At 44.3% G+C, this 144,179-nt stretch overlaps 1 non-coding gene across 1 annotated transcript; it reads left to right on the forward strand.

The window, feature by feature from the left end:
• The first annotated feature begins 119 nt into the window (after positions 1-119).
• On the forward strand, positions 120-191 carry TRNAA-UGC (transfer RNA alanine (anticodon UGC)). The gene has a single exon. It is a non-coding gene; the product is annotated as a tRNA-Ala (tRNA).
• The last annotated feature ends 143,988 nt before the right edge of the window (positions 192-144,179 follow it).

The raw sequence follows: 144,179 nt of genomic DNA on the forward strand, positions 1-144,179 counted from the left end.
ACCCAGAATTTTGAAAAAATCCCGGAGAACAGGAGAAGTCCCAAAAGATTGGAGAAAGGGAAATTTTATAGAAAATAGCGGGGATGTAGCTAAAATAGCGGGGATGTAGCTAAAATAGCGGGGATGTAGCTCAGTGGTAGAGCACACGCTTTGCATGTGTGAGGCCCCGGGTTCAATCCCCGGCATCTCCATGGCCTGGGTTTTAAGGGGACAATACAAATATCTCGCTGAGGATCTGTTTATACCAAGGAAGGTGACGGGCACAAGGGGGCATTCTTTGCGTCTGGAAGAGAGAAGGTTTTTCCACCAACATAGAAGAGGATTCTTTACTGTTAGGGAATTGCTTGCCTGAGGAGGTGGTGATGGCGAACTCAGTCGAGGGGTTCAAGAGAGGCCTGGATGTCTTCCTGGAGCAGAACAATATTGTATCATACAATTAGGTTCTGTAGAAGGACGTAGATCTGGGGATTTATTATGATGGAATATAGGCTGAACTGGATGGACAAATGTCTTTTTTCGGCCTTACTAACTATGTTACTATGTTACTATCCATATCATCAAAAAAGGAGAAGAAGATGAAGCCAGGAATTTACAGGCCAGTGAGCATTACTTTTATGCCAGGAAAGAATTTTGAAAATATTATTAAACAACATGTATGTAAATAATTGGATAAGAATACAGTAATTAACTAGAGCAAGCATGGGTTTGTAGCAAACAAGTCATGCCAGACTAATCTAATTACCTTCTATGATGGAATCACTGACAGGGTGGATCAGGGAAAAGCAGTAGATATAGTATATCTCAAGTATGGGATTGACAAGGCTACAGTTAGGTGGATTCATAACTGGCTCAGTGATCATGCTCAAAAAGTGGTAACAAATGGTAGTACATCTAATTGGAAGAGTGTTTTAATTTGGGATCCACAAGGCTCTGTCCTGTTTCCAGTGTTGTTTAACATTTTTATAAATGATCTGGATAAGGGATCTGATGGTAAACTTGTCAAATTTGCAGATGATGCAAAGCTAGGAGGCATAGCTAACACAAGAGAAGACAGAGAAATGTAAATTTTCTTGCTAACTTAAAGTCTGTTGATGTGGACTGACCAGCAACATGTTTATGTGCGTGTTTACATGGGCAGACCGCAGTAATCGTTGTACACCAAGATATGTATACTAGATCGCTTTGTGAACGTAGGCTGCCATTGTTGTTGGCAGTGCGATTCATGTTTGCACAAGACGATGCGCCACTGAAAACTATGGCATCTTTGTGCTGAGCAAAAGATCACTTCAACCGGTAAACAAGAGTTTTGCCTATTCATCAGGTGAATTTTTTTGTTTACGGTCACTGCAAGAAAATTGTGAATTGAGTGTTTTTAACAACATTCATTCAAGGTTATCTTCTTCAAGGTTATTCCCTCCGTTGAATGTATTTTGCTTGTTAAGTATGGCACCATTTGTAGGGTCTTATAGGTTGCCTTATTTTTTTTTACTGCATTTTCTTACCTGTGTTTTATTTAATTGAATCTTTAAATTGAAATCTTTAATCTTTTAATTGAAATATAATAAATATTTTATTTGCAGTACTGCCTAGTATAATTATTTTATATGTGTCTTACCGTACAGAGAAGATTCATATGGTCTGGATTTTCTTCATAGTAGATATAATATATTAAAAATATGTAAAACCTGTATCCTTCAAACATCATTTTCTTTTGAAAATGTAACAAATGAGTGTATGAGAACAATTATGCCTTGACAAATGTTTATGGTTTTCCGGTAATTAATCTACTAAAAAGGAGCAATGGGGCAGTTTCCTGTATAGCATAGTAGTGCATGAAAAAACAATAAGGGCACTTTCAGACATCTGTGATCATCGGTCCGATTTTGGATCGCAATGCACGGATTGGCTGCAGATCTTCAAAATCGAGCTTGATAGCCCCTTAGAAATATATGAAGATTTCAAGTTCAGGTCAGGAGATGCGTGGCCAGTTCATGCATTATGAACTGATATCAAACCAATTATTACAGATGTATGAAAGAGCCCTGATAGTTAGGAAGAGGTAAACTACTTTTATTCAGCGGTAGAAAGTTATTGCCTTAGGCTAGGTTCACATTGCGTTAGGGCAATCCGTTAAGCGCATAGCGCTAGCGGATTGCGCTAACGCAATGTTTCTCTAGGGTCCGCGTTCGCCGTACCCGCTAGTGCAGATCCCCGATCTGCGCTAGCGAGGGACAGACCTCGGACGCACCTCGGACACTGCTTGCCGTCACAAAAGAACGGCACATCGCTAGCGCGTGCCGAAAATGGCATGTGCTAGCGATGCACTACAGGCACAAATCACATTGCTGTCAATGGGTGCACTAACGGACCCGTTGCACGGCGTTAATTGCGACATTTTTGCCGTGCAACACAGTCTGTTAGCGTTAACCCATTAACGCAATGGGAACCTAGCCTTAAAATAACACAAAATTTACATTGTGAATGACAGCAATTATTAAGTATTTAGTACTGCAGTATTTTAAAACCTAATGAAATAACTTTGTGATCCAAGATAATGAAGGCATCAAGACTCTACACAAGGGAAATAATGAATATTCTGATCCTTCAGCACAGTTATGTTAGTAAAGGATCTAATTTTCATACTAAGTTTAAAATTCTCTCCTTTCCCTGTACAAGGGTTAAAACTAGTAGATTGTGTCTGATTTTTATTTTATTCTCTTTTGTATGCTGTTGTTAGAATGACTAGTCTACACAAGGGAAATAATCAATTGTAAAAAGTGGAATTAGTCATTCTAAATCATGCAGCCATGGTCGAAAGGAGCTCTTCTAAAAATCATTAAACAATCATGTATTCCTATTGATTTATTCAAAATACCTTCAGGGAAAGCAGATTAAACACAAGGTAAAAGGAAGCTAATGCAGATTAAATAGATGAAGGATGGGACGATAGTTCCCTAGGTAGTTTTTGTACTAATGAGAGGAAAATGATATGTACACTATTACCAGGATAAAAGGGTCTATTAGAGGCCTTTCACTTGACATATTTATGTATTTCAAAAACTAAGTAGCACAGTGAATTAGGTTTACTCTGGACATTTGTTAATTTTATTGCATCTCCAAGTGATAAACAGGGTCTTTTGTTGAGGGCAACAGGCTGCCGCTTTCCCAAGGCCCTTTCTGCTTAACAAGTTGCTGAAGCCAAAGCAACCTTCCGGATGTCAGCTGTTAACAAGCTAAGCACATTTTCTTTCTGCCAGCATTACTACACATTAGTACACATGAGCAAAGCTCTGTTTTTGGCATTGTGTGGCTGCTGGCCATGTTTAGCATCAGGGATCATTTTTTCATATAATGTAACAAATATTATTTCATACCAATCCTAATATTGTCTGCAGTGTGATTGAAAATATGTATGCATTATATAGTGGTGGGGTTATATATATGAATAAAAATACAGTAGCTAAACATTGCAGGATAGCTGGGAAATATATGTATTCCAGGTGCACCTTAAAATTGATACTTGCCTGCAACCCCTTCTGAATCCCTATGTTTTCACCCCCAGTAAAATAATAACACTTAGGATGCAGTCTAAAAGCTGTATAAATCAGTGTGAGATTGGTACGCAGTAGGGTTGAGCGAAACGGATCGTTCATTTTCATAAGTCGCCGACTTTTGGCAAACTTGACCCAATCCCTGTGTGGGGTCGACCATGCGGTACGCGACTTTCGCGCCAAAGTCGCGTTTCAATGACGCGAAAAGCGCCATTTCTCAGCCAATGAAGGTGGATGCATAGTGTGGGCAGCGTGATGACATAGGTCTCAGTCCCCACCATCTTAGAGAAGGGCATTGCAGTGATTGGCTTGCTGTCTGCGGCGTCACAGGGGCTATAAAGGGGCATTTCCGCCGACCGCCATCTTACTGCTGCTGATCTGAGCATAGGGAGAGGTTGCTGCCGCTTCGTCAGAAGCAGGGATAGCGTTAGGCAGGGTACATTAACCCCGAAACCGCTTGTGCTGTAGCTATTTCCACTGTCCAACACCACCTCTTGTTTGCAGGGACAGTGTGTTAGGGGTCGAGTTCCCGCTTCTGCACTGGGGGAATCTCGAGCCACTTCCGCTGCGGTCTCCCATTCTTGTCCAGCCGCAGTGGAGCCTGCTCAGCAAGGACGTCGGTCCCAGCGTCTTGCTCATTCTCACTCTGTTCAGAGAGTTAGTGCTGCTTCTCCAGTCTCTGCCATTAAAGTCAGTACTGGTCAGCAGCGAGCGGACTTCTCTGGGACTAAGTCCTTGTCTGCATGTACTGAGCATGCCCAGCGTAAGGTCTCCCGTTGGAGATCGAGGGTCATGTGCTCAGGCTCTGCAGCACATTCCATTGGTCCTCTTGGCAGGTCCTAGAAGGGCAAAAGTGCTGTGGCCACTTCCTGTGCTGCTCCTATATAAACTGCGCATGACCGCACGGCCATGCGCTAGTATTGTCTTGTTATTATGTGTGTGTGTAGATGGATGTATGTCGAAGGATGAAAGCTCCTAAATATCCCTCCCTAGTGTTGTTGACTGTTCGCGGATGATGGTAGCTATCTAGCGCCCGACTTGCCATCTACACGATACACACATCTCAGCGTCCTATAGCTGTGCCTGCCAGTACGGCGCCGTGCGCTTGCCTTGCGCTTTCCATACCCGAGTCTGGGTGGTTAGTGGCGTCCGTTAGTGCGGCATCGCTCGCACTCTTGTGCACATATTTGTCCTAAGGTTCTCTACACACCCAGTTGCGGTGTTACGCCAGCAAGGGTCTAATCGGGCTTCAATCCCTTCTGGGGTTAAGTCCGCTGACCACTTGCTCGCGCTCTAGTGCGGTACTGCGGTCCTGTGAGTTAACAGGATCGCTTTCTTCACGCTGGGTGAGGTTTAACCCCCGCGTGTATACTTTAGTGTACCGCCATATTGTCTGCCAATTACTAGCAGCAGGTCTCCACCTGCACGGTGGACCCCGGACTGCGAACGCACCTTTATCATCTGTCTTGGTGCGTTCCGCCAGTCCTAACAGAATACTAGCGCCAGGGTCTGGCTAGTAAAATGGCGGACGACCAACGTTTACAGCGGTACATCCAGCAGCTGGAGGGAAGGTTGGCGGCTCTTGAGCGTACAACCTCAGCTGTGGATGTCACTGCTGTAGCTGTGCAGGCTGCAAGTGTAGCCGCAGCCAGTTTGTCCACTGCCACCCCTGCTCCAACTTTATCCCGTCTCCCACTACCTGACAAGTTTGCTGGAGAGAGCAAACATTGTCGTGGATTCGTGAGCCAGTGCTCTATCCATCTCGAGCTCCTGGCTGCACGTTTTCCTACAGAGCGGGCTAAGGTGGGATTTATTGTCTCGCTGTTGTCGGGCAGGGCGTTGGAGTGGGCTACGCCGCTGTGGGAGCGTGATGATCATGTGGTGCAGAGTGCTCCGTTGTTTCTGGGCACGCTGAAAAAGGTCTTTCTAGGACCTCAACTCACCCATGATACAGCGCTCCAACTACTGGCATTAACTCAGGGTGAGTCCTTGGTCAGCCATTTTTCCGTCCGATTCCGTACTTTAGCTTCCGAGCTGGAGTGGTCGGATAAAGCCCTTATCCCCATATTCTGGAGGGGCCTGGCTGACCATGTTAAGGACGCTCTGGCCACTAGGGAGATTCCTGCCACACTGGAGGAGTTAATATCTATTTCTACTCGTATAGACCTCCGTTTTAACGAGCGGAGGTTGGAACGAGCCCAGTGTAGGCAGAGGTTTCGGCTGGCTCCTACCTTCGCCAAACCTTTGAAATCTCCAGTCCAGGCATCTGAGTCACATGAGACCTTGGAGGTGACACGAGCGGGATCCAAGTCTCAGTCCGCTCGTGCACATAAGGTTCGTCATGTTTGCCAGCAGTCAGGACGTCTTGCCTCCAAGAGTCCTCAGCGGTCGGGGAAACGTCAGCGTCTAGTGGCAGTTGGAGGAGGTACACTAGACACGGCGACGTTTGCCTCAAAGTTGTCCTTCAAGGGGACAATTACCATAGGCCCATCCACTCTCACGGTCGAGCTATGCTTGGACTCTGGGGCAGAGGGTAACTTTATGTCCTCCGCCTTTGCCCAGCGTCACGCAATACCCTTGGTGATGCTCGCCCAGCCAGTGACCGTTCGAGTGGTAAATGGGTCAACACTACCTTCACAGATTACCCACCAAACCATTCCTTTCACCCTATCTGTGTCTCCATCACATCAGGAGATAATCTCCCTATTAGTCATTCCTGAGGGAATTGATGAGGTCCTGTTGGGGATGCCATGGCTTCGCTACCATTCGCCTCATATTGAGTGGTCCTCTGGGAGAATTTTGGGATGGAGTAAATCCTGTGAGGGTAGATGTCAGAGGGAGTGCGTTCAGGTTGCTACTACACAGGTACCCGCAGATCTTTCCTCTCTCCCCAAGCACTATTGGTCCCATGCAGACGTGTTCTCCAAAAGAGCTGCGGAGACTCTTCCGCCTCACCGCCCCTATGACTGTCCTATTGACCTCTTGCCTGGTGCTGAGCCTCCCCGGGGTCGAGTCTACCCGTTATCTCTCCCGGAGACGGAGGCAATGTCCCAGTATATTCAGGAGAATCTGGCAAGAGGATTCATTAGGAAGTCAGTGTCACCGGCAGGGGCTGGGTTCTTCTTCGTACAGAAGAAGACTGGAGACTTACGTCCATGCATCGACTACAGGGGTCTTAACGCCATTACCGTTAAGAACAAGTACCCATTACCCCTGATATCTGAGCTCTTTGATAGGCTACGGGGAGCAAAGGTATTTACAAAGTTAGATCTGCGGGGTGCTTACAACCTGATTCGCATCCGTGAGGGGGATGAATGGAAGACGGCTTTTAACACCAGGGATGGGCACTATGAATATCTAGTGATGCCCTTTGGGCTCTGTAATGCCCCAGCCGTTTTCCAAGACTTTGTGAACGACATCTTTCGGGATATGCTCACCACCTCGGTCGTAGTCTATCTGGATGACATTCTCATCTACTCTCCAGATATAGACTCCCATCGGAGAGATGTTCGCAAAGTCTTCGACCTCTTACGGGCAAACTCCCTCTACGCTAAGTTGGAGAAGTGTGTGTTTGAGCAGGAGTCCTTGCCTTTCCTTGGATATATCATTTCTGCCCAGGGTTTGGCTATGGATCCTGCCAAGCTACAGGCTGTAATGGACTGGCAGGAACCCCATTCTCTTAAAGCGGTGCAGCGCTTTATGGGGTTCATTAATTATTATCGCCAGTTCATTCCACACTTCTCAACTTTGGTAGCTCCCTTGGTCGCCCTCACCAAGAAGGGAGCAAATCCCAAGTTGTGGTCAGAGGAGGTCTCCAAGGCCTTTCTCTCGATTAAGTCACACTTCGCTAGCGCTCCCATCCTACATCGCCCCGATGTAGATAAACCATTCATCTTGGAGGTGGATGCCTCATCCGTTGGTGCTGGAGCAGGCCTTTTCCAAAAGGATGCTCAAGGTCGGAAGCATCCTTGCTTCTTCTTCTCCAAGACCTTCACACCAGCGGAGAGGAATTATTCCATCGGGGACAGGGAGTTGCTAGCCATGAAGTTGGCTTTTTCAGAGTGGAGACACCTCTTGGAGGGAGCTCGCTTTCCCTTCCAAGTCTTCACTGACCACAAGAACTTGGTGTATATACAGACGGCCCAGCGGCTGAATTCTCGCCAGGCTAGATGGTCCCTGTTCTTCTCCCGGTTCCATTTTACTCTCCATTTTCTCTCCGGGGAGAAGAACGTTCGTGCCGACGCTCTCTCCCGCTCCGTAGTGTCATCTGAGGAGGAGGAGGAGGAGCCTCGGCTTATTGTCCCTTCTGAGAGCCTGAGAACTGTAGCTCCGGTTTCGCTAGAGTCTGTGCCCCCGGGCAAGACTTTCGTGCCAGCTAACTTGCGACCGGAGGTTCTCTCTTGGGTTCACTCCTCCAGAGTGGGGGGGCATTTTGGGACCAAGAGGACATCAGAGCTTTTGGCGAGAACATACTGGTGGCCGCATATGGCCCGAGATGTCAGGGACTACATTCAGGCGTGCGTTTCTTGCGCTCAGAATCGGTCTCCTCGGCAACGGCCTGCTGGGTTGCTTTACCCTCTACCGGTGGCAGACAGGCCCTGGGAGATGGTCGGAATGGACTTTGTGGTGGGTCTACCCAAGTCGCGTGGCTGCTCCATTATTTGGGTTGTCACTGACCATTTCTCTAAGATGGTGCATTTGGTGCCGCTTCCTCGGTTACCCTCAGCACGGGCCTTGGCGGTGTTGTTCGTTAAACACGTTTTCCGTTTGCATGGTATGCCTGATAAAATTGTCAGCGATCGGGGTCCCCAGTTCGCATCTCGGTTTTGGAGAGAGCTCTGCCGTTTACTCAGCATAGAGTTAAACCTCTCCTCTGCTTACCATCCCGAGACGAATGGGTTGGTGGAGAGAACCAACCAGACTCTGGTGACATATTTGCGACATTTCGTCTCTGCTAGGCAGGATGACTGGGCATCTTTGCTACCTTGGGCGGAATTTGCCCTGAACAACGCCGTAGCCGATTCCACTGGTCAAACTCCTTTTCTCCTTAATTACGGCCAGCATCCGCGTGTCCCTGTGCCCATGCCCGTGTCCTCCACCGATTCTAGGGTGGCAGACTGGGCGGTGGAGGCACGTGACATCTGGGACCGCACACAGGATGCTATCCGGGCCTCCAAGGAGAGAATGAGGGTTTCGGCTGATACACACCGGCGCCCCGCTCCGGTCTTTGCTCCCGGCGACTTAGTGTGGCTCTCCGCCCGTAACATCAGGCTGCGAGTTGAGTCCACTAAGTTTGCTCCTCGCTACATTGGCCCGTTTAAAGTTCTGGAACAGGTCAACCCTGTGGTTTACCGTTTGGCCATTCCTCCACGCCTTGGTATCACCGATACCTTTCACGTTTCCCTCTTAAAGCCCGTTCGCTTGTCTCGGTTTGCTGAGTCATCTGCTGGGACATCGGGTTCATCCACGGATGAATTTGAGGTGAATGCTATTGTGGGAAGCAAGGTGGTACGTGGCAAAAAATTTTATTTGGTGGATTGGAAGGGTCATGGTCCAGAGGATAGAACCTGGGAGCCTGTGGAGCACATTCGGGCTCCGCAGCTCATTGCTGCCTTTGAACGTAGCGAGGCCCAAGGAGGGGGGGGCAATGTTAGGGGTCGAGTTCCCGCTTCTGCACTGGGGGAATCTCGAGCCACTTCCGCTGCGGTCTCCCATTCTTGTCCAGCCGCAGTGGAGCCTGCTCAGCAAGGACGTCGGTCCCAGCGTCTTGCTCATTCTCACTCTGTTCAGAGAGTTAGTGCTGCTTCTCCAGTCTCTGCCATTAAAGTCAGTACTGGTCAGCAGCGAGCGGACTTCTCTGGGACTAAGTCCTTGTCTGCATGTACTGAGCATGCCCAGCGTAAGGTCTCCCGTTGGAGATCGAGGGTCATGTGCTCAGGCTCTGCAGCACATTCCATTGGTCCTCTTGGCAGGTCCTAGAAGGGCAAAAGTGCTGTGGCCACTTCCTGTGCTGCTCCTATATAAACTGCGCATGACCGCACGGCCATGCGCTAGTATTGTCTTGTTATTATGTGTGTGTGTAGATGGATGTATGTCGAAGGATGAAAGCTCCTAAATATCCCTCCCTAGTGTTGTTGACTGTTCGCGGATGATGGTAGCTATCTAGCGCCCGACTTGCCATCTACACGATACACACATCTCAGCGTCCTATAGCTGTGCCTGCCAGTACGGCGCCGTGCGCTTGCCTTGCGCTTTCCATACCCGAGTCTGGGTGGTTAGTGGCGTCCGTTAGTGCGGCATCGCTCGCACTCTTGTGCACATATTTGTCCTAAGGTTCTCTACACACCCAGTTGCGGTGTTACGCCAGCAAGGGTCTAATCGGGCTTCAATCCCTTCTGGGGTTAAGTCCGCTGACCACTTGCTCGCGCTCTAGTGCGGTACTGCGGTCCTGTGAGTTAACAGGATCGCTTTCTTCACGCTGGGTGAGGTTTAACCCCCGCGTGTATACTTTAGTGTACCGCCATATTGTCTGCCAATTACTAGCAGCAGGTCTCCACCTGCACGGTGGACCCCGGACTGCGAACGCACCTTTATCATCTGTCTTGGTGCGTTCCGCCAGTCCTAACACAGTGGAAGCAACATTTTTTTTCCTCAGTGCTGTAGCTCATTGGGCTGCCCTAGAAGGCCCCCTGATAGCTGCATTGCTGTGTGTATGCCGCTGTGCAAACCAACTGCTTTTTTCAAAGCACAAATCCTGTTGTTCCTTCCTTTCTGCACAGCTATCTTTTTTTTTTGTCCACACTGTTGATTTAATTTATGCAGCAGTCCACTCCTTGTTATTGCTGCCTGCCATACCTTGCTGAGATTACTGCAGGGATATAGTAATTGTAGGACAGTCCCTTTTTTTTTTTTTTTTTTTTTTCGTTACATCTCTTTAAGCCACTTTCTGCCACAGAAAATATACTCTAATACAGTGGCCCACATTTATTCACTAGTCTCCCTGAATAAAAAAAAGGGTGCAGATTAAAATTGGCAAATCTGCATCAGTGGCAGTCCTGTGTGTGGCATCTGTGTCTCATTTTCTGGCACAGAAAACATATAGTCTAACAGTGGGCCTGATTTCTTGCCAAATCTCCCAGAAATAAAAAAAAAATTGTGGGAGATTAAGATTGGCATTTCTGCTTGAGTGCCAGTCTTGTGTGTGCCATCTCTCTCAAATTTTGGTGCACAGAAAGCCTAGTGTCTAATACTGTTTTTTTTTTGTTTTTTTTTAAATTCTCCCTGAAAAAAAAAATAGTGGGAGATTAATATTGGCATTTGTGCTTGAGTGCCAGTCATGTGTGCCATCTCTCTCAAATTTTGGGGCACAGAAAGCCTAGTGTCTAATACTGTTTTATTTATTTTTTTAATTCTCCCTGAAAAAAAATAAATAGTGGGAGATTAATATTGGCATTTGTGCTTGAGTGCCAGTCGTGTGTGACATCTCTCTCAAATTGTGGGGCACAGAAAGCCTAGTGTCTATAATATTGTTTTGGTTTTTTTTTAATTCTCCCTTAAAAAAAATAGTGGGAGATTAATATTGGCATTTGTGCTTGAGTGCCAGTCGTGTGTGCCATCTCTCTCAAATTTTGGGGCACAGAAAGCCTAGTGTCTAATACTGTTTTATTTTTTAAATTCTCCCTGAAAAAAAATAAATAGTGGGAGATTAATATTGGCATTTGTGCTTGAGTGCCAGTCGTGTGTGCCATCTCTCTCAAATTGTGGGGCACAGAAAGCCTAGTGTCTATAGTACTGTTTTTTTTTTTGTTTTTTAATTCTCCTTTAAAAAAAAATAGTGGGAGATTAATATTGGCATTTGTGCTTGAGTGCCAGTCGTGTGTGCCATCTCTCTCAAATTTTGGGGCACAGAAAGCCTAGTGTCTAATACTGTTTTATTTTATTTTTTTTAAATTCTCCCTGAAAAAAAATAAATAGTGGGAGATTAATATTGGCATTTGTGCTTCAGTGCCAGTCGTGTGTGCCATCTCTCTCAAATTGTGGGGCACAGAAAGCCTAGTGTCTATAATACTGTTTTTTTTTTTGTTTTTTAATTCTCCCTTAAAAAAATAAATAGTGGGAGATTAATATTGGCATTTGTGCTTAAGTGCCAGTCGTGTGTGCCATCTCTCTCAAATTGTGGGGCACAGAAAGCCTAGTGTCTATAATATTCTTTTTTTTTGTTGTTGTTTAATTCTCCCTTAAAAAAAAAAATAGTGGGAGATTAATATTGGCATTTGTGCTTGAGTGACAGTCCTGCGTGTCTGGCATCTCTCTCATTTTGTGCCACAGAAAACCTAGTGTGTAACATTGTGCCTGATTTTCCTTGCAGTCTCACCCACCTATAAAGGGATATCTAAATCCTACAGAAGTTAGAGTTCACCTTGTAAGTTGTTTTACAGTAACAAATACCGTTACTTTGGTTACGTTTTGCAAACAATGAGGAAGTCTGGTGGAAGAGGTCGTGGCCGTGGGCGGTCATTGCAAGCTGGTAATGATGGTAGTGGTGGTGGAGCATCAGGTGGTCGTGGGAAAAGCAATATAGCACCTAAGTCTCGAGTTGTGGAGCCAGGTTCATCGTCTGGCTACACAAGGCCTTGAACGCTCCCTTTTCTGGGAGTAGGAAAACCGCTTTTAAAGCCGGAGCAGCAAGAGCAAGTTTTGGCTTTCCTTGCTGACTCAGCCTCTAGCTCTTTTGCCTCCTCTTCTGAAACTGGTAAATGTAAAAGCAGCGCGTCATTAGTGGATTTTCACGGTCAGGGACAAGTCGCTTCCTTGTCCTCTTCAGCAAAAACAACAACAGAGAAGGATGCGTCAGGCGACACAACGGATTACTTCATGGAGCTCTTTACACATACCGTTCCTGGGTTAGAAAGTGAAACAGTTAACAGGCCATGCCCATTACAAGTTGAATCGGTCATGGAGTGCACAGATGCACAGCCACAGACAGATTACTATGCTTTTCCTTTGACTCAGACCACAACATTGCCCTCGCAGTGTACTGATCCAGAATCAGACCCTGATAAGACTATGGTGCCCCGTCACGAACGCTATACCACCGGCTTACACGGTGACACAGACGAAGTTGCACACGAGATAGAAGAGGAGGTCATAGATGACCCAGTTGTTGACCCCGATTGGCAGCCATTGGGGGAACAGGGTGCAGGCGGCAGTAGTTCTGAAGCGGAGGAGGAGGGGCCGCAGCAGGCATCAACATCGCAACAGGTTCTATCTGCCGGGCCCGTATCTGGCCCAAAACGCGTGGCAAAGCCAAAACCAGTTGGAGGACAGCGTGGCCATCCGGTTAAAGAAGCTCAGTCTGCAATGCCTGAAAAGGTGTCCGATGGTAGAAAGAGTGCAGTCTGGCATTTTTTTAAACAACATCCAAATGATCAGCGCAAAGTCATCTGTCAAAAATGTTCAACTACCTTAAGCAGAGGTCAGAATCTGAAAAGTCTAAATACAAGTTGCATGCATAGACATTTAACCACCATGCATTTGCAAGCCTGGACTAACTACCAAACATCCTTTAAGGTTGTAGCACCCTCGGCCAATGAAGCTAGTCAGCAACGCTACATCCCTTCCGTCACTGTAAGGCCACCATTTCCCGCACCACCTGCAGTATCTGTGCAGGTTTCGTTGCCAGGACAAAGCAGTCAGGGTCAGGGAATCACCAGTTTCGTAGTAGGAAACACTGCATGTAGGGCACCGGTAAGAATACCGTCTCCAACCGTCTCTCAGTCTGCCATGTCCACCGGCGCCCCCGTTAGTTCCACGATCTCCAGCTCTCCAGTCCAGCTCACCCTACATGAGACTCTCGTTAGAAAAAGGAAGTACTCATCCTCGCATCCGCGTACACAGGGTTTGAACGTCCACATTGCTAGACTAATCTCGTTAGAGATGATGCCCTACCGGTTAGTTGAAAGCGAAGCTTTCAAAGCCCTGATGGACTGCGCTGTACCACGCCCAGTCGACACTTCTTTTTGAGAAAAGCCATCCCAGCCCTCCACCAGCATGTTAAAGAGCGCATCGTCCATGCACTCAGGCAATCTGTGAGTACAAAGGTGCACCTGACAACAGATGCATGGACAAGTAGGCATGGCCAGGGACGTTATGTGTCCATCACGGCACACTGGGTGAATGTGGTGGATGCAGGGTCCACAGGGGCCAGCAATATTGGGACAGTTCTGCCTAGCCCACGGTCAAGGAAACAGTTGGCTGTAGCCGTTCGCCCCCCTCCTCCTCCTCCTCTCCTCCTGCAGAAGTGAGAGCTCGTCCACAGACCGCAGTCGCACAACCACTCCATCCGCAGCTGCCACTGTTGCACACCAGGTGTCCCATTATGGGGCAGCTACTGGCAAGCGTCAGCAGGCTGTATTGGCAATGAAGTGTTTGGGCGACAACAGACACACCGCGGAAGTTCTGTCCGAGTTCTTGCAGAAAGAAACGCAGTCATGGCTGGGCACTGTACATCTTGAGGCAGGCAAGGTAGTGAGTGATAACGGAAGGAATTTCATGGCTGCCATAGCCCTTTCCCAACTGAAACACATTCCTTGCCTGGCTCACACCTTAAACCTGGTGGTGCAGTGCTTCCTGAAAAGTTATCCGGGGTTATCCGACCTGCTCCTCAAAGTGCGCAGACTTTGCTCGCATATCCGCTATTCGCCTGTACACTCCAGCCGTATGCAGAACTATCAGCAGTCTTTGAACTTTCCCCAGCATCACTTAATCATAGACGTTGCAACAAGGTGGAACTCAACACTGCACATGCTTCAGAGACTGTGCGAACAGAGGCGTGCTGTTATGTATTTGTGGGAGGATACACATACACGGGCAGGCAGTTGGATGGCAGACATGGAGTTGTCAGGTGTGCAGTGGTCGAAGGTACAAGACATGTGTCAAGTCCTTCAGTGTTTTGAGGAATGCACACGGCTGGTTAGTGCAGACAACGCCATAATAAGCATGAGCATCCCCCTAATGCGTCTGCTCATGCAAAGTTTGACGCACATAAAGGAGCAGGCGTCTGCAGCAGAGGAAGAGGAAAGCCTTGATGACAGTCAGCCATTGTCTGGTCAGGGCAGTGTACAGGACGAGGTAGCGGGCGAACAGGAGGAGGAGGACAAGGAGGATGATGGGGATGAGTATTTTTTTAATGAGAAAGCTTTTCCGGGGCAAATGGAAATTGGTGGCGTGGCAAGGCTGGGTTCTGGTTTTTGAGGGACACAAGTGACATAGATTTGCCTGTAACTGCCCCTCAACCCAGCACAACCGCAGATTTGACAACTGGAACTTTGGCCCACATGGCGGATTATGCCTTACGTATCCTCAAAAGGGACCCACGCATTATTAAAATGATGACCGATGACGATTACTGGCTGGCCTGCCTCCTTGATCCTCACTATAAAGGCAAATTGCTAAATATTATGCCACATGAGAACTTGGAACAAATATTAGCAACCAAACAATCAACTCTTGTCGACCGTTTGATTCAGGCATTCCCAGCACACAGCGCCGGTGATGGTTCTCACACGAGCTGCAGGAGGCAGCAGACCAGAGGTGTTAGAGGTGCACAAATCAGAAGTGGCGTTGGACAGAGGGGTTTTCTGACCAGGTTGTGGAGTGATTTTGCTATGACCGCAGACAGGACAGGTACTGCAGCATCAATTCAAAGTGACAGGAGACAACATTTGTCCAGTATGGTTACTAACTATTTTTCATCCGTTATCGATGTTCTCCCTCAACCGTCATTCCCATTTGATTACTGGGCATCCAAATTAGACACCTGGCCAGAATTGGCAGAATATGCATTGCAGGAGCTTGCTTGCCCAGCAGCTAGTGTGCTATCAGAAAGAGTATTCAGTGCTGCTGGTTCAATATTAACCGAAAAAAGGACTCGTCTGGCTACCCAAAATGTTGATGATCTAACCTTCATTAAAATGAACCACTCCTGGATTTTGAATTATTTTGCCCCACCTTTCCCGGCTGACACCTAGCTTTCTTATGAAAAGGTCTTGCTTGTGGACTGGTCTGACTGAGTTTTCCAACCTCGTAATTTGCAGCAGCTGTTTGTCCAGCATACGACATGTTTACACCTCCCTAAATGGGCAAACTCCCCCCACGGGGCCGTGGTCTCGCCACTTGGCGCAAGCACCCGTGAGAGTGCCGTTTGTCTGAAGAGGTGGGTGTGCACGCTTTTGGTCGACGGCACTGCCACTGGGTTACTCATAGTACAATAAAGTGTCTCTGGCGGTGGTGGCGCGCAGACTAGGTCTGAAACTCAGCAGAGGAGTCCACCCCTGTACCTAAGTATGCCACCCTTTTGTTTTTTGGTTTTGTTGTATTGCGAGACATTAACATCTATTTATTTTTTGGGAGTACTAACTGTCAGACACTCCTTACAATCGGCCTCCGCTGACAACACCAATGCTGCCTGTGTACCCCTGCAAGATAATTCCAAGTGCATAGAGCCTACTTTGGTTATGTTAGGCCTACTAAGTCTGTCTGCGGTCCATAATAGAAATTGTCCTTCACTGACCACACCACTGCTGCCCTAGTCCTCCATTGACCAGACCAATGCTGGCCGTGTACCCCTGGAACCTATTTTAAATTGCATAGAGCATCCTTTTTTTAATTGTAGGCATACTAAGTCTGTCTGCGGTCCATAATAGAAATTGTCCTTCACTGACCACACCACTGCTGCCGGTGTACCCCTGGAACCTATTTTAAAGTGCCTACAGCCTACTTTTCTTATGTTAGGCCTACTAAGCCTGTCTGCGGTCCCACCTTCCAATAGTCCTCCACTGACCAGACCAATGCTGGCCGTGTACCCCTGGAACCCATTTTAAATTGCATAGAGCATCCTTTTTTTAATTGTAGGCGTACTAAGTCTGTCTGCGGTCCATAATAGAAATTGTCCTTCACTGACCACACCACTGCTGCCCGTGTACCCCTGGAACCTATTTTAAAGTGCCTACAGCCTACTTTTCTTATGTTAGGCCTACTAAGCCTGTCTGCGGTCCCTCCTTCCAATAGTCCTCCACTGACCAGACCAATGCTGGCCGTGTACCCCTGGAACCTATTTTAAATTGCATAGAGCATCCTTTTTTTAATTGTAGGTGTACTAAGTCTGTCTGCGGTCCATAATTGAAATTGTCCTCCACTGACCAGACCAATGCTGGCCGTGTACCCCTGGAACCTAGTTGAAAGTGCATAGAGCCTACTTTTTTTCTTTATTTTATATTTATAAAGCCCAGATGAACTACGCTGTACCACGGTATGAGCTACCCAGTCGACACTTCTTTTGCGAGAAAAGCCATCCCAGCCCTCCACCAGCACGTAAAAGTCCGCATTGTCCATGCACTCAGGCAATCTAAGAGTAGAAAGGTGCACCTGACAACAGACGCATGGACCAGTAGGCATGTCCACGGAAGGTTACGTGTCCATTACGGCGCACTGGGTTAATGTGGTGGATGCATGGTCCACAGGGGATAGCCTACTAAGTCTGTCTGCAGTCCCTAATTCAAATTGTCCTCCGCTGACCACACCAATGCTGCCTGTGTACCCCTGTAACCTTTTTTAAACTGCATTGAGCCAAATTTTTTGTTTAAGGCCTACTAACTGTGTCTGTCTGCGCCACTCAATACAGCTGTCCTCCTCTGAAAAAAGCTGAGCGTCAATTGTCTGGTTTTCAGCCTATAGGAATTTGAAAACTGCATTGGGGCTACTACTTCGGTAGGGCCTACTAATGGTGTCTGCCGCTCCAAGGTGTTCTCCTAGTAGCATTTCCTGAGCTTCAATTTTCAGGCTCTCGTTGAAGAGTTTTTTAATGTAAAAACTGCAGTAGGCCTACTTGTTTGGTTGGGTTCTAGAAACGGTGTCTGCCGCTCCAAGGTGTTCTCCAGGTTGCCTTTCCTTAGCTTCAATTTTGAGGCTCTCGTTAAATTTTGTAATATAACAATGCATTTGGCCTACTTGTTTTGTTGGCCCTACTAACGGTGTCTGCCGTTCCTTGCTGTTCTCCGCTGAACAAACCAGTGCCGCCTGTTTACTTCTGTTTCCAATTTTGAACTGCATTTAGCCTACTTACTGATTTGGGCCTACTCACTGTGTCAGCCTCTCATTACAGTTGTCCTCCACTGAACAAAGCAATGCCCCCTGGTTAGTCCTGTTACCAATTTTGAACTGCATTTAGCCCACTTTATTCTTTGGGCTTTGTAAGATTACGCTACCTGAGTGTGTTGGGGAACACTCGCTTGGCAGCAGGATAAACACTTCAGGCACGATATCTTACACATATCAGTCTTATTTGGTTTATTACACATCATAAACCACATAACGTAGAGTCCATTGTGTTACACAGTTCATAGAACATCACAAGCACCAACTGTCTGTATAGTACCTGATGGGAGCTCCTGCTCCACCTGCTGACTCCTTGTCAGTCCACTCCTCCGGGTAAGCTGCCTCACAGGGATCACCAACTTGCCTGGCCGGCACACATTAGTCAGTCCAGACCCACCGAAGGACTGTAGCTTCCCCACACAGTAGCTGTCACTGGCTCTGCAGATCCCGGTCCTCACCTCGTGCTATTCAGGGATCCGGTCCTACTCCCAGGACCTCCCAACACCCAGGTTACACAGGATCACACAGGTGGCCAGTCCGGGTACTATTCAGGACGTCCATCCCCAGCTGGGACCGTCCAATACCCAGGCCACCAGTAGCAAAGTCCCACCATGTGCTATTCAGGATTCCTCCTCCCAGGAAATCCAACACATACTTTAGGACCTTCAGAACACACATGTGACCCACACCCTGGTCACATTATATACCCTGAAACCACACCCCTAGGTGGGAGTGTGGATGTGTGGCTAGTTTGTCCCGCCCATCTCACACAACTAGCCTAGTAAGTCACCCATGCCTATTATAGAACACTACACCAACTGTTGAGGGACTACAGGTCCCAGAATAACCACATTACATCAGACTTACCACGCAGACTCCCTCTGCGACACATACCGTCCACCAATCACATGACCAGTCGTTGTTTCAACACAATTATGTCTCCAAGTGCATCTTGAAGTGCAGATACAGTGCCCCCTGGCTGTAACATTAGTCACTGCACCACAGGCCTATATCTGTGTTTCCTCCTCATCCTGCCCATTGCCCAGCCAGTGATAGATGAGACTTCTGGTACATTGCCCCAGACCACTACATTCCCCTTGCACGCTACACAGCCAGAATCCGACCCTGCTGAAATTCAGGTTCCTCTTCCCACATACTATACCACCTTTCAAGGGAACAAAGAGGAAGGTGAAGATGAAAGTGCAAGTTCCATCATCAGGTGGGGGGGGCACACTCGTTGGCGACGTCACTGGCACAGGGCCCCTCATAGTACGCAGTGTCGCTGCCGGTGGGAGGCGCCCCCGCCGTGCAAACACACCGCCGTACTTTGAGGGGCCCTGTGCCAGTGCCAATGCCAACGAGTGGACCCCCCCTGCTTGCTCAGGATCACAGCACTTGCAAAGTTTAAATACTTACCTCGCCCTGCTCCACTGACGTGGTCCAGATTTCCTGGGCCCACAAAATACTTGAACCAGCCCTACCCCCAACAACTTTAGCCAAATGACCCCCAATTTCCAATGCCTAACTATTATTGTAAGGGAAATTAAGATTGACAAGCTTCATTAAGAAGAATGGATATTTTTGCTATTAAAATGGGCACTCTAGGTGTTTTCCTGGCCCCCACTCACTGCCGACTATGCTGCCCCATTGACTTGCATTGGGTTTCGTGTTTCGGTCGATCCCGACTTTGCGACATAATCGGCCGATTTCACTCGACCCGACTATTGAGATAGTCGGGTTTTGCGAAACCCGACTCGACTCTAGAAAAGTCAAGGTCGCTCAACCCTAGTACGCAGTGCCCAGACTGGATCTGAGCATGACAGGTGCATAAATACATAATGCTGTCACGTTCAGATAGGAGGAACCGCCAGCCAGTCCATTTGCTGCGTTCCGATCTCACTCCGATTTATACGGCCATCTGACTGCATCTATATGCTCATCTCCTGTGCTGGTGCCACCGCATTGTTGGCACTGGCACTCCCTGGGATTGCGTGACATTGTTGGGTCATTCCTTCCCTGCAGCCCATCAGTGCTGGCTTCACTCTCATCGGGATGTAATTGACATCCAGAGGAAGTATAATCTGTGGCATCTCTCTCACTTTCTTTCTCTGAATGTCTTGATTCATTCATAGCAGAGTGAAGCCAGTGCTGATTGGCTGCAAGGATCACATGAAATAAGAATGTCACACAATCCATGAGAAAGCCAGTGCTGACACTGCTGGAAAGGCACCAGTGGGCAGTATAAGTGTTACTATTTTACTGGGAGAAACAGAGGAATTTAAAAGGGGTTGTCCAAATAATGGAAAACCCCTTAAATGTCAATTGTTACTGGCTGAATACAAAACAGCCAATAGGAGCAATAGGCAAAAATAAAGGTCACACTACATATTAGATAAACTTCTTCCAAACCCACCAATTCGATAAGAACAGGACAACCATCTACTGTATATGTTCCATACCTTTTGACTAATTGGACAGGTGATGAAAGGGAAAATATATAAATGACAAGTTACATTTCTATACTCCATGCTTCTGTTCTAGGGAAGACAAGTCAATTCCATAGGTAATTTGCAGTGGCCTACTTCTCTCCTTATTGATAACAGATGAACCTGAGGCCGAAGCAAGGATGTATGTCAATGGAGGAGGTTGTAAAAGAAAACTTGTTGGAGCATTCATTTGTCTAAGGTATGCAAGCATCTTATGTTGCAGAGCAAGAATAAAAATCTTTTTTTCTAATAAAATGTTAATTTCTTATGAGTAATATTCGTCATTAAAGGGTTTTCCACTATTTTTAAATTGATGACCTACACTTACAAGCAAAAGGGTAAAAATGTTTAGAACTCTTGATTTTCAGGCTCCATATTTCACCATATACTACTGCTTCGAACGTGAGACAACAATCATTTTATAGACAAAGATCTTGAATATCTCATACTAAGGGTACCGTCACACTATACCATTTCGATCGCTACGACGGTACGATTCGTGACGTTCCAGCGATATCGTTGCGATATCGCTGTGTCTGACACGCAGCAGCGATCAGGGATCCTGCTGAGAATCGTACGTCGTAGCAGATCGTATGGAACTTTCTTTCATCGCTGGATCTCCCGCTGTCATCGCTAGATCGGTGTGTGTGACACCGATCTAGCGATCTAGCGATGCGATCCTGCGATGCGTTTGCTTGTAACCAGGGTAAACATCGGGTAACTAAGCGCAGGGCCGTTCTTAGTAACCCGATGTTTACCCTGGTTACAAGCGTAAAACTAAAAAAAAACAAACAGCACATACTTACATTCTGGTGTCCGTCAGGTCCCTTGCCGTCTGCTTCCAGCACTGTGACTGCCGGCCGTAAAGTGAAAGCAGAGCACAGCGGCTGTGCTTTCACTTTCACTTTACGGCCGGCAGTCACAGTGCGGGAAGCAGAGACTGCAAGGGACCTGACGGACACCAGAATGTAAGTATGTGCTGTTTGTTTTTTTATAGTTTTACGCTTGTAACCAGGGTAAACATCGGGTTACTAAGCGCGGTCCTGCGCTTAGTTACCCGATGTTTACCCTGGTTACCCAGGGACCTCGGCATCGTTGGTCGCTGGAGAGCTGTCTGTGTGACAGCTCCTCAGCGACCACACTACGATTTACCTACGATCATGGCCAGGTCATATCGCTGGTCGTGATCGTAGGTAAATCGTATAGTGTGACGGTACCCTTAAATTTGACTTGCAACTATTGTGCATATGATTAATTATGCAGATTCTTGTCACTGCATTGTTACTGTTTTGTTCCAAAAAATCTAAATTTTAATTTGTATTATTTTGTTAGTATTTTTTTAGATCCACCGTTGGCTTTCAACAGTGCCTGAATCCTTTTCGGCATGCCCTCGATCAGATTCAAGCATGTCCCGATCGAAATCTGATCTCTGGTCTGTTTTATATGTTCCCAAAATTGGTGCATACTAGTCGACTCACTTGTGTATGTATACAGCTTTTTCTTCCACTTTAGCCACAAGTGTTCAATTGCGTTGAGGGCTTTGGATTATGGGGGCCAATCCAGCACCTCTAACTCATTGTCATTGAACTATTTATTTGCCAGTCACGATGTATGCTTTGGGTCATTGTCCTGCTGAAGTACTATGTCGTCCTTTTCATATTGTTCTGCCTTCCTCCACGTTTGATGCTGTTTGGATTCTAGCATACGGCTAAACCTTAATCCATTGCCTCAGTAAACAGACTGTGTAGGTACTTAAGTCTATATTTATTGAGATGGTGAACGATGAACAACAATAGTACAGTTGTGGCCAAAAGTATTGACACCCCTGCAATTCTGTCAGATAATACTCAGTTTCTTCCTGAAAATGATTGCAATCACACATTCTTTGGTATTATTATCTTCATTTAACTTGTCTTAAATGAAAGAAACACAAAAGAGAATGAAGCAAAAAGCTAATCATTTCACACAAAACTCCAAAAATGGGCCAGACAAAAGTATTGGCACCCTCAGCTTAATACTTGGTTGCACAACCTTTAGCCAAAGTAACTGCGACCAACCGCTTCCGGTAACCATCAATAAGTTTCTTACAATGCTCTGCTGGAATTTTAGACCATTCTTCTTTGGCAAACTGCTCCAGGTCCCTGATATTTGAAGGGTGCGTTCTCCAAACTGCCATTTTTTGATCTCTCCACAGATGTTCTATGGGATTCAGGTCTGGACTCATTGCTGGCCACCTTAGAAGTCTCCAGTGCTTTCTCAAACCATTTTCTAGTGCCTTTTGAAGTGTGTTTTGGGTCATTGTCCTGCTGGAAGACCCATGACCTCTGAGGGAGACCCAGCTTTCTCACACTGGGCCCTACATTATGCTGCAAAATTTGTTGGTAGTCTTCAGACTTCATAATGCCATGCACATGGTCAAGCAGTTCAGTGCCAGAGGCTGCAAAGCAACCCCAAAACATCAGGGAACCTCCACCATGTTTGAATGTAGGGACTGTGTTCTTTTCTTTGAATGCCTCTTTTTTTCTCCTGTAAACTCTATGTTGATGCCTTTGCCCAAAAAGCTCTACTTTTGTCTCATCTGACCAGAGAACATTCTTCCAAAACGTTTTAGACTTTTTCAGGTAAGTTTTGGCAAACTCCAGCCTGGCTTTTTTATATCTCCGGGTAAGAAGTGGGGTCTTCCTGGGTCTCCTACCATACAGTCCCTTTTCATTCAGACGCCGACAGATAGTACGGATTGACACTGTTGTATCCTCGGACTGCAGGGCAGTTTGAACTTGTTTGGATGTTAGTCGAGGTTCTTTATCCAACATCCGCACAATCTACCGTTGAAATATCTCTTGTCAATTTTTCTTTTCTGTCAACATCTAGGGAGGTTAGCCACAGTACCATGGGCTTTAAACTTCTTGATGACACTGCGCACGGTAGACACAGGAACATTCAGGTCTTTGGAGATGGACTTGTAGCCTTGAGATTGCTCATGCTTCCTCACAATTTGGTTTCTCAAGTCCTCAGACAGTTCTTTGGTCTTCTTTCTTTTCTCCATGCTCAATGTGGTACACACAAGGACACAGGACAGAGGTTGAGTCAACTTTAATCCATGTCAACTGGCTGCAAGGTTATTATTATTATTATTTATTATTATTATACATTTTTATAGCGCCATTTATTCCATGGCGCTTTACATGTGAATACGGGGCAAATATAGACAAATACATTAAACATGAGCAGATAACAAGGCACACGAGTACATAAGGAGGGAGGACCCTGCCCGCGAGGGCTCACAGTCTGCAGGGGGTGGGTGAGGATACACTAGGAGAGGGAAGAGCTGGCTGTACGGCTGTTCAGTAGGTTGAGGATCACTGCAGGCTGTAGGCTTGTCGGAAGAGATGAGTCTTCAGGTTCTTTTTGAAGGTTTCTATGGTAGGCGCAAGTCTGATGTGTTGAGGTAGAGAGTTCCAGAGTATGGGGGAAGCACGGGAGAAGTCTTGGATGCGGTTATGGGAAGAAGAGATGAGAGGGGAGTAGAGAAGGAGGTCTTGGGAGGATCGGAGGTCGCGTGTAGGTAGGTACCGGGAGACCAGGTTGATTTAGTTATTGCCAACACCTGTTAGGTGCCACAGGTAAGTTACAGGTGTTGTTAATTACACAAATTAGAGAAGCATCCCATGATTTTTCGAACAGTGCCAATACTTTTGTCCACCCCCTTTTTTATGTTTGGTGTGGAATTATATCCAATTTGGCTTTAGGACAATTCTTTTTGTATTTTTTTTCATTTAAGACAACTTAGATGAAGATAATAATAACAAAGAATTTGTGTTTGCAATCATTTTCAGGAAGAAACTGAGTATTATCTGACAGAATTGCAGGGGTGTCAATACTTTTGGCCACAACTGTAGATGATATTGTGAGACACTAGATATAATGAATGATCAGGTAAAAACTACAAAGGAAATAACAGTGCATCAGTACTTACAGCATGTTACAAGATGCAATAACATGAATAACAGAGAGATTAGAGAGCTAACACTGAACACTAGGGTTGAGCGAAACGGGTCGAACATTTTCAAAAGTCGCCGACTTTTGGCTAAGTCGGGGTTTCATGAAACCCGATCCGACCCCTGTGCGGGGTCGGCCATGCGGTACGCGACTTTCGCGCCAAAGTCGCGTTTCAATGACGCGAAAAGCGCCATTTCTCAGCCAATGAAGGTAAACGCAGAGTGTGGGCAGCGTGATGACATAGGTCCTGGTCCCCACCATCTTAGAGAAGGGCATTGCAGTGATTGGCTTGCTGTCTGCGACGTCACAGGGGCTATAAAGAGGCGTTCCCGCCGACCGCCATCTTACTGCTGCTGATCTGAGCTTAGGGAGAGGTTGCTGCCGCTTTGTCAGAAGCAGGGATAGCGTTAGGCAGGGTCCATTAACCACTAAACCGCTTGTGCTGCAGCGATTTGCACTGTCCAACACCACCCTCGGTGTGCAGGGACAGTGGAAGTTTTTTTTTTTTTTTTTTTCCCCTCAGCGCTGTAGCTCATTGGGCTGCCCTAGAAGGCTCCCTGATAGCTGCATTGCTGTGTGTACGCCGCTGTGCAAACCAACTGCTTTTTTCAAAGCACAAATCCTCTTGTTCCTTCCTTTCTGCACAGCTATCTTTTTTGTTTGTCCACACTTTTTATTTCATTTGTGCATCAGTCCACTCCTTATTGCTGCCTGCCATACCTGGCTGAGATTACTGCAGGCAGGGAGATAGTAGCTGCCTGCCATACCTGGCTGAGATTACTGCAGGCAGGGAGATAGTAATTGTAGGACATTCCCTGTTTTTTTTTTTGTTTTTTTTTTGGTGGGAGATTAAGATTGGCAATTTGGCATTTCTGCTAGAGTGCCATCCCTGTGTGTGCCATCTCTCTCACATAGTGGGCCATAGAAAGCCTTTTCATTTTTCTGTATTTTTTTTTGTGGGGTGTATAAATTCTCCCTGATAAAAATACAGTGGGAGATTAATATTGGCCTTTGGGCTTGTGTGCCAGTCCTGAGTGTGCCATCTCTCTCACAAATAGTGGGCCATAGAAAGCCTATTTTATTTTTTTTGGGGTTTTATAAATTCTCCCTGAAAAAAAGGGAGATTAATATTGGCCTCTGGGCTTGTGTGCCAGTCCTGAGCGTGCCATCTGTGCCAGCCCTGAGCGTGCCATCTCTCTCACAAATAGTGGGCCATAGAAAGCCTATTTATTTTTTTTTTTGGTTTTATAAATTCTCCCTGAAAAAAAGGGAGATTAATATTGGCCTCTGGGCTTGTGTGCCAGTCCTGAGCGTGCCATCTGTGCCAGCCCTGAGCGTGCCATCTCTCTCACAAATAGTGGGCCATAGAAAGCCTATTTAATTTTTTTTTTTGTTTTATAAATTTTCCCTGAAAAAAGGGAGATTAATATTGGCCTCTGGGCTTGTGTGCCAGTCCTGAGCGTGCCATCTGTGCCAGCCCTGAGCGTGCCATCTCTCTCACAAATAGTGGGCCATAGAAAGCCTATTTAATTTTTTTTTTTGTTTTATAAATTTTCCCTGAAAAAAGGGAGATTAATATTGGCCTCTGGGCTTGTGTGCCAGTTGTGAGCGTGCCATCTGTGCCAGTCCTGAGCGTGCCATCTCTCTCACAAATAGTGGGCCATAGAAAGCCTATTTTAATTTTTTTTTGGTTTTATAAATTCTCCCAGAAAAAAAGGGAGATTAATATTGGCCTCTGGGCTTCTGTGCCAGTCCTGAGCGTCCCATCTCTCTCACAAATAGTGGGCCATAGAAAGCCTATTTTATTTTTTTTGGGGGTTTTATAAATTCTCCCTGAAAAAAAGGGAGATTAATATTGGCCTCTGGGCTTGTGTGCCAGTCCTGAGCGTGCCATCTGTGCCAGCCCTGAGCGTGCCATCTCTCTCACAAATAGTGGGCCATAGAAAGCCTATTTATTTTTTTTTTTGTTTTATAAATTTTCCCTGAAAAAAGGGAGATTAATATTGGCCTCTGGGCTTGTGTGCCAGTTGTGAGCGTGCCATCTGTGCCAGTCCTGAGCGTGCCATCTCTCTCACAAATAGTGGGCCATAGAAAGCCTATTTAAATTTTTTTTTGGTTTTATAAATTCTCCCAGAAAAAAAGGGAGATTAATATTGGCCTCTGGGCTTCTGTGCCAGTCCTGAGCGTGCCATCTGTGCCAGTCCTGAGCGTCCCATCTCTCTCACAAATAGTGGGCCATAGAAAGCCTATTTTATTTTTTTTGGGGGTTTTATAAATTCTCCCTGAAAAAAAGGGAGATTAATATTGGCCTCTGGGCTTGTGTGCCAGTCCTGAGCGTGCCATCTGTGCCAGCCCTGAGCGTGCCATCTCTCTCACAAATAGTGGGCCATAGAAAGCCTATTTATTTTTTTTTTTTGTTTTATAAATTTTCCCTGAAAAAAGGGAGATTAATATTGGCCTCTGGGCTTGTGTGCCAGTTGTGAGCGTGCCATCTGTGCCAGTCCTGAGCGTGCCATCTCTCTCACAAATAGTGGGCCATAGAAAGCCTATTTAAATTTTTTTTTGGTTTTATAAATTCTACCAGAAAAAAAGGGAGATTAATATTGGCCTCTGGGCTTCTGTGCCAGTCCTGAGCGTGCCATCTGTGCCAGTCCTGAGCGTCCCATCTCTCTCACAAATAGTGGGCCATAGAAAGCCTATTTTTTTTTTTTTTTGGGTTTTAGAAATTCTCCCTGGAAAAAAAAAGGGAGATTAATATTGCCCTTTGGGCTTGTGTGCCAGTACTAAGCGTTCCATCTCTCTCTCTCTCTCTCTCAGTCAGTGGGCCATAGAACGCCTATTTTTGGTTTTATTTGTTTTCTAAATTCTCCCTGAAAAAATCATTTTATTTTATTTGGTTTCTAAATTCTTCCTGATAAAATCACATTTTTTTTATTATTTTTTTTTCTAAAGTCTCCCTGAAAAAAAAAAAAAAAAACAGTGGGAGATTAATATTGGCCTTTCTGCTTGTGTGCCAGTCTTGACTCCTGGGTGCGTCATCTCTCAGTCAGTGGGCCATAGAACGCCTATTTTTGGTTTTATTTGTTTTCTAAATTCTCCCTGAAAAAATCATTTTATTTTATTTGGTTTCTAAATTCTTCCTGATAAAATCACATTTTTTTTATTATTTTTTTTTCTAAAGTCTCCCTGAAAAAAAAAAAAAAAAACAGTGGGAGATTAATATTGGCCTTTCTGCTTGTGTGCCAGTCTTGACTCCTGGGTGCGTCATCTCTCAGTCAGTGGGCCATAGAACGCCTATTTTTGGTTTTATTTGTTTTCTAAATTCTCCCTGAAAAAATCATTTTATTTTATTTGGTTTCTAAATTCTTCCTGATAAAATCACATTTTTTTTATTATTTTTTTTTCTAAAGTCTCCCTGAAAAAAAAAAAAAAAAACAGTGGGAGATTAATATTGGCCTTTCTGCTTGTGTGCCAGTCTTGACTCCTGGGTGCGTCATCTCTCAGTCAGTGGGCCATAGAACGCCTATTTTTGGTTTTATTTGTTTTCTAAATTCTCCCTGAAAAAATCATTTTATTTTATTTGGTTTCTAAATTCTTCCTGATAAAATCACATTTTTTTTATTATTTTTTTTTCTAAAGTCTCCCTGAAAAAAAAAAAAAAAAACAGTGGGAGATTAATATTGGCCTTTCTGCTTGTGTGCCAGTCTTGACTCCTGGGTGCGTCATCTCTCAGTCAGTGGGCCATAGAACGCCTATTTTTGGTTTTATTTGTTTTATAAATTCTCCCAGAAAAAATCATTTTATTTTATTTGGTTTCTAAATTCTTCCTGATAAAATCATATTTTTTTTATTATTTTTTTTTCTAAAGTCTCCCTGAAAAAAAAAAAAAAAAAACAACCAAAAAAAACAGTGGGAGATTAATATTGGCCTTTCTGCTTGTGTGCCAGTCTTGACTCCTGGGTGTGCCATCTCTCTCTCTCTCTCTCTCTCTCTCTCTCTCTCTCTCTCTCTCTCCAATTGTGGTCCATAGAAAGCCTATATTTTTTTTCCTTGATTTGGGTTCTAAAATCTACCAGAGAAAATAACTACATCAATCATTGGTAGAAAAATATTGGCCTCTGGGTTTGTGTGCCACTCCTGACTCCTGTGTGCGTCATCTCTCAGTCAGTGGGCCATAGAACGCCTATTTTTGTTTTTATTTGTTTTATAAATTCTCCCTGAAAAAATCATTTTATTTTATTTGGTTTCTAAATTCTTCCTGATAAAATCATATTTTTTTTATTATTTTTTTTTCTAAAGTCTCCCTGAAAAAAAAAAAAAAAAAAAAAAAAAAAAAAAAACAGTGGGAGATTAATATTGGCCTTTCTGCTTGTGTGCCAGTCTTGACTCCTGGGTGTGCCATCTCTCTCTCTCTCTCTCTCTCTCTCCAATTGTGGTCCATAGAAAGCCTACATTTTTTTTCCTTGATTTGGGTTCCAAAATCTACCAGAGAAAATAACTCCATCAATCATTGGTAGAAAAATATTGGCCTCTGGGCTTGTGTGCCACTCCTGATTCCTGTGTGCGTCATCTCTCACTCAGTGGCCCATAGAAAGCATATAGTTTGTTACATTTGTTTTCTAAATTCTCCCTGCAAAAATCTTTTTTTTTTTTTTTGGGGGGGTTTCTAAAGTGTTCCTGAAAAAAATAAAAATAAAAAAAAAATAATAGTGTGACATTAATATTAACATTTGTGCTTCAGTGACAGTCCTGCGTGTGGGGCATCTCTCTAATTTGCAGCCACCAAAAAAAGAGTGTGTAACATTGGGCCTGATTTTCGCTGTGGTCTCACCAACCTGTAAAGGGGTAGCTAAATCATACTGAAGTTATAGCTCACCGTGTAAGTTGTGTGACTGCAACAAATAACGTTAGTTTGGTTACGTTTTTAAAACAATGAGGAAGTCTAGTGGAAGAGGTCGTGGCCGGGGGCGTTCATTGTCAGCTGGTAATGAGGGTAGTGGTAGTGGTGGAGCATCAGGTGGTCGTGGGGGAAAAAATATTGCACCTAAGTCTGGAGCTGTGGAGCCAGGTTCGTCGTCCGGCTACACAAGGCCTCGAACGCTCCCTTTTCTGGGATTAGGAAAACCGCTTTTAAAGCCGGAGCAGCAAGAGCAAGTTTTGGCTTATCTTGCTGACTCAGCCTCTAGCTCTTTTGCCTCATCTCGTGAAACTGGTAAAAGTAAAAGCAGCGCGTCGTTAGTGGATGTTCACGGTCAGGGACAAGTCACTTCCTTGTCCTCTTCAGCAAAAACAACAACAGAGAAGAATGCAGCAGGCGACACAACGGGTTACTCCATGGAGCTCTTTACACATACCGTCCCTGGCTTAGAAAGTGAAGCAGTTAACAGTCCATGCCCATTACAAATTGAATCTGACATGGAGTGCACTGACGCACAGCCACAGCCAGACTACTATGCTGGTCCTTTGACTCAGACCACAACATTGCCCTCGCAGGGTGCTGATCAAGAATCAGACCCTGATGAGACTATGTTGCCCCATCACGAACGCTATACCACCGAACGACACGGTGACACAGACGAAGTTGCGCAGGAGGTACAAGAAGAGTTATTAGATGACCCAGTTCTTGACCCCGATTGGCAGCCATTGGGGGAACAGGGTGCAGGCGGCAGCAGTTCTGAAGCAGAGGAGGAGGAGGGGCCGCAGCAGGCATCAACATCGCCACAGGTTCCATCTGCCGGGCCCGTATCTTGCCCAAAACGCGTGGCAAAGCCAAAACCTGGTGGAGGACAGCGTGGCCATCCGGTTAAAGCTCAGTCTGCAATGCCTGAAAAGGTATCCGATGCTAGAAAGAGTGCAGTCTGGCATTTTTTTAAACAACATCCAATTGATCAGCGCAAAGTCATCTGTCAAAAATGTTCTACTTCCTTAAGCAGAGGTCAGAATCTGAAAAGTCTCAATACTAGTTGCATGCATAGACATTTAACCACCATGCATTTGAAAGCTTGGACTAACTACCAAACGTCCCTTAAGGTTGTTGCACCCTCGGCCAATGAAGCTAGTCATCAACGCAACATCCCTTCCGGCAGTGTAGGACCACCATTTAGCGCACCACCTGCTGTATCTGTGCAGGTATCTTTGCCAGGCCAAAGCAGTCAGGGTCAGGGAATCACCAGTTTCGTAGTAGGAAACACTGCATCTAGGGCACCGGCGGCAACAATACCATCTCCCACCGTCTCTCAGTCTGCCATGTCCACCGGCACCCCCGCTAGTTCCACGATCTCCAGCTCTCCAGTCCAGCTCACCCTACATGAGACTATGGTTAGAAAAAGGAAATACTTAGCCTCGCATCCGCGTACACAGGGTTTGAACGCCCACATAGCTAGACTAATCTCGTTAGAGATGATGCCCTACCGGTTAGTTGAAAGCGAAGCTTTCAAAGACCTGATGGACTACGCTGTACCACGCTACGAGCTACCCAGTCGACACTTTTTTTCCAGAAAAGCCATCCCAGCCCTCCACCAGCATGTTAAAGAGCGCATCGTCCATGCACTCAGGCAATCTGTGAGCACAAAGGTGCACCTGACAACAGATGCATGGACCAGTAGGCATGGCCAGGGACGTTACGTGTCCATCACGGCACACTGGGTAAATGTGGTGGATTCAGGGTCCACAGGGGACAGCAAGTTTGGGACAGTTCTGCCTAGCCCACGGTCTAGTAAACAGTTGTCTGTAGCCGTTCGCACCCCCTCCTCCTCCTCCTCCTCGTCCTCCTTCAGAAGCAAGAGCTCGTCCACAGACCGCAGTCGCACAAACACTCCATCCGCACCTGCCACTGTTGCACACCAGGTCTCCCATTATGGGGCAGCTACTGGCATACGTCAGCAGGCTGTATTGGCTATGAAGTGTTTGGGCAACAATAGACACACCGCGGAAGTTCTGTCCGAGTTCTTGCAGCAAGAAACGCAGTCGTGGCTGGGCACTGTAGATCTTGAGGCAGGCAAGGTAGTGAGTGATAACGGAAGGAATTTCATGGCTGCCATCTCCCTTTCCCAACTGAAACACATTCCTTGCCTGGCTCACACCTTAAACCTGGTGGTGCAGTGCTTCCTGAAAAGTTATCCGGGGTTATCTGACCTGCTCCTCAAAGTGCGTGGACTTTGCGCACATATCCGCCGTTCGCCTGTACACTCCAGCCGTATGCAGACCTATCAGCGTTCTTTGAACCTTCCCCAGCATCGCCTAATCATAGACGTTGCAACAAGGTGGAACTCAACACTGCACATGCTTCAGAGACTGTGCGAACAGAGGCGGGCTGTTATGTTTTTGTGGGAGGATACACATACACGGGCAGGCAGTAGGATGGCAGACATGGAGTTGTCAGGTGTGCAGTGGTCGAAGATTCAAGACATGTGTCAAGTCCTTCAGTGTTTTGAGGAATGCACACGGCTGGTTAGTGCAGACAACGCCATAATAAGCATGAGCATCCCCCTAATGCGTCTGCTGATGCAAAGTTTGACGCACATAAAGGATCAGGCGTCTGCACCAGAGGAAGAGGAAAGCCTTGATGACAGTCAGCGATTGTCTGGTCAGGGCAGTGTACATGACGAGGTACCGGGCGAAGAGGAGGTGGAGGATGAGGAGGATGATGGGGATGAGTATATTTTTAATGAGGAAGCTTTCCCGGGGGCACGGGAAATTGGTGGCGTGGCAAGGCCGGGTTCTGGTTTTTTGAGGGACACAAGTGACGTAGATTTGCCTGCAACTGCCCCTCAACCAAGCACAACCGCAGATTTGACAACGGGAACTTTGGCCCACATGGCGGATTATGCCTTGCGTATCCTCAAAAGGGACACACGCATTACAAAAATGATGAACGATGACGATTACTGGTTGGCCTGCCTCCTTGATCCTCGCTATAAAGGCAAATTGCAAAATATTATGCCACATGAGAACTTGGAACTAATATTAGCAACAAAACAATCAACTCTTGTTGACCGTTTGCTTCTGGCATTCCCTGCACACAGCGCCCGTGATCGTTCTCACACGAGCTCCAGGGGCCAGCAGACCAGAGGTGTTAGAGGGGCAGAAATCAGAAGTGGCGTTGGCCAGAGGGGTTTTCTGACCAGGTTGTGGAGTGATTTTTCTATGACCGCAGACAGGACAGGTACTGCAGCATCAATTCAAAGTGACAGGAGACAACATTTGTCCAGTATGGTTACAAACTATTTTTCATCCCTTATCGACGTTCTCCCTCAACCGTCATTCCCATTTGATTACTGGGCATCCAAATTAGACACCTGGCCAGAATTGGCAGAATATGCATTGCAGGAGCTTGCTTGCCCGGCAGCTAGTGTCCTATCAGAAAGAGTATTCAGTGCTGCAGGTTCAATACTAACAGAAAAAAGGACTCGTCTGGCTACCCAAAATGTAGATGATCTAACCTTCATTAAAATGAACCACAACTGGATTTCAAAATCTTTTGCCCCACCCTGCCCGGCTGACACCTAGCTTTCCTATGAAAAGGTCTTGCCTGTGGACTATTCTGAATGACTTTTCCAATCTCGTAATTTTCTTCACCTGATTGTCCAGCATACGACATGTTTCCACCTCACGAAATGGCCAAACTCCCCACACGGGGCCGTGCTATCGCCACTTTGCGCTTGGACCCTTGAGAGTGCTGTTTGTCTGAAGAGGTGGGTGTGGCCGCTTTTGGTCGACGGCACTGCCACTGGGTCCCTCATAGTACAATAAAGTGTCTCTGGCGGTGGTGGTGCGCACCCAACGTCAGACACACCGTTGTAATATGAGGGGCCCTGTGCCTGTAACGCCGGCCACAAGACAGTTCCCCCCCCCAGCTCAAACAGTGCTCTACCACTAGCAAAATTATCTCTCACAGCTTCACCAATGTGTAGTCTAGGCGCTGACATCCTTCAATGCCTGGCACTGACAATACCATTGTTTTGACATTTTTGTTATGTTAGGCCTTCGAAGCCTGTCTGCGGTCCCTTCTTTCTACAACTACTACACTGACCAGGCCACTGCTGGCCGTGTTACCCTGGAACCAATTTAAAAGTGCCTACAGTCAGCCCAATTTTGTTATGTTAGGCCTTCGAAGACTGTCTGCCGTCACTCCTTCCACTAGACTTCCACTGACCATACACTGCTGCCCATGTACCCCTGGAACCAATTTAAAGTGCCTACAGCCAGCCCAATTTTGTTATGTTAGGCCTTGGAAGCCTGTCTGCGGTCACTCCTTCCACTAGACTTCCACTGACCAGACCACTGCTGCCCGTGTACCCCTGGAACCAATTTAAAAGTGCCTACAGCCAGCCCAAGTTTGTTATGTTAGGCCTTGGAAGCCTGTCTGCGGTCACTCCTTCCACTAGGCCTCCACTGACCACACCACTGCTGTCCGTGTACCCCTGGAACCAATTTAAAATTGCCTACAGCCATGTGTTATTATTTTAGGCCTTCGATGCCTGTCTGCGGTCACTCCTTCCACTAGGCCTCCACTGACCACACCACTGCTGTCCGTGTACCCCTGGAACCAATTTAAAATTGCCTACAGCCAGCCCAATTTTTTTATTTTAGGCCTTCGATGCCTGTCTGCGGTCCATTCTTTCAACTACTACTACACTGACCAGGTCACTGCTGCCCGTGTACCCCTGGAACCAATTTAAAATTGCCTACAGCCATGTGTTATTATTTTAGGCCTTCGATGCCTGTCTGCGGTCACTCCTTCCACTAGGCCTCCACTGACCACACCACTGCTGTCCGTGTACCCCTGGAACCAATTTAAAATTGCCTACAGCCATGTGTTATTATTTTAGGCCTTCGATGCCTGTCTGCGGTCACTCCTTCCACTAGGCCTCCACTGACCACACCACTGCTGCCCGTGTACCCCTGGAACCAATTTAAAATTGCCTACAGCCAGCCCAATTTTTTTATTTTAGGCCTTCGATGCCTGTCTGCGGTCCATTCTTTCAACTACTACTACACTGACCAGGGCACTGCTGGCCGTGTACCCCTGGAACCAACATCAGAAAATATAAAAATAAGTATTTTGCTTATAAAAAAGAAAATACTGGTGAGATATCAAATGCAGACATTTTAACATTAAAAACAAACACACAACTAAAATCTGGTACAGTACTAAAAATGGCCACCAGCTACAATTACTTTCTCCTGCAAGTAGTTAACTGAAAGTTTTTTTAAATTGAAAACACACATATGGCATCCACCGAGTGTTGTCCTGTCGCGTCTTCTTTATATTATTGCCGAGAAGATGCAAAATAATGAAAATAATAAAATCATTAATTACCAAAATAATAGAGAAAGTCAACACCACATTGCAAATAAACATTCATTGCAAATAAAGAAGCAGGGCGCGTCCGAGGGTGAGTATATACCTAATAAGAATCTAATCACCCTCGGACGCGCAATGCTTATTTCCAACAGCCTTCCTTCCTAAGAATCAGCCCTTCCGTCGTGTAGAGAGACGTTGTGTTACACTCCAAGGTGTTCCCCAGGTTGCCTTTCCTGAGCTTCGATCTTCCGGCTCTCGTTTAGTAGTTCTTGGAAACTACACTGCATTAGGCCTTCAAATTGGGTATGGGGTGTAGAGAGAGGGTGTGTTACACTCCAAGGTGTTCCCCAGGTTGCCTTTCCTGAGCTTCGATATTCCGGCTCTCGTTTAGTAGTTCTTGGAAACTACACTGCATTAGGCCTTCAAATTGGGTATGGGGTGTAGAGAGAGGGTGTGTTACACTCCAAGGTGTTCCCCAGGTTGCCTTTCCTGAGCTTCGAAATTCCGGCTCTCGTTTAGTAGTTGTTGGAAACTACACTGCATTAGGCCTACAAATTTGGTATGGGGGAAACATTGGCGCATCTGCGGTCCCTCCTTCCTCTAGGCCTCCACTGACCTGTCTACTGCTGCCCGTGTTCCCCTGGAACCAATTTTAAATTGCCTACAGGCAGCCCAATTTATTATGTTAGGGCTTCGAAGCCTGTCTGCGGTCCCTCCTTCCACTAGGCCTCCACTGACCTGTCTACTGCTGCCCGTGTACCCCTTGAACCAACATCATAAAATAAAAAAAAAAGGATTTTGCTTATAAAAAAGAAAATACTGGTGAGATATCAAATGCAGACATTTTGACATTAAAAACAAACAAACAGCTAAAATCTGGTACAGTACTAAAAATGGCCACCAGCTACAATTACTTTCTCCTGCAAGTAGTTAACTGAAAGGTTTTTTAAATTGAAAACACACATATGGCATCCACCGAGTGTTGTCCTGTCGCGTCTTCTTTATATTATTGCCGAGAAGATGCAAAATAATGAAAATAATAAAATCATTAATTACCAAAATAATAGAGAAAGTCAACACCACATTGCAAATAAACATTCATTCCAAATAAAGAAGCAGGGCGCGTCCGAGGGTGAGTATATACCTAATAAGAATCTAATCACCCTCGGACGCGCAATGCTTATTTCCAACAGCCTTCCTTCCTAAGAATCATCCCTTCCGTGGTGTAGAGAGACGTTGTGTTACACTCCAAGGTGTTCCCCAGGTTGCCTTTCCTGAGCTTCGATCTACCGGCTCTCGTTTAGTAGTTGTTGGATACTACGCTGCATTAGGCCTTCAAATTGGGTATGGGGTGTAGAGAGATGGTGTGTTCCACTCCAAGGTGTTCCCCAGGTTGCCTTTCCTGAGCTTCGATCTTCCGGCTCTCGTTTAGTAGTTCTTGGAAACTACACTGCATTAGGCCTTCAAATTGGGTATGGGGTGTAGAGAGAGGGTGTGTTACACTCCAAGGTGTTCCCCAGGTTGCCTTTCCTGAGCTTCGATATTCCGGCTCTCGTTTAGTAGTTATCGGAAACTACGCTGCATTAGGCCTACAAATTGGGTATGGGGTGTAGAGAGAGGGTGTGTTACACTCCAAGGTGTTCCCCAGGTTGCCTTTCCTGAGCTTCGATATTCCGGCTCTCGTTTAGTAGTTGTCGGAAACTACGCTGCATTAGGCCTACAAATTGGGTATGGGGTGTAGAGAGAGGGTTTGTTACACTCCAAGGTGTTCCCCAGGTTGCCTTTCCTGAGCTTCGATCTTCCGGCTCTCGTTTAGTAGTTGTTGGAAACTACGCTGCATTAGGCCTTCAAATTGGGTATGGGGTGTAGCGAGAGGGTGTGTTACACTCCAAGGTGTTCCCCAGGTTGCCTTTCCTGAGCTTCGATCTTCCGGCTCTCGTTTAGTAGTTCTTGGAAACTACACTGCATTAGACCTTCAAATTGGGTATGGGGTGTAGAGAGAGGGTGTGTTACACTCTAAGGTGTTCCCCAGGTTTCCTTGCCATTGCTTCGGTCTTCCGACTCTCGTTTAGTAGTTGTAGAAAAGTACACTGCATTAGGCCATACAAAATGGGTATGGGGTGGAGAGAGATGGTGTGTTACACTCCAAGGTGTTCCCCAGGTTGCCTTTCCTGAGCTTCTATCTTCAGGCTCTCATTAAATTGTGGTTAAATGGAACAACTGCATTTGGCGTACTAGTTGGTTTGGGGCCTACTATCGGTGTCTGCCACTCCTTGCTGTTCTCCTCCACTGAACAAAGCTGTGCCGCCTGTTTACTACGGTTGCCAATTTTGAACTGCATTTCGACTACTTACTGATTTGGCCCTACTCTCTGTGTCAGCCTCTCATTCCAGTTGTCCTCCACTGCAATGCCCCCTGGTTATTCCTGTGTTACCAATTTTGAACTGCATTTAGCCCACTTTCTTCTTTGGGCCTATATCTGTGTTTCCACTTCATCGTGCCCATTGCCCAGCCAGTGATAGATGAGTCTGCTGGTACATTGACCCATAACGCAACATTCCCCGTGCACGCTACACAACAACATTGTGACCCTGCTGAAAGTCAGGTTGCTCTTCCCGCATACCATACCACCTTACACGGGGACAAAGAGGAAGGTGCAGATGAAAGTGCAGGTTCCTTCATCAGGTGGGGGGAGGAATACTAGTTGGCGACGTCACTGGCACAGGGCCTCTCATAGTACGCAAAAGTGTTGCTGCCGGTGGGAGGCGCCCCGCCGTGCAAACACACCGCTGTACTTTGAGGGGCCCTGTGCCAGTGCCAATGCCAACGAGTGGGCCCCCCCTGCTTGCTCAGGTTCACAGCACTTGCAAAGTTGAAATACTTACCTCTCCCTGCTCCACTGCCGTGACGTGGTCCAGATTTCCTGGGCCCACTAATTACTTGAACCAGCCCTACCCCCCACAACTTTAGCCAAATGACCCCCAATTTCAAATGCCTTCCAATTATTATAAGGTAAATTACGCTTGACAAGCTTCATTAAGAAGAATGGATGGTTTTGACATTAAAATGGGCACTCTAGGTGTTTTCCTGGCCCCCACTCACTGCCGACTATGCTGCCCCATTGACTTGCATTGGGTTTCGTGTTTCGGTCGATCCCGACTTTACGTCATAATCGGCCGATTTCACTCGACCCGACTTTGGACATAGTCGGGTTTCGCAAAACCCGGCTCGACTCTAAAAAGGTCAAGGTCGCTCAACTCTACTGAACACAGAATAAGGAAGATGCACAGTTATCATGACTATCTTAGGGCATGTTCAGGCTGTTAGCATTGTATTACTTTATACAGGCAAACATATATCTGCATACAGAGAAACAGCAATATGAAATAAACCACAACATGCCTAACCACACTCTGCTACACAGTAACTGCATAACTGTTCTAACATAACAAACACATGTAAGTACATTTGTGCCTCACTGGAATCCGCTTATCAAGAGCAATGATCTGCAGGAAGAGAGAGCCAGCAACATGTGTATAAGACTCAAGGTCTGGGGGAAAATGGCTACTTTGACCGAGAAACCAGGGGGGTGGCGGTTCTAGTCAGAACACAGACTTAAAGCGATAAGCTCCTGGATACAGAACAGGATAAATGTGTACCTAATGACCTCTAATGGTGACAACTGGTACTACATTGTGAATTAACTTGCAGCACATTAATGGGCAGAACACTCCCCGCTTGGCATCAACGGATGCCACTATTTGGTTCTTTAGGGGAAAATAGCAATACAAGTTCAGTAACTGGCTTGAGGAACAGTTTGTTTTCCACAAGCTTGCACTCTCTGATCTCTACTTTGCGCACCTTCCTGTCATTGCTGGGAAAGAGCTTGGTGACTAGGCCGAATGGCCACTCGTTTCCATGCGACTGTCTGTCTTTGATGAGAACGACATTGTCAGGTTGGATGTTTGGGCGGTCTTTCTGCCACTTTGTCCTGATTTGCAGGGTGGAGAGATGTTTCTTTCTCCATCTGTCCCAAAAGACATTGGGCATCCTTTGTACAACACAAAGTATTGTAACCTAGGCTCTTTCCATGTTGGGAGCAGTAAACGCATGCTTGCAGTGATGCCAACCTTTACAAGGTTTCTGGCATGCAGGTAGTGCTGACTTGTAGGACTGGGCTACATGAAGTAAACAAGCGATGGTTCGAACAAATGACTTCCAGGTTGAAAACCCGATGAACCGATGAGATTCAAGGTGTTGACTTGAAATCACTGTATGTAGAGCAGACACTCGAGGACGGAGCTCTTCGTTGGTATCTGGATCCACTAGTTCGAATGTATCAGACCTGCTGATGTAGGGCATAGAACGGTTCAAGGAGGCAGGGCCTGTGAATCATGTAGTGTCCTTAAGATGACTTGGTGCAAAGGATCTAGTCGCATGGTCTGCAGGATTGTGGTGAGTAGGCACATAGTGCCACTGATTAGGGTAGATGGATCTTCTTATCCTCAGTACCCGGTTGCTGACGTAGACATAGAAGCGTCGCGTTTCGTTGCAGTTGTATCTCAGTACCACCTTGCTCTCAGTGTAGAACTCTGCATCTTTGATCTCTAGATTCATCCCATCTGAGATAAGCTTGGCTAACTCTACTGCAAGGACAGTAGCACAGAGTTTCAATCTGGGTATCGTGTGTTCACGGAGTGGCCCCAATTTAGTACGGCTCATCACAAACTGGATATGGCATTGTTCATTCTCGTTTATGGTTTTAAGGTACGCTACTGCTGTGATCGCTTTGACTAATGCGTCAAAGAAGATACGAAGCTCTTGTGTTTTGACTTAGCATACGGTTGTTTCATACGAAGGTCAGTCAAGGCTTCGAGAGACTTCCTCCACTCTGCCCACTGGTCAACCTTTTCTGCCGGAAGTGGATCATCCCAATCAGATGTGTCTTGGGTGAGGTCCCTTAGCATCATTTTTCCTTGGATGGTTACCGGAGCTACAAATCCCAGGGGGTCGTATAGACTATTCACGAAAGAATGAACTCCTCTCCGCATGAAGGGTTTCTCATCCTTGCATATCTGAAAGGTGAAGGTATCCGTCTTCAGGTCCCAAAGCAATCCAAGGCTCCGTTGCATGGGAAGGGAGTCGATGCTTAGGTCTAAAGGTACCATCACACTAGACGATATCGCTAGCGATCCGTGACGTTGCAGCGTCCTCGCTAGCGATATCGTCCAGTGTGACAGGCAGCAGCGATCAGGCCCCTGCTGTGCTGTCGCTGGTCAGGGAAGAAAGTCCAGAACTTTATTTGGTCGCTGGACTCCCTGCAGACATCGCTGGATCGGCGTGTGTGACACCGATGCAGCGATGTCTTCACTGGTAACCAGGGTAAACATCGGGTAACTAAGCGCAGGGCCGCGCTTAGTAACCCGAAGTTTACCCTGGTTACCATCCTAAAAGTAAAAAAAAACAAACACTACATACTTACCTACAGCCGTCTGTCCTCCAGCGCTGTGCTCTGCACTCCTCCTGTACTGGCTGTGAGCGTCGGTCAGCCGGAAAGCAGAGCGGTGACGTCACCGCTCTGCTTTCCGGCCGCTGTGCTCACACAGACAGTACAGGAGGAGTGCAGAGCACAGTGCTGGAGGACAGATGGCTGTAGGTAAGTATGTAGTGTTTTTTTTTTTTTACTTTTAGGATGGTAACCAGGGTAAACATCGGGTTACTAAGCGCGGCCCTGCGCTTAGTTACCCGATGTTTACCCTGGTTACCGGCATCGTTGGTCACTGGAGAGCGGTCTGTGTGACAGCTCTCCAGCGACCAAACAGCGACGCTGCAGCGATCCGGATCGTTGTCGGTATCGCTGCAGCGTCGCTAAGTGTGACGGTACCTTAAGTCTTTTAGGTCGCTGGAATAGTCTTCAGAGGGAAAGGCTTCCATCAACTTTCGGCTGTTGGAGGAAATCTTGTGTAACCTTAGGTTAGACTGAGCGAGTATTTCTTGAGCCCTCTTTAGTAGACTGATGGCAGCTTCATTTGTTGGTGTGGACTTCAAACAGTCATCTTCGTGGAAGTCCTTTACTACGAATGATTTGACATCTGATCCATACTCTTCTTCACCCTTTTTGGCGGAATGCCGGAGGCCTTAGATAGCGACTGCCGGGGAAGGGCTGTTTCCAAAGATGTGTACTCTCATTTGGTACTCTGCGATGTCTTTGCCTGGGTCATTGTCGCAGTACCAGAAGAACCTCAAGTAGTTCCTGTGTTCCTCCTTGACGAGAAAACAGTGTAACATCTGTTGTATATCAGCCATAAATGCCACTGTATCTCTGCTAAAACAGAGTAGTACTTCTAGAAGTCTGTTATTCAGGTCTGGGCCCGAAAGTAGGACATCATTCAATGAGACATCTTTGCATTTGGTGCTTGAGTTGAATACCACTCTTATTTGCCCTGGCTTCTTAGGATGGTACACTCCGAAGATGGGCAAGTACCACCACTCCTCCGAGTGCCGAAGTGCAGGTGCAATCTTTGCATGGTTGTTCTGGAATATCTTCCCCATGAAAGTAAAGAAATGTTCCGTCGTCTCAGGTGACTTCTGAAACTTGTGTATGAGGGAGATGAATTAGTTGTAGACCAGTTCCCTGTTGTTAGGTAGGCGTCTTCTCAGAGGTCGAAATGGTAATGGTGCGACCCAACTGTTTGACTTGTCTTTGACAATTTGAGTATCCATGATGTCCAAGAACATCCTGTCTTCTATAGATATCGCTACCTTGTCATCTTCCTTAGTCCTGTGGAAGACTGTACATTCTATGTGGTCTTGTTCACCTTTACAGGCATGGTCTTTGTTGGTAAGATCTGAGAAAGGGCAAGGTAGGGAAGTGCTGTTTGGTAATTCCTTTACCAGTAGACTATTGTGACATGGCTGGAAGAGACACGGACGTCCATTTTCAAGCATGCTGGTAAGCAGCATACTCTTGTCTGAGGCCGGCTTGTGTGCTCCTCCTAGACAGACGTCTCCTACAATGACCCATCCAAGGTCGAGCCTCTGTGCGTATGGAGCGTTCCGGGAGCTGTTGATATATTCTCTAGTCTTGTGGGCTCATAGTATATCTCTTCCCAATAGTAAAGCTATTGGGGCTTCTGGGTCCAACTCGCGTATCAGGTGGGCTATACGCTTCAGGTGGGGGTGATGTGCTGCCACCCCCATTGATGGTATATCTGACCTGTTGTCGGGAATCTGGTTGCACTCCAGGATGGTCGGTAGTGATAGGCAGGTCTGGCCATCTATGGACTCCACCTTGCATCCGGTTGCTTTCCTCCACGCTGTCTCAACGGTACCTGAACACGTCTTCAAGGAGAAGGGAGAACCGGGGCCTACAATGCGTAAGTTGTCAAAGGAGATGGACTTGGCTAGAGACCTGTTACTTTGGTTATCCAGGATTCCATATATCTTGAACGCTTGGTCCCTGCGGCTTGCTGGGTAGACTGGGACAAGGCAGATTTTTGAACAGGATCTTCCTCCTGTAAGTCCCTTACAGATCTCGGTACATTGAGAGGTAACCACAGGTGTGTCTTCTTCAGTGTTCTTTTGCTTCGCATCATGCTCCTCTGCTTGTGACAATGCTCGTGGAGGTGGTCCAGGGTGCAAGGCTGTGTTGTGATCCATGCCGCTGCATTCTGCACATTTCACGCTAGCTTCACAGTTCCTGGCAAGATGAGAGGTTGTGGCACAGCTCTTGAAGCAGATGTTGTTTTCCTTGAGGAAACCTTTGCGATCCTCCAGAGACTTCTCCCTGAAAGTCTCTGCATTTCAGTAGAGGATGTGGTTTCCTGTGTAGAGGACACTCCTTACTGACATCTTGAGGTTTGTTCTCTTCTGGAGGGGGCTTAGTTGTGTTGTGAGGAGGACCTGTGGAAACAATATTAGTTTTGTGGACTGCCACAGGTGTCTTACTGGGTTTGACGCCAGGGGCAGTGGAACATGCCAGAGTGAAGTCAAAACTAGGGTCATTTCTGATCCCAGCTTGTTGGGTGACAAATTTCATGAATACAGTAAAAGGAGGGAATGGTACGTTATGAGTTTGCTTATACCATGAACCATGTGTAACCCACTTTTCATGTAAGTTGTAAGGGGGTTTCTGTACTATCGGATTGACACCCCTAGCAGTGTCTAAGAATGCCAATCTGGGCAAGTGACTTTCCTTCTGGGTGACCTGTAACTCTATCAATAAATCACTCAATTCTCTAAGCTTCTGATAACCTTTAGGCCCTATTTTAGGGAATTCATCAATTCTTTTGTATAAAGCATTCTCTATGACTTCTATGGACCCATAGCATTCATAATAGTATATAATAATAATTTTTATTTATATAGCGCCAACATATTCTGCAGTGCTTTACAAATTATAGAGGGGACTTGTACAGACAATAGACATTACAGCATAACAGAAATACAGTTCAAAACAGATACCAGGAGGAATGAGGGCCCTGCTCGCAAGCTTACAAACTATGAGGAAAAGGGGAGACACGAGAGGTGGATGGTAACAATTGCTTTAGTTATTCGGACCGGCCATAGTGTAAGGCTCGGGTGTTCATGTAAAGCTGCATGAACCAGTTAACTGCCTAAGTATGTATCAGTACAGACACAGAGGGCTATTAACTGCATAAAGTGAATGAGAACATAATGCGAACATAATTCATCAAGTCTTTCCCACACTTTACGTAGACCTATGTGTGGATACTTTATATTAATGTCTCTTAGTCTTTTGGCATGCTCGACCGACTCACTTCCGAGCCACGTTACCAGGAGATCTAATTCCTCGCTACTAGAAAGGTCAAGTCCCTGAATGGCATTCTGGAACAAGGCACGCCATGATCTATAGTTTTCGGCTTTGTCAGTGAACTTTACAAGTCCTTTAGTAACCAGTTCTCGGCGGGCAAAGAACTTTGCAAAGTCCATGGTGGCTTGGTCAGTGCTGGTATGAGCTGGTGTGTTATAGTCATTTCTAATGTGTGGTGTACCACCATAACTGTGATACGCTCCTGGCTTCAGGTAGTCTGCGTAGTACCTTTCCGGTGAAGGTGTCTCTTTAAGGCGGGATGGGAGCTGTACCTTCTGCTCAGTGGAATGGTAGCTGTGGTCGACATCTCCATGCTGGGGGTCCTCTTGTCTATAGTAGCAAAGTTCGGGGTTGGATCGCTGGTAATCAGCATAGGCTGGTCGATATAGTGTGTCAGGGCTCTCGTCCAGGCCAGAATGTTGATGGACGTACTCTGCGACGAGCTGCGCTGGATCATGCTGCTCTAGATGTGTTCCAAGAACTTTGTTACGTCTCTTATCATCAGGATCCTCCATAGCTTCCAAGTACTCTACCTTAGCTATTGCAGCTGCTGTCTCTCTGTCTGCCGCAAGTCTTTCTAGAGATGATCGCAGGTGCGCACTCTCCTTTTCTTTCTCTGCCTGCAAGCATGCGGTTTCGGCTTGTAAGCGTGCAGTTTCTATTTGCAGGTGTGTAGTTTCTGCTTCATGTTATGCTTGTCTCATCTTTAGATGCATCTCTTGTTTGGCGAAAGAGGACCTCGCTTTGGCCGCTTCAGCTTCAACACGAGCAAAAGCTGCAAGCTCTTTTATTGAAGACTTGATAGAGCCTGCTCGTGACCTCGTTTTGAGTGAGGATGTATCGCGTCAAGACATTGTGTGTTTAGCTGCGTACTACTGAGTATTTCAGCAGGAAACTGAGTCTTTGTGTGGGTGAGCTTCCGCTCGGCAGGAATGGCATGGCACTTCTTGGTGAGCTTCGTTCTGCGGCTGTATGGTGTCTGCTGTGATACCTGTATGCGGAGCAGTGTGGGTGTTAGCGGTCCCGTACAGTCTGATCAACTACCACCTGCAGCCAGCGGTTCCATTTTTACTGGGTCCTGGGTTCTTATTCCCTACAGCTGAATGGCGGCTGCTGTAATACCGTTATGCGGAGCAGTTTGGGTGGTAGCTGTCCCGTACAGTCTGTGTAATCACCGCGTGCGACGGCGGTTCCGTTTTTACTGTTCTGCTTTCCTCCACGTATGACGCTGTGTGGATTCTAGCATACGGCTAAATCTTCATCCATTGCCTCAGTAAACAGACTGTATAGGTTCTTAAGTCTATATTTATTGAGATGGTGAACGATGAACAACAATAGTAGATGATATTGTGAGATATTCAATATAATGGATGATCAGGTAAAAACTACAAAGGAAATAACATTGCATCAGTACTTGGCATATTACAGCATGTTACAAGATGCAATAACATGAATAACAGAGAGATTAGAGAGCTAACACTGAACACAGAGTAAGGCAGATACACAGTTATCATGGCTATCTTAGGGCAGGTTCGGACATCACTTTATACAGGCAAACATCTATCTGCATACAGAGAAACAGCAATATGAAATAAAGCACAACATGCCTAACTACACATTCTGCTACACAGTGGCTGCATAACTGTTCTAACATAACACACACATGTAAGTATATTTGTGCCTCACCGGAATCCGCTTATCAAGAGCAATGATCTGCAGGAAGAGAGAGCCAGGAACATGTGTGTAAGACTCAAGGTCCGGGTGAAAATGGCTACTTGCTCGGGAATGCAAGGGGGGGGGGTGGTACAAGTCAGAACACAGACTTAAAGCGATAAGCTCCTGGATACAGAACAGGATAAATGTGTACCTAATGACCACTAATGGTGACAACTAGTACTACATTGTGAATTAACTTGCTGCACATTAATGGGCAGAACACATATCCATTGTACTCGAGTGTACAAAGTAAACTCAAAGTCCTGTAGGATACTCACATATAGCTCAGCATTGAGACCATCATCGATCTTTGTCAAGAATCCAATACCTTTGGCTCTGAAACAATCACATATCATAGAAGCTACTTCCCCACGGACTTGACAGTTCTTTTAATTTCTTGATCCATTAGCCATTTTTCCCTTGCTTCTTCTAGACCCATTTGCACCCATCGCAGCCTAGACTTTCATCTCATTACTCCAACTCTCCTGTTTCCAGTCTTCCACTGTCAACATTTCCTATTTTTTTTGCAAACTCAAGCCAATGATTCTTATGACAATATTTAAGTTGAGGCTTCTTCATCTTTTTTCAGGCCACCATTCCAAACTTATGAAACATGCATCTTACGGTGTTTGCGTGGATGTCTGAGATCTCACTATTTTGACCCATATGAGTCACCTCTATCTACTGTTGTGTTTGTTGCACTAGAACTGATAGACTTTGGGATGCGTGACTTGCTAACTCCAATATTTTGCCTGGATGTCCACCTCTTGGCTTTTGAATGGATGAATGTGCAGCGCCCCAGAGTCCTGGTCGTTGCAGTAATGTTATTCTTCCACCAGGGGGAGTGATATTACGTCTGATGGCACTAAAGGAGTTCACCCTGCCAGGTATCACAAACCATACACTACACTTCACACTCCAGTCCACCAGGGGGAGCCTTGCTCCTACCTATTAGGGCACTCCTCACATTAGGGTAAAACTGGAAGGTTGGATAGAAAGCTAGTCAGACGCTGCCTGGGCTTCACCCAGTCAGTTCCTGTCAGGCAGACAGCAGGAAAGGAGGAACACCACAAAGCTGCGGACAGAGAGCCCCAGACAGGGGTGGGATCCTGTCCGAGGCCTAGACAGAAAGACACGGAGCTGCGCCTGCCCCACATGCGGCAGCATCCTAAGAAAGGATACGAAGAGAATTGTATTGTAGAAAGTGAGACACGAAGTCATAGCACAAGGAGAAGAAAACCAGAAGGAGTTCTGCCCTGAGAGAGGCTGCCTCCTTCTGAGGCTCGTAGCCGGAACACCGAGGGAGTAATAGACTCTACGCTTTACTTCAGAGACTGGCAGGACAGTCAATTCCAAGTTGGCTGCCCAACTTTAATACCTAAAAAGATACGGTAGCAAATTGTGGGGGTCGGGGCATCTCTCGGGTCCCTATAAACAAGCCTCAGGCCATCAGTCATATGGGTTTGTCCTATCCACACCATCTGGGGGACAGAGAGGAAGGAATAACATCTAGAACATCTACAACAGTTGTGAGGACCTTACCGAGTTGCTCAGCAGGGAGGTACTACATCACCCAGGCTACTGAATTCCACCTGGATAAGGGGACTCTGGATGTGCCTTCAGACTGGCCAGACTCTGCCTACCCTGTGATCTGGTGCCCTGGACTGTGGATGTTGAAGCCTTCAGTAAAGGTAAAGAGACTGCAACCTTGTGTCCTTGTTATTCCCTGCGCCTCACAACATTCACCATCTACCAACTACACTCTGGGAAGCCCTGGGGACACACTTCACCTGTGGGAAGGTCTACCATCTAGCTGCTCTAACATCACCCCAGCAGACCCCTAAGCAGCGTCGGTCACCCTGACTGAATACCACAGGTGGCGTCACGAACACTATCCCTTTAAAGACCTTGCCCATATATAAACTCTTTTACTGGACACCCCTGAGGGCCACGGACCGGGTCAGCCACCATGACATCCCCCGAACCGCAGGACCCGGTGCCGAGTACCCCATTGCCCTACACTGGGGGCGATCCAGATCCACTTCATTCTGTAATTTTGCAACTGTCATGACACTCACATGATACAGTTTGGTAATTTTCTTGGCAGAGAGACCGCTATCGATGAACTAGATAATGCTGTTTCGGTTTTCCTTGGAAATATTCTTTATGGCTGCTCATCGATTCAAACCAGTGACCTTTCACTTGGGAATCAACTCAGTAACACACTGATCTATTAGGGAATATGAGAGCAGGTTATAATTTGCATTATTCAGGAAGAAAAAGATTTGTACACCACCAGGAGAAAAACTAACAACGCAGTAAAAAAAACCAGTACATTATTTGTCTCTCAAGCCCCATGGTTATGTCACAAGGTACATTTGTACTTACAATTTTAAAAACAAACTTAATGTAAACTTGATGTGATCCTTCCAGTGGCACTTTTTGAAATTTGTATCCTTCAATCATATAATCAGGGCATGCATTGTTAAAAATGTAATTGAATCTTTAACATTTCTATGTAATATCTCCATAGTATATCTATATTTCACAGAAGCCATGTATAATCTAATGCCAGATGTAAGTCTGCAAGTTAATCCAATTTTACCCCAATGACTATGAAAGCTTCAACGGAGAAACCTCATCTTTCAAAACTGTAGTATTTAATCTGTCTTCAGCGGCACTGGCCGGTATTGGAAAAACACTGTTCATGTTCATCTCATATTCCCTTGATAGAATTCAAAGTTGTGTTATATAAACACTATCAAGTTTTGAAGATTGTTTTCTTAGCAAACTGGTCCAAAATGTAAGTATAGCTACTTCTGGATCCATCATGAAATATTCCTGCCTCAGCAGCTTTATAACATTTCCTGTTGAAACTTCACTTATCAACTTAAAAATATAGTATTTCACTTTCTGTAACTTCTCCAAAAGCCAAACAAATGCAAATAAGGAGTAAACAATGCAAGGATACTACTAGCATGCTTAGCAGATGTGTGCATGTATTAAATGCTATAAAATATTATTGTAACACATATTCATTAGTATTTTTGTATACTTATGTATACCTGTGGATTACTCTTAGGAATTATTCATACGGCAGTATTTGGTCAATATTTTACAACTGAGTTTATATGCCAAAGCTGGGAGGTAAATTTACAGAGAAAATACATAATTGAAAGATTGACACCTGTTCTGTGTTTTGAAGACACTCCTGGTTTTGGCATACACATACTGATGAAATTGATGAACTATTGATCAAAGTACTGATGTGTGAATAAAGCCTTACCCAAACAGAAAATTATTCTGGATTCACATACCTGACTTAGTAGAGAATTTTAAAAATAAAAATCCTGGTAAACTCATTCAATGAGTTGTGCCTAGACTGCAGTCCAAATTACTTACTGGCTTGGTGAGTTTTCCGAACAATGGCATGGTCACTGCCCCACCCTCTTTTAGCCATGCCTAAAAAATCATATTATTCTGAGCATTTGGCTAGAATTATTAATTGTGAAAACTGAAGGAATTGTAACTATTACCATTGTTGCAGGTATGTATATTTTCTATTTTTCTATATCAATAAAATGTAGTAAATGAAGCGTATTAAACAATTTCTTGCTAATAAAAAGGTATATTTAAGAAGAAGAAAAATCTCCTTTTTTGCAGTTTTTAATATTAAAAATTTAATAATTTGAAATAAAAAAATATGTTATTAAGGGAACACTGTCATCTGTTTCATGCTGCCCATAATCTGGCTTCTTGATTGCACCCAGGTGTATTTTTCTATGAAACACTTTGGCATTTAGGAGAAAATATACTTTAAAGATCAGACTAGTCCAGGTCCTCCATCAGCTGGCTCTTTCCAGCACTGCTGCAGATGATTGAACACACTTGTGAAAGACCTATTAACCTGGAACGGCACTGGGAAGAGCTGACCGGGGGCAGGGTAGGACTAGTCTGGTCTGGATATTCGAACTGTATTTTCTCTGAAACGTGTTTCAGGGAAAAATACTCTTTGGTGCAGTCATGGAGCCAGGTTCTGATTCATGCTACCCATCGATTAGGCAGCATACAATGAATGTATCGTGTGATGTACCATGTGAGCTGTATAAATGAACGTGGGTTGCCGGGGTTCAGGTAAGCGTACAGTGGCGCACATCATTCTGTGTGTGTCCCTGTCACATTACGGCAGTGTTTTTCAGCTGGATCGGGGTACCGGAGACGGATCATTTTAATACTGTACTTGTCTTTATACTTTAGTTTTCTCATCGTCCCTTACCTGCTGCTAGTGAACAAGCTATAATCCTAATAGGCTAATTAAGGTCTGAAAGCTTGGTCAAAGTTATCTGAGCACACAAATTTCCAAAGGTGCCCAAACTTTTGCATCTGCCCAATTTCCTTTTTGCAATTTAAAATGGAAATAATGACATATTTTTTTTTTGCATAAAGTAAAAAGGATATATGTCATCTTTAACTTCAGACCTATTAGAGATCATTTAATCTTCAACTTGCTTAACTGTTCTCAATATCAATAATCTTGACTAGGTGTACCCAAACTTTTCCATGCCACTGTACGCCTCCCACCGAGGACTGCTTGTTGTTGCCTCTTGGCAGCCTGGCGCACAAGAGCCAATATAGGCTGCTATGCTTGCGCAATGGACGTTGACCGAGTGAGTTACCTGTATTGTTACCAGCACTGATTACTGGGTGGCCACCCTGCTAAATCCTTGCTTCAAGGACAAAGTACCATCTTTACTTCTGTCACTGGAGCGGGATTGGAAAATGCGAGAATACAAGGTCACGCTAGTAGATGCACTACTGATGGCGTTCCCACCTGACAGCGGGGACCCCACTCAGCAAAGCATCAGCACCACCTTGGAAGGCAGAGCGTGTCCGAAATGCGAAAAACCTTACTCAGCACGTCACAACGTTCAATACCACCATCTAATATGGTCCGTATTAGCAGGAGGCAGCGTTTCAGTTTCAACAACATGGTGAAAGAGTATGTGTCCAGATGTCTCCATTTACTGAGTGATGGGTCTGCCAACTTTTACCTTTTGGGTCTCCAAATTGAATACATGGCCTGAGCTTGCCCTTTGCGCCTTAGAAGTCCTGACCTGCCCTGCAGCAAGTATACTATCGGAATCTGTTTTCAGCATGGCAGGGGGTGTGATCACAGACAGAAGCATCTGCCTGTCCACAGCCAATTTTGGAAACCTCACATTCATTAAAATGAACCAGGGTTGGATCCACAGGACTTGTCCGTAGCATTGGCTGACTAGAGAAGTGGACCAGCAGCACACAGCCAGTGTTATAATCCACCGCAGTTTGTTCCTTTTTTTCCATTCTCAATCTTTTGGCCTTCCCTAAATAAAAGCAAAAGCAAAACTAGGCAAAGCAAAAACAAAAAAAACTAAAAAACTAAATAAAAACAACCCCCTTCCCCCCAGCTTTGGCTACATCCTCCACCTTTTCCACTTACACTGCCACATCCACCTCTTCCTACACTTGGGCCTCTGTCTCCTGGTTCAATTTTTTTTATTTTATTTTGATGTTATTTTAAAAGGGCTGGTCCATAAACAAAGTTGATTTTAATCGATAGATATTGAAATAATAATAATTTTCAGAATTTGATGTGTTTAAAAAAAATGTTCCTGGTTGAGATAACCTTATAAATGTGCCCCTGCTGTGTACTGTGTAATGGCTGTGTCTGACTGTGCATGAAACATGGTCTGATCATTCCACATCTGTTTGACAGGGGAGGAAACCAAAAAGTGTGCAGATATTACAGCATGGGATGGTTATTTATTTGAGGTAAAACATTTTTTAAAAACAGGAAGGGAAATGCTTTCTCAGAAAACAAATCAGCTGTGATCCCATTCTGTGCTATCTGTATACTATCATTTGCTTCCGCCCCTGCCCAGGAGCTGTGGTATCATATCATCAGAACATGTTCATACACGGTCAGACACAGCCATTACACGGTATAAAGCAGGGGCACATTTTTAAGATTATCTCAGCACAGGAATATTTTTTAAAACAGATCCTATTGTGGAAATTATTATTAACCCCTCTGTGACCTTAGACGTACTATCCCGTCGAGGTGCCCTGGGCTTATCTGACCCTGGACGGGATAGTACGTCATAGCCGATCGGCCGCGCTCACGGGGGGAGCGCGGCCGATCGCGGCCGGGTGTCAGCTGCTTATCGCAGCTGACATCCGGCACTATGTGCCAGGAGCGGTCACGGACCGCCCCCGGCACATTAACCCCTGGCACACCGCGATCAAAGATGATCGCGATGTGCCGGCGGTGCAGGGAAGCACCGCGCAGGGAGGGGGCTCCCTGCGGGCTTCCCTGAGCCCCCCGCAGCAACGCGATGTGATCGCGTTGCTGCGAGGGTCTCCTCACCTCCCTCCCTGCTCGAGCCCCGGATCCAAGATGTCCGCGGATCCGGGTCCTGCAGGGAGGGAGGTGGCTTCACAGAGCCTGCTCAGAGCAGGCACTGTGAAGGCTGCAGCGCTGCATGTCAGATCAGTGATCTGACAGAGTGCTGTGCAAACTGTCAGATCACTGATCTGTGATGTCCCCCCCTGGGACAAAGTAAAAAAGTAAAAAAAAAAATTTCCAAATGTGTAAAAAAAATAAAAAAAAATATTCCAAAATAATGAAAAAAAAAAAAAAATATTATTCCCATAAATACATTTCTTCATCTAAATAAAAAAAAAAAAACAATAAAAGTACACATATTTAGTATCGCCGCGTCCGTAACGACCCGACCTATAAAACTGTCCCACTAGTTAACCCCTTCAGTAAACACCGTAAGAAAAAAAAAAAAAAAACGAGGCAAAAAACAACGCTTTATTATCATACCGCCGAACAAAAAGTGGAATAACACGCGATCAAAAGGACAGATATAAATAACCATGGTACCGCTGAAAGCGTCATATTGTCCCGCAAAAAAAGAGCCGCCATACAGCATCATCAGCAAAAAAATAAAAAAGTTATAGTCCTGAGAATAAAGCGATGCAAAAATAATTATTTTTTCTGTAAAATAGTTTTTATCGTATAAAAGCACCAAACCATAAAAAAATGATATAAATGAGGTATCGCTGTAATCGTACTGACCCGAAGAATAAAACTGATTTATCAATTTTACCAAACGCGGAACGGTATAAACGCCTCCCCCAATAGAAATTCATGAATAGCTGGCTTTTGGTCATTCTTCCTCACAAAAATCGGAATAAAAAGTGATAAAAAAATGTCACGTGCCCAAAAATGTTTTCAATAAAAACGTCAACTCGTCCCGCAAAAAACAAGACCTCACATGACTCTGTGGACCAAAATATGGAAAAATTATAGCTCTCAAAATGTGGTATTGCAAAAAATATTTTTTGCAATAAAAAGGGTCTTTCAGTGTGTGACGGCTGCCAATCATAAAAATCCGCTAAAAAACTCGCTATAAAAGTAAATCAAACCCCCCTTCATCACCCCCTTAGTTAGGGAAAAATAAAAAAATGTATTTATTTCCATTTTCCCATTAGGGCTAGGGTTAGGGCTAGGGTTAGGGCTAGGGCTAGGGTTAGGGCTAGGGTTAGGGCTAGGGCTAGGGTTAGGGCTAGGGTTAGGGCTAGGGCTAGGGTTAGGGTTAGGGCTAGGGTTAGGGCTAGGGTTAGGGCTAGGGCTAGGGTTAGGGTTAGGGCTAGGGCTAGGGTTAGGGTTAGGGCTAGGGTTAGGGCTAGGGTTAGGGTTAGGGCTAGGGTTAGGGCTAGGGTTAGGGCTAGGGTTAGGGTTAGGGCTAGGGTTAGGGCTAGGGTTAGGGCTAGGGTTAGGGTTAGGGTTGGGGCTACAGTTAGGGTTGGGGCTAAAGTTAGGGTTAGGGTTTAGATTACATTTACAGTTGGGAATAGGGTTGGGATTAGGGTTAGGGGTGTGTCAGGGTTAGAGGTGTGGTTAGGGTTACCGTTGGAATTAGGGTTAGGGGTGTGTTTAGATTAGGGTTTCAGTTATAATTGGGGGGTTTCCACTGTTTCGGCAAATCAGGGGCTCTCCAAACACGACATGGCGTCCGATCTCAATTCCAGCCAATTCTGCGTTGAAAAAGTAAAACAGTGCTCCTTCCCTTCCGAGCTCTCCTGTGTGCCCAAACAGGGGTTTACCCCAACATATGGGGTATCAGCGTACTCAGGACAAATTGGACAACAACTTTTGTGGACCAATTTCTCCTGTTACCCTTGGGAAAATACAAAACTGGGGGCTAAAAAATAATTTTTGTGGGAAAACAAAAAGATTTTTTATTTTCACGGCTCTGCGTTATAAACTGTAGTGAAACACTTGGGGGTTCAAAGTTCTCACAACACATCTAGATAAGTTCATTGAGGGGTCTAGTTTCCAATATGGGGTCACTTGTGGGGGGTTTCTACTGTTTAGGTACATTAGGGGCTCTGCAAACGCAATGTGACGCCTGCAGACCAATCCATCTAAGTCTGCATTCCAAATGATGCTCCTTCCCTTCCGAGCCCTCCCATGCGCCCAAACGGTGGTTCCCCCCCACATATCGGGTATCAGCGTACTCAGGACAAATTGGACAACAACATTTAGGGTCCAATTTCTCCTGCTAACCTTGGAAAAATACAAAACTGGGGGCTAAAATATAATTTTTGTGGAAAAAAAAATATTTTTTATTTGCATGGCTCTGCGTTATAAACTGTAGTGAAATACTTGGGGGTTCAAAGCTCTCACAACACATCAAGATGAGTTCCTTAGGGGGTCTACTTTCCAAAATGGTGTCACTTGTGGGGGGTTTCTACTGTTTAGGTACATTAGGGGCTCTGCAAACGCAATGTGACGCCTGCAGACCATTCCATCTAAGTCTGCATTCCAAATGGCGCTCCTTCCCTTCCGAACCCTCCCATGCGCCCAAACGGTGGTTCCCCCCCACATATGGGGTATCAGCGTACTCAGGACAAATTGGACAACAACTTTTGGGGTCCAATTTCTCCTGTTACCCTAGGGAAAATACAAAACTGGGGGCTAAAAAATAATTTTTGTGGGAAAAAAATTTTGTTTTATTTTTATGGCTCTGCATTATAAACTTCTGTGAAGCCCTTGGTGGGTCAAAGTGCTCACCACACATCCAGATAAGTTCCTTAGGGGGTCTACTTTCCAAAATGGTGTCACTTGTGGGGGGTTTCAATGTTTAGGCACATCAGTGGCTCTCCAAACGCAACATGGCGTCCCATCTCAATTCCTGTCAATTTTGCATTGAAAAGTCAAACGGCGCTCCTTCCCTTCCGAGCTCTCCCATGCGCCCAAACAGTGGTTTACTGCCACATATGGGGTATCAGCATACTCGGGACAAATTGGACAACAACTTTTGAGGTCCAATTTCTTCTCTTACCCTTGGAAAAATAAAAAATTGGGGGCAAAAATATAATTTTTGTGAAAAAATATGATTTTTTATTTTTACGGTTCTGCATTATAAACTTCTGTGAAGCACTTGGTGGGTCAAAGTGCTCACCACACCTCTAGATAAGTTCCTTAGGGGGTTTACTTTCCAAAATGGTGTCACTTGTGGGGGGTTTCAATGTTTAGGCACATCAGTGGCTCTCCAAACGCAACATGGCGTCCCATCTCAATTTCTGTCAATTTTGCATTGAAAAGTCAAACTGCGCTCCTTCCCTTCCGAGCTCTCCCATGCGCCCAAACAGTGGTTTACTGCCACATATGAGGTATCAGTGTACTCAGGACAAATTGGACAACAACTTTTGAGGTCCAATTTCTTCTCTTACCCTTGGAAAAATAAAAAATTGGGGGCAAAAATATAATTTTTGTGAAAAAATATGATTTTTGTTATTTTTACGGTTCTGCATTATAAACTTCTGTGAAGCACTTGGTGGGTCAAAGTGCTCACCACACATCCAGATAAGTTCCTTAGGGGGTCTACTTTCCAAAATGGTGTCACTTGTGGGGGGTTTCAATGTTTAGGCACATCAGTGGCTCTCCAAACGCAACATGGCGTCCCATCTCAATTCCTGTCAATTTTGCATTGAAAAGTCAAATAGCGCTCCTTCCCTTCCGAGCTCTCCCATGCGCCCAAACAGTGGTTTACTGCCACATATGGGGTATCAGCGTACTCAGGACAAATTGGACAACAACTTTTTGGGTCCAATTTCTCCTGTTACCCTTGGTAAAATAAAACAAATTGGAGCTGAAGTAAATTTTTTGTGTAAAAAAGTTAAATGTTCATTTTTATTTAAACATTCCAAAAATTCCTATTAAACACCTGAAGGGTTAATAAACTTCTTGAATGTGGTTTTGAGCACCTTGAGGGGTGCAGTTTTTAGAATGGTGTCACACTTGGGCATTTTCTATCATATAGACCCCTCAAAATGACTTCAAATGAGACGTGGTCCCTAAAAAAAAATGGTGTTGTAAAAATGAGAAATTGCTGGTCAACTTTTAACCCTTATAACTCCCTAACAAAAAAAAAAATTGGTTCCAAAATTATGCTGATGTAAAGGAGACATGTGGGAAATGTTACTTATTAAGTATTTTGTGTGACATATCTCTGTGATTTAATTGCATAAAAATTCAAAGTTTGAAAATTGCGAAATTTTCAAAATTTTTCGCCAAATTTCCGTTTTTTTCACAAATAAACGCAGGTACTATCAAAGAAATTTTACCACTATCATGAAGTACAATATGTCACAAGAAAACAATGTCAGAATCACCAGGATCCGTTGAAGCGTTTCGGAGTTATAACCTCATAAAGGGACAGTGGTCAGAATTGTAAAAATTGGCCTGGTCATTAACGTGCAAACCACCCTTGGGGGTAAAGGGGTTAATCCAAGATGTATGTCTTAAAATCAACTTTGAAATTAACTTTGGTTGTAAGAAAACCCCTTTAAGCAGTCATTTACTTATTTACATTCTTTGCACCCCAAAACAATAGTATTACTGTTACGATTCCTCCGCTCATTGACTGATTGCTATGCTCTTCTATGGAAACTGTCTTGCTGTGTTGTCTGTATCTTTATGGGCCTGCTGGACTATTGGTGCCTTGATTGACAGCTCTGCTGTCCGATCTGTGAGTGGAATGTGTGAGACTTTCTGCAGATGTTAAGTGTTTGGTGATTGAACAGCTACTTAACTGAGCTGCCTGCTCCTGATCCCTGACAGACATAGTTTGTACTTTTTGCTGAGTATTAGCCTGATTATGTTGCTATGAGTTCTGATCTTCTGCTGCCTCATCCTTTGGCCGCTTTTGCTGCCTGACTATCCCTTTGACTTGTCCTTTGGCATTTGGTCTGATATCTCTTTTTATTGACCATGGACGGCTTCATCTTTTTCCTTGGTTAACTATGTATTTTCTTGGTATTGACCCTGGAAAGTCTGACCAGAGGTGTCAAACTGCATTCCTCGAGGGCTGCAAACAGGTCATGTTTTCAGGATTTCCTTAGTATTGCACAGGTGATGGAATCATTCTGTGCAGGTGATTAAATTATAACCTGTGCAACACAAGGAAATCCTGAAAACATGACCTGTTTGCAGCCCTCGAGGAATGCAGTTTGACACCACTGGTCTGACTCTTCTGCCTCATGACCAGGCCAGTCACAATTACACGGCCTGTATGCAGAGAGAGAGTGGCCAGCAGATTTTTACACTGCCTGTATGCAGAGTACCCCCACAGAGCCTGTTTTCAGAGTACTCCCCCCAAAAAAAATCCAAAACACAAACACAGTGTTGGCTACCTGCTCCTCCGCCTCTTCCACCTACACTGCCACGTCCAACTCCTCCTCCAATTGGACCTCCGCCTCCTGGTTCAAGAGTATTATTTTTTATATTCTATGTTAGTTTAAGTCATTTACCTATCCATGTTTGTTTGCAGGGCAATTGTCCTGCTCTTACCCCCATTTATCTTTTTTTTCAGTCTTCTAAACCCTTATAATGACCATTTTACAGCCATATTAAAGCACCAAAGTTTGGGTCCTCATTGACTTCTACTGGGTTTGTGATCAAGTTCGGGGTCAAGTTTGGATGCAGAACCAAACTTTGAACTATGCTGAACCCGAGAATCCTGAAAATCCACGTGTCCACTCATCCCTATCCTCTACATAACAAACATTTTTTCATCACGATGAAGCAAAATCTTTTTTCAAAATTTAGCATTTTTATTTTGGCAAGACTCATAATACGGTTTAGATCAGAAATGAAACTGAGTGTGAATGTTTAAATTAGAGAAATATTTAAACTATATCTGAAAGAAATACACACTTTCAGTGGTCTGGTTTCAGCCCATGCAAGACAAAAATATGAGCATTTGACTCAGACTAGGAAAATGAAGTAATGAAGTTTTGACTAGGAAATGTTTCACAGCTTTCTATAGCATTATATCAACAAACGGCCAAGGTATGTAGTGGACTGTCAGTCCAAGAATAACCAATATGCATAACATGCAGAATGTTGAAAAGACATGTTTTTGCCGGAGAGATAATATTTAGATAAAATCACAGCATTTAGTATACGCCAGGTGCCACCATAAAGCATGGCAGATGAACTGAGGACTATCACATATGAAGGTTGTGAGATTTTCTGAATTTCAAGGCTTAAGTATTTGTGGATATACACTAGTCCAAATATTATTAGATTACGAGTCTTGTTCTTAAGGGTGTTTATGCTATGTTGTCTTTTTGATGAGTTCTCAAATGTAAATTCCACTGAATTCATTACAAACATTTCTCATTTACTCCAAAATTTGCTACTCAAAAATTTATGGAAGGTCTACAAAACATATTTACATCGTACCCTACAAGATCTAAATAAGACTTTCTATGTGGTATTACCCCATATTAAACCCTTAAAAGGTCACTATATTTTCAGACAACTGTTTCTCATTTGATAGATTGATTAATATGCTAAATAGGAAATCTGCAAATACACTCTTTATAAAATAAGAGAGCAAACAACAATGTCCCTTGATTAGTATACAGTAGTGTCACAAACATTAATATGATTCAAAGATTGTTGCCAGGATGAACCTTACATCAAGAGGACCAGGTAAACAAAGGAGACCACTTTTATTTCTTCAGGTCATGTCTTATTTACGCCCTCAAAAATGTTGCACACTACTGATGTCAGGCTTACCGGACGGGAGTTGCCTGGATCCACCTTGTTACCTTTCTTATATATTGGTACCACATGAGCCATCCTCCAATCCTATGGCACCAATACTGTTATAGTTGTCAAAATAAGGTGATGCAAAAAATTTTCTTGTAAAAAAGTGTTTTTAGTGTGTGAAAGTAGCCTAGAAAAAATATAAATCTTGTATCACAGTAATCGTACAGACCCAAAGAATAAAGTTGTCTTATCCCTTATAATGCACGGTGAATGGCATAAAAAAAATCCTGAACTTCTGTTTTGTTCATTTTGCCACCCAAGGATAGCAATAAGGCTCGATTCACACTTATCCTGAGTGATTTTGACAAACCCCTCGATGGAAGATCCACTGTAATGAGGCAGATGAACTCTCTGCTAAACAGAGGCCTCACAGAGTCCAAAATAATTCTCCCTAGCTCATTATAGTAAACATAGCCATCAAGGGTTGTCTCTGAATTACGCATTTTTGAGATTTAGATGAAAACCCAGTTGTAGGTGCTCAGTGTAGAGTACAGGATAAATGTGATCCAAAATGTTCCATGGCTCGCTCCAAAAGAAATCCAGTGACATGCCTCCTTCCTTCTGAGCTGCACAGTGTGCATAAAACACAGTTAGCGTTCACATGTTTGGCATTACTGTAGCGAGGAAATCCCACTTAACAATTTATGGGGTTGTGTCTTTAGAAGCAAAATTTGGGCACAATGTATTAGACACTACAATGGCATATTTTAAATTTTCTCTCTGCAACAAACATTGCATTGTTTCTGAAAAACACCCACGGAGTCAAAATCATTTCTATACCTGTAGATGAATTGCCAGAGGGGCGTAATTTCCAAAACGGGGTCATTTGGAATTTTACTATTCTGGTACTTACAGGCTCTTCAAATGGACGCTACAAACTATTCTAGGAAATGTTCCAAAAGTCAAACAGCGTTCTTTCCCTCCCAAGCTCTGCCACGTGGCCAAATAGTACAGCCACATAAGAGGCATTGCCACATTCAGGAGAAATTGTGTGACAAACTTTAGTGCCAGTTTTACCTATTTACCCTTGTGAAAATGTAAAATATTGGGCTAAAACTACATTTTAGTGGTAAAAAATGTAATTATATCTTTTCTTCATCACCCAAAAGAATAAAATTCTGTGACACACCTGTGGTGTCAATATGCTCATTTCAAACAGAGATGAATTAATTGAAGGGTATCATTTGTAAAATAGGTTCACTTATGGGGGTTCTGCTGCTCTGGCACCTCAAGGGCTCTCTTGATGTGACATGGCATCTGCAAATCATTCCAGAAAAATATGCACTCCAATTTGGTGCTTCTTCCCTTCTGAGCTTTGCACTGTGATGGAAAAGTAGTTTCAGTCAACATATGGGATATCATCGTACTTAAGAGGAGTTGCATAACAATTTGTGGGTTCTGTCCAATTTCTCTTATTAGGCCTTCTGAATATTAAAAACTTGGGGCTAAAACAACATTTTAGCGGCAAAATGCAAATTTTCATTTTCTCAATCAAATAGTATAAAATTCTGTGAGTTACCTGTGGGTTTAAACCCTTAAATTAATTCTATAGGGGGTGCAGTCTCCAAAATGAGGTCACTTGTAAGGGTTTCTGCTGTTTTGACATCCCAAGGGCTCACATATTAGTATCTGTCCACATGTGGTATATCGGCATACTCAGGAGAAATTGCACAAGAAACTGTGGGGTCCATTTTCTCATTTTAAAATGTAGGGTTTTTTTAAGGTTTGCATTAAATGTTTCGAAGCACCTTAAGAGTTAACAATCGTTTTTAATGCATTGTTAACACTTAAACGGGTACTGTTTTTAAAATGCGGTCTTGTTTGTGAGTTTTCTAACAAATAACTCCCTCAATGTCACTTTAAAAAAAAGTGGTCCCTAAAAATATTAAACTTTAAATTTATTTTTTTTTAAATCTGAATTTGTCTCTAAACTTTTAACCCTTTTAACATCCCCCCCAAAAAAATATTTTCAAAAATGTTGCTGATATAAAGTAGACATGTAGTAAATGTTATTTATTTATTTTGCGTGAACAGAACAGAAAATAATAGGTATCTATATGTCCTCAACATACAATATTTAAAAAGCTGAAATATCCAACCAGTCTAGTTCAGTTATTTTGAGTAGGTCCACAGATGCCACCCCAGGGGTGACCAGCCACCGTTCCCATATATTTATAAACTTTTTAATGGAGTTCCTTTAAATGTAAGTACCTCTCTCCAGGCATTATTATTATTAATTTTAGCTTTCAATTCCTTCAAAGTTGGGAAATTCTGGTCTAATCAGTGCAATGTTAACAATTTCCTGGCCAGAAACAGAATACTCAGAATGGTGGTAGTCACAGGAGATCTTAAATCTACCCTCACCCCCAGAAGTCCCAGTATGCACACCATAGGATCAATTTGTATGTGCATGCTGAATACTTGTTTAATCACAGAGGTCACTCCCACCCAGTAATGGCCTATATCAACACATTCCCATAGCATATGCATCAGATGGGCCCAATTCGTACCGCATCTCGGACATGAGTCTTCAGTCCTAGCCCCAATTTTAAACAATATATTAGGTGTCTTGTATACCCTCTGGATAAGGAAAATATGGGACATTTTTGGGGACTCAGATAGAGATTAATATAGGTGTTGCTTCTAGTATTTCATTCCATTGTTCTTCAGATATGGGGCCAACATCCTCTTCCCAATTTGATCTGACCAAGATGGGATGCTTAACCAGATAATAATATAATAATAATTTTATTTATATAGCGCCAACATATTCTGCAGCGCTCTACAAATTATAGAGGGGATTTGTACAGACAATAGACATTATAGCATAACAAAAATCACAGTTCAAAATAGATACCAAGAGGAGTGAGGGCCCTGCTCGCAAGCTTACAATCTATAGGATACAAAGCTTATAATAACCTGTAAATAGAGGAAATAAGCCCCTTTGTATTAGATGCTGTAGCGATTAAATCTAAGATATAGTGATTAGTGATATCTACCCTAGTAGTCTTAAGGTACCGTCACACTAAGCGACGCTGCAGCGATACCGACAATGATCTGGATCGCTGCAGCATCGCTGTTTGGTCGCTGGAGAGCTGTCACACAGACAGCTCTCCAGCGACCAACGATCCCGAGGTCCCCGGTAACCAGGGTAAACATCGGTTTACTAAGCGCAGGGCAGCGCTTAGTAACCCGATGTTTACCCTGGTTACCATCCTAAAAGTAAAAAAAACAAACGCTACATACTTACCTACCGCTGTCTGTCCTCAGCACTCTGCTTCTCTGGTCTGGCTGTGAGCGCTGGGCAGCCGGAAAGTGACGTCACCGCTCTGCTTTCCGGCCGCTGTGCTCACAGCCAGACCAGAGAAGCAGAGCGCCGAGGACAGACAGCGGTAGGTAAGTATGTAGTGGTTGTTTTTTTTACTTTAACGATGGTAACCAGGGTAAACATCGGGTTACTAAGCGCGGCCCTGCGCTTAGTAACCCGATGTTTACCCTGGTTACCAGCAAGACATCGCTGAATCGGTGTCACACACGCCGATTCAGCGATGTCTACGGGGAGTCCAGCGACGAAACAAAGTTCTGGACTTTCTTCCCCGACCAGCGACAGCACAGCAGGGGCCTGATCGCTGCTGCCTGTCACACTGGACGATATCGCTAGCGAGGACGCTGCAACGTCACGGATCACTAGCGATATCGTCTAGTGTGACGGTACCTTTAATCTGTGTCTGGAAGGCATGACGAAGTTGCAAATACTGATAGAAGGCTTTATGTGGAATGGCAAACCCAGAGCAAATCTGATCAAGACTTAGGATTGATCCGTCACATATTATTTGGGTCAATAGCAAAATCCCTCTGCATTCCTACTCACCGAATCCCTCTAGTTTAGCCATTTCGCTTAGTTTAGAAATGCGCCACAGAGGGGAATAGTTTGTGAATCCCTTGATATGGAGAATGTCCTTGCCCCTATCCCAGATTTTAGAGATCAAATTTAGAGTGTGAGCCATTGACTCATTTTTCCTGAAAAAAACAGCCTCAAGAGTTAATAGTGGTATCTGCCATTTAGTGCCCTCCTTTATTAGCTGACCCGAAGCTCCACAGTGGTCAGTTGTATCCCTGCCCTGAAACTGCGGTAACTGCAAGGCTACCTTGTGTAGGAGCCATTTTGGAGGATTCATCATCCATGGGCCAGGTCTCCTTCTCTCCCACTTTCCTGCTGCATGTCATGACTAAAGGTACCGTCACACTAGACGATATCGCTAGCGATCCGTGACGTTGCAGCGTCCTCGCTAGCGATATCGTCCAGTGTGACAGGCAGCAGCGATCAGGCCCCTGCTGTGCTGTCGCTGGTCGGGGAAGAAAGTCCAGAACTTTATTTGGTCGCTGGACTCCCCGTAGACATCGCTGAATCGGCGTGTGTGACACCGATTCAGCGATGTCTTCACTGGTAACCAGGGTAAACATCGGGTAACTAAGCGCAGGGCCGCGCTTAGTAACCCGATGTTTACCCTGGTTACCATCCTAAAAGTAAAAAAAAACAAACACTACATACTTACCTACAGCCGTCTGTCCTCCAGCGCTGTGCTCTGCACTCCTCCTGTACTGAGAAATAGGAGTACACCAGGAGCAAATTGGTATTTTTAGAAAAATATATTTTATTGAATCACATAAAAGATCATATATTAAGCATATACATTAGCAATGATAAGTCATATTCATATAATCTAATCAAATACAAGACTAAAGGATGGAAAGAACGTGAGTGGGCATCCCCCGGTGTACACTATCATCGGAGCCAACATGCATGCCAAAAAGGTAGATGGATGTACTATTGCTAACCACCTGTCATACAATCCATGTGGGGTGCCAAAGAAGCGGCGTGAGGTGACAGGTAAATAAGAACTACTCTTACCACAGAAGGGTCAATGCGAGGCACCGAGACAGGGCACACCGGGTGGGATCCACAAACCAACCCCCGACGCGCGTTTCGCCCACGAATGAAGTTGCTTTTTCAAGGGGAGAAAGCAACTTCATTCGTGGGCGAAACGCGCGTCGGGGGTTGGTTTGTGGATCCCACCCGGTGTGCCCTGTCTCGGTGCCTCGCATTGACCCTTCTGTGGTAAGAGTAGTTCTTATTTACCTGTCACCTCACGCCGCTTCTTTGGCACCCCACATGGATTGTATGACAGGTGGTTAGCAATAGTACATCCATCTACCTTTTTGGCATGCATGTTGGCTCCGATGATAGTGTACACCGGGGGAGCCCACTCACGTTCTTTCCATCCTTTAGTCTTGTATTTGATTAGATTATATGAATATGACTTATCATTGCTAATGTATATGCTTAATATATGATCTTTTATGTGATTCAATAAAATATATTTTTCTAAAAATACCAATTTGCTCCTGGTGTACTCCTATTTCTCACTATTTGTATGGAGTTGGGTTCTCTCTTCGGGTGAGGGGCAGTGTGGCACTATCTAGTGCTCTATCCTCCCTGTGTTTTTTGTAGTATGCTGCCTGGCTTTTGTATTACTCCTCCTGTACTGGCAGTGAGCGTCTGTCAGCCGGAAAGCAGAGCGGTGACGTCACCGCTCTGCTTTCCGGCCGCTGTGCTCACACAGACAGTACAGGAGGAGTGCAGAGCACAGCGCCGGGGACAGACAGCGGTAGGTAAGTATGTAGTGTTTGTTTTTTTTTACTTTAGGATGGTAACCAGGGTAAACATTAGGTTACTAAGCGCGGCCCTGCGCTTAGTTACCCGATGTTTACCCTGGTTACCAGTATCGTTTGCCGCTGGAAAGCGGTCTGTGTGACAGCTCTCCAGCGACCAAACAGCGACGCTGCAGTGATCCGGATCGTTGTCGGTATCGGTGCAGCGTCGCTAAGTGTGACGGTACCTTTATCTCCTCAGCGATGTCCCTGGAGCACAGATCGCAATTAGAGGAGACATGCTGGTGAATTCTGGGCTGCAGGACTGAGTCTAACTTTTTCAGGATGGAAAGCAAGAGCTGTGTAAAACACTTCTTCACATGCTGTCCAGGCCACGCCCCCTAAAAAAAAAACTGTTGACTTTTTGATTATCTGGAATCCTTTTGGGCCAATTTTCTTGTTAATAAACATTCTATTGCAACACAATTTTTTGAGTGCCGAAGTTTATACCTAATCTTATTGTATCTATTTACTTCTGAGCACCACCGATCAGACGGTCGAGCACACATTCTCTACTATAACATAACCACCACAAAAAAGTCAAAGAATATTAACTTACATGCTGCGAGGGGAAATGGTCAAAATAGAGTTTTGTGGATTCAGAAAGTTCCAGTTCTATTACAGAAACTGGGAAGATAATCTTCGTTTTTATTACCTTTTGCAGGGTAAAAAATATATATGTGAATTTCAAAGCATCATAACTTTACGCATAATACATGATAACATTTGCATCATGAATACAAAGCATATACAACTATGAGATAGTTTTATATATTTAATGGGTTTTTAAAGGAATTTTAATAATAAATGTTAATAGAATACCTTAGCTAAATCAGATCCCCAGCTTTGTGCTGATGAAGGGTAAACACCCCAAATGGATCGTCTGGTTTGGCTTTTTTATCCTATGTCATGTGAAAAGACCCATTAAAGCAGAGGTTTCAAACTGCATACCTCAAGGGCTGCAAACAGGTCATGTTTTCAGGATTTCCTTGTACTGCACAGGTAATAATTTAATCACCTACACACATAACGATTACAGCACCTTGTGCAATGCTAAGAAAATCTTGAAAACACGCATGGTTTGCAGCCCTCGAGGAATGCAGTTTGAGACGCCTGCATTAAAGGTTCAAAATTTACTTTAAGTATTGATAGTCCAATAGATGGCACTAGAGTACTAGTCCTGTTCCTCTCTGAAAATGTTATTTGCATATTTAAATTTCCACAGGAGCATTGCATGGCTTATACGCCGGCTTAGCACTTTCCACAAGGAAAAATGTTCCCCCTTAAAGACACTGAGAGGTTTTTCATACAGCCAAATCAGACTTTCTGCTTTGCACAGATGAGGGGAAAACACCCTGAAACACGTGTCTGCAAATTGAGTATTTGGTTTTACTGCTGAGGCTGCCGTCACACTAGCAGTATTTGGTCAGTATTTTACATCAGTATTTGTAAGCCAAAACCAGGAGTGGGTGATAAATACAGAAGTGGTGCATATGTTTCTATTATACTTTTCCTCTATTTGTTCCACTCCTGGTTTTGGCTTACAAATACTGATGTAAAATACTGACCAAATACTGTGCATATACAGTACATATGGTAATATATAGTGTGACGGCAGCCTTATACTAAGTCATTTTACTAGGACCTGTAAGGCGTTGATATTGACTTTTAGGATTATGACCCCAATAGGTGGGACCGAAGTTCAAGTCCTCTCTCAAGAAGTTATTTACAGTAGCATAACCAGGCATCCATCTATTTACAAGATGATTTTAAACTGAATAAATTATTTACTCATTTTGCCCTTTACGTTGACAAAGAGAATTCATGAAATTCTAGAGAGAAACTTTTGACTGAATGTTCTGCTGATTCTTTTAAGATGGCATACGACCAAATGGAAGGAGGCTAAACAGAATACCAGTAGTTGGGGAAACGATAACTTCTTTTCGTGATTGCTTGAATGGTCTGTTAATACAGTAATGATTTTTCCCAGGATCAGGGTAATTTAGTTGCTTTCAAGCTGTGAGGAATGTATTTTTTGTTTGAGGTGTAAATATACCTCGGTTCATTAGGAGAGTACATATTACACTAAGGATGTGATAGCCGAGCTTAGGATGTTAATATTTAATTTGAGTTTGCACAATCTGTTCTGCTTGTTAGAGTATTCCATGCAAAGGCTTTTCAGAATGCTGAGCGCTGCAATTTTCCACCTAAACACAAGCCAAACTATTGATTTTTAAAATGCTGATCATGAGCAGACTTCGGGCATGGTTATATATCGTCATGAGCAGAATGAATACAGCATCTCTACCTTTCCCTTTGGCTCGGTGGCTTCCGGTGTCCTTTATTAATCTGCCACTCTGATATTGTGCTTCTATGATCTCTGCCATTAGAGGAGAAGATGCAAGTGTCACAGGGAGTTTTACATTCCTTCGGAATTAATTCCATTAAAACCCACTTACGTTTACAACTCTTGTCTCTGGTTTTAAAGCCCTAATAAGTCACACCGCAGTAGAGGTGAAAGTGGCAGAATCCCAGATAGTGCTTAATTTCAGTTCAGCAATAAAAGAAATCTTCAGAGTCAGTAGGTTTTAGATGCTTAACCATATAATAATCTAACAAGTGGTTATGACTCTAGGTTATACTTATAAAGGTAAATTGACAATTATTGTATAATGTCAAACATAGTTAAAACATCCATCACAAACTATGTAACAGCTACAATACCTTACTGATGGAAAGCAGTATTTAGTTTACCACTATTTATTCTATATAATAGCATATATAGATAGGTTTATTGAGGTCAGTAGAAATGTAGTAACACATATAACTTGATGTCCTATGAAAGAATTGCATCGTATTGCATTGTATCACTCCTTTCATTGCAGTTATGAATAGTAAATTACTCCTACTGTAAATTAATAATACATACAGTCATGCTGTCCTAAGTTAAAACCAGCTAAAAGCATAATGGCTATCTACAAATGCAACTAAAAAGGTGGCCAAATGAAGGCAGTCTATAAGTCCCACTGGTTCATCTCAGTGGGAGGGAGTATCACTGATGTACAGTTGTGCTCAAAAGTTTACATACCCCAACAGAATTTCTGCCTTCTTGGCCTTTTTTTAGAGAAAATGAATAACAACAAAACTTTTTCTCCATTAATGGTTAGTGGTTGAGTGAAGCCATTTATTGTCAAACTACTGTGTTTTCTCTTTAGAAATCATAATGATAACCCAAAACATCCAAATCACCCTGATCAAAAGTTTACATACCCTGGTGATTTTTGGCCTGATAACATGCACAGAAGTTGACAAAAATGGGTTTGAATGGCTACTAAAGGTAACATCCTCACCTGAGACCTGTTTGCTTATAATCAGTGTGTGTACATAAAAGCTGAGTGAGTTTCTGGGATCCAGACAGACTCTTGTATCTTTCTTCCAGCCATTGACATTTCTGGATTGTGAGTCATGGGGAAAGCTAAAGAATTGTTAATGGATCTACAGGAAAAGGTAGTTGAACTGTATCAAACAGGAAAGGGATACAAAAAGATATCCAAGAAATTGATAATGCCAGTCAGCAGCATTCAAAACGGTGATTGACAAATGGAAAATCAGGGGCTCTGTAAAAACAATACCAAGGTCAGGTAGACCAACAAAAATGTCATCCACAACTGCCAGGAAAATTGTTCGGGATGCAAAGAAAACCCACAAATAACATCAGCTGAAATACAGAACTCTCTGAAAACTAGTGGTGTAATTGTTTCAAGATGCACAATAAAGAGGCACTTGAAGACAAATGGCCTGCATTGTCGAGTCACTAGAAGAAAGCCATTAATGCGCAAATTCCACAAAGTATCTACAATATACAAAACAGCACAGAGATGAGCCTCAAATCTTCTGAAACAAGGTATTTTGGAGTGATGAGACCAAAATTGAACTTTTTGCCCACAACCACAAACGTTACATTTGGGGAGAGGTCAACAAGGCCTATGATGAAAGGAACACCATTTCTACTGTAAGGCACGAAGGGTGGATCGCTGATGTTTTGGGGATGGGTGAGCTACAAAGGCACAGGAAACTTGGTCAAAGTTCAAGGAAAGATGAATGCAGCACGTTATCAGCAAATGCTGGAGGCAAATTTGCACTCATCAGCCTGTAAGCTGCGCATGGGACATACTTGTACGTTCCAACATGACAATGATCCAAAAAACAAGGCCAAGTCGACCTGTCATTGGCTACAGCAGCACAAAGTGAAGGTTCTGGAGTGGCCATCTCATTCTCCTGACCTCAATATCATTGAGACACTCAGGGGAGATCTCAAGCATGCAGTTCATGTTAGGCAGCCCAGGAATTTAGAGGAACTGGAGGCTTTTTGCCAAGAAGAGTGGGCAGCTTTACCATCTGAGAATATAAAGAACTTCATCCAAAACTACCACAAAATACTTCAATCTGTCATTGATGTTAGAGGGGGCAAAACATGGTATTAAGAAATGGGGTACGTGTGAAGAAACCTAAAGTTATGCAACATCTGAATGCAAAGGTAAGACAACATGTAAAGAGTCTTTTTTGTCCTGAAGAGGTCCTTGCAGGAGCAACCTCCACTAAGTGGGGAACTGAATAACAGATAACCATTTTAACTTCTTTGCTTTGTCCCCTGGTGCAGTTGGGGCACACAGTCCATAATAAAACTTTCTGCACCAGCTGTTTTTGGGAGGGCTAAAAAACAGTAATAAGGCTCTCATAAGCCATGGAGTTTCTCTTATTACAAATCCATCTCTATGGAGCTACACACGCAAAGTCTCTCCAATTTAGATAAGTAGTGAGCAACTAGTCCCGGTAACGAGCAGGTAAGTGTTCCTTGGTCGCTCATTCAGATCTCCGCAGAGCAGGCACTTCCCTTTCTTATTGGGTGGATGTAGGAACTATGTCAGAATCCTCTAACAGAGAATGAGGCACTGGCAGCATAAACTGAAGACAGGGCACATGAAGCCAAACAGTGTGGTGGGGGTTCTGGAAATCTCTTCTGGTACAATATGGTTAGAAACTGGCAGGACCAGAACTTCCTGGGGTATGCAAATCTTGATTTGGCTACGATGAACCACCTTTTCTCATTGAGTTTCCTCTCTGACAATTTTATACACTTACACCCCTGGGAATGGGATACTGGTGATGACATAAGGGTATGATTCCCACAGTTTGAGGGAGCGGTGGTTCTTTTTAGCCCAGACTCTGTCTCCTACTTGTAAGGGTTTCGCATTGGCTCTTGCATTGAAATCATCCTACTGCCTTTGGCGGACAGCTTTCATTCGGTCTTCCACAATTTCGTTAGCTGCTTGGAGACGTCTTCAGTGGTCTACCACCCAATCTAACTGTGTTAGGGAATAAGAGTGATCTTCCACTTGAAAATTTAGCTGAAAGTCTGCAGGCAGTTTCCCTGGACAGCCAAACATCAGGTAATATGGAGTTTAACCAGTGGAGCAGTGGGTGGTGTTGTTAAACAGGCAAGTTAACTCTTGGAGCAACTCAGGCCATTCTTGTCTTTCTTTGGCTGGAACATTTTTAACATGTTAATCAAAGTTTTATTCATCCTTTCACATAGTCCATTGCATTGGGAATGATACGCAGTTGTGCGAAGTTTCTTGCAGCCATAGAGTGCACACAGATCTTAAAAAGCTGACTCAAATGCAGGACCTTGATCTGTCAGGATCTGCTCGGGGTATTCATAAGGCCTTACAAAATGTTTACAAAATACTGTATAAACTGAGCAGGAGGTGTGGGTTAAATCCGCGCTGCCTTAATAATGAAGTTCCAGGGATAATAAATTTAGACAGTGGTTTATTCAATGCGTTTCAAGGTTAGTGCGACCTCTTCTTCAGAAAATTCCAAATACAACATACCAAAGGTCGCACTGACCTTGAATCGCTGTTTTGAACAGCTGACATGTGCCCGTAATAGGCGCGGGCAGAATCACGATCTGCCCGCACCTATTAACTAGTTAAATGCCGCTGTCAAACGCAGACAGCGGCATTTAACTACCGCTTCCGGCTGGGCGGCCGGAAATGACGTCATCGCCGACCCCCGTCACATGATCGGGGGTCAGCGATGCGTCTGGATGGTAACCATAGAGGTCCTAGAGACCTCTATGGTTACTGATCACCGGTGGCTGTGAGCGCCACCCTGTGTTCGGCGCTCACAGCACACCTGATTTTCTGCTACATAGCAGCGATCAGCAGATCGCTGCTATGTAGCAGGGCGATCGAGTTGTGCCTGCTTCTAGCCTCCCATGGAGGCTATTGAAGCATGGCTAAAGTAAAAAAACGAAAAATGGTGACGCTACGAGTATCGGAAAATGGCGCATTTTTTTTTTTTTTTTAGCAAAGTTTGGAAGTATTTTTCACCACTTAGATAAAAAATAACCTAGTCATGTTAGATGTCTATGAACTCGTACTGACCTGGAGAATTATAATTGCAGGTCAGTTTTAGCATTTAGTGAACCTAGCAAAAAAGCCAAACAAAAAACAAGCGTGGGATTGCACTTTTTTTGCAATTTCACCGCACTTGGAATTTTTTTCCCGTTTTCTAGTACACGACATGCTAAAACCAATGATATCGTTCAAAAGTACAACTTGTCCCGCAAAAAATAAGCCCTCACATGGCCAAATTGACGGAAAAATAAAAAAGTTATGGCTCTGGGAAGGAGGGGAGTGAAAAACGAACACGGAAAAACGAAAAATCGCTACATGCTCTTCATTCAAGAAAATCAGGTGAGCAATTCTAAGAAAGCTCTCTTGGTTATCTATCGGATAAGACCTTATTTTGCGCTTTGTGTCTCCACTTTTTGCCCTATAGTAGCTCCAAAATACTGTGGCAGTGATCCGGGCAGTCTGATTTCTGACAGGCACAGCCACAACGAATTTAGTGTATTGATCGATAAAGGTCAGAGAATAGATGCATCCAGTACGACAGGGTTGCAATTTCACATGATCAAGGGCAACGAGCTCCAGAGGATGGAGGGTTTCAATGGGATGCAGTGGGACTCTTGGTCCATACCTTCTCGGCTACTTAGAGTACATGAAACACATTCTCTGCACTATTTCTCAATGTCTTGGCGCATTCCTATCCAATAGAATCGTTCTCGGATGGTCATCTCAGTCTTTTGGCAGCCAAAGTGTCCTGATTGGTTGTGGTAGGCCTCTAGGATGAGGCCAGCATCATGTCTGGGCACAACTACTTGAAACACTCTATCGTGAGTGTGGGGGATAATGGTGCATCAAACAAGCACTCCTTTGTGGAACTGCAGATGTTTTTTCTGTTGTCATAATCGACAGAGATCATGATCAGATTGTTTGTTTGTGGCCCACGAGCATTTTTGAGGGTCTAGAGTCTGGCAACTTCATTAGGGTAACTCACCGTGAATTTGAGGCTAGGTTCGGAAACTGGGTTCCTTTTGACTCGCCGCACATTCTGTTTGGTAACATAGGAATAGAAAGTATGCATTTCTACTTCTTCCCTCCCGTCTTCATCATAACGGGGTGTTTCTGTTGGGGGCAACCTGGACAGAGCATCAGTATTGGTATTTGATCAGCCTGCTTGGTACTTCAGGATAAATTGGTAGTTAGCCAAGTGAGAAGCACTAGTTAGAATCCCTAGTTAGACTGCACATGGAGTACTGTGTCCAGTTTTGGGCACCGGTGCTCAGGAAGGATATAATGGAACTAGAGAGAGTACAAAGGAGGGCAACAAAATTAATAAAGGGGATGGGAGAACTACAATACCCAGATAGATTAGTGAAATTAGGATTATTTAGTCTAGAAAAAAGACGACTGAGGGGCGATCTAATAACCATGTATAAGTACCGTATTTTTCAGACTATAAGACGCACCGGACCATAAGACGCACCCCAAATTTGTGGTGAAAATTGCGGAAAAAAAGATTTTTTATAAGATGGGGGTCCGTCTTATTGTCCGAATTTACTGTATCTTACCTGAGGGCTGGCGGTGGCAGAGCAGGGTCACAGGAGGCAAGGTGTCGGCAGAGGTGGGGTGATGCTGGGATGAGGAGGTGCTGGGATCAGGAGGTGCTGGGATGAGGAGGTGCTGGGATCAGGAGGTGCTGGAATCAGGAGGTGCTGGGATCAGGAGGTGCTGGGATCAGGAGGTGCTGGGATGAGGAGGTGCTGGGATCAGGAGGTGCTGGGATCAGAAGGTGCTGGGATCAGGAGGTGCTGGGATCAAGAGGTGCTGGGATCAGGAGGTGCTGGGATCAGGAGGTGCAGTGAGAGGTATGGCGTGAGAGGGGTCCCAGGCTTACCGTGCAGGCAATGCAGGCTTACCGTGGCGGCAGAGGTGCGGTGGCAGAGGTGCAGCGGCAGAGGAGGCACAGTAAGCGGGGTCCCTTTCCCCGGTATGGTGATGCAGCAGCCCGGTAAGCAGCAGAGCCGGGTGAATCCTGTTGTTATCGGTGGGCGCGGCCATCTTCCTGAGGCCGCACGTGTGCAGATGAAGCGCTCTGCTTCCCGGGGCTTCAGGAAAATGGCCGCGGGAGGCTGCGCGTGGGCAGATGGAGATCGCGGCGGCCATTTTCCTGAAGCCCCGGGAAGCAGAGCGCTCCATCTGCGCACACGCGGCCTCAGGAAAATGGCCGCCACCACCGATAACAACAGGATTCACCCGGCTCTGCTGCATACCGGGCTGCTGCATCACCTCACCGGAGAAAGGGACCCCGCTTACTGCGCCTCCTCTGCCGCCGCACCTCTGCCGCCGCACCTCTGCCGCCGCAACTCTGCCACCGCACCTCTGCCGCCACGGTAAGCCTGCATTGTGACTATTAGACGCACCTCCCATTTTCCCCCCTTTTTTGGGGGGGAAAAAGTGCGTCTTGTAGTCCGAAAAATACGGTATATAAGGGGACAATACAAATATCTCGCTGAGGATCTGATTATACCAAGGAAGGTGACTGGCACAAGGGGGCATTCTTTGCATCTGGAGGAGAGAAGGTTTTTCCACTAACATAGAAGAGGATTCTTTACTGTTAGGGCAGTGAGAATCTGGAATTGCTTGCCTGAGGAGGTGGTGATGGCGAACTCAGTCGAGGGGTTCAAGAGAGGCCTGGATGTCTTCCTGGAGCAGAACAATATTGTATCATACAATTAGGTTCTGTAGAAGGACGTAGATCTGGGGATTTATTATGATGGAATATAGGCTGAACTGGATGGACAAATGTATTTTTTCGGCCTTACTAACTATGTTACTATGTTACTATGTAAGCCTATCTCTGTTCATGGACTCCAAGATTAGCAGTCTGTAACTGGGACAATGAGTTATTGTGAAAGCAATGAAGGGGGTTGCAGCCAAGTGATACTTAAATTTTTTAGTGACAGCCCACACTAATGCAAGGAATTCCAACTTAAACGAATTGTAGTTCTGATCATTTTTCTCAGTTGGCCAGAGGGATCTGCTGGCATAAGCTATAACTTTTTCTTTGCCATCTTGGACCTGAGCTAGCACTGCACCTAGTCCCAGGTAGCTGGCATCTGTATACATTTATTTAATCATATGAACATATATTTTAACATTATATAAGAACAAAAAGAATAAATAGCAAACAATAAACAGTGATTAAAAAGAACAAAGGAACAGAAATCAGAGTCGGATATCGAGGTTTTCTAAGTATGCAATAACATTGTCATTTCCAGTATAGAAATCATTTTTGTCACCAGTGTAAGATCTGAGGGGACATTCCTCGACAATGTGCTGAATCTGCATACAGGTGGAAGGGGATATTGTAGTCTGGGTAGGCAAAGATTGGGCTTCAGGTAACTTCCTCTTCAGTTCTTGGAAGGACTGTTCTAGTTCTGGAGTCCATTGAATAGAGGGGCTTTTGTACATCTTCCGACACGGTTGTCCATTTAGGAGGTCTTGTAAGGGGACCGCGATCCGAGTAATGACGTTTTTGATGAATCTTCTGTAGTAGCTAGCAAATCTGAGGAATTCACAAACTTCTTGAATGGTAGTTGGGATAGGCCAGTTTTTTACCACAGCAATTTTCTCAACATCTGGAATAACTCTTTCTGCACTAACTACATGCCCTAGATATTGGACCTTGGATTTTAGAAGATGGCATTTGGAAGGTTTGACTTTCAGGCCATGCTTGGCTAGAACTTCAAAGACCTCAGCAAGATGCTGGAGATGTTCCTCGTAGGTTTTGGAATAGATGATTACATCATCTAAATACAGTAGCACAGTTTCAAAATTCTTGTGACCCGAGCAGCATTCCATGAGTCTCTGGAAGGTTCCAGGAGCATTGCACAGGCCGAAGGGCATGCAGTTAAATTCAACAAACCAATGGGGGTAATGAATGTGGTCTTCTCTTGGCCCTCTTTTGGGCCATTGGTTCTTGCCAGTATCCGCTGGTGAGATCTAGAGTGGAGAAATAGGCTGCTGATTTCATGGCAGTCAATGATTCTTCTATTCTGGCATGGGGTATGCATATTTGTGGTTACAGTTGGTGATAATCAACAACAAAATGAATACTGCCATCCTTCTTTTTAACAAGAACAATTGGTGCGGCCCAAGGACTGTGACTGTTCTCAATCACATCAGCATCCTTCATTTCCTGTATCATCTTCTTTGTTGGCTGGTACATTGATGGAGGTATAGGTGTCACGACTCCCGGGTATTATTGCTGCGGGGAGAGCTGCACACAGCAGCAAGGGAGCTGAGCAAAATGCCGGGTTACTAACCAGGTAGCAAACAGGACCTGAACCATGTGACAGAGTGGGAGGTGGTCGGGGGCGAAGCCAGATGCCAGGGTGCAGAGAATAGAGAAACACAGGAGAGTAGTCAAACAAGCCAAGACTGAACCAGGAGATCACAAAGTATTAAAGGGGTGAGACAGGGGATTGTCAGAAGTGAAGCCAGAGGTCAGAAATCCAGAAGAACAAACAAACAGAGTAACGCATGGAGAGCAAGGAAAACAATTGCAAGCCGGGCACACACTCCAGGGGTCAGACATACAGACTAGAACAGAAAGTATAGCTGACAGCAAATCGTAGTCTGGAGTGAGTATAAATACCCCTCCCAGATTGAAAGGGAGGTAAGTAAAATTAACCCTGAGAGAACAGGACATTAACCTTGTCCTAACCATTATATTAGGTCTGTACTTTTCTTTGATTGGAGAATGGGAACCAGTGGGAATTGGGTGCTCAATTGTACAGACTCTCCCGGAGACAAAGGCAAAATAGCTGAATATATGCTGATATTCATTGGCAACTCTAAGTACTCCATCTTTTTGCTCATGGGGGGTCACTTCAGTGCCTATGTTGAGTTCGTGCCACCACTCCTTTTCAGCTTCTCTACTTGGGGAAGGTTTCACTTGGATAGAGCATTGGGATTCTTGAAGGATATCCTGAAAATTGAATCTACTCAGCTTTGCTACCATGGTATATTTATGCAGGGTCATAGTTTGCTCCCCGCAATTTATGAGATGTACAGGTACTCAACCGTGAGTTACAGTAGCCAAACTCCTTGCAGCTATAATGACTGTATCATCTTTGTTGTTCAAGAAAAGCACATCCAGCCCATGAATGGCAGCGCTTCCCAGGACTCACATTCAAAGATGATATTTCATATTTTTTTATTTCATAACTTTTATCCCAGTCTCAGAAACTTGATTTGGGGTGTGGACCAAGTTCAGCCTGAACTTGGTCCACACCCCAAATCAAGTTTCTGAGACTGGGATAAAAGTTATGAAATAAAAAAATATGAAATATCATCTTTGAATGTGAGTCCTGGGAAGCGCTGCCATTCATGGGCTGGATGTGCTTTTCTTGAACTACTCATCCTGTGTGAGCCTTACTCTGGCTCTCTCACTTGGATCCACCCGAGGCAAGCTGCAAGCCCTGTATATTGAAAAGTATCTCAGAGGGAATTTGGAGGATACACGATCTAAAGCCATTTTAGTCTTTTATCAGGTGAGTGCATAAAATTGTGCACCCTTTAAAGACTATAATATTGTGTTTACGCACTTAGGGCGCCGCGATTTGTCTGTTCTTCTCTCCCAAACAGGGTTTTTTTGTATCATCTTTGTGTTCATTTGGTTTAAAGGGAACCTGTCACCTGAATTTGGCGGGACTGGTTTTGGGTCATATGGGCGGAGTTTTCGGGTGTTTGATTCACCCTTTCCTTACCCTCTGGCTGCATGCTGGCTGCAATATTGGATTGAAGTTCATTCTCTGTCCTCCATAGTACACGCCTGCACAAGGCAAGATTGCCTTGCACAGGCATGTACTATGGAGGACAGAGAATGAACTTCAATCCAATATTGCAGCCAGCATGCAGCCAGCGGGTAAGGAAAGGGTGAATCAAACACCCGAAAACTCCGCCCATATGACCCAAAACCAGTCCCGCCAAATTCAGGTGACAGAGTCCCTTTAAGTAGAACTTCATAGTCCTGACCCTTTAGACCCATCTTGGTTTTGCACCACATCATGGTTTGTCTACGCGGTTTCAGGATTACAGGCCTGGAGTCCATTATCCTTGCAGGGCCGATCTCCCCTCTTGAATTAGTGAATTTCTAATGACTAACGAGAATACAAAGTGTCTTCTGAATTGTTCTCTTCTTCATGGGGGACGCAGCACTTAGAGTGCAAGTCATACCTTCAATCAGTTTGTCAAAACAATTTTGGAGTACATTCATCCCTAAAACTACAGAGGGGAATTCGTTTTCTCCCATATCGACTACAATAAGGCCTTTTTCATATAGTTCAGTTCTGCCAATTTTAAAATTAGCTGTCCATTAGCCTACTTGAGGAACAGGCTGTCCATTACTAGCAATAATGTTGAGGTCAGTCGAAGTAATTTTTGCTAGCTGGTCTGTTTTCCAGTGACGTTTATATTGTAGTAGCTGAATTGTGGTGACTTGCAATCCAGTGTCAAGTAGTGCTGGGAAAGGGATACCATCTATTGTGATCGGAATGATAGGGCAATAGTCGACAAATTTCCGGCCCCAGTCAGGGTCATCCGGACCTAGGCATTGTTCTTCTGAGGGTCCTTGGCCGCAGGAAATTCCGGTTTAAAGACCGACATTCCCTTTCTATGTGACCACTACAACTGCATCTGCAGCAAATCAGTTGACTTAAAGAATCCAATGTATTGGTAGGCTTCCTACCTGTCCGGTGTAACGAATGAAAGTGGAGGCACAGGTGTTGCAGTGCACATTCATTTATTTCAATTTTGTGGAACCACAGGACCACGAACCGAGATAACTGCAGGGGGCGTAATTATGTGAGCCCCAGACACCCATAGTAAAACCCCTCGAACAGGGTCAGAATGGAATGCCCCGGGGACGCAGGTGCTACCTACAGACAGAGCCCGGTCATTTGGAAGCTGGCCAAGCGATGCAGATATTCAGGCAGGGATAACAGATAGATTAGTAGTAGTCAGATTACTGGTAGTGTAAGCAAGGGACAGAGCTGGCTCAGGCTATACTGTCATGGTCCTGGGTCTGGGTTGGTCGAACGGCTCGACCGAGTAGCAGTAGTAGAGGCAGTGCAGGTATCGTTCCAGGTTCTGAGTAAGGAGTCACCAGTAGTCTGAGGAGACAAACAGTATTAGCCATATACAAGGAGGACTCAGGCAAAGCACAGTAGGGCTCTGAGCAATTGTAACAATAAAGAGGAAATTAGTAACAGGATTCACTTGTTGCTCCAGTGCCCTCCCAATGGCAGAGGGGCCAGAAATAGCACACAGCATAACATGATTGGATAATAGCATATTTTACAAAATGCGCCCTCTCTATTTAAGAGACGTGCACACACGCCCTCAGCACCATACCCAGGGAAGTGCTGGCCGCACACCAGGAAGCAGGAGGAAGGCCAGAGACCACGGCAGGGCGCCGGGGAGCAGAGAGAGAATGGGAGCCCTGACGAGATTCAGGAGTGTGCGTATGCACGGGCATAACATCTGGTAGTAGTTGTCTCTAGGACTGTAGGATGGCACATTCAAGAACAGTTTTCTTGACTTGGGGCTAGAAGCTTCAACTCCTATACTTCTTTGCATAGGAGTGCAAGACTTTTGGCTAATTCCGCAATTTGACTACGTATCTCTTCAGTTGATCTTTCTACCTGTTGGGGAGCACATTGAACAACAACAGGTTTAGCAGGAGCAAACACAGCACTTTCTTGATCGTTCAACCCTTTATCCCTTGGACTCAATATTTTTATGACAGATTTTTTAAAATCCAGAAAATTACTATCAGGGTGTTGCAGTGCCAGCATTCTCAATTGTAACCTGGTAGTATCAGACATTACTCCTTCAATAAGTTGTTCCTTTACAATTTGATCAGCATTAACAGCTTCAGCGGGATCAGCTTGATTAAGGGCATACCAGGCTTCTTGTAAGCTGAGGGCAAAATCTCTTAAAGATTCTTGGGACTGTTGTTTTTTCCTGAAGAATTGTATCTTTAACTCTGACAGGGTTTTGGATTCAAATATAACTCATAATCTGTCTAGTATCTGCTTAGGAGTGTTCGTTATACTGGGGGGCCAAGACTTAACTTCCCTTAGTGGAAGCGCCCCCTAGCTGACCAGTCAATATCTCTATTTTATTTGTGCAGGGCTCAGTGGGTACAGTCTGAACATTGCCTGCATTTTCTCTTTAAAGTCTCTTAATGTGTGAGGTTCTCCACTGTAGCTGGGGAGTCAGGGTGCCCCAAAATAATAAGGCATTGTTAATAGCATTGCTTGAGCCATAGGAGTGGATGGGCTAGTCACTTCACTCTCCTCTTTTGAAGACATGTTTATAACACTGTATGTATAATGCAGTAATTCCTCGTACCTTTCTGGTGGCTGTATGTCTCTCCCCTCATTTTTTGAGGTACAGTGGAGAAAATCTCAACTTCAGTTGCTTATGCCTGCAGGGCACCAACTTTATATACAAGATATCTGCATCTGCACAACAACTATGAAAAGTACATTTTAAATCACAGGGTATTTCAGTCAAATCAGATCACAGTTCACAATAAAGCAGTCAATGGGAGGTGTAGTACAAATTCTTTACAGCAGTAAAGACTGACACTTTCTGAGGTAATTTTCTCTTCAACTTCCCTCATTATAAGCAATATTTATTTACTCAGTCTTCAACAAATTTAAGGCACAGAGGATTCATCCTGTCCATGACGCCAAAATACTTGTGACATAATCATGTGGTGTATGGCTGAGGGCTGTACTCCTGACAGGGTATGATGTATCTTATGGTGGCCAAGCTTTCTGTCAGGAGAAGAGTCTTTCCTTCTCAAATTACACACACACAGGAAACTTCACAATACAATGTTTACACAGTAACTGCCTCTAGGCAGAAGATGATGATGGTGGTAGTAGTTGGTGCATTTAAGCCCCAGTCATGAAGCAGCGGTAACAATTTAAAACAGAAGACTTTTTACAGAAGGTAATAAGGCAAATTATTATTTACAAACCGCAAGAAACTGAGGTACAGGATTACACTCACGGTTGATGATTGCTGTGTAACTGCAGGCAGGCAGATCTTAGTAACTTCTGGTTTTATTAAGTCTGAATATTTCTTCTTCAGCACTGTGTTCTGTTTCTGCCCTGCAGTAATTCTTCCTCCTAAAGGTGCAATGGTAGTCTTCCTCATATGAAGACTATTAACTCCCCTTATCATGTCAGTCCACGTTTTAAGCAAAGAGAACGAGAAGCTAGCACTAGACAATTTGAAGAGTTTTTCGACGGTGCAAGAGAAAGGAGCTAATGGTCCTATAAGCACTTGAGGTAAGAAAATGACTGCACTCATCCAATTCAAAAAGTTGCTTAGGTGAATCTTTTATTGAAATACAGGGATGAAAATGAACCGACAACTAGTGAGGCAATCTTTTAACATTTCGGCCACCCAGTGGCCTTGATCACAATAGTGCTGTAACAGAAAAAATATAATGAGCCCTCAGGTATATTTATACAAACAATCACATGCTTCTAGTAATATGTTCAATATATACAACGATCAAGCGAACTATTTACAATATAGAGAGAACATCCTATATACAATATTTGAGAAACATGTCAGGGTTCTCAGATAACCAAAACAATGGAGACCTATATTTTTGAGACCTAAGTTATTATAGACGTTCAACAAGAGATTGCTTTAAAGGAATTATATCAGATTTTTTGAGAGAGACTACATGTCACATTGTAATGCTCGTGCCGGTTGGCGCGAGCGTCTGGGGGTGTGGCCCCACTGGACCACAGACCAAACTTCCCTGGAAGGGGCGTAACTAAGTAGCTTCCTAGGTGTTCGCTGGAGCCTCTGATGGTGAGATCAGACTTGTGCAATAGGAAGCTACCAGGTGCCACTCCAGGGTGGAATCTGACTGTGGATGCTGATCCCACTGGGGACGAGACACAGGCAGGCAGGCACGACTGTGACACTGGCTGACGGATGGGTACGGCAGAGGCCGTGATGGGCAGACTGGCTTGACGGGGATACAGGCAGACAGACGGGCACGGTTGGCGCTCCGGCAGACAGGCGGGCACGGCTGGCACCCAGGCAGACAGGGTTGATACTCTGGTAGAAACTGGTATACAGGTGGGTGTATGAAAACAGGTAAGAACCTGTTCAGACTGGAGAGTATATGGAAACAGGTAGAGACCTGTATGGCAAGTTGCTGAACAGAGATAGAGCAAGAGCGGATGCAAAGCAGAACCACAGGAAGTGGAGAAAGAGCAGGAAGGAGAAGGCAGAGCTAAGAGCAGAGAAGGAGAAGGCAGAGCTAAGAGCAGAGAAGGAGAAGGCAGAGCTAAGAGCTGAAGGTGGAGTCACGTGCAGAAACACAGGAGGCGGAGCCACATGCAGAAACGAAAGAGGCGGAGCCAAGAGCAAGAGACGTTGAACCGCAAGGAGCGGAGCCACAGATCGAGAGCTGAGAGAAAAGCCGAGAGACACAGAACCACAGGTTGTGGTAGAACTGAACAGAGAGAAGCAGAGCCACAGACAGTGGCGAACAGAGCAGAAAGATAAGGTACACACGGAGGTACGGAGGTGAGGAGGTACACACAGCAGAGTGGGAAATGACTAATGACAAAGGAGGAGCAGGAACGGACATAGAAACAGAACACAGATTAAGGCCTGCAATTGCAGCCCTCAGAGACAGGAAACAGACACGACCTGGCAGCTCAGTAGCAAGTGCTAACTGGGGGAAATAGTTTGCTCAGGCATCCTACAATGGGTGAGGATGCCTTAAGTATCAGAGGCCTCAAGGCTATTGGCCAGGAGCACCTTAGAGAGGTGCACACAGTCTCAATAAGAATCCGGAGTTGCTGGCATCGCCCCCCTATGCACACAGCCAGGAAGTGTACACAGAGTAAGCGGCCATGGAGCACATGGCATGAAACCGGCAGCAGACAGATCTCACAGCATGGCACAGGGTGAGTGAGTAGATGTAATAGGCAGGTGGGGAATGGAAGGCCATGCAATGATGCCGGCAGGGTTGTTACAGTATCCCCTCCTTTGGTACCCCCTCCTTTACACCCCCTCTTCTTCAAACCCACCAGAATGATCTGTAGAAGAAGAAAGAGACCACTCACAGTCCAAGCCATCATAACATCTTCAAAGTAGGATAAGGCAAACAGGTCACCAGGAATCTCAGAAAACAAAGTCTCTTTGTGCTCAACAGGGTTATCTTCACCAGGAATCTCAGAAAGCGCAGTCTCTTTGTGCTCAACAGGGTTAGCTTCACCAGGAATCTCAGAAAGCATAGTCTCTTTATACCCAATGGGGTTGGCTTCTACAATGGACTGGACCATTTCCTCTGGGTAGACAAGAAGCAGGAACTTGGATGCTATCGACTTGATATCTTCACCTACCGGCCACATGGAAGCCGAAGGAACACTCAGGATACATCTTCTGCCCATAATCCAGAGACAAACCTTCAGGTAGCAGAGATGTTCTAGAGTACTGAGCACAGGAAAAATCATTGGAGCTGAGAGTGGAGAACAACAACTCCACCGGATCAGGAAAAATCTGAGAGGAAAAAACTTATGTTTCAGAATCTTCACCAACCGGCCATATGGACGATGAAAGTACCCACATAGGAACCAACTTCTGCCTGTTATCCAGAAGAAAACGTCCAAAAGGTGGGGATGTTTCCATGAACAGGTTACAGGTATAGTCATTAGAAACATGTGGAGAGATAGTCACCACTTCTCCATCTTTGGTGACATCCGCACACTTTGACTCGATGACTAACAGGTTACTGGTATAGTCACTGGAGACGTGTGAAAATATAGTCACCGCTTCCCCATCTTTGGTGACGTCAGCACACCTTGACTCGACGACTAGCAGACCAGCAGAAGAAGAAGACAACATTATTGACTGTCTTTGACGCACGAGGACCAGACACCTCTCATGACTGGGTAAATTCAAACGAAGCATTTTGCAGGAACTCTTGACCTGAGCAGGTGGTAGAGTCCTAGGCTCAGAATGACCCATGGGCATAACAGACAGCATACAGAAGACAAACTTCTTTGTGTATAAGGCTCCAACTTGCAGGACTAGTCCTTGCAGGACTAGACTGCTCTTTAGCAGGGCTCGGCCATTATGAGACCACGCCCACACCGTGTTCTGGAGCTGTAGAACGGAGACCATACCCCGACTCCATCTGGCAGGCGACTTTACCACGCCAAAGCTCCCAGAAAACAGAGACGCAGCCTCTCCTGCCGGTCCAGGGTTTTGGAGTTTTAGATCTTCAGGGCAAAGAGCAACTGGATGTTCCTTGCAACTGCAGTGATACCACGTTCCCTTCTTGTGGCTGGATTTGGGCTGCTGCTTTGCCAGCCCACTTTTACCAGCCTTCTGGGGTTTTGCTTGGGTATCTGCTGGGACAGGTAGAGGAACAGGTGGGTTTTGGACAGACTTGGTCAGACGTGGCGGTTTCTTTGGAGGATTCGCTCGTCTGGACCGCCTCTGGGATCTGGTGAGGGAAGACTTTGCAAGAGGAGCTGGCTTAGGCACTTTGAAGGCTTTAAAGAAGGCCATCAGGAAGGTCTCAAGGTTTGAGAGGATAGGATCCCTTGCTCCTCAGAGAGGGTTAGTCCAATTGAATGCATCTCCTGCTAAGTAGGACATCAGAAATCTCACCTTGGCCCGATCAGATGTGAAATCGGACGCATTCTCTTCGACATACATCAGGCTACGCTTCAGGAACTCCATGCACTCCTCTGGATCTCCATAGAATCTTGGCGGAGGCTTAGGAAGGAGTTCTTTATAAGCAAGGTGATAATACATCTTATCAGAGACTATGAGTCGACCACCTGGAGTAGGTGTAGGCAGATCTTTCAACTGAGTATAAAAACCTTTTGGGGGCCAATACTGACTAGAAAAAAATTCATCTTGCTCCGAGAGCGACGGCTCATTGGATTCAGCGGGGACCATGGCCTGAGCAATCTGTAATGCTCACGCCGAGACTGGTTCACGCGGGCATCTGGGGGTGTGGCCCCACTGGACCACAGACCAAACTTCCCTGGAAGGGGCGTAACTAAGTAGCTTCCTAGGTGTTCGCTGGAGCCTCTGATGGTGAGATCAGACTTGTGCAATAGGAAGCTACCAGGTGCCACTCCAGGGTGGAGTCTGACTGTGGATGCTGATCCCACCGGGGACGAGACACAGGCAGGCAGGCACGACTGTGACACTGGCTGACGGATGGGTATGGCAGAGGCCCAGATGGGCAGACTGGCTTGACGGGGATACAGGCAGACAGACGGGCACGGCTGGCGCACTGGCAGACAGGCGGGCACGGCTGGCACCCAGGCAGACAGGGTTGATACTCTGGTAGAAACTGGTATACAGGCAGGTTTATGAAAACAGGTAAGAACCTGTTCAGACTGGAGAGTATATGGAAACAGGAATAGACCTGTATGGCAAGTTGCTGAACAGAGATAGAGCAAGAGCGGATGCAAAGCAGAACCACAGGAGGCGGATTAAGAGCAGGAAGGAGAAGGCAGAGCTAAGAGCAGAGAAGGAGAAGGCAGATCTGAGAGCAGAGAAGGAGAAGGCAGAGCTAAGAGCAAAGAAGGAGAAGGCAGAGCTAAGAGCAGTGAAGGAGAAGGCAGAGCCAAGAGCTAGAGGCGGAGTCACGTGCAGAAACGCAGGAGGCGGAGCCACATGCAGAAATGCAGGAGGCGGAGCCAAGAGCAAGAGACGTAGAACTGCAAGGAGCGGAGCCGCAGAGCGAGAGCTGAGAGAAAAGCCGAGAGACACAGAACCACAGGTTGTGGTAGAACTGAGCAGAGAGAAGCAGAGCCACAGACAGTGGCGAACAGAGCAGAAAGATAAGGCGGAGGTACACACAACAGTGTGGGAAATGACTAATGACAAAGGAGGAGCAGGAACGGACATAGAAACAGAACACAGATTAAGGCCTGCAATTGCAGCCCTCAGAGACAGGAAACAGACACCTGGCAGCCACCAAGCGTGGCTTGCTGTGGGACTAGCACAAGTAAGAATTAATTAAAATTACAATGCATAAAAATGTACTCTGCCACCCCTGTGATGAACTATAACTCCCAGCATGTCATAGGATCTTCAGGACATGCTGGTAGTTATAGTTCTCCTATGGGATCTTAAAGCAGCACTCCAGGGTTATATTCAGTGCTGCAGTGGTGCTTTAAATATAAGCCCTGTGCCCCCATTCTTATACTCACCCTCCAGCATCTTCATATAGTACTTTACAAACACCACACTGGTCCCGCAGCACCATCTTCTACCCGTAGCTTCCAACACAATAACATACTATTCTATATAATAACACCACATATAATAATAAGTTATTTATGTTATTAAATATTTTGCCACATTTTTTGCTTTGAATATTTTTCCCTACTTTCCACCTCTAAAACCTGGGTGCGTCTTATAGTCTGGTGCATCTTATAGTCCAAAAGATACAGTAATTACTTCACCTACAAAATGGCCTCCTCTTCTCAAGATGTCCGACCACCAACTGTCAATTCAAATTAAAACTCTCACAGGACTTGGCTCCTCCGACTTCTATGTGACTGTAGAGCTGCAGTCATTGGCTGACTTCCCTGAAACATTTTTCCAGAACCTTCTGCATATTAAAACAGAGCTGGGTCACCTGACCAAGACTGTGAGGAGAAGATTAACCCTTTTTGTGCTGCCTGTCAGCAGGCCTCACAATGTATTTAAAATGCACAGTCCACATAAAAATTCACAGCATTTATATGAAAACACACTACATATTTGATATCCCATAGAAATTGCCACTTTGTAGGATACCACACTTCAACGGAAGTCTTCAAACAGAGGCTGGACAGACATTGGTTTGAGATGGTATAGTGAATCCTGCATTGAACAGGGGGTTGGACACGATGACCCATTCTAACATTCTATGATTCTAAGTTCCAAAGAAATTCCAACAGGCTCAGAGTGTATCAGTGTCAGAGCGAACTATCCTTCAACATTTGAATTAAATGAAATGCTATGGCAAGAAACCCAGGAGGACCCCACTTCTGACACAGAGACATAAAAAAACTAGACTGCAGTTTACAAAAATGTACTGTGCGTGAATAAGGCAATATTCTTCTGGGAAAGAGTCTTGTGGACAGATTAGACCAAGATAGAGCTTTTTGTTAAAGCACATAATTATACTGTTTACCAAAAGTGCAATCAATTATGGTGGAGATTCAAAGATGTTTTGGGGTTGTTTTTCTGCCTCTGGCACTGGGTGCCTTACTGTGTGAAAGGTATCAAGAAATCTGAAGGTTATCGAAGGATTTTGGGTTGCAATGTGGTCCCCAGTGTCAGAAATCTGGGTTTGCGTCCTAGGTTATGGGTCTTCCAGTGGAACAATGACCTTAAACATACTTCAAGAAGCACCCAGAAATGGATGGAAATAAAGTGCTAGAGAGTTCTGAAGTGGCCAGCGATAATTCTGGATCTATACCCATTGAACACCTGTGGAGAGATCTTAAAATGCTTTTGGGAGAAGGCATCCTTGACATATGAGAGACCTGGAACAGTTTGCAAAAGAAGAGTGGAGCAAAATTCCAGCTGAGAGGTGTAATAAGCTTGTTGATGGTTCTAGGAAGTGATTGCAGTTATTTCTTCCAAAGGGTGTGCAACCAAATATTAACTTGAGGATGTCAACAATGTTGTCCTGACCATTTTTGTAGTTTTGTGTGAAATGATGTCCAATTTAACTTTTTTTCTCAGTTTTTTTTTGTGTGTGAGAAACTGTGATACAGTAACTGACTGAGTAGGCGGCGAGTCTGCAAATTGTCAGACAAGCAACCGCACTGTCCTGCCGCCAGTAGTAAGTACTGATCAACTTACTATAAGTGCACACATTGCGGATTAGGCTTAGGAATTTCTGCTGCGGATTCTGCCTCTCCTGGCAGAAAACGCACCTGCGGATTTGTTGCGTTTTTTTGTGCGGATCTGCAGCGTTTTTTGTGCGTTTTTGCTGCGGTTTTCTTGTGGATTTGTTGCGTTTTTTACCCCTGCGGTTTTCTATAATGGAATGGGTACAAAGAAACGATGCAGATTCACAAAAAAGAAGTGACATGCTACTTCTTTTAAACCGCAGCGTTTCCGCAGTGGATTATCCGCGAAGTGTGCACAGCATTTGTTTTTCTCATTGATTTACATTGTACTGTAAATCAATTGCGGATCTGCAGCGTTTCTGCACCTCAAAAAACGCTGCAGATCCACAGAGAATCTGCAACGTGTGCACATACCCTTATACTGTATATCATTGGTCATCACTTGTAATGAACAATCTATCTGCCTGTATAAAAGAAACCTTACTTGATTTGTCATTATGCACCTAAAAGTAATGGGCAGAAGTGTTGTCACAGTGATTTATTTAATCTCCTGCACTCATCTGTCACCATATTGATACATTCTATATAAATTCTATATATACCAAGCACTTGCATACACAATTGGCATAAATGAACAGTGTTTTCTTGTACAATACATTCCCTATACAGTCACAGGCTGTGAACGCAAACAGGCCAGTAGATCAATAATTAATTATAAATCTGCATTGCCTAAGAATATTTATTCTTCAGAGAAATAAATGACAGAAGTGTTAAGATTCATACACAGACAAGAGAGGTGTACACATAATGGGGCAAATGATCTTTCCTGGAGAAGCACTGGGACAGTTCAACCTGTTATTCATTAACTCACCAGTGACATTAATATTAATTGTATTGCTGACTATAGGCACACGCTAATTGTTGCTGATGATTTTGCTGATAATGTTGCTTCCTGTTATTGTGTCTAATGGCTGCAAATGCCTAATAACATACAGCAATTCAACATGATCTATAGCTAAAGCATAAACAAGTGGATGAATCAAATTAGTCTTTGATGCTAAATTGACAGTAGCAGCCATTTTAAACACATGCGTCCTATTTGGCTGGCATCTCTGAGCTGCTTAGGGTGTTCTAACATGAAGGTACAAGCAATGACTGAAGTCAGATTGACACCTACTTTTCAGTATAAAATTCTCCTAAGATAGTTCTCACTTGCCCTTACTAAACTTAGGTTATGCTTGACACATGGAACAGGAAGGGGTTAAAGGGTATATCCAGGGCCAGTGGCGTACCGCCAATGGCGGCAGGCCATGCTGCTGCTATGGGGCCCCAAGGGGTGAGGGGGACTGCCGCAGTCAGAACGCAATGGCTGAGCCAGGGGCAGACATACTGCATGTGCAGCCAATGCAGCTACACCAGGGCCCAGAGGCTTCGGGGGAACCCTGCAGGGCGGCTAATAATGAGGGCAATATGACCTGTTTATCCGACACCGAGGCTCCGGGGGGCCCCTGGCCAGATTGCCTCACAGCAGTCAGTGGTGCGGCTGGATGACATCATCATTCAGAGCTGCAGCCGCTGTGCCAGTGAGAGGAAGCTGCCGGCAATGGTCATGATGTGGCTGCTGGAGAGCGTGCAGAGAGGTGAAAGGTGCTGTCTGCTGTGTGTGTGTGTACGTATGTGTGTGTGTAGAGATGAGTGGTGGTGTGTGTGTGTGTGCGTGCGTGCATGCATAGCGTTGCGGGCGAATGTGCAGAGGTGAATGTTGGTGTGTGTCTGTGTGTGTGTGTACATCTTCTCTAGCTATATATGGTGCCGTCCCTTACTATATAGCTTCCTCTGCTGTTATGTACAGTGCTGTCTTTTACATAGTGTATTCTTATTATTTTTGCTATTCATTGTGCCCTCTTTATTACATAGTCTGCTCTCTTGTTAGATATAAGATGACTGCTGATGGAGGAGCCGGTGACTAGACTACCAGTCCATCATCTCATCCATTAGAAAAGAAGCTTTCCCATGCTCCATGAGCCATCATTGCATTATATATCTAACAATATAGGATGATGTGTAATAAAAAACAGGGCTCTGTATAATCCAATATGTAAGGGACAATGCTGTACATAGCAAGAGAGGGCACTGTATAAGGGACAGCAATATACATAATAAAGGAGCCTATGTAACATATATTCATGTATGTGTGTGGATATATATATTTATATATACATAGCTTTGTCACCATAAAAGGAGGGGGTCCAGACACATTTCTTGCACAGGGGCCCCAAGCTGTCAGTGTCCGCCCCTGGGCTGTGCTGTCCCGTGTGCCTTTAATTAAATGTGCGTGCCAGTGAACTCTCCGTGCTGAACTCTCTGGCTGGATTTCCATAAGGATGCTGTTATGATCTGGTGGTTAAGGAGCAACATGGGACGAGCTCTAAAGGAAGTGGTACCTGTACTGACCGCAGTCCCTAAGCTCAACACAACACTAGAAGTAGCCGTGGGACGCTCCGGACACTCCCTAGGCACCTCGTCACAGCCTGAGAACTAACTACCCCTAAAGATAGAAACAGGAAAACTATCTTGCCTCAGAGAAAATCCCCAAAGGATAGATAGCCCCCCACAAGTAATGACTGTGAGTGGAGAGGCAAAAGACATACACAGAATGAAACCAGGATGAGCACAGGAGGCCAGTCTAGCTAGATAGATAGGACAGGATGGAATACTGTGCGGTCAGTATAAAACACTACAAAAAATCCACACAGAGTTTACAAAAATCTCCACACCTGACTAAAGGTGTGGAGGGTAAATCTGCTTCCCAGAGCTTCCAGCTCCACAGAATTAATTCATACTGACAAGCTGGACAAACATAGAAAGCACAGAACGGATAAGTCCACAACCTGTGGACGGAAAAGAGCAAGCAAGGACTTAGCTTTGCTAAACTGGTCAGGATAACAGGGAAATCCAAAGAGATGTGAATCCAACCAGGAACCATTGACAAGTGGCACAAGCTGAAGGAAAGAGCCAGGCTAAATAGCCGAGCAGAAGAGACAATCAGTGGAAGCAGCTGCTGACTGCTAAATCCAAGGTGCAGCCATTCCACTTAAAACCACCGGAGGGAGCCCAAGAGCAGAACTCACAAAAGTGCCACTTACAACCACCGGAGGGAGCCCAAGAGCGGAATTCATAACAGTACCCCCCCCCCTTGAGGAGGGGTCACCGAACCCTCACCAGAGCCCCCAGGCCGATCAGGACGAGCCAAGTGAAAAGCACGAACCAAATCGGTGGCATGGACATCGGAGGCAACAACCCAAGAATTATCCTCCTGGCCATAACCCTTCCACTTGACAAGATACTGAAGCCTCCGCCTCGAAAAACGAGAATCCAAAATTTTCTTTACCTCATATTCCAACTCTCCCTCAACCAACACCGGGGCAGGAGGATCAACAGAGGGAACAACGGGCACCACATATCTCCGCAACAAAGATCTATGGAAAACATTATGAATGGCAAAAGAGGCTGGAAGAGCCAAACGAAAAGACACCGGATTGATAATTTCAGAAATCTTATAAGGACCAATAAACCGAGGCTTAAACTTAGGGGAAGAAACCTTCATAGGAACATGACGAGAAGACAACCAAACCAAATCCCCCACACGAAGCCGGGGACCAACACACCGACGGCGGTTAGCAAAACGTTGAGCCCTTTCCTGAGACAACGTCAAATTGTCCACCACATGAGTCCAAATCTGCTGCAGCCTGTCCACCACAGAATCCACACCAGGACAATCAGAAGGCTCATCCTGCCCAGAAGAAAAACGAGGACGAAAACCAAAATTACAAAAGAAAGGTGAAACCAAAGTAGCCGAACTAGCCCGATTATTAAGGGCAAACTCGGCCAACGGCAAGAAAGACACCCAATCATCCTGATCAGCAGACACAAAGGATCTCAAATAGGTCTCCAAGGTCTGATTAGTTCGCTCAGTTTGGCCATTAGTCTGAGGATGAAACGCCGAAGAAAAAGACAAATCAATGCCCATCCTAGCACAAAAGGCCCGCCAAAACCTAGAGACAAACTGAGAACCTCTGTCAGACACAATATTCTACGGAATGCCATGCAAACGAACCACATGCTGAAAAAACAATGGAACCAAATCTGAGGAGGAAGGCAACTTAGGCAAAGGTACCAGATGGACCATTTTAGAGAACCGGTCACAAACAACCCAGATAACAGACATCTTCTGGGAAACAGGAAGATCCGAAATAAAATCCATGGAAATATGCATCCAGGGCCTCTCAGGGACCGGCAAAGGCAAAAGCAACCCACTAGCGCGGGAACAGCAAGGCTTGGCCCGGGCGCAAGTCCCACAGGACTGCACAAAAGCACGCACATCGCGCGACAAGGAAGGCCACCAAAAGGACCTAGCAACCAAATCTCTGGTACCAAAAATCCCAGGATGACCAGCCAACACTGAACAATGAACCTCAGAAATCACCTTACTTGTCCATCCATCAGGAACAAACAGCTTCCCCACTGGACAGCGGTCAGGCCTATCAGCCTGAAATTCCCGAAGCACCCGCCGCAAATCAGGGGAGATGGCAGAAAGAATCACCCCTTCCTTAAGAATGCCAACCGGCTCAAGGACTCCAGGAGAATCAGGCGAAAAACTCCTAGAGAGGGCATCAGCCTTAACATTCTTAGATCCCGGAAGATACGAGACCACAAAATCAAAACGAGAGAAAAACAGGGACCATCGAGCCTGTCTAGGATTCAGCCGCTTGGCCGACTCGAGGTAAATCAGATTCTTATGATCAGTCAAGACCACAACGCGGTGCTTAGCTCCCTCAAGCCAATGTCGCCACTCCTCAAACTCCCACTTCATAGCCAACAACTCCCGATTGCCGATATCATAATTCTGTTCGACAGGCGAAAACTTTCTGGAAAAAAAAGCACACGGGTTCATCAAAGAACCATCAGAATCCCTTTGAGACAAAACGGCCTCTGCCCCAATCTCAGAAGCGTCAACCTCAACCTGAAAAGGAAGAGAAACATCTGGCTGATGCAACACAGGGGCAGAAGTAAATCGGCGTTTAAGCTCCCGAAAGGCCTTAACAGCCGCAGAGGACCAATTCGTCACATCAGCGCCTTTCTTCGTCAAATCAGTAAGGGGCTTAACCACACTGGAAAAGTTGGCAATGAAACGGCGATAGAAACTAGCAAAGCCCAAAAATTTTTGAAGGCTCTTCACAGATGTGGGTTGAATCCAGTCATGAATAGCTTGGACCTTAACAGGATCCATTTCCATAGACGAGGGAGAAAAAATAAAACCCAAAAAAGAGACTTTCTGAACTCCGAATAGGCACTTAGACCCCTTCACAAATAAAGCATTATCACGAAGGATCCGGAACACCATCCTGACCTGCTTCACATGAGACTCCCAATCATCGGAAAAAATCAAAATATCATCCAAATATACAACCATGAATTTATCAAGATAATTGCGGAAAATATCATGCATGAAGGATTGGAACACAGATGGAGCATTAGAGAGTCCGAATGGCATCACAAGGTATTCAAAATGGCCTTCGGGCGTATTAAATGCAGTTTTCCATTCGTCACCCTGTTTAATACGAACAAGATTACATGCCCCTCGGAGGTCAATCTTAGTAAACCAACTAGCCCCCTTAATCTGAGCAAACAAATCAGAAAGCAAAGGCAAGGGGTATTGGAATTTGAACGTGATCTTATTAAGAAGACGATAATCTATACAGGGTCTCAAGGAGCCATCCTTCTTAGCAACAAAAAAGAAACCCGCTCCCAATGGTGACGAAGATGGCCGAATATGCCCTTTCTCTAAAGATTCCTTAACATAGCTCCGCATGGCGGCATGCTCTGGCACAGACAGATTGAAAAGTCGGCCCTTAGGGAACTTACAACCAGGAATCAAGTTAATAGCACAATCACAGTCCCTATGTGGAGGAAGGGAACTGGACTTGGGCTCATCAAATACATCCTGGAAATCCGACAAAAACTCAGGGACCTCAGAAGAGGGGGAAGAGGAAATTGACATCAAAGGAACGTCACTATGTACCCCTTGACAACCCCAACTAGTCGCAGACATAGTTTTCCAATCCAGCACCGGATTATGTTCCTGTAACCATGGAAAACCCAGTACAACAACATCATGCAGGTTATGCAACACCAGAAAACGGCAATTTTCCTGATGTGCAGGAGCCATGTACATGGTCATCTGCGTCCAGTACTGAGGTTTATCCTTGGCCAATGGTGTAGCATCAATGCCCCTCAAAGGAATAGGGCTCTGCAAAGGCTGCAAGGAAAAACCACAGCGCCTGGCGAATTCTAAGTCCATTAAGTTCAGGGCAGCGCCAGAATCCACAAATGCCATGACAGAAAAGGACGACAATGAGCAAATCAGGGTCACAGATAAAAGAAATTTAGGCTGTACAGTACTAATGGTAACAGACCTAGCGACCCCCCTAGTACGTTTAGAGCAATCAGAAATAACATGAGCAGAATTACCACAGTAAAAACACAGCCTATTCTGATGTCTGAATTCCTGCCGTTCTGTTCTAGTCAAAATCCTATCACATTGCATAGGTTCAGGACTCTGCTCAGAGGACATATGGTGCATAGCTTTGCGCTCGCGCAGACGCCGATCAATCTGAATGGCTAGAGACATAGATTCGCTCAAACCAGTAGGCGTAGGGAAGCCCACCATAACATCTTTAAGGGCTTCAGAAAGACCTTTCCTGAAAACAGCAGCCAGAGCATCCTCATTCCATTTAGTGAGCACAGACCATTTCCTAAATTTCTGGCAGTATAATTCTGCCGCTTCCTGACCTTGACACAAGGCCAACAGGGTTTTTTCTGCATGATCCACAGAATTAGGTTCGTCATACAATTATCCGATCGCTTGAAAAAATGCGTCTACATTCAACAATGCCGGATCCCCTGATTCAAGGGAGAATGCCCAGTCCTGAGGGTCACCATGCAGCAAGGATATGATGATTTTAACTTGCTGAATGGGATCACCAGAAGAACGGGGTTTCAAAGCAAAAAACAATTTGCAGTTATTTTTAAAGTTCAAAAACTTGGATCTGTCCCCAAAAAACAAATCAGGAGTAGGAATTCTAGGCTCCAAAGCTGGAGTCTGGACAACATAATCTTGGATACTCTGTACTCTTGCAGCAAGTTGATCCACACGAGAAAACAAACCCTGAACATCCATGCCAGAGCATAAATCCTGAACCACCCAGAGATCAAGAGGAAAAAAAAGACAGAACAGAGCACAGAAAAAAAAATGGCTCAGAATTTTTTCCTTCTTTTGAGATGCATTTAATTCATTTTTGGTCACTTATACTGTTATGATCTGGTGGTTAAGGAGCAACATGGGACGAGCTCTGAAGGAAGTGGTACCTGTACTGACCGCAGTCCCTAAGCTCAACACAACACTAGAAGTAGCCGTGGGATGCTCCTGACACTCCCTAGGCACCTCGTCACAGCCTGAGAACTAACTACCCCTAAAGATAGAAACAGGAAAACTATCTTGCCTCAGAGAAAATCCCCAAAGGATAGATAGCCCCCCACAAGTAATGACTGTGAGTGGAGAGGGAAAAGACATACACAGAATGAAACCAGGATGAGCACAGGAGGCCAGTCTAGCTAGATAGATAGGACAGGATGGAATACTGTGCGGTCAGTATAAAACACTACAAAAAATCCACACAGAGTTTACAAAAATCTCCACACCTGACTAAAGGTGTGGAGGGTAAATCTGCTTCCCAGAGCTTCCAGCTCCACAGAATTAATTCATACTGACAAGCTGGACAAACATAGAAAGCACAGAACGGATAAGTCCACAACCTGTGGACAGAAAAGAGCAAGCAAGGACTTAGCTTTGCTGAACTGGTCAGGATAGCAAGGAAATCCAAAGAGATGTGAATCCAACCAGGAACCATTGACAAGTGCCACAAGCTGAAGGAAAGAGCCAGGCTAAATAGCTGAGCAGAATAGACAATCAGTGGAAGCAGCTGCTGACTGCTAAATCCAAGGAGCAGCCATTCCACTTAAAACCACCGGAGGGAGCCCAAGAGCAAAACTCACAAAAGTGCCACTTACAACCACCGGAGGGAGCCTAAGAGCGGAATTCACAACAGGATGCCATGCCTCCTGGCTGACATAGCTTTCCAGCCAGAGACAATAGTGTATGCTGGACCCAGACAGAAGTAGTTGCATATATGAGGGCGGCTACCGGCTGTTGGAGGCAGAGTGTGAGGAGCTGAAGCTGTGTGGAGACGCAAGTCGGTGAGCTGGGCTCCCCATTCAGATTTTTGCTATGGGGCCACATGATGTCTATGTATGCCCCTGTCCGGGACTTTCTAAAAAAAAAAAAGAAAAAATGTGCTTAGCATTAACAGGCAGGTAATTGCCTGCCTGTTGTACATGAAGCTGTTCTTCCCTGGCACAGAGCGGTCACATACCGCTCCTGCCAAGGGGATTCAGCTGCCTCTGCTGAAGCGACAAAGCTGGACTTTCCATGTTATTCTGACTGACAGTCGGTTCCCCCAGTTAGACAGCGTTGATCTTGCTGTCAATCAGAATGACATGGGAAGTTCTGCCCTGTCGATAGAGCAGAGGGGAAACGAAGTCTCCACTCCGTAGACAGACATCAGCGGAAGCTTCTGAATCCACGGCAGGAGCGGTTTGTGACTGATTTTTCCCAGGGAAGAATGGTGCCATGCACAATGGGCAGGTAAGTTGCAATTACCTGCCTGTTAGTGCTTAGGGTTAGGTATATTTTTTTTATAAAGTCCTGGATTCCCCTTTAAGCCTTGCTCCATATGCTTCATATAGTGCAGTGCACAGAGAACAGGGAACCATCAAACCAAACATACCAATTACACCCTTTTCAAGTGTAGGTTCACACTACTATACATCAACAATTCTGCACCTTTTGTTACATTATTGCACAGATCTGTAAGGGTGAAATTGTTTGAAAAGTAAAAGGTGATTTTTGTATACTCTCAATCGCTGAACTCAGTAAAAATATTTTAAAAATTTCATCATGTACGTTTTTTCATAAACACTGACTCCATAGGCTTTTTCTTGCACCATACATTGACCCCTTTGTGTCACCTTTGGTGGATGATTTTGGTATTGTTAGATTGATAGAATTGTTTTTCATGGCACAGAAGCGGAGAAAAGGAATTCCTTATACATTTCTCAAGAAGGTGCTTTAACCCCTTCCCGACCTTTGACGCCACGTAGGCGTCATGAAAGTCGGTGCCAATCCGACCTATGACGCCTATGTGGCATCATGGAAAGATCGCGTCCCTGAAGATCGGGTGAAAGGGTTAACTCCAATTTCACCCGATCTGCAGGAACAGGGGGAGTGGTACTTTAGCCCGGGGGGGTGGCTTTAACCCCCGTGGCTACGATCGCTCTGATTGGCTGTTGAACGAGAAACTGCCAATCAGAGCGATTTGTAATATTTCACCTAAAAAACTGGTGAAATATAATCCAGCCATGGCCGATGCTGCAATATCATCGGCCATGGCTGGAAACACTGGTGTACCCCCCCACCACCACCGATCGCCTCCCCGGTCCTCCGTCCGGTACTCCGCACCCCTCCACCGTCCTGTCTGCTCTCCCATCCTCCTGCCTGCTTCCCCCAGTGCTCCAATGCCACCCCCGTCCTCCGATCCCCCCCGTGCTCCGATATCCCCCCCTTATACTTACCTGGCCTCCCAGTGTCCGTCCGTCTTCTCCCTGGGTGCTGCCATCTACCAAAATTGCGGGCGCATGCGCAGTGCACCCGCCGAATCTGCCGGCCGGCAGATTCGTTCCAGGTATATTTTGATCACTGTGATATAACCTATCACAGTGATCAAAATAAAAAAAATAGTAAATGACCCCCCCTTTATCACCCCCATAGGTATGGCCAATAATAAAATAAAGAAAATATATATTTTTTCTTTTTCCACTAGGGTTAGGGTTAGAACTAGGGTTAGGGTTAGGGTTAGGGCTAGGGATAGGTTTAGGGTTAGGGCTAAGGTTAGGGTTAGGTTTAGGGTATTTGCACACGGTGCGGATTTGGCTGCGGATCCGCAGTGGATTGGCCGCGGATCCGCAGCGGATTGGCCGCTGCGAATTCATAGCAGTTTTCCATCAGGTTTACAGTGCCATGTAAACCTATGGAAAACCAAATCCGCTGTGCCCATGGTGCAGAAAATACCGCGTGGAAACGCTGCGTTGTATTTTCCGCAGCATGTCAATTTTGTGCGGATTCCGCAGCGTTTTACACCTGTTCCTCAATAGGAATCCGCAGGTGAAATCCGCACAAAAAACACTGGAAATCCACTGTAAATCCACAGGTAAAACGCAGTGCCTTTTACCTGTGGATTTTTCAAAAATCGTGCGGAAAAATCTCACCTTGAATCCACAACGTGGGCACATAGCCTTAGGGTTAGGGTTGGAATTAGAGTTAGGGTTGGAATTAGGGCTAGGGTTGGAAATAGGGTTAAGATTAGGCTTGTGGTTATTAGGTTTATGGATAGGGTTAGGGGTGTGTTGGGGTTAAAGTTGTGGTTAGGGATGTGATTAGGGTTAGGGTTGGGATTAGGGTTAGGATTAGGGTTAGGGTTGGGATTAGGGTTACGGGTGTGGTGGGGTTAGGGTTGTGGTTAGGGGTGTGTTGGGGTTAGGGTTGTGATTAGGGTTATGGCTACAGTTGGGATAAGGGTTAGGGGTGTGTTGGGGTTAGTGTTGGAGTTATAATTGAGGGGTTTCCACTGTTTAGGCACATCAGGGGTCTCCAAACGCCAAACGCAACATGGCGCCACCATTGATTCCAGCCAATCTTGTGTTCAAAAAGTCAAATGGTGCTCCCTCCCTTCCGAGCCCCGATGTGCGCCCAAACAGTGGTTTACCCCCACATATGGGGTACCACCATACTCAGGACAAACTGGGCAACAACTATTGTGGTCCAATTTCTCCTGTTACCCTTGCGAAAATAAAAAATTGCTTGCTAAAACATAATTTTTGAGGTAAGAAAAATTATTTTTTATTTTCACGGCTCTGCGTTATAAACTTCTGTGAAGCACTTGGGGGTTGAAAATGCTCACTACACATCTAAATAAGTTCCATGGGGGGTCTATTTTCCAATATGGGGTCACTTGTGGGGGGTTTCTACTGTTTAGGCACATGAGGGGCTCTGCAAATGCAACGTGACGCCCGCAGACCATTCCATCAAAGTCTGCATTTCAAAAGTCACTACTTCCCTTCCGAGCCCCGACGTGTGCTCAAACAGTGGTTTACCCCCACATATGGGGTATCAGTGTACTCAGGACAAACTGGGCAACAACTATTGGGGTCTAATTTCTTTTGTTACCCTTGTGAAAATAAAAAATTGCTTGCTAAAACATAATTTTTGAGGAAAGAAAAATTATTTTTTATTTTCACGGCTCTGCGTTGTAAAATTCTGTGAAGCACTTGGGGGTTGAAAGTGCTCACCGCACATCTTGATAAGTTCCTTGGGGGGTCTAGTTTCCAAAATGGGGTCACTTGTGGGGGGTTTCTACTGTTTAGGCACATCAGGGGCTCTGCAAATGCAACGTGATGCCCGCAGACCATTTCATCAAAGTCTGTATTTCAAAACATCACTACTTTCCTTCCGAGCCCTGACGTGTGCCCAAACAGTGGTATACCCCCACATATGGGGTATCAGCGTACTCACGACAAACTGGGCAACAAATATTGGGGTCCAATTTCTCCTGTTACTCTTGTGAAAATAAAAAATTGCAGGCTAAAAAATAATTTTTGACGAAAGAAAAATGATTTTTTATTTTCACGGCTCTGCGTTATAAACTTGTATGACGCACTTGGGGGTTTAAAGTGGTCACTGCACATCTAGATTAGTTCCATGGGAGGTCTAGTTTCCAAAATGGGGTCACATGTGGGGGAGCTCTAATGTTTAGGCACACAGGGGCTCTCCAAACGTGACATGGTGTCCGCTAACGATTGGAGCTAATTTTTCATTCAAAAAGTCAAATGGCACTCCTTCCCTTCCTAGCCCTGCCGCGTGCCCAAACAGTGGTTTACCCCCACATGTGAGGTATCACTGTACTGAGGAGAAAATGCCCAATAAATTTTAGAATCCATTTTATCCTGTTGCCCATGTGGAAATGAATTAATTGAGGCTAAATGAATTTTTTTGTGAAAAAAAGTACTTTTTCATTTTTTCGGATCAATTTGTGAGGCACCTGGGGGTTCAAAGTGTTCACTATGCATCTAGATAAGTTCTTTGGGTGGTCTAGTTTCGAAAATGGGGTCACATGTGGGGGAGCTCCAATGTTTAGGCACACAGGGGCTCTCCAAACGCGACATGGTGTCCGCTAACCATTGGAGCTAATTTTTCATTGAAAAAGTCAAATGGCGCTCCTTCCCTTCCGAGCCCTGCCGTGTGCCCAAACAGTGGTTTACCCCCACATATGAGGTAACGGTGTACTCAGTAGAAATTGTCCAACACATTTTAGGATCCATTTTATCCTGTTGCCCATGTGAAAATGAAAAAATTGAGGCTAAAATAAAATTTTTGTGAAAAAAAGTATTTTTTCATTTTTACGGATCAATTTGTGAAGCACCTGGGGGTTCAAAGTGCTCACTATGCATCTAGATATGCTCCTTGGGGGTCTAGTTTCCAAAATGGGGTCAATTGTGGGGAATCTCCAATGTTTAGGCACACAGGGGCTCTCCAAACGCGACATGGTGTCTGCTAAAGATTGGAGCCAATTTTTCATTGAAAAAGTCAAATGGTGCTCCTTCACTTCAGAACCCTGTCGTGCTCCCAGACAGTGGTTCCCCCCCACATATTAGGTATCGGCGTACTCAGGCGTACTCAGGACAAATTGTACAATAACATAAATAAAATAAAAAAATTGTTGCTAAAACATCATTTTTGTGACTAAAAAGTTAAATGTTCATTTTTTTCCTTCCATGATGCTTCTGCTGCTGTGAAGTACCTGAAGGGTTAATAAACTTCTTGAATGTGGTTTTGAGTACCTTGAGGGGTGCAGTTTTTAGAATGGTGTCACTTTTGGGTATTTTCAGCCATACAGACCCCTCAAACTGACTTCAAATGTGAGGTGGTCCCTAAAAAAAATGGTTTTGTAAATTTCGTTGTAAAAATGAGAAATCGCTGGTCAAATTTTAACCCTTATAACTTCCTAGCAAAAAAAAAATTTTGTTTCCAAAATTGTGCTGATGTAAAGTAGACATGTGGGAAATGTTATTTATTAACTATTTTGTGTCACATAACTCTCTGGTTTAACAGAATAAAAATTCAAAATTTGAAAATTGCGAAATTTTCTAAATTTTAGCCAAAATTCAATTTTTTTCACAAATAAACGCAAAAATTATTGACCTAAATTTACCACTAACATGAAGCCCAATATGTCACGAAAAAATATTCTCAGAACCGTTAGGATCCGTTGAAGCCTTCCTGAGTTATTACCTCATAAAGGGACACTGGTCAGAATTGCAAAAAACGGCCAGGTCATTAAGGTCAAAATAGGCTGGGTCATGAAGGGGTTAATGTATTGCAGTGATGTTCCTGGGCTGATGGAAAAATTTTACATTGAGCAAAATGTGAGCAAGTGAAGACTGTTTATTGATTCATCAAAAAAAGTCTGAAAACTGTGTATCTGCACAATGACAGCAAGTATGCTTCAGTGCCTGTAGGGCATTCTGTGTACTTGAAGGAAAGCTATGAGAATTTAGAAATTATTTTCAAGAAACTTAACTACAAGAATCTAGAATGGTCAATATGTGGTGATCTGAAAGTTCTCTCTTTGCTCCTTGGGCAGCAAGGAGGATGCATGAAGTATCCATGCTTTTTGTGTCAATGAGACAGCCAGAATAGGAGTCATCACTTGAGCCAAAAAAGTTAGCCAATAAGAATATCTTTGCAATCTAGACTCAAAAACGTTGTTGCAGAAAGTTTAGTTGATTAAAATAAGGTTCTCCTGCCACCACTCCACCTTAAGCTTGGACTGATGAAGCAGTTTGTGAAAGACCTACATTTGCATACCAAAAGAAGGAGAAACTTTTAAGTACCTGTGTACCAAGTTTCAGGGGCTGTCCAAGCAATACTGAAGAAGGCATTTTATTATGGGTCTGGATATTCGGAAGCTCATGAAGGACGACGTGCTTGAAACAAAAATGAAAGCTGTTGAGAAAAGGGCTTGAGAATCTTTAAAAGAAGTTGTGAAGAATTTTCTAGGAATCAGCAAAGATCCAAAATCTAAGTCCATAGTGGAGAGCATGATGCAAAAAGACTTAGCACTAGTGTTGATCTATTCAACGAAAATAGTATTATTTTATTGTAGAAAATTCCTGACAAAATCATCTAATAAAGGAAAACATGTAATATAGTGTACAATAATTATCATAAAAAATGGATCGCACAGACAGAAAAAAATCTTATATTCATGTCACTATCTTACAAAATGAAAAAATGTGTGTACATTAGATACATATTTTATCTATTTTATATTTTAAATAGATAAAACATTAGAAAACAAAATTTGAAAAAAACATTAGAAAATTAAAAAAAAATTTCTAATTTTTTATCTATTTAAAATATACATAGCTATCTTTAGCTCTGAGATGTTGATCTGAATTACACTATGGATGTTATTTAACAGAATTCCTCTTGCATGATAAGATACAGAGCCTCTCACCTAGCCAAATTAGTTCTCATGCTTCGCACTGATGAGGGCCAACAGCCCGAAAAACCGTGTCTGTGAATTGAGATACTTATTTAGCTTTTATCCTAAGTCATATTGCACGACTCGTTAAAGAGTTGATTGTGACTAGTAGGGTCGCTACTTCCAACAGGTGGCGCTATAGAGTTAAGTCCTCTTTTTCTCAGAAGAGGCAATTTGCATATTATATTTCCCAGAGGAGCATTGCATAGCGAATAAGCTTCCTTACCTTGACAAGCCATTGATGGTATGTCACTCTCCATAAGGAGAAACAATACCCCTTAGACCCCAGTCCAGAGCCTCTCACCTAGCCAAATTAGTTCTCATGCTTCGCACTGACGAGGGCCAACAGCCTAAAACACCGTGTCTGCGAATTGAGATACTAATTTGGCTTTTATCCAAAGTCATATTGCACGACTCGTTAAAGAGTTGATTGTGACTTGTAGGATCGCTACTTCCAACAGGTGGCGCTATAGAGTTAAGTCCTCTTTTTCTCAGAAGAGGCAATTTGCATATTATATTTCCCAGAGGAGCATTGCATGGCGAATAAGCTTCCTTAAGGTACCTTCACACATAACGATTTCGTTAACGATATCGTTGCTTTTTGTGACGTAGAAACGATATCGTTAACGAAATCGTTATGCGTGACAGCGACCAACGATCAGGCCCCTGCTGGGAGATCGTTGGTCGCTGGGAATGATCAGGACCTTTATTTGGTCGCTGATCACCCACTGACATCGCTAAATCGGCGTGTGTGACGCCGATCCAGCGATGTGTTCACTGGTAACCAGGGTAAACATCGGGTTACTAAGCGCAGGGCCGCGCTTAGTAACCTGATGTTTACCCTGGTTACCATTGTAAAAGTAAAAAAAAACAAACAGTACATACTTACATTCCAGTGTCCATCCCCCGGCGTCAGCTTCCCGCACTGACTGTGTCAGCGCCGGCCGTAAAGCAGAGCACAGCGGTGACGTCACCGCTGTGCTCTGCTTTACGGCCGGCCAGCGCTGACAGTGCAGGGAAGCTGACGGCGCAGGACAGACACCGGAATGTAAGTATGTACTGTTTGTTTTTTTTAACTTTTACAATGGTAACCAGGGTAAACATCGGGTTACTAAGCACGGCCCTGCGCTTAGTAACCCAATGTTTACCCTGGTTACCCGGGGACTTCGGCATCGTTGGTCGCTGGAGAGCTGTCTGTTTGTCTATATCGCTGCAGCGTCGCTAAATGTGACGGTACCTTTACCTTGACAAGCCAGAGATGGTATGTCACTCTCCATAAGGAGAAACGATACCCCTTAGACCCCAGTCCAGAGCCTCTCACCTAGCCAAATTAGTTCTCATGCTTCGCACTGACGAGGGCCAACAGCCCGAAACATCGTGTATGCGAATTGAGATACTGATTTGGCTTTTATCCTAAGTCATATTGCACGACTCGTTAAAGAGTTGATTGTGACTTGTAGGATCGCTACTTCCAACAGGTGGCGCTATAGAGTTAAGTCCTCTTTTTCTCAGAAGAGGCAATTTGCATATTTTTCTACACACATTTGTTCTTCTTGTAATATAATGTCTGTGTCATCCATTTTTAACGATAATTATTGTACACTTTGTTGTATGTTTTCCTTTATTAGACTGATGTCTAGCTTTGACTGAAACATTTGTTTATTTTGTCAGGAATTTTCTACAATAAAATAATACTATTTTTGTTGAATATATCAATACGAGTAGCAAGTGTTTTTGCTTCATAACTGACGGATCCTACTTCGGTCACCATTTTCTTCAAAAGTGCCATGTTTATTATCACATATAGCTCTAACAAAAATTAAGATGCCACTGCAAAATGTTCAGTTTGTCTGATTTTTCTCTTTATAGGTATATTTTTGAGTAAAGTGTAAATTTGTTCTTTTTTTCTACTTTCTACAAACTTCTGACAACATGTCTCTGTATTTCCAAGCAATAACATTTTTTTTTCTGAAAAGGAGAAATGGTCAAAATTAAAAAAAAACTGCTTTCAGATCAAATAATACAAAGAAAACAAGTTCATAATCATTTAGAAACAACAGTGTTAATGTTTTAACTCAGGAAGAGTTCAGAAATCAATATTTTGTGGAATAACCATTATTTTTAATCACAGCTTTCATGTGTCTTGGCATGCTCTCCACCAATCTTTCACTCTGCTTCTGGTGCAAAAGTGTAAGCAGTTCTTCTTTGTTTGATGGCTTGTGACTATCCATCATCCTCTTGATTACATTTCAGAGGTTTTCAATGGAGTTCAGGTCTGGAGATTGGGCTGCCCATGACAGGGTTTTGATGTGGTGGTCTCTTAATTTTTGCCAGAGCTGTAGTGGAGAATGTCCTGAAATGTTTTGCAAAGGCTTAAATTGTCTGATGAACTTCAATAATGAATGTTCAATACATTTTTATATATAATATTGTGTACATTTTTGGCTACAATAAATATTTTTCTTGTTCATTTCGCATGTACGTAATTTCATGTGTGTCTTGTTCAAAATCCATACTTGATGGTAAAAGTAGAAGTTTTTTTTTTTTTAATCACGGCATAGGAAAGCATAAAAATCAGTCATTGGATTTGAAACATTTTCATAAACCCAAACTTTTGCACTCCACATATACTCGAGTATAAGCCTAGATTTACAGCCCAAAAATATGGGCTGAAAGTGCCCCTCTCGGCTTATACTCGACTATCAAATACTCACCTGCTCCTGATGCGGTCCCTGCATGTCCCACAGTCTCCGGGCACGGCAGCTTCTTCCCCTGTTCAGTGGTCACTGGTACCGCTCATTAAAGTAATGAATATGGACTCCACTCCCATAGAGCCACATATTCATTACTGAAATGAGCGGTACCATGTGACCGCTCAATACAGGAAGAAGCTGCCGCGCCCGGAGACCGTGGGACATGCAGGGACTGCATCAGGGGCGCCGGGAGCAGGTGAGTATTTCATATTCACCTTTCCGCTCCACCGATGCTCCGTCTTCCGCCTCCTCTGCACTGACTGTTCAGGTCAGAGGGCGCGATGACGTATTAGTCTGCGCGCCGCCCTCTGCCTGAACAGTTACTGTGGAGAGACGGGATACAGAGGAGCAGCGACGAGAGGTGAGTATGTCATTTTTTTTTTTAGTGCAGCATTACATGTGGCAAAATGTTACATGGAGCATCTATGGGGCCATAATGAACTGTATGGAGCATTATATGGGGCATCTATGGGGCCATAAAGAACTGCATGAAGCATTATATGGGGCATCTCTGGGGCCATAAAGAACTGCATGGAGCATTATATGGGGCATATTTGTATATAGAGCATCTTATGGGGCCATAAAGAGCTGTATGGAGCATTATATGGGGCATATTTGTATATGAAGCATCTTATGGGGCAATAAAGAACTGCATGGAGCATTGTATGGGGCATACAGTGGGGCAAAAAAGTATTTAGTCAGTCAGCAATAGTGCAAGTTCCACCACTTAAAAAGATGAGAGGCGTCTGTAATTTACATCATAGGTAGACCTCAACTATGGGAGACAAACTGAGAAAAAAAATCCAGAAAATCACATTGTCTGTTTTTTTATCATTTTTTTTTTGCATATTATGTATTTGGTCAGAAACAAACAATCAAGATTTCTGGCTCTCACAGACCTGTAACTTCTTCTTTAAGAGTCTCCTCTTTCCTCCACTCATTACCTGTAGTAATGGCACCTGTTTAAACTTGTTATCAGTATAAAAAGACACCTGTGCACATCCTCAAACAGTCTGACTCCAAACTCCACTATGGTGAAGACCAAAGAGCTGTCAAAGGACACCAGAAACAAAATTGTAGCCCTGCACCAGGCTGGGAAGACTGAATCTGCAATAGCCAACCAGCTTGGAGTGAAGAAATCAACAGTGGGAGCAATAATTAGAAAATGGAAGACATACAAGACTACTGATAATCTCCCTCGATCTGGGGCTCCACGTAAAATCCCACCCCGTGGGGTCAGAATGATCACAAGAACGGTGAGCAAAAATCCCAGAACCACGCGGGGGGACCTAGTGAATGAACTGCAGAGAGCTGGGACCAATGTAACAAGGCCTACCATAAGTAACACACTACGCCACCATGGACTCAGATCCTGCAGTGCCAGACGTGTCCCACTGTTTAAGCCAGTACATGTCTGGGCCCGTCTGAAGTTTGCTAGAGAGCATTTGGATGATCCAGAGGAGTTTGGGGAGAATGTCCTATGGTCTGATGAAACCAAATTGGAACTGTTTGGTAGAAACACAACTTGTCATGTTTGGAGGAAAAAGAATACTCAGTTGCATCCATCAAACACCATACCTACTGTAAAGCATGGTGGTGGAAACATCATGCTTTGGGGCTGTTTCTCTGCAAAGGGGCCAGGACGACTGATCCGGGTACATGAAAGAATGAATGGAGCCATGTATCGTGAGATTTTGAGTGCAAACCTCCTTCCATCAGCAAGGGCATTGAAGATGAAACGTGGCTGGGTCTTTCAACATGACAATAATCCAAAGCACACCGCCAGGGCAACGAAGGAGTGGCTTCGTAAGAAGCATTTCAAGGTCCTGGAGTGGCCTAGCCAGTCTCCAGATCTCAACCCTATAGAAAACCTTTGGAGGGAGTTGAAAGTCCGTGTTGCCAAGCGAAAAGCCAAAAACATCACTGCTCTAGAGGAGATCTGCATGGAGGAATGGGTCAACATACCAACAACAGTGTGTGGCAACCTTGTGAAGACTTACAGAAAACGTTTGACCTCTGTCATTGCCAACAAAGGATATATAACAAAGTATTGAGATGAAATTTTGTTTCTGACCAAATACTTATTTTCCACCATAATATGCAAATAAAATGTTAAAAAAACAGACAATGTGATTTTCTGGATTTTTTTTTCTGTTTGTCTCCCATAGTTGAGGTCTACCTATGATGTAAATTACAGACGCCTCTCATCTTTTTAAGTGGTGGAACTTACACTATTGCTGACTGACTAAATACTTTTTTGCCCCACTGTATTTGTATATGGAGCATCTTATGGGGCCATAATGAACTGCATGGAGCATTATATGGGGCATATTTGTATATGGAGCATCTTATGGGGGCCATAATGAACTGTATGGAGCATTATATGTGGCACATTGTTATATGGAGCATCTTATGGGGCCATAATCAGCATATGTGCAGCATCATATGGGGCATATTTTAATATTGAGCATCTTATGGGGCCCATCATGAACTGTATGGAGCATTATATGGGGCTCTTGATTCAATATGGATATTCAAAAACACTTAACATACTGATGTCTCAATTAATTTTACTTTTATTGGTATCTATTTTTATTTTTGACATTTACCGGTAGCTTCTGCATTTTCCACCCTAGGCTTATACTCAAGTCAATAAGTTTTCCCAGTTTTTTGTTGCAAAATAGGGGGGTCAGCTTATACTCGGGTCGGCTTATACTCGAGTATATACAGTACTTATTTTATTAATGAATACATATTCCTCTGTTTGCTACCATTGAAGCATTCATGGAGATTACATCCTTGTGTAGGTTCTCACTAGAGATGAGCGGTGTCGAGTCGAACTGTTCGCCAATTTCAAATTCAAGCTGTTTTGGGCGGTGTTCGAGTCGTTCGACGAACCCGAACAATTTGCTTAAAATTCAGCTGTTCGAGTTTCTGTTCGATAACTGTCCGTTCACGAAAAGCCTAGCTTGATTTGCACATTCAAACTGTTTATCATTGTTAATAGACTGTTTCAGTGTATAGTGGGTGGGAGGGGGGGGCGGGGGATAGATCTGTGCTGAAATAACGCCGATCTCCATTTTTTTTTCTTTCCCGCATTTACAGTGGGGCGGTGCAGTCTCTCAGCCTATCAGCAGTGCACACACACACAGCAATGTGCATGTGATGCACACAAGCAAGGGCATGTGTCATTGGCTGTGTATGTCACATGTCCTCCTTGCCCTATAAGAACCAGCCATTTTCCCCGTCGCCACCATTTCCTCACTGCTGCAGCTTAGTGTTAGACGGCACCGCTGCTGCTGTGGGCGCTCTACAGACTAAGAGTTTTTTTTGGAGCGAATTGTCAGAGAGGAAGGAGTCGGGACTAGTTGTAATACAGCCCTTTTCAGGGTAGGTTACAGCAGTTCATAGCACTGTTTGCCAGGCAGGTCTGTGCCAGTGCTGTGCAAGTGTTTGTCACAGCATTTGGTGTAATCTAGCTCAGCCAATCATTTTGGGCTAGTAGCATTGTCTGATAGTCATCTGAGTAGCCCGCCTGTGAAGCTAGCTACACCACCTGTGTATCTCAATTTTTACTGCATCTAACCCAGTTAATAGTTTAGGGTCTAGGAGTAGTGTCTGCACGTCAGCAGAGTAGCCCGCCTGTGAAACTAACTATACCACCTGTGTATCTCTATTTTCACTGCATCTAATCCAGTTAATAGTTTTGGGCCTAGGAGCAGTGTCTGCACGTCAGCAGAGTAGCCTGCCTGTGAAGCAAACTATCCCGCCTGTGTATCTCAATTTTCACTGCATCTAATCCAGTTGATAGTTTTGGGCCTAGGAGCAGTGTCTGCACGTCAGCAGAATAGCCCGCTTGTGAAACTAACTATACCGCCTGTGTATCTCTATTTTCACAGCATCTAATCCAGTTAATAGTTTTGGGCCTAGTGCCACAGTTTGGCTACTCAGTTCGGCCACTCAGTTCTGCTCGGTTTTCATCCATCGGTTGTTGTGCCAACAACTACAGATACAGAGTTTCCAATTAGTTAAGCACTAAAATGAGTGGCAAAAGGCCTACTGCTGGTGGAAAGGGGAATGGGCGTGTTGGAAAGGGAAAAAAAGGTTGTGTCCGTGGGGTAGGTGGTAAAGCAACAGTAACATCTGCAGAAGAAAGACCATCTTCCAGCCAAAGTAAGATGTCTACTTCTTTTCATGGACAATCTGATATGATCCCTTTCTTACGACCATCGCTTCAAGCGTCACCAAAAATTCCAGATGAGGCACAAAAACAGCAGGTGCTTGAACGGATATCAAGTGCTCGTTCAAGTGGGCTCTCCTCCATGTCAACTTCAACATCACAACTACTCCAGTCCTCGGAGTTGTCACCCCAATTGCACTTGCTTCCTCACAGCTCCCAAGTCTCCAGCTGCCCATCTGAGCATGGGGTAACACACATGGTTGAGTCTGTAGAGCTGTTTATGCATACTATAGCCTGGGAATCAGAGGTTTGCTCCAGAGTTTCTGTGAATCCAGATGAGGAAATGATCTGCACTGATGCCCAGAATATTTCTGAGTTGGATCCAGGCCCAGATGAAGAAGGTTCTGAGCATAATGTAGACCCTCATTCCCAAACTGTAAATCGTGTTGGTCGAGACAATGAGGAAGATGATGATGAGACTTAGATACCTGATTGGAACGAAAACTTGACTTTTGGTCGGGGCAGGAAGAGGTTGGCTCTGAGGACGACGGGTGTGGGAACACACAGGATGATGATGACGAGGTTGTAGACCCCACTTACTGTCAACCCCCAGTCTGCCAGTCCATGAGGTCAGCAGAGGAGGTGGAGGAGGATGCTAGTGATGAGTCTGACGATGAGGTAACGGTGCACCTTCCTGGACAGAGATGGAGTACTGGAAGGACATCAACAACTGCATCCTCAACCCCAACTATACCTCAGACCAGAAGTCGTGTGGGCTCTTCAGGTCGCATGGGCTCTAAGCCTTGCATAGCCTGGGCATTTTTAACATTGCAAACGATGACCCAACTCATGTTGTCTTTAAGATTTGTCAACAAAATCTCAGTAGAGGCCAAAAAATCACTAGCTTGAGTACTTCCTGCATGAACCGTCACATGGATATGAGGCATAGGTTGCAGTGGGAAGCTCACTGTGCTACAATGTGGCCTAGTGGATCGGGTCACCACTGTCTGCCCCATCAAGTGCATCCGCGTCTTCTTCATCCTCTGTGACTGTGGGGACAGCAGTTGCACACGGTTTTGGACGCAGACCTTACACCTTTTTACCCGCAACAGCCAGTGTGATTGGCAGGTCGTCAGGAGATTTGCAAGTAGAAACACCTGCTGTTGTTGAGCGCTCTCTGACATCGACGCCACCTTTTGATCAAGGCAACATAACATCTTCGCCTGCACCTTCCTCACAGACCAGCAGTTTGCCGGGGACACCCTACTCAACTCCGTCTAAGCACGGCAGCCAGCCCTCAGTCTCTCAGATGTGGACAAGTAAAAGACCATTTCCTCCTAGCCATGACAAAGCTAAGAGGTTGAATTTCTCCATCTGCAAGCTGTTGGCTACAGAAATGCTGCCTTTTCGCCTGGTGGACACAGAGGATTTTCGAGACCTTATGTCCGTCGCAGTGCCCCGGTACCAGATGCCCAGTCGCCACTACATCTCAAAGAAAGCTGTGCCTGCGCTACACCAGCATGTTGCACACAACATCACCACTTTCTTGAGAAACTCTGTGTGTGACAGGGTGCATTTCACCACAGACACTTGGACGAGTAGACATGGACAGGGGCGTTACATGTCGGTGACTGGGCACTGGTTAACTTCGGCGACATCAGGAGAAGGGGCTGCTGTCCATGTCTTGCCATCCCCATGAGTTGCTCGTCGATCCTCTGTATCTAGAAGTTTCTCCACTGCTTCTGCCTCCTGAACCTCCTCTCGGTCCTCCACCTGCACCCAAAGCCTGTCTGGTAATGCCACCCGCATTGTAACTGCGCAGAAGGAATCCTGCACACCTGCTCACTATGCTATCACCAGGGCTTAATGGCATCAGGCAGTGTTTACATTGAAATGTTTGGGAAATGTAAGTCACACAGCTGAGGAGTTGTGGTCAGCTCTGGAGACCGAGTTCCATCAATGGTTGCCTGCAGCCAGGGAAGGCTGTGTGCGACAATGCTGCAAACCTGGATGCGGCCCTTCGCCGGGGCAATGTCACACACGTGCCTTGTATGGCTCACGTTTTGAACCTGGTTGTCCAGCAATTTTTATCCCACTATCCCGGACTAGATGGGCTTCTGCAGAGGGCATGGTCGCTGTGTGCTCACTTCCACCATTCGCATCCCGCAGCTCGACAACTTGCATCTCTACAGAAGTCATTGGGCCTGCCAGTTCACCGGCTGAAATGCGATGGGCCACACGGTGGAATTCAACTCTGCACATGTTGCAGCAACTGTGGCAGCACCGACGAGCCCTGGTGCAATACGTTATGACGTATAGCCTGGGCCAACGAGATCAAGAGGTGGGGCAAATCACGCTGCAGGAGTGGTTTCAGATCAGGGACCTATGCACAATTCTGCACAGTTTTTAAATAGCAACGAAGATGTTTATGTGGCACCCCTTAGGGGTATTTGCCACAAAAATAGTTACTGACGCTAGACACAAATACTAAAATAGCAAAACTGCACTACCACCTCCGGCCAGAAGGGGGAGCTCCAGAGACTCCCCTTAATCCATTCTGGTCTGAGAGAAAAAATGGCAGTTGGGCTAAGGAGCTGGTAGTGAGAGGTCATACAGCTGAATTTCTAACAGCCCTATGACGGTTTCCAGGCCCAAATCACCGGCCTGAGGAGAAGAGGGACAGAGAAAAGGGACATTGTGAGAACCGGGTAGCATTAATCACTACCCAGAACAGGCGCAAAGACGGATACCGGATCCGTGGCTGTATTCATTATATATAATACAGCAACCGGAAAAACGTGAGGTGATATCAGCTTCACTAGGGCGGACGCAGCAACAGACACAGAGTTCAGCGGTACTCCCGGAGGGGGTAAGCCGATAAAAGGACTCGGGTTGCCCGTCGAACCAGGACCCGGAGGGGACAGATTGGGCCGGCAGCCAGTTCACATACAGCAGCAGGGCCACACAGAAATTGCGCACAATAAGAGGCGAAGACCCCGGCAGGGTCAAAGTAACTCAGAGTTCCCATACAGACTCCGGTGACAGGACTGGTTGTAAATCCTTTTATGTTAAAGTAAACTGGTTAAACGTTTCAGTGCCTCAGTCTTTCATTTGGACAATAGCCATCTATCCAGGATCGGGATCATCGCCGCTGGGAGAACCTGCTGCTGATCAAGTAAGTGCCTGTCCCCTCACGATACCCCTTACACTGTGCATTGCCTGAGGCCACAGCACCGGGTCAAGCCACCCGTGACATCCCCCTCAAGAGACAGACCCCATTGGTCCGGTGCTGGGTATCCCGGTCTCTTGGGCGTCACATTTAGTGCTGACGATGCCATTATCACCATGACCATTCCGGTGATTTACATGCTGGAGCACACCTTACACAGGGTTCGGAGTCAGATGGTGGAACAAGAGGAGGAGGAGGAACAGGAGGAGTCATATGCGGAAGGGATCATATCTCCAAGGTCAAGAAGGTTGGCAGCACCAAGGCGGCTGGCATTCGAGACTGGGGGAGAGGGATTACCGAGGGCGCATGGTAGCAGCCAAACTGTTGAGGAAGGTGCAGGAGGTGATGAAGAAGTGGAGGACGAACTGGGGCTGGGCATGGAAGACTCATCAAATGAGGGAGACTTTGATCAAATTTTTGTTGTGCGAGGTTGGGGGGAGAGGGCAGACGAAGGAAGCATGATTCTCACCTCGCCACCACGAAAACAAGGACTTGGTCCTCATGGATGCGCAAGACACATGAGTGCCTTTTTGCTGCACTACCTGCAACATGACCCTCGGATTGTCAGAATCTGAAGTAATGCCGACTACTGGGTTGCCACACTCTTAGATCCCCGGTACAAAAGCAAATTTGGTGAAATAATTCCTGCCATAGAAAGGGATTCACGAATGCAGGAGTATGAGCAGAGACTGTTACAGAATCTAACATCTGCTTATCCACAAAACACCAGTGGTGCACGTAGTGAATCTCTGAGTTCTAACTTGCCAACCGTGGGACTATCGAGTCATCACTCAAACCGTAACAGTAACATCGTATCTGGTGGTAACAGCAATTTTTTCCAATCGTTTCAAGATTTTTTTAGACCATCCTTTGCAAGGCCACAGGAGACAAGAAGCCTGACGCACAGGTAACGCCTAGAGAGGATGGTGCAAGATTATCTCCAAGTTAACATTGATGCCATGACTGTGGAACTGGACCCTTGCTCATTTTGGGCTTCCAATCTTGAAAAATGGCCTGAGCTCGCCACTCACGCCTTGGAGATCTTGTCGTGCCCCGCAGCCAGCGTTCTCTCTGAACGTGTGTTCAGCGCTGCTGGTGGTGTGCTGACAGATAAGCGCAAGCGGCTGTCCAGTGACAATGTAGACAGACTAACGTTCATCAAGATGAACAAATCCTGGATCCGCAAGAACTTTTCTACCCCTGTGTCATCTTGGGGAGACTAAAAGCTTGATGATTTTTGAAAATCACCTCACCAACCATTTTAAAAAACTAAAGTGGCGAAATTGATGCCACTTAAGTGGTGTCTGTATCCGAATTTTTGGAAAAAATGGAGACTCTTTTATTTAGTCCCCTTGCTGAGTTTTACATGACGTTGCCATCGTCAATTCCAGGTGAGTGGGGTCGTCTGCAGAGTTGTTTACTCATACTATGGCTTGGGATTCAGAGGTCTGCTCCAAGGCTTCAGTGTCTGCTAGTCAGCAGAGTAGCCCAGCCACCCACCGCTTGTTTACCTAAGTACTATTTTTAACGGCATCTGGCCCAGGAAATCCTTTTGGGCCTAGTAGAATTTGGTGCTACTCAGCAGCGTACTTCACCCATGAAGCAAGCTACACCGCCTGTTTACTTAAGTACTATTTTGTAACAGCATCTAGCCCAGGAAATCCTTTTGGGCCTAGTAGAATTTAGTGCTACTCAGCAGCGTACCCCACTCATGAAGCAAGCTACACCGCCTGTTTACCTAAGTACTATTTTTTAACGGCATCTGGCCCAGGAAATCCTTTTGGGCCTAGTAGCAATTTCTGCTACTCAGCAGAGTACCCCACACATGAAGCAAGCTACACCACCTTCTTTCTTTCTCAATCTAACCCCTCGGCTCTGGGGTGTCCACTCTCCCTCCAGCTCTCTCCTTCTCACAGGTGGACTACCGTGTGTTTTCACACTGTGATGAATCTTTTGGGCCCAGGCATAAGAAGTCGTCGAGTTAAGGGATAATATGTGCCGCCTGACAAACGTCCATGACGACACATTCGAGGAAGCAACTAAAAGCCTCAAATAGTGAGCAGGATATGGAGCACCCCATGGGTAAACAGCGATCTATGTAGTATGCTCCTTCACAGAAGCAGCCCAATGGGAGGACACTATTCGGAGGCACAGGTTGTAACTGGAACGCCCCCTCAATGTCTGTTTTGGCCATTAGGGTGCCCCTTACCAACTTCTTGACCCACCTGATTGCCTCGTCAAAGGAGGTACAGTACATAGTACTGTACTTGGTTCCGCGTCGATGTTGTTGTTTACTGACCTGCCCCTTGGATATGACAAATGGTGGATTAGTCTGAATGTAATGGGTTCATTTTTTGGCACAACTCCCAATGGGGGTACCACTACGTCTTCTAAGGAAAGTGTTCTGAATGGACCCGCCGCCATTCTACCTAAAGATATTTCTTTCTAATTTTATTTTTTTAACTACGTCTGGGTGTTGGTAGGGTGATTTTAGATTTATACTCCAGCCTTTCTTGATTTTAGAAGGGCATGACATGTCTATATCTGTGTCTCCGCCTCCTTTTACTCCTCCACCTCTTTTCTTTTCGCATGACTATATGTAGTTGTGACAATTTCATGTGTTTGTTGTGTCTTCTGAGCAGTTTGTCAGCTTTTGGACACCTTTTAAGGTGTTTTCTATGTGTTTTCCATGTGTTTATATGTGTTTGTGTTTGCCTGCCATTGGTTTCAATGGGTTTCGACGGTGTTCGTCGATCACGTCCCTGTTCACGAACCGAACCGAACGTGAACACTAGGGAGGTGGCTCAACACTAGTTCTCACCACAATCAAACGTGGGAACAAATCAGGAATGGACCTACTCTCTCCAGCAACATGAGATGCAACTATAGTATGTATTAAGTACTATGGTTGGTAGACAATACCTCCACTGTATGAGAAGGTAATGTGCTGCTGTTATCAATGGAAAACTTAAAGAATGAACAAACACACAATCGTTTCTACAAAACTCTCCCAATAATTGCATCATGTCATGTAAATGTTTAATAAATTTTGGCACTCGCTATAGACAGTTTATTTGCTCCAAATTAAAAAACCTTTGCATAAAATGTTGCTACTGGTTCCCTGTGACACTAGTTCTTCCATGATTTGAAAATCAGATAAAAATACCAACCAATTTAAATAGTTTCACAATACATATATAGATATATATAAATAAATATATATATACAGTATATATATATGTATGTATGTAAATATATGTATATAGATATATATGTATATCTACTATATAATTGTCTAAGGGTCACTTCCTCTGTCTGTCATGGAATCCAAGTCGCTGATTGGTCGTGGCAAAACGCCCACGACCATTGCCACAACCAATCAGCGATGGCCACAGTCCGGCGGCAATATGGCTGCTCTTTCCTCCCCGCAGTCAGTGCCTGCTCCATACTCCCCTCCAGTCAGCCCTCACACAGGGTTAATGCCAGCATTACTGGAGCGCAGTGTAACGCACTCCGGTTACGCAGCTATTAACCCTGTGTGACCAACTTTTTACTATTGATGCTGTGTATGCAGCATCAATAGTAAAAAGATCTACTATTACAAATAATAATAATAAAAAATCCATTATTCTCACCCTCCGACGTGTTGTCCTGTCCTCGGCAGTGCAAGCGGCAGGTACCGGTGCTAAGGATGCTATGCGAGAAGGACCTGCCATGACGTCACGGTCATGTGACCGCGACGTCATCACAGGTCCTGCGGTCATACCAACCCTGGAACCGGAAGTTGCCGCGTGCACCGCACACAGGCGATAGGACTACAAGGCGCCCTCGGAAGGTGAGTATATGTTTCTTTTTTATTTTTTAACCTGTTATATACATGGCTGGGCAATATACTACGTGACTGGCCAATATACTACGTGACTGGGCAGTATACTAGGTGTCTGTGCTGTATACTACGTCGCTGTGCAATATACTATGTGGCTGGGCAATATACTACTTGGCTGGGCAATATACTACGTCTCTGGGCAATATACAACGTGACTGGGCAATATACTACGTGGCTGGGCAATATACTACGTGACTGGGCAATAAACAACGTGACTGGGCAATATACTACGTGGCTGGGCAATATACTACGTGACTGGGCAATATACTAAGTGGCTGGGCAATATACTATGTGGCTGGGCAATATACTACATCACTGGGCAATATACTACGTAGCTGGGCAATATACTACGAAGCTGGGCAATATACTACATGGCTGGGCAATATACTACGTGGCTGGGCAATATACTACGTGGGCTGTGCAATATACTGCGTGGACTTGCATATTCTAGAATATCCGTTGCCTTAGAATCGGGCCACCATCTAATATTTATATATTTATGGATATACTAGATGGTGGCCCGATTCTAACGCATCATGTATTCTAAAATATGTATGCATGTATATAGCAGCCACATAGTATATAGCACAGGCCACGTAGTATATAGGAGTACTACGTGGCCTGTGCTATATACTATGTGGCTGCAATATACATACATATTGTAGAATACCCGATGCATTAATAGAGGTCGCGCAGTAAATAACACAGCCCACGTAGTATATAACACAGCCCACGTAGTAAATAACACAGCCTACGTAGTATATAACACAGCCCACGCAGTATATAGCAGCCACGCAGTATATAACACAGCCCACGTAGTATGTAACACAGGCCACATAGTATATAACACTGGCCACGTAATATATAATACAGCCCACGTAATATATAGCACAGCCCACATAGTATCTAACACTGGGCACGTAGTATATAGCACACAGTATAAAACACAGCCCACATAGTATATAGCAGTGTGGGCACCATATCCCTGTTAAAAAACTAATAAAAATAAAAAATAGTTATATACTCACCCGCCGGGGTCCAGCGAAGCTGTGCCGATGCTTGCGCGGCTGCCACCATCTTTCGTTCCCAGGAGGGATTGCAAAATTACCCAGATGACTTAGCGGTCCCGCCAGACCGCTCAGTCTTCTGGGTGATTTCGCAATACATTTCTGGGAACGGAAGCTGGTGGCAGGTGCGCATGCATGGTCGGACGACGGAAGGTGAGAATAGCAGGATTGTTTTTTTATTATTATTTATTTATTATTAGATTTTTTTACTATTGACGCTGCATAGGCAGCATCAATAGTAAAAAAGTAGGGGACACACAGGGTTAATAGCAGCATTAACAGAATGCGTTACCCACGGCATAACACGGTCCGTTAATGCTGGCATTAACCCTGTGTGAGCGGTTACTGGACGGGAGTATGGAGCGGGCGCCAGGCACTGACTGGACGGAAGTAGGGAGGGAATAATTCTCGGCCTGACTGTGCCCATCGCTGATTGGTCACGGCAACCAGGACAGGCAGCTGGCGAGACCAATCAGCGACGCGAGATTTCTGTTATAGACAGACAGAAAGACAGACAGACAGACGGAAGTACCCCTTAGACAATTATATAGTAGATACGTATATACAGTATATATATATATACAGTACAGAGCAAAAGTTTGGACACATCTTCTCATTTAAAGATTTTTCTGTATTTTCATGACTATGAAAATTGTAAATTCACACTGAAGGCATCAAAACTATGAATTAACACATGTGGAATTTTATACTTAACAAAAAAGTGTGACACAACTGAAAATACGTCTTATAATCTAGGTTCTTCAAAGAAACCACCTTTTACTTTGATGACGGCTTTGCACACTCTTGGCATTCTCTTGATGAGGTTCAAGAGGTAGTCACCGGAAATGGTTCCCAGAGATGCTTAGCACTTATTGGCCTTTTTGCCTTCATTCTGCGGTCCAGCTCACCCCAAATCTTCTCGATTGGGTTCAGGTCTGGTGACTGTGGAGGCCAGGTCATCTGGCGTAACACCCATCACTCTCATTCTTGGTCAAATAGCCCTTATACAGCCTGGAGGTGTGTTTTGGGTCATTGTCCTGTTGAAAATTAAATGATGGTCCAACTAAGCGCAAACCGGATGGAGTAGAATGCTGCTGCAAGACGCTCTGGTAGCCATCCTGGTTCATTATGTCTTAAATTTTGAATAAAAACCCAACAGTGTCGCCAGCAAAGCACCCCCACACCATCACACCTCCTCCTCCATGCTTCACGGTGGGAACCAGGCATGTAGAGTCCATCCGTTCACCTTTCTGCGTCGCACAAAGACACGGTGGTTGGAACCAAAGATCTCAAATTTGGACTCATCAGACCAAAGCACAGATTTCCACTGGTCTAATGTCCATTCTTTGTGTTCTTTAGCCCAAACAAGTCTCTTCTGCTTGTTGCCTGTCCTTAGCAGTGGTTTCCTAGCAGCTATTTTACCATGAAGGCCTGCTGCACAAAGTCTCCTCTTAACAGTAGTTGTAGAGATGTGTCTGCTGCTAGAACTCTGTGTGGCATTGACCTGGTCTCTAATCTGAGCTGCTGTTAATCTGCAATTTCTGAGGCTGGTGACTCGGATAAACTTATCCTCAGAAGCAGAGGTGATTCTTGGTCTTCCTTTCCTTTGGCGGTCCTCATGTGAGCCAGTTTCTTTGTAGCGCTTGATGGTTTTTGCAACTGCACTTAAGGACACTTTCAAAGTTTTTCCAATTTTTCGGACTGACTGACCTTCATTTCTTAAAGTAATGATGGCCACTCGTTTTTCTTTACCAAGCTGCTTTTTTGTTGCCATAATACAAATTCTAAGAGTTTATTCAGTAGGACTATCAGCTGTGTATCCACCAGACTTCTGCACAACACAACTGATGGTCCCAACCCCATTTATAAGGCAAGAAATCCCACTTATTAAACCTGACAGGGCACACCTGTGAAGTGAAAACCATTTCCGGTGACTACCTCTTGAAGCTCATCAATAGAATGCCAAGAGTGTGCAAAGCAGTCATCAAAGCAAAAGGTGGCTAGTTTAAAGAACCTAGAATATAAGACATATTTTCAGTTGTTTCACACTTTTTTGTTAAGTATATAATTCCATTCTATTGTGTTAATTCATAGCTTTGATGCCTTCAGTATGAATGTACAATTTTCATAGTCATAAAAATACAGAAAGATCTTTAAGTGAGAAGGTGAGTCCAAACGTTTGCTCTGGACTGTATATATATATGTGTATATATATATATATATATATACATACAGTGTTTGTGTCTATTTATGTATAAACCTTCGAATTATATCTCTATACACTGCTGTTCAAAAGTTTAGGGTCACCCAGACAATTTTGTGTTTTCCATGAAAACTCATACTTTTATTAATCAAATGAGTTGTCGAATTTATTTAAAATCCAGTCCAGACATTGACAAGGTTCGAAAAAAAGATTTTTATTTGAAATAATAATTTTCTCCTTCAAACTTTGCTTTCGTCAAAGAATGGTTCTTTTGCGGCAATTACAGCATTGCAGACCTTAGGCATTCTAGCAGTTAATTTGCTGAGGTAATCTGGAGAAATTTCACCCAATGCTTTTAGAAGTCCCTCCCACAAGTTGGTTTGGCTTCATGAGCACTTTTTGCGTACCATACGGTCAAGCTGCTCCCACAACAGCTCAATGGGGTTGAGATCTGGTGACAGCGCTGGCCATGCCATCACAGATAGAATACCATCTGCCTGCTTCTTCCCCAAATAGTTCTTGCTTAATTTGGATGTCTACTTTGGGTTATTGTTCTGTTGCAGCATAAAATTGGCTCCAATCAAGCGCTGTCTACAGGGTATGGCATGGCGTTGCAAAATGGAGTGATAGCCTTCCTTATTCAATATTCCTTTTACGTGGTACAAAACTCCCACTTTACCAGCACCAAAGCAACCGCAGGCCATCACATTATCTCCACCATGCTTGACAGATAGCGTCAGACACTCTTCCAGCATTTTTTCAGTTGTTTTACATCTCACAAATGTTCTTCTGTGTGATCCAAACACCTCAAACTTGGATTCGTCTGTCCATAACACTTTTTTCCAATCTTCCTCTGTCCAATGTCTGTGTTCTTTTGCCCATATTAATCTTTTCCTTTTATTAGCCAGTCTCAGATATATCTTTTTCTTTGCCACTCTGCCCTGAAGGCCAGCATCCCAAGTTGCCTCTTCACTGTAGACGTTGACACTGCGTGTACTATTTAATGAAGCTGCCAGTTGAGGACCTGTGAGGCGTCAATTTCTCAAACTACTGACTCTAATGTACTTGTCTTGTTGCTCAGTTGTGCAGCGTGGCCTCCCACTTCTCTTTCTACTCTGGTTAGAGACTGTTTGTGCTCTCATTTGAAGGGAGTATTACACACCGTTGTAGGAAATCTTCAGTTTTTTGGCAATTTCACACATGGAATAGCCTTCATTTCTAAGAACAAGAATAGACTGTCGAATTTCACATGCAAGTTCTTTTTTTCTGGCCATTTTGAGAGTTTAATGAAAACAACAAATGTAATGCTCCAGATTCTCAACTAGCTCAAAGGAAGGTCAGGTTTATAGGTTCTTTAATCAGCCAAGCTGTTGTCAGCTGTGCTAACATACTTGCACATGGGTTTTCAAGGGTATTCTAACCATCCATTAGCCTTCTTACACAGTTAGCAAACACAAAGTACCATAAGAACACTGGAGTGATGGTTGTTGGAAATGGGCCTCTATACACCTATGAAGATATTGAATTACAAACCAAACGTTTGCAGCTAGAATAGTCATTTACCACATTAACAATGTATAGAATGTATTTCTGAATCATTTAATGTTAGTTTCATTGGAAAAAAACTGTGCTTTTCTTTCAAAAATAAGGAAATTTCTAAGTGACCCTAAACTTTTGAATGGTAATGTACATATTTTTTATATATTTATATATATACATAAATATATGGGTTAAAATATTGCTGCTAATTTGGCTTAGCAGCATGCGCATCAGATTTTACAACTGATTTACAGTATATTAGTTTGTTTTGCTAGTTATCTCATATATTGTCAGCATGGACACATATGTCTATGTTTGTACAATGATGAGTCTGTACTAGAGGTCATTAAGATACGGTCCATTAACCTGATAACATATCAAACAGCAGGTCTATTTCTAACCAGCCTTGCAGAAATGACTCCAGAGAGAAATGGTGAACAATTTATGATAAACTAGACAGCCACATATAAGTCCTGCCTTAGATATAAACATGTTTTGCCATTAAATTGTATCAATTGCCAGGAAGGGAATTTAAAAAAAAATTGCTTCCCATAATACAAATAATTTTTCTAGTGGAAAAAAAAAAATTGTATAATGGAAAACATTACGCATTTGCATTGCACATTAATTTTTGTTACACCACAACAGGAATTCACAATATGCTCTGATTTTAGTGTCAGACTGCACTATGGTATCACTGTGCATGGGCTGTGCTATTATTTGTGCTGAAGCATATAAAAATCACAGAGGCTGCTTTGGTTCCTGGAGTGACTACAGAGATATTTACCTTTCTAAGCATTGAATACCTCTGTAGTAAACATATAGCCCAATTGTGATTTTTATTTTTCTCAACCTACCTCCAAAACCACTGCCGTAATGCGGTTGTGTGAATAACCCCTTAAGCCATAGGTGTGTTTTGGTTAGCATTTGTAAGTAGGGATGGGCAGATCAGTGAGGATTCGGATTCTAGAACCTCATCAGAACTTTTTAGAAAGTTCGGTTTGGGTACCAGAATAGTACCCAAATTTACACCAGAACCTGAACCGCATTGAAAATATGGTCACCCACCATGGACTTACCTGAACACTGCACCGAACCTCAGGAGATAATCTGTGTTCAGCATTTAGGCCCAAACAGTCACTGTCCGGAATGAAAGCCCATCATTTCTGATCGGGTTCGCCCATCTCTATTTGTAAGATAAAACCAAAAGTGTAAAATCAACATAAAAATTGCATATAGGAAAGATTTGTACCTTTCCCATGTCTAAGAAAGTTCTGGATTCATCTTATAAATACTGTTCCAAATTCTGACCACAAAAGTGTAAAAATGGCACTACTGACTTGAAAGGTGTGGAGCTGAAATCCAAAGACATGACTTTTGGACAGAAATGTTTGAAGATAATACATAGACCGTTCTTTCTAATCTCATACATCCCCTTCATTTTTGGACAACATGGTAGCTCAGTATATAGCATCAATTTTGTTGTCTAATAGTTGTTCTAGGTTTCAATCTGGCAATGATAAATCATACTGGAAGCTTAACTTGTTTCTAATAAAACTGGCCCCAGTGCTTGTGGGAAAATTATTATTATTTATTTTTAGAACATTGCATGGTGCTGTAAATGTGAAAAAGGGTTTCCATAGAAAATACAAATATAACTTACAATGTAAAAACTCTGCCCTTCCGGTATTACAATCTACAGGATGTTGGAGAAAGACAGCAGATTGTGGGTTGCAGCAGCTCCACTGGTCGTGAGGGGGCAGCGGGGACTTTGAGGGCTGTAAGCATTTCTGAAGAGATGGGTTTTCAAGTTCCATCTGAAAGTTTTCACTGTGTTGGATAATTGGACGTGTTGGGGCACAGAATTCCAGAGGATATCGATATAGGAGATGATTGGGTGAGGAATGCATGAGTGTGGAGGAGAAAGTTAGGTCTTCGGAGGACCGGAGAATGCATGTGGGAAGATTTCAAGAGATTATTTCAGAGATACTGTATATGGAGGAAACAAATTATGGATGGCCTTCTAGGTCAGTGTTAGTAGCTTGAACTGGATTCATTGGGGAATTGGAGGCCAATACAGGGACTAGTAGCGGTGAGAAGAGGAGAAGTAGCAAGGAGAAAGGAAAAATAAGGACTGGTGTGAATACTAACATTATGTACAGTGACGTGGGTGCTATAAAAGTAGTGCAAGGAAAAAAAATGAATACATTTAGCAGAAAGTTCAGTGAGGTCTAGGTAGACTAGCAGGACAAGGTCAGAGGCAGCCAGTAATAAGATCAGCTTCAGATAGTCATACTAAAACTCAGTCCATGGCTTTGTACACATGTCCAATATATGGACAAGTGCAGGAACTGCCTGCTATTTACATGCACTAGCTTGGTCTGTAAATCAAACCAAAGTAATAATAATAAATAAATAATAATAAACATATTCTGCAGCTCTTTACAGTTTAACAGTTTCAAACACAACAGTCATAAGTAACAACTTTAACAAAACAATAATTAAAACAAAATAAAACGACCCTGTTCGTGAGAGCTTACAATCTACAATGAGGTGGGGGAGATACAAGGTAGAGGTGTGTATTTACAATGGTGTATTTACAATGATGGTCCAGCCATCTTCAGGGGGTGGGGGATAGATGGAGGTAGTGAACAGGCTACACAAACACATAAAGATAAAATGACTTTGATTAGGGAACGTGATAGGCTGCTCTGAACAAATGTGTTTTGAGGGAGCGCCTGAAACTATGCAAATGGTGGATGGTCCTAATATCTTGGGGTAGAGCATACCAGAGGATTGGCGCAGCATGGGAGAAGTCTTGGAGTCGGGAGTGGGAGGTACGGATTAGTCGAAAGTCGTTTGCAGAACTCAGTGGTCGGTTAGGCCGATAAGCAGAAATGGGGGAGGAGATGTAAAGGGGTGCCGCACCGTGGAGAGCTTTGTGGGTGAGAACAAGTGCTTTGAATTGGATTCTATAATGAATGGGCAGCCAGTGTAATGACTGGCGAAGAGCACAGTAGTGCACTCTTCAATTTTTTTCATGCAGACCTTTGGTCCATGTTGAAAATTGGCCATGTGTGTTATGGTTGACGGAACGCACCGAGTATATGTAATAACGGATGCGTTCGCAACCCAGGGTCCACGTGCATGAGAGAAACCTGCTGATAGCAAAAGGCAGCACTATATGGTGGTATAAGCGAAGTCTGTTACTTCACAGAATTGCAAGGTAGGAAAACGCTGTGCCCTGTTAACCTCACAGAGGATCACAGCTACCTAATAGAGCCGGAAGCAAACTGTGGTCATGCAGTCAGTATAGCACACCACAACTCCTCTCCGGTGGAGCCGGAATTCTAGTGGCTATACGCCAGCCCTGAATTCATACACACAAAACTACTCACCGGAGATGCTGATATTCTAAGGGCTTATTTCAGCCAACCCTGACCACATACAGCCATGACCACAATGTAGCAAAGCTCATAACATAGGTTAAAACTAGCGCATGGCTGTGCGGCCATGAGAATGTTTTATAGTTGCAGCTCTTCAAGACCTTCCTGGAAAACCAATGGGAGCTGCTACAGGGCCTGAGCATCTGACCCCCAACCTCCAATGAGAGGTCCTCCCATGGGCATGCTCAGTGTGTGCAAAGCAGAACTTAGTCCCAGAAAAGCCTGCTCGCCGCTGAACAGTGCAGGCCGCAAAAGAAGAGCCTGGAAAGGCAGCAGTAACCCTTTGCACAGTATCAGACTGAACGAGATGCTGGGACCGACGTCTCCACTGAGCAGGATCCACTGCGGCTGAAGTAGAATGGGAGACCGCAGCAGACATGGTTCAAGATTCCCCCTGTGCAGCAGCGGGAACTCGACACCTAAATGTGAGTAATTTCTCCAGATGGTCCAAGCAAAGACCACTTGGAGGTCCTTTATGAAAAGCATAACTTTTCATATACTTTGTGTTGTATTTGTTATTGTTAAGTCATTGCTAACAGATCTTATGGAGCCCTAGTGTCTTATGCTAGCTTATTCACATGCAACTGCAGGAATGATTGTGTTCAGGAAATATATCTACTGTTCAAGTTGATGCACCTAATAGCTGCTGAGACCTGCACCTAGAGCCTGCATTTACAGTAAACCCCAGATTACAGATTCATACACCATAATTAAATGGTATAGATGCATTTTTATAGATCAATCTTATAGATCAAAAAGATTTGTGTTTTTTAGTGCAAATGTTTTGGTTGCATTCTGTGTTTGTGTTTTATGTTTTGCAGCATTTTAACATACGTTTGTTACAGAGTTACTTAAAGTCCCATCAAGAAATCTGTCTGTCAGAAAAATGTCAGCTAAAAAGCATCATACCCAAAGCATTTTCTGTTTTCATAAAAAAGTCACCTACCTCAAGAAAACAAAGAGTTTGACTAAAGAATTTAAAGTAACATATGCCTACGCTCCCTCTTTGATTTTTTGTTTTGGGTTAGACTATGGTATCTCTATCTGTTACTTAAAGTGGTTTTCTGGGTCCTTTTCTGGTGTCAACAGTGGCAAACAGGACTCAGTTTCGGAGCGGCACCAGTGAAGGTGTCTGATATCGCACTTCCACAGATCAGACATCGATGACCTATCCTGAGGACATCTAATTTAAGAATGGGTTCTGCCACATTGCTACCTGTACTACATGTCCATATGGTGAACTTAACTGTTTCTTTGTGTTTAACAATTTTTATGATTCCAAAAAAATCTAATAAAAATCTGATCTAATAATAAAAATAAAATAATAATGTAAAAACAATCTAAATTATTAATAAAATGAGTTTATACATCAGTTAGTGACGCAAACAAAATGATGGAGTCATTACAAACCTTCATATCTCTACAAGGAATCTCAATTGTATTTAAAGTGGACTTTAGTATCATGTATATTTCCATTCACATGCCAAATTTATGGCACGATCCATCACGTCACACTAAAAGTACAATATTCTCTGAAAATATTGCAAGATTTTTTATTTTAGATTTAAAAGGTACTATTTTACTTTAGACTTATGTTTATCAGCACTAGATTATTGTTATGTTGGCAATCCAGTGACACAGTGTGCCAGCAATCAGAGCACATACAGTGATCTGACAATAACCCAAAAATAATAGAACGAGCTCTGAGACGTGGAATCTCTGTAGACCGCAATACCTGAACCTATCCTAAACACAACTAAAGGCAGCTGTGGATTGCGCCTGACACTACCTATGCAACTCGGCACAGCCTGAGGAACTGACTAGCCTAAAGATAGAAATACAAGCCTGACTTGCCTCAGAGAAATACCCCAAAGGAAAAGGCAGCCCCCCACATATAATGACTGTTAGCAAGAGGAAAAGACAAACGTAGGGATGAAATAGATTCAGCAAAGTGAGGCCCGATATTCTAGATAGAGCGAGGATAGCAAAGAGAACTTTGCAGTCTACAAAAAACCCTAAAGCAAAAAACCACGCAAAGGGGGCAAAAAGACCCACCGTGCCGAACTAACGGCACGGCGGTACACCCTTTGCGTCTCAGAGCTTCCAGCAAAACGAATAGACAAGCTGGACAGACAAAATAGCAACAAAAGCAAAGAAGCACTTATCTAGCAGAGCAGCAGGCCACAGGAAAGATCCAAAGCTCAGATCCAACACTGGAACATTGACAAGGAGCAAGGAAGACAGAATCAGGTGGAGTTAAATAACAAAGCAGCCAACGAGCTCACCAGAACACCTGAGGGAGGAAGCCCAGAAGCTGCAGTACCACTTGTGACCACAGGAGTGAATTCAGCCACAGAATTCACAACAGATTATACACTTTTATCATTTCACAATACAAAGTGCTACAATATCAATAGCTTTAACTTTAACATATCGATATATACTCCCAGGCTTATTGGCTCAACACTTTCCATACTGTCACTGCTTCTTTCCACTACATCATTTTACTCTGTAGTTTTACATCTTTAGCTGTCCTTGGAAGACAGGTAATTTTTCAGATGAAACGTTACCCTTTGTCTGGAATATGTTTTGTAATTGCTCAGTGGGCAACAGCTGTAATTAGAGAGACAAGAGAAAGGTTGGGATTTCACAAACATGTGTATGACACTGACACATTTGCAACACATAAAACATGGATACAAATAGAGGTTTCAAAATGTAAATGATGCCCCCTTCACCGCACGAATCTACTACTTGCAGGAAAATACAGTTTTGCTCTTAGATTAAAAACAGAGGGCCCAATTCATAAACTTAAACCAATTCATAGTTTTTCATATGCCAATCTTAATGATGGGCATGCAAGAGTACGATGTGCCTAATTTATTAAGAGCTGCATGCCACTTAATGAATTAGGCGCATCCTATCAATGTCTTGTATCTCGCCAGAGGTATTACTCCCGACAGGGATTAAAGGAAATTTCTGGCATGAGTTATGCCACCAAGTGGCAAGTTTTGAAGAATTTGCCAGGCGGGTTTTCTCACATCCTGTCTCGCCCACTCTCCACCCATTCTCTACCCACTTTGAAGTAGCTAGACAGGACTAGTGTGAAAATGCTGAGAGTCGCAAACATGTGCACAAATTCGAGTTGCACAAAAATTATCTGACTTTTCAGGGTATTTCTATGACAAAATTGTGGTGAAACACTTCAATCAATTTGGGCCAGAAAGCCCACACTGTTGCATCCTGCTGCCAATGGTTTGTATTGAACAAAAACAGGAACCATGTTCTTAAAAGAACAGAAAAAGGATCCTACATAATTTGTGTCCTGCTTTTCCTGTTTTTATGAGTTATTCTATTTTTGTTTTATTAGGGAAAATGGATATATGGGCAAATTTACCACCTAGAGAATGTTGTGATTTGTAATAATCCATTATAGACTGGGTTCACACCTCAGTTTGTTAATTTAGTTGTTCTGCTCTGAAGAATGCAGATATGAACACAGCCTAAGGCCTCATTCACATATCGGTGTTTTTCATCAGTATTTCATCAGTGATTGTCTCCAAAACACAGAACAGGTATCAATCTTTCAACTATGGTTTTTCCTTGATTGCTCAACTTCTGGCTTTGACAGGCAAACACTGATGCAAGATTCCTGACCAAATAGTGACATGTGAATAAGGCCTTATTGATGAATGTATCAAATGCTCCAAGGGTAAAAATACCCACACTAAAAAAACATCCACTTTTAATACAACTTTGCAGACATTGAAAAAACATGACAGAACAATTTATGATGACAGTATCTTTTTATATTAATGTACAAAATGCTTTCTATTACCTATCTACTATATAATAGTCTAAGGGTCAATTCTGTCTTTCTGTCTGTCTTTCTTTCTGTCTGTCTTTCTCTCTGTCTGTAACGGAAATCCCAAGTCGCTGATTGGTCGCAGCAAAACGGCCACGACCAGCGACGGGCACAGTGCAGCCATGAAATGGCTGCTCCCTACTCCCCTGCAGTCAGTGCCCGCTCCATACTCCCCTCCAGTCAGCGCTCACACAGGGTTAATGGCAGCATTAACGGACCGCGTTATGCCGTGGTGTAACGCATTCCGTTAACGCTGCTATTAACCTTGTGCGACCAACTTTTTATTATTGATGCTGCCTATGCAGCATCAATAGTAAAAAGATCTAATGTTAAAAATAATAAAAAAAAAAATCATTATATACTCACCTTCTGTCGGCCCCCGGATCCAGCCCAGGTCTTTCCTGCTCCTCGCGACGGTCTGGTCCATGCATTGCGGTCTCGCGAAATGATGACGTAGTGGTCTAGTGAGACCACTACATCATCATCTCGCGAGACCGCAATGCACTCTTGGGACCGGAGCGTCGCGAGGAGCATCGGTAAACGCCTGGGCTGGATCCGGGGGCCGACGGAAGGTGAGTATATAACTATTTTTTATTTTAATTCTTTTTTAACAGGGATATGGTGCCCACATTGCTATATACTACGTGGGCTGTGTTAGATACTGCGTGGGCTGTGGTTTATACTACATCTCTGTGCTATATACTATGTGGGCTGTGCTATTTACTACATGGCTGTGGTATATATTATGTGGCTGGGCAATATACTACATTGCGGTGCTCTATAATACGTGGCCTGGGTTATATACTGTATGGGCAGTGTTATATACTACGTCTCTGTGCTATATACTATGTGGCTGTGCTATATACTACGTTGCTGTGCAATATATTACATAGCTGTGCAATATACTACGTGGCTGTGCAATATAATACGTGGCTGGGCAATATACTACGTGTCTGTGCCATATACTACGTGTCTGTGCTATATAATACGTGGCTGGACAATATACTACGTGGCTTGGCAATATACTATGTGGCTGGGCAATATACTATGTGACTGGGCAATATACTACGTGGCTCTGCTATATACTATGTGGCTGGGCAATATACTACATGGCTGGGCAATATACTACGTGGCTGGGCAATATACTACGTGTCTGTGCTATTTACTACGTGGGCTGTGCTATATACTACGTGGCTGTGCTATATACTACATGGCTGTGTTATATACTACATGGGCTGTGTTATATACTATGTGGCTGTGCTATATACTACGTGGGCTGTGTTATATACTACGTGGGCTGTGTTATACGCTACTTGGCTGTGCTATATTTCTCTGCTGTATCTGTGCACCATGAATCGTGGTATGTGTTAAAGAGGGGGGCCCACTGAGACTCTTTCACCCGGGGCCCTCAAAAACCTAGAGCCGGCCCTGGCTTCTCTGATTGGTCACACCCAGTCACAAACAATTAGCGACAGTCGCAGTCCGCCCGCAAATTGGCGTGGAATTTGAAACACGCTTCGCTAATTGGTCGCGGCCGGCTGAATCCTTTGTATGAGTTGCATTATTCTGAAAACGTCATAAATAAACTACATACATATTCTAGAATACCAATGCGTTAGAATCGGGCCACCATCTAGTCTTTTTAATATTACTATATATTTAAAACAGGACTGTGTTAAATAAGGGTCATATCCATCTACTTTTGGGAACCTTGGTAAAACATCAGAACTTGACCTCTTGTGTTTTATAAAGAGCTATGTAACAAGTTCCTGACAGAAATGGTAATATGCTGCCATCTTTGGACAATAAAATAAATATTTTTCTGAGACAGCTTACTAAAAACTGGTGTTCATCTACTATACAAAAATCTAGCAAAAATGCAAAACAGCATGATTTTATAGATGTGCAGTCATACATTTTTGTATCAACAGTAACTCATCCAGTTTAGCATGTACAGTATATGTACTTCCCATTAGGCTTAATTTTCAAGGGTTGATCTCCAAGGAGTTGAAAATCACTTTTGGCAAATTTAAGAAAATAATGAGGGAAATCAAAACAGCCGCTATTGTATACTATAGACTTGAAAATCTGAATGTGTGCATGTGGCCTAAAAGGATATTATAGTGGGCTATGTCCATGACAGAATAAAGAATTTGGAAACTCTATCAGAAGACTACTCCAGTTAGTGATGACTTTAGAATCACTTGCCACTGCAGTCTATTTCTTCTAGGATGATTCACAAATATAGGTGGGTTCTCAGAATAATTTTCTCTGGTGGGTCCAAGGAACCATTGCCCTAGACAGTTTGGACATCTAACTAATAAGACCCTGGCAGAGCATAAGGGGAGGTTGTTATGCGCATTAACAATATTGTTCAGAGTTTCATCCAGAAAAGTGGGCCAATTTTTTTTCCTCACATGTCATCTGTGTGCTGTCTGTATACAATCTATTTTTTTACAGGAGCAGCTAATAATCATTTGCAAGACAATTTACAGTTTCCTAGGCTACAGAATTGTAATGTATCCATACAAAACCTATTCTATATTGTGGTCCCATATGGTATCTGATTTTTTCACACATCCATAGACCTGCAAGGCCAAATCTCATCTGATTTATTTAAGATAACTAATGTATCTTGCAATTTTTTTCACACACAGATTCAGTCAGTGAAAAAAACCTCAGTTTTTTCCATAGACAACGCTCTAACCAAAAATACGGTTTTGTGAACGAGCCGTAAATGTGATTCTCTAAAGTAATAACCTGACTTTTTTAAAACTGGCATCCTATGACGTAAGTGTTATTAAGCAAAGCATTTAAAACAAACCTCAGCAATCTCAATAGCTCTAACCTGTGTTCATTGAGATTGCATGGATGTTTGCCTTAAATTATTAGTAAGGATGGGGAGTACTGGGCTCATGAATGCCGTGAACTCAAAATATGTATCTGCTGTATTCATCATTATTAATTATTATCAAAATGACAAATTATAATTCCTCATTGAACCAGTAGTTATAATATACCGTATATACTCGAGTATAAGCCGACCCGAGTATAAGCCAACCCCCCTAATTTTGCCACAAAAAACTGGGAAAACTTATTGACTCGAGTATAAGCCTAGGGTAGGAAAAACAGCAGCTACCGGTGAATTTCAAAAATAAAAATAGATGCTTCATACCGTTCATTATTACCCCATAAGATGCTTCATATAAAGCTGTGCCACATATAATGCTCCATACTGTTTATTATTGCCCCATAGATGCTCCATATAAAGCTGTGCCACATATAATGCTCTGCACCATTCATTATGGCCCCATAGATGCTCCATATAAAGCTGTGCCATATATAATGCTCTGCACCGTTCATTATGGCCCCATAGATGCTACATATAAAGCGGTGACCCATATACAATGCTCTGCACCGTTCATTATGGCCCCATAGATGCTACATATAAAGCGGTGACCCATATATAATGCTCTGCACCATTCATTATGGCCCCATAGATGCTCCATATAAAGCTGTGCCATATATAATGCTCTGCACCGTTCATTATGGCCCCATAGATGCTACATATAAAGCGGTGACCCATATACAATGCTCTGCACCGTTCATTATGGCCCCATAGATGCTACATATAAAGCGGTGACCCATATATAATGCTCTGCACCGTTCATTATGGCCCCATAGATGCTACAAATAAAGCGGTGACCCATAAATAATGCTCTGCACCGTTCAGTATGGCCCCATATATGCTCCATATAAAGCTGTGCCCCATATAATGCTCTGCACCGTTCATTATGGCCCCATAGATGCTCCATATAAAGCTGTGCCACATATAATGCTCTGCACCGTTCATTATGGCCCCATAGATGCTACATATAAAGCGGTGACCCATATATAATGCTCTGCACCGTTCATTATGGCCCCATAGATGCTCCATATAAAGCTGTGCCATATATAATGCTCTGCACCGTTCATTATGGCCCCATAGATGCTCCATATAAAGCTGTGCCATATATAATGCTCTGCACCGTTCATTATGGCCCCATAGATGCTCCATATAAAGCTGTGCCATATATAATGGTCCATACTGTTCATTATTGCCCCATAGATGCTCCATATAAAGATGTGCCACATATAATGCTCTGCACCGTTCATTATGGCCCCATAGATGCTCCATATAAAGCTGTGCCATATATAATGCTCTGCACCATTCATTATGGCCCCATAGATGCTCCATATAAAGCTGTGCCACATATAATGCTCTGCACCGTTCATTATGGCCCCATAGATGCTACATATAAAGCGGTGACCCATATATAATGCTCTGCACCGTTCATTATGGCCCCATAGATGCTACAAATAAAGCGGTGACCCATAAATAATGCTCTGCACCGTTCAGTATGGCCCCATATATGCTCCATATAAAGCTGTGCCCCATATAATGCTCTGCACCGTTCATTATGGCCCCATAGATGCTCCATATAAAGCTGTGCCACATATAATGCTCTGCACCGTTCATTATGGCCCCATAGATGCTACATATAAAGCGGTGACCCATATATAATGCTCTGCACCGTTCATTATGGCCCCATAGATGCTCCATATAAAGCTGTGCCATATATAATGCTCTGCACCGTTCATTATGGCCCCATAGATGCTCCATATAAAGCTGTGCCACATATAATGCTCTGCACCATTCATTATGGCCCCATAGATGCTCCATAGAAAACTGTGCCACATATAATGCTCTGCACCATTCATTATGGCCCCATAGATGCTCCATAGAAAGCTATGCCATATATAATGCTCTGCACCATTCATTATGACCCCATAGATGCTCCATAGAAAGCTGTGCCCCATATATAATGCTCTGCACTGTTCATTAGGGCCCCATAGATGCTCCACATAAAGCTGTGCCCCATAGATAATGCTCTGCACCATTCATCATGGCCCCATAGATGCTCCATATAAAGCTGTGCCCCATATATAATGCTCTGTACCGTTCATTATGGCCCCATAGATGCTCCATAAAAAGCTTTGCCATATACAGTATAATGCTGCTGCTGCAATAAAAAAAAGTCACATACTCACCTCTCTTCGCTCAGGACGCCGGCACTTTCAATATTTACCTGCTCCTCGTGCGGCTCCGTCTCCAGCACTGACGCTCAGCAGAGGGCGCACACTGACCACGTCACCGCGCCCTCTGACCTGAGCGTCACAGCCAGAGGTCGCTGGAGATGGAGCCGCACCGGAACGAGGAGCGGTAAATATCATGCAGCGCTCCCCTCCCCGTATACTTACCTGCTCCTGGCGCGGTCCCTGCTTCTTCCACCGCTGCATATTCTTCCTGTATTGAGTGGTCACAGTTACCGCTCATTAGAGCAATGAATATGCGGCTCCACCTCTATGGGAGGTGGAGCCGCATATTCATTACTGAAATGAGCGGTACCATGTGACCGCTCAGTACAGGAAGAATATGCAGCGCTGGAAGAAGCAGGGACCTGCAGGGACCGCGCCGGAGCAGGTAAGTATAACTAGACAGCCCCAGCTCCCCCTACCCTGCCGTCCCACGGGTATGACTCGAGTATAAGCCGAGAGGGGGACTTTCAGCCCAAAAAAATGGGCTGAAAAATCACGGCTTATACTCGAGTATATACGGTACTTTCTGAAATAGGGCATCATATTTTACTTCTCTTCTGGAAGCAGGTTCTTGTCTGAGCCCTAAAAATGTTGTTGCAGATGAGAAGAAACTTCAGTAAATATGTCTAGCCAGAATCATTAGAGAAAACACTTTAATAAATGCTTGTTATAGAGTAAATAATATTTTATTAGGTCATACGCAGTATAAAGAAGTTAGTAATTGCAGCATCTTTATAGCCTTCCTTGATATCATACTGTATGAAATCTGCCAAATTTTAGAGCCCTAATTCTAAAGTATAATTAATGATTTCAGTTAACACCAATAAGGGAGTATCACACTGGTTATACTGACTTCAGTTTTGTAGCAGAAAAAAACTTAGATTATAGTTTGTTTCAGTATAAGAGTCACATGTTAAATCTTTTAAAATATTTTAAATTACCATTACAATATTAACTGCTTAAGATTTTTTTGCACCACAGTCTAGGTGTTGTAGTTACACATGTCGTAACTGTTGCTGAATGGAATGGCAACGATCAACAAGTCAGATGTGTCCAATCTTACCTATCCTAAACTTACCTGCTAGTTTTGTAAAGACCTCCAACTTATCTCAGGCTGGTTTCACAATTGAGTTTAGTAACGCTGCGTTTGTACCGCATATAAATGCATGCGTCATGTTTTCCTATGTTTAACACATTAAAACGCATGCGGGTTTTTTTGTACGCGTTTGGCCGCGTTTGACGACGCATGCGTTTTTATGATGCATGCATCCTGCCGCGGAAATGCAACATGTAGTAATTTTCAGAGGCGTCTATTTGGCGCATGGAAACGCGTCCAAAAAATACATTGCTGTCTATGTAAACGCATGTGTTTTTACGCACATGCGTTTGGTTGCATTTTTGAATGCATGCGTTTCAATTGAGATAACCATGTCTAGAGACTGATAAGCCACCCCCTACCATCAAGGTGATAAAAGGGAGGTTGTGGACAGTTTCAGGACACTTCTCACCAGACTCTCAAGAAGACAAGACACTTGGCAGGCCGCATATTGGAGGACAAGACCCTGATCAATGAGAGTATATCCTAGCCAATGGTTTTATTTTCTATTTTTTGGCTCTACATGTCCTAATTTCTTCAATTTCTTTCTTTCTACATGCGTCAGAATGTCTTCTTTGGAGTCTTCATCTGATGAGGAATATCAGCCACGTCAGTCGGAAGTGGAGCATGTCAGTGAGGTGAGTATTTGCCTCTTCAGCTTGGTAAGTATTCACTGTCACATCGACACATGTGACAATTTGATTTTTCCTTTTTTTAGAGCACTTCTACTGAGGCACAGACCGGGCAGGAGCAGCGGAGTCAAGCTCCGGTGGGAAGACGGCAGCGGGTACGTATACAAGGCTGACTGTCCTCATTGTAATATTCTTGAATCTTCCTTTCTTTACACTCGTATTTCTTTAATTTTTTCTTCTGGAATCCTTTTGTATGTTGAGTTTCCTATTCATGCCATTTCTCAGCATCTGTTGTCTTTTTTTTCCTTATGTAATTGACCAAACTTTAATGACTTTCTTTAATTTTTAAGTTTCACAACGGGACGATGACCTGATCGACAATGACCTCCTAATCACCCTGGTCCAGGAGCGAGTCCCGTTGTGGGACAGCCAGAATCCACTGCATTCGATCAACACCACGCTCCGGCGTTTATGGAATGAGGTGGCCCAAGCGATGTGGGATGGCTGGGACAACGCCCCGCCACGGGTCCGTAGTGTATTTGGTAAGTATTGCACTGCAGTGTGAAGAAGCAGAGACCTTGGCCGTGCTCACTTGACTGTGTGTGATGAAAGAAACTATCTGGAGTTTCTCTCATCACACACAGCTGTCTGTGCATGGCAAAAAGTCCATTTCCTGACCATAATGTGTTTTTTTTTAACAGTGGACAAAGTCAAAACACGTTGGTGTTCGATGAAGGACTGCTTCAACAAGGACCTGCGCCAAGAGAGTCGTGTTGCCAGTGGTTCAGGAGCAAGGATCCGAACTTACAAGTATCATCGTGTTGTCATTTTTAAGACCGATCCTTGCCCAGAGAACGTAAATATTTCTCACATGCTTTCGGTTGTATTGTATTGACATAATCTGTATTTTTAAATTCCACAGGATTTAGCGTCTGTTTAATTTTTGGTATTAATTTTCTGTTTCCTTTTTTCACAGCACATACAGCATGACTGTCAGCCCAAGTTCTGGAGCGGTCCTTCATCCGACAGCCACGGACCCGTCTCAGCCAACCAGCAGCGCAGCAGCAGGTGGGCCTTCCACACTAACTGGAGACCAGGGAGCTGGTCCATCAGGTCTTCCCCTTTCGCAGTCCTCTTCCACTGCCCCATTTTTTGGGGGCTCATCCCGGCAGCGGCAGAGGGCTTCGGACAGGTCACTCATGCCCGAGTTTTTGCACTTGAGCTCGGTTTTACACGAAGCAATGAAGGCTTTAGGTGACCGAATGGATGTTTCTCATAACCTCTTGAATTCCCGTATCCAGGAGGTCACCAAAAGCCTTGATCAAGTGAAAGCTGACATCCAGAGGCCAGTTCATAATTTTTTAACCAAATTGAGCAGGCAGAGCATGTCGGAACACCTTACCCCTGATCTCCAGCTTAGTATGATGCAGGCCTGCAATGCTGCTTACGTGCAGGCTATGCAGCAGAGTCGGTATTTCCAGCAGACAGTGGCGGCATATCCAACTGTGCCGTCACTGTCACGATTAACCTCAATGCCGACCTCTGCTGCATACCACTGCACGGCCACCTCAATCCTTCCACAGGCGGACTCCACTACAGCGCCAACACCATGACGAGTGCAGTTGGACATCCCACCGCCACCACCGTGACAACCGCTGCTCCGGCTTGGACCTCCTCCACTGACACCATGATGCAGCAGGACCCTGGCATGGCTTTTCGGACCGGCCCCACCACGATGCAGCAGGACCCTGGCATGGCTTTCAGGATCGCCCCCACCATGATGCGGCAGGACCCTGGCATGGCTTTCAGGACCGCCCCCACCACGATGCAGCAGAACCCTTGCATGGCTTTACGGACCGACCCTACCACGATGCAGCAGGACCCTGGCATGGCTTTCAGGACCGCCCCCGCCACGGCATATGAGCCCACCAAGACGTCCCCCTACCAGGCAAAACCCAAAAAAACTCAGAAAAAAATAAAAAACTCTTAGTATTACTAAGCCTCTCATTTGTCAAGCCCCATCCCCGAACTTCCAGACCCTTCTAGTTTCATTGCCCCTTCTCCTGCCACCTCTGCATCGTCCACGGTTAGCCAGGCCTCAGTTCTTCACACCCCCCGTTTACATCAATCTACCACAAGCCGGCGCAGTAAAAAATAAATTTTTGACTTTGTTAACAAAATAAAACAAGTTTTATTTGCCACAATTATGTTTGGTTTATTGTGTCTATCGCCGCCGGCAACACACACCGTGCGCCAAGAAACATCGCCACACACTTATTTTTTGGGCCACAACATATCTCCAGTAGTTAAAAATACAAGACTGCAGCTATATGTGTGTCTTTAGTATACAGATATGAGGTGGGCCCAAAAATATAACATGTATCTCCAAAATCTCTTTTTGTCTATGCCTAGTGTGGCAGTATGAAGAGAAAATGGTGGAAATACAGTGCAGTCCTCTACTGAACAGGTCAGGTGTCAAAAAACTCATTAGTTATGACACCTGACCTGTTGAGTAGATAACTGCCTTGTATAACCACCATTTTCTCTTCTTTATACATAATCTATTACACACAAATTGAGGGGACAATGGTTGTCACACGCTACATATCTATGCTCACCTGCACAGGTGTCAGAAATAGTGAATTCATGAGCCTGTATATGTTTATCATGAATTCATTATTTCTGACACCTGACTTGATGAGTATAGATAGCGTGACAGTGATTGTCTCTCCATTTTGTGTCCAATGGATATATGAGAAGACAATCCTGATGCAATGACTTCAACAAGCTTACCAATAAAGCAACATGGCTGCCATTACTAGCAGTATGTGGCCAGTATTTTATATCAGTATTTGTAAACCAAAACAAGGAGTGGAACAATTAGAGGTAAAATATGATAACATAATAACTAGCACCTCTGCCTGTATCACCCACTCCTGGTTTTGGATAACAAAAATGATATTAAATACAGATCAAATACTTCCAGTTTTTGGAAAACCTTGGTTTGGAGAGGAAAAAGATAGGAGACACGGTCAACACAATCAACACTAAAGTTTAATTATGTGAAATATTATTTTCATTGTAGAAAATTACTGGTAAAGATAAAGATACAACAGGACATTTACACAACATTGTCCTGCCATGACACCCGGCCAATATCTGAATAAAAAAGGCAGCAAATTGGTCCCGCATGAGACCAACGGCTGCAGTTGACCGCAGCGGGTGATGCTGGAAATCAGGCAGTGGGTGTGCAACTGGTTCATCCAGTTCAATGTTGGGTCGCTCCTTAGTCATTATGTAATTGTGGAGAACCAGGGATTCAAGCTTGAGGAGGCTAATTTGCATATTCCAGGTGCCTTCTGGGAAAAGCGAAGTCTCCCTAAGCTAGAAGATCGTTGGGTACAGCCGGGACCAGCTGCTTGGAAAGCATCGCCTGTAGGATATTATTGCAAGAGAGCTTGGCTGAGTAGATTACACAAGAAGGAAAACACACAGCAAGTCAGCAGGATCTAGGAGCAACATGGCAGATGTGACAACCTACATGGTGAGCTGCAGCATGTGCTACATGTTCACAGACCGACCAGAAGAAGAATCAAATTTCACCTGTCAGAAGTGTAGACTAGTGGCCCTTTTAGAAGAAAAGGTGCGGGGTCTGGAAGAAAGAATAGCAACTTTGAAACTCATCAAAGAGAATGAAGACTTTCTAGACAGAACAGAAGCATCTCTACTGGTCACAGAAGGTGAAAAAAGTGTCAGAGAACCTCCAAAAGCAGATGAGTGGAAGCATGTGACCAAAAGAAGCAAGAAGACCATGGAGAAATCACCAACCACACAACTGAAGAACCGATATCAAATCTTTGTAGAGGATGAAGATGGCACACCTAAGGATGAAGCAATACCAGCAAGCAAAAAAGAAAAGGGCATACAGCAACAAGTGACAGCAAAAAGTACAGCCAAGAAGCAACGAAGAGTGGTGGTGGTGGGAGACTCACTACTGAGAGGCACAGAAGCAGCCATCTGCAGACCGGACATAACTGCAAGAGAAGTATGCTGCCTTCCAGGTGCGATGATCAAGGATGTGACCGATAGGATACCAAAGCTCTTCAGCTCCAAGGACGTCCACCCATTTCTTCTGATACATGTTGGCACCAATGACACGGCAAGGAAAGACCTACCGACAATCTGCAAAGACTTTGAAGAGTTGGGGAAGAAAGTAAAGGAACTGGATGCACAGGTAGTTTTTTCTTCTATCCTTCCAGTAGACGGGCATGGCACCAGGAGATGGAACAGGATCCTTGATGCAAACAACTGGCTAAGACGATGGTGCAGACAACAAGGATTCGGATTCCTGGACCACGGTGTGAATTACTGGTACGATGGACTCCTCGCCAGAGATGGACTACACCTCAACAAACCTGGGAAACACACATTCGCCAGAAGACTCGCTACACTCATCAGGAGGGCGTTAAACTAGAAGAAGAGGGGACGGGAAGAAAAACATTAGACTTGAACAAAGAAGACCCAGGAAAACATACTCAGATGGGAGGTAAGAACATTTCTAAAGCAATCCACAGCGAGGAGATTGGAACAAAACAAAATCCTCTAAACTGCATGCTCGCAAACGCCAGAAGCCTGACAAACAAGATGGAAGAACTAGAAGCAGAAATATCTACAGGTAACTTTGACATAGTGGGAATAACCGAGACATGGTTAGATGAAAGCTATGACTGGGCAGTTAACTTACAGGGTTACAGTCTGTTTAGAAAGGATCGTAAAAATCGGAGAGGAGGAGGGGTTTGTCTCTATGTAAAGTCTTGTCTAAAGTCCACTTTAAGGGAGGATATTAGCGAAGGAAATGAGGATGTCGAGTCCATATGGGTCGAAATTCATGGAGGGAAAAATGGTAACAAAATTCTCATTGGGGTCTGTTACAAACCCCCAAATATAACAGAAACCATGGAAAGTCTACTTCTAAAGCAGATAGATGAAGCTGCAACCCATAATGAGGTACTGGTTATGGGGGACTTTAACTACCCGGATATTAACTGGGAAACAGAAACCTGTGAAACCCATAAAGGCAACAGGTTTCTGCTAATAACCAAGAAAAATTATCTTTCACAATTGGTGCAGAATCCAACCAGAGGAGCAGCACTTTTAGACCTAATACTATCTAATAGACCTGACAGAATAACAAATCTGCAGGTGGTCGGGCATCTAGGAAATAGCGACCACAATATTGTACAGTTTCACCTGTCTTTCACTAGGGGGACTTGTCAGGGAGTCACAAAAACACTGAACTTTAGGAAGGCAAAGTTTGACCAGCTTAGAGATGCCCTTAATCTGGTAGACTGGGACAATATCCTCAGAAATAAGAATACAGATAATAAATGGGAAATGTTTAAGAACATCCTAAATAGGCAGTGTAAGCGGTTTATACCTTGTGGGAATAAAAGGACTAGAAATAGGAAAAACCCAATGTGGCTAAACAAAGAAGTAAGACAGGCAATTAACAGTAAAAAGAAAGCATTTGCACTACTAAAGCAGGATGGCACCATTGAAGCTCTAAAAAACTATAGGGAGAAAAATACTTTATCTAAAAAACTAATTAAAGCTGCCAAAAAGGAAACAGAGAAGCACATTGCTAAGGAGAGTAAAACTAATCCCAAACTGTTCTTCAACTATATCAATAGTAAAAGAATAAAAACTGAAAATGTAGGCCCCTTAAAAAATAGTGAGGAAAGAATGGTTGTAGATGACGAGGAAAAAGCTAACATATTAAACACCTTCTTCTCCACGGTATTCACGGTGGAAAATGAAATGCTAGGTGAAATCCCAAGAAACAATGAAAACCCTATATTAAGGGTCACCAATCTAACCCAAGAAGAGGTGCGAAATCGGCTAAATAAGATTAAAATAGATAAATCTCCGGGTCCGGATGGCATACACCCACGAGTACTAAGGGAACTAAGTAATGTAATAGATAAACCATTATTTCTTATTTTTAGGGACTCTATAGCGACAGGATCTGTTCCGCAGGACTGGCGCATAGCAAATGTGGTGCCAATATTCAAAAAGGGCTCTAAAAGTGAACCTGGAAATTATAGGCCAGTAAGTCTAACCTCTATTGTTGGTAAAATATTTGAAGGGTTTCTGAGGGATGTTATTCTGGATTATCTCAATGAGAATAACTGTTTAACTCCATATCAGCATGGGTTTATGAGAAATCGCTCCTGTCAAACCAATCTAATCAGTTTTTATGAAGAGGTAAGCTATAGGCTGGACCACGGTGAGTCATTGGACGTGGTATATCTCGATTTTTCCAAAGCGTTTGATACCGTGCCGCACAAGAGGTTGGTACACAAAATGAGAATGCTTGGTGTGGGGGAAAATGTGTGTAAATGGGTTAGTAACTGGCTTAGTGATAGAAAGCAGAGGGTGGTTATAAATGGTATAGTCTCTAACTGGGTCGCTGTGACCAGTGGGGTACCGCAGGGGTCAGTATTGGGACCTGTTCTCTTCAACATATTCATTAATGATCTGGTAGAAGGTTTACACAGTAAAATATCGATATTTGCAGATGATACAAAACTATGTAAAGCAGTTAATACAAGAGAAGATAGTATTCTGCTACAGATGGATCTGGATAAGTTGGAAACTTGGGCTGAAAGGTGGCAGATGAGGTTTAACAATGATAAATGTAAGGTTATACACATGGGAAGAAGGAATCAATATCACCATTACACACTGAATGGGAAACCACTGGGTAAATCTGACAGGGAGAAGGACTTGGGGATCCTAGTTAATGATAAACTTACCTGGAGCAGCCAGTGCCAGGCAGCAGCTGCCAAGGCAAACAGGATCATGGGGTGCATTAAAAGAGGTCTGGATACACATGATGAGAGCATTATACTGCCTCTGTACAAATCCCTAGTTAGACCGCACATGGAGTACTGTGTCCAGTTTTGGGCACCGGTGCTCATGAAGGATATAATGGAACTAGAGAGAGTACAAAGGAGGGCAACAAAATTAATAAAGGGGATGGGAGAACTACAATACCCAGATACATTAGCGAAATTAGGATTATTTAGTCTAGAAAAAAGACGACTGAGGGGCGATCTAATAACCATGTATAAGTATATAAGGGGACAATACAAATATCTCGCTGAGGATCTGTTTATACCAAGGAAGGTGACGGGCACAAGGGGGCATTCTTTGCGTCTGGAGGAGAGAAGGTTTTTCCACCAACATAGAAGAGGATTCTTTACTGTTAGGGCAGTGAGAATCTGGAATTGCTTGCCTGAGGAGGTGGTGATGGCGAACTCAGTCGAGGGGTTCAAGAGGGGCCTGGATGTCTTCCTGGAGCAGAACAATATTGTATCATACAATTATTAGGTTCTGTAGAAGGACGTAGATCTGGGGATTTATTATGATGGAATATAGGCTGAACTGGATGGACAAATGTCTTTTTTCGGCCTTACTAACTATGTTACTATGTTACTATGTAACCACACAGTCTTTGACCACCTCGTCAACTATTTCCACTTTTAGATTTATGGCTGATGCAAGAATGCGCCATTTAGCGACCAGAATGCCAAAGGTACACTCTACTGTTCTTCGGGCCCTGGTCAGTCTGTAGTTAAAGATCCTTCTAGTGTGGTTCAAGTCCCGACTGGAATAGGGCTTCAGTAGATTTTCACACATCTGGAAGGCCTCATCCCCAACCATAACAAATGGCATCGGTGGACCTTGAGTGTTGGGGACAGGCTGTGGCGGGGGAAAATTGAAATTGTTGCCATACACACGCTGGCCCATATCCGAGTTTTTGAAAGTCTGGGAATCGTTGCCACGGCCAAAAGCTCCAATGTCCATGGCTATGAAGCGACAGTCCTCATCAGCTATTGCCATGAGCACTACAGAAAAATATTTCTTATAGTTAAAAAACTCCAATACTGTTCTGGCAGGTTTGATAATGCGGATGTACTTTCCATCCACCGCTCCTAAACAGTTGGGGAAATCACACACATTCCAGAATTTTTCTGCAATTTCACGCCACATGTCCGCGGTGGGTAAGGGTATAAACTCATCCCGGAGTACATTCCACAATGCCCGACAGGTGTCCACAACTATTCCGGACGGGGGGAATATTCCAAGCCGGTATTGGAAGTGGAGGGATGATAAACTCTCTCCTGTGGCAAGAAATCTAGAAGAAAAACACAAACAAAAAAAACATTACAATCTATTCTTTTTATGGTGTGGTTACAATAAAAAAAAAAAAAGAAAAAGGAAAATACACAAAAATACATGTCAGAATAACCTAAATTTGGACTGTCATTGGTTTAGATTTTGAACGTACCTTAATGTCACCAGCAGACGTTCCTCGGTTGGAATCGCTCTACGGAGCTGGGGGTCCTGTCATCGTATGGCTCCTTGGACACGAGAAAGCAAATCCTGGAACGATTCTTGCGACATTCGCGTGTACTCCTGGAATATCTCCGGGTTGGCATTCAGCTCGGCATAGAGCGTGTGATAGGCTCCACGGCTCTCACGCACTTCAATGATGGGGTGCCTACGTTGTCTCCTCCATCTTTCGCGATTCCGGTCTTGCTCCCAAGCAAAAGCACAGGCAAGAAACAGCTTGAAGCTGAAATCCAGGTTGAAATAAAAGCTCTCCATGCGAAGATCCATCATGACACAGGATACAGTAGCAAACTGTTAAAATTTCAGTAGCCCTAGGGTCTATATATAGAGATCCCTTCATATACGCCCTCTCTAGTCCCATTGGTGGTGTCTGGTTATCTTGATTTTTCTCTTGGGAAATTTCTCTTCTTGGGCACCAAAAACGCAAACGCAGGAAAAAACGCATGTAAACGCGTAAAAACGCAGCGTTTTTTAAGCCGCATGCGTTAACACATGTGTCTAAAAAACGCTGCGTTTGTACGCGTTTACATGCGTTTTTTCCACCACTTGCAGGGCCAGAACAACGAGCCCAATGTAAGTCTATGGGAGACCCGAGTATTTTTACTGCGATCCCCCTGGGGGTCCATTTAAGGTCTAAAAACATCTGAAAATGATGAAAACACTGCTCAAATGACACAGGGCCCCCATGGGGATCGCCCCTGGAAGCATTCCTGACTCCTAGTTCACAGCCTTAATCATTTTTTCCTAGATTCGTGCCATTTTCCCAATGCCACAAAAAACACATGAAAATGAAATCAAAATGGGTTTTTCTTGGAAATATGCCAAGGTACATCCTTTGCAGCTTAATTACTTGCCTGTAAGGCCAAATAATTAACCCCAGACCAAAAATTTCCTCTCCCACTTAGGCTTAATTCAGACGCTGCGTTTTTGAAGCTTTTTTCAACTTTACAAGTGCATTCACTGGGAAAGGTCATTGGAACATTTAACACCCCTAGCTGGCCATGTGGTGTGTGACACATAAGCAGACCCATCTTGTTTCATTTATGAAGGAGGGACTCTTAAAGTCACAGAGCCTATTTTTACTGGTGCGGCATTAATCTTCTTAAAGGGCCATTATTAAACAGTGGGTCTCCTAAGCTGTTGTAGTCTATGCTGTGAGTGGATGGGCTGCCAAGAATTACGACGCACCACAATATCCCTGTCATAAGATTTCCAAGGGGGACTCCTGAAAAAGTGTAGCATTGAATTCAAGGCCTGCCCTGCTACCAATTCATATGTACCCCAATAAGCTTTTGAACCCACATAGTGGATGGGCCCATGAAAATCCACTTCACAAATATGCATTTTGTACTCTGTACTCCTTTGTTTTACACATTGGCAGCAAGGCCAGCCCTGATGCATAGTCATATGCACCCCATTACGCCTTGGAACCCACATAGTGGATGGACCCAGGAAAATCCACTTCACAATATGCATTTTGTGCTCCATACTCTTTTGTTTTATACATTGGCAGGAAGGCGAGCCCTGCTGCATAGTTATATCACCCCATCAGGCCTTGGAACCCATATACTGGATGGGCCCAGGAAAATCCACCTCACAATATGCATTTTGTGCTCCATACTCTTTTGTTTTATACATTGGCAGGAAGGCGAGCCCTGCTGCATAGTCATATGCAC

The sequence above is a fragment of the Ranitomeya imitator genome, chromosome 1 (genome assembly GCF_032444005.1).
Source record: "Ranitomeya imitator isolate aRanImi1 chromosome 1, aRanImi1.pri, whole genome shotgun sequence".
NCBI classification, from domain to species: Eukaryota; Metazoa; Chordata; class Amphibia; order Anura; family Dendrobatidae; genus Ranitomeya; species Ranitomeya imitator.